The sequence below is a fragment of the Eleutherodactylus coqui genome, chromosome 12 (genome assembly GCF_035609145.1).
Source record: "Eleutherodactylus coqui strain aEleCoq1 chromosome 12, aEleCoq1.hap1, whole genome shotgun sequence".
In the NCBI taxonomy this organism is placed as follows: Eukaryota; Metazoa; Chordata; class Amphibia; order Anura; family Eleutherodactylidae; genus Eleutherodactylus; species Eleutherodactylus coqui.
This window is the reverse complement of record NC_089848.1, coordinates 68,931,387-69,075,565: the sequence shown is the minus strand read 5'-3', so window position 1 is coordinate 69,075,565 and position 144,179 is coordinate 68,931,387. Positions and strand designations below refer to the sequence as shown.

The 144,179-nt window shown below is 44.0% G+C and overlaps 3 protein-coding genes across 4 annotated transcripts; 1 reads left to right on the top strand and 2 right to left on the bottom strand.

Annotated features, from left to right (window-relative positions):
- Positions 1-34,428: 34,428 nt before the first annotated feature.
- On the top strand, positions 34,429-40,597 carry SP8 (Sp8 transcription factor). 2 transcript variants are annotated; one of them, XM_066584947.1, is made up of 2 exons: positions 34,429-34,455; positions 37,480-40,597. In XM_066584947.1, the coding sequence occupies exons 1-2, from the start codon at positions 34,435-34,437 to the stop codon at positions 39,025-39,027; spliced, it is 1,569 nt and encodes a 522-aa protein (XP_066441044.1). In that variant the 5' UTR covers positions 34,429-34,434; the 3' UTR covers positions 39,028-40,597. The 2 variants fall into 2 exon arrangements, with proteins under 2 accessions (XP_066441044.1, XP_066441045.1); XM_066584948.1 differs by lacking the exon at positions 34,429-34,455 and adding an exon at positions 34,481-34,755.
- A 47,267-nt stretch (positions 40,598-87,864) lies between these two features.
- LOC136586955 (ATP-binding cassette sub-family B member 5-like) lies at positions 87,865-135,656 on the bottom strand. Its single transcript, XM_066585314.1, has 16 exons — positions 135,456-135,656; positions 126,182-126,352; positions 125,894-126,055; positions 123,089-123,247; positions 116,433-116,576; positions 111,338-111,442; positions 109,211-109,288; positions 109,033-109,116; positions 107,624-107,827; positions 105,550-105,650; positions 105,294-105,434; positions 93,898-94,054; positions 93,401-93,598; positions 89,432-89,638; positions 88,562-88,708; positions 87,865-88,406 (listed from the first exon to the last, which is right to left on the bottom strand). Exons 1-16 carry the CDS (start codon positions 135,654-135,656, stop codon positions 88,209-88,211), a joined length of 2,457 nt encoding a protein of 818 aa, XP_066441411.1. The 3' UTR covers positions 87,865-88,208.
- A 28-nt stretch (positions 135,657-135,684) lies between these two features.
- On the bottom strand, positions 135,685-143,664 carry LOC136586558 (ATP-dependent translocase ABCB1-like). The gene is made up of 9 exons (XM_066584693.1): positions 143,568-143,664; positions 141,117-141,231; positions 140,858-141,029; positions 138,424-138,548; positions 138,164-138,338; positions 137,910-138,023; positions 136,013-136,123; positions 135,754-135,879; positions 135,685-135,690 (listed from the first exon to the last, which is right to left on the bottom strand). The coding sequence occupies exons 1-9, from the start codon at positions 143,662-143,664 to the stop codon at positions 135,685-135,687; spliced, it is 1,041 nt and encodes a 346-aa protein (XP_066440790.1).
- Between the last annotated feature and the right edge of the window lie 515 nt (positions 143,665-144,179).

Genomic DNA, 144,179 nt, shown 5'->3' with positions numbered 1-144,179 from the left:
TTCCGGCAACTGTCTCAAGAGCTTTCAGTGGGTGAGGAGGACGATGACTATGAGCCACAGTTGTCTATCACTCAGGTAGTAGTAATTGGAGTAAGTCCTAGGGAGGAGCGCACAAAGGATTCGGAGGAAGAGCAGCAGGACGATGAGGTGACTGACCCCACCTGGTTTGCTAAGCCTACTGAGGACAGGTCTTCAGAGGGAGAGGCAAGTGCAGCAGCAGGGCAGGTTGGAAGAGCCAGTGCCGTGGCCAGGGGTAGAGGAAGGGCCAGACCGAATAATCCACCAACTGTTTCCCAAAGCGCCCCCTCGCGCCATGCCACCCTGCAGAGGCCGAGGTGCTCAAAGGTCTGGCAGTTTATCACTGAGAGTGCAGACGACCGACGAACAGTGGTGTGCAACCTTTGTCGTGCCAAGAATAGCCGGGGAGCCACCACGACCAGCATGCGCAGACATATGATGGCCAAGCACCCCACAAGGTGGGACGATGCCCGTTCACCGCCTCCGGTTTGCACCACTGCCTCTCCCTCTGTGCCCCAACCTGCCACTGAGATCCAACCCCCCTCTCAGGACACAGGCGCTACCGTCTCCTGGCCTGCACCCACACCCTCACCTCCTCTGTCCTCGGCCCCATCCACCAATGTCTCTCAGCGCAGCGTCCAGCCGTCGCTAGCGCAAGTGTTGGAGCGCACGCGCAAGTACGCCGCCACGCACCCGCACGCTCAAGCGTTAAACGTGCACATAGCCAAATTGATCAGCCTGGAGATGCTGCCGTATAGGCTTGTGGAAACGGAGGCTTTCAAAAGCATGATGGTGGCGGCCCTGCGCTACTCGGTTCCCAGTCGCCACTACTTTTCCCAATGTGCCGTCCCAGCCCTGCACGACCACGCCTCCCGCAACACTGTACGCGCCCTCAGCAACGCGGTTACTGCCAAGGTCCACTTAACAACGGACACGTGGACAAGCACAGGCAGGCAGGGCCACTATATCTCCCTGACGGCACATTGGGTGAATTTAGTGGAGGCTGGGACAGAGTCAGAGCCTGGGACCGCTCACGTCCTACCCACCCCCAGAATTGCGGGCCACAGCTCGGTGGTGGTATCTGCGGCGGTGTATGCTTCCTCCACTAAACCACCCTCCTCCTCCTCCTCCTCCTCCTACGCAACCTCTGTCTCGCAATCAAGATGTAAAAGAGAAAAATAGGCAGCAGAGTCCAGATCTTCAGGTGCAATAAAGACTTATATTTCCATCAGAACATCACATCATCATGAAATACAGCGACGTTTCGACCGTTACATAGATGGTCTTTGTCAAGCAACCGACTGCTGGCTTGCGCCGCTGAGCCTCCAACCGGGCATGGTCGTGTGTGACAACGGCCGTAACCTGGTGGCGGCTCTGCAGCTCGGCAGCCTCACGCACGTGCCATGCCTGGCCCACGTCTTTAATTTGGTGGTTCAGCGCTTTCTGAAAAGCTACCCACGCTTGTCAGACCTGCTTGGAAAGGTGCGCCGGCTCTGCGCACATTTCTGCAAGTCCCACACATACACTGCCACCCTGCGCACCGTGCAACATCGGTTTAATCTGCCAGTGCACCGACTGCTGTGCGACGTGCCCACACTGTGGAACTCTACGCTCCACATGTTGGCCAGGCTCTATGAGCAGCGTAGAGCTATAGTGGAATACCAACTCCAACATGGGCGGCGCAGTGGGAGTCAGCCTCCTCAATTCTTTACAGAAGAGTGGGCCTGGATGGCAGACATCTGCCAGGTCCTTGGAAACTTTGAGGAGTCTACCCAGATGGTGAGCGGCGATGCTGCAATCATTAGCGTCACCATTCCTCTGCTATGCCTCTTGAGAGGTTCCCTGCAAAGCATAAAGGCAGACGCTTTGCGCTCGGAAACGGAGGCGGGGGAAGACAGTATGTTGCTGGATAGTCAGAGCACCCTCCTGTCTATATCTCAGCGCATTGAGGAGGAGGAGGTGGAGGAGCATGAGGAGGAGGGGAAAGAGACAGCTTGGCCCACTGCTGAGGGTACCCATGCTGCTTGCCTGTCATCCTTTCAGCGTGTATGGCCTGAGGAGGAGGAGGAGGATCCTGAAAGTGATCTTCCTAGTGAGGACAGCCATGTGTTGCGTACAGGTACCCTGGCACTCATGGCTGACTTCATGTTAGGATGCCTTTCTCGTGACCCTCGCGTTACACGCATTTTCGCCACTACGGATTACTGGGTGTACACACTGCTCGACCCACGGTATAAGGGGAACCTTTCCACTCTCATACCCGAAGAGGAAGGGGGTTCGAGAGTGATGCTATACCACAGGACCCTGGCGGACAAGCTGATGGTAAAATTCCCATCCGACAGCGCTAGTGGCAGAAGGCGCAGTTCCGAGGGCCAGGTAGCAGGGGAGGCGCGGAGATCAGGCAGCATGTACAGCACAGGCAGGGGAACACTCTCTAAGGCCTTTGACAGCTTTCTGGCTCCCCAGCAAGACTGTGTCACCGCTCCCCAGTCAAGGCTGAGTCGGCGGGAGCATTGTAAAAGGATGGTGAGGGAGTATGTAGCCAATCGCACGACCGTCCTCCGTGACGCCTCTGCCCCCTACAACTACTGGGTGTCGAAGCTGGAAACGTGGCCTGAACTCGCGCTCTATGCCCTGGAGGTGCTTGCTTGTCCTGCGCCTAGCGTCTTGTCAGAGAGGGTGTTTAGTGCGGCTGGGGGAATCATCACGGATAAGCGTACCCGCCTGTCAACCGACAGTGCCGACAGGCTTACACTCATAAAGATGAACAAAGCCTGGATTTCCCCAGACTTTTCTTCTCCACCAGCAGACAGCAGCGATACCTAAACAATACGTAGGCTGCACCTGCGGATGGAAGCATCGCTCTCTATCACCATCAAAAACGGGGACCTTTTAGCTACATCAATCTGTGTATTATATTCATCCTCCTCCTCCTGCTCCTCCTCCTGAAACCTCACGTAATCACGCCGAACGGGCAATTTTTCTTGGGCCCACAAGGCTCAGTCATATAATTTTTGTAAACAATTTTTACACGTTTCAATGCTCATTAAAGCGTTGAAACTTGCGCCTGAACCAATTTTTATTTTAACTGGGCTGCCTCCAGGCCTAGTTACAAATTAAGCCACATTAACCAAAGCGATTAATGGGTTTCACCTGCCCTCTTGGTTGGGCATGGGCAATTTTTCTGACGTACATTAGTATTGTTGGTACACCAATTTTTTGGGTCCCTCGCCTACAGTGTAATCCAATTGTAATTGTAATTGGAGTTGTAACTGCATGTGTCCACTTCTAAAGAACCCCAGTCTGACTGGGGCATGCAGTGTGGGCCGAAGCCCACCTGCATTTAACATGACATTACCTCAGCTGTGATGGGCAATGCAATGGGATATATTTATGTACCGCCGGTGGCTTCCTGGCACCCACCCATGCTGTCGGTCCACACGGAGTTGTAACTGCATGTGTCCACTTCTAAAGAACCCCAGTCTGACTGGGGCATGCAGTGTGGGCCAAAGCCCACCTGCATTTAACATGACATTACCTCAGCTGTGATGGGCAATGCAATGGGATATATTTATGTACCACCGGTGGCTTTCTGGCACCCACCCATGCTGTCGGTCCACACGGAGTTGTAACTGCATGTGTCCACTTCTAAAGAACCCCAGTCTGACTGGGGCATGCAGTGTGGGCCGAAGCCCACCTGCATTTAACATGACATTACCTCAGCTGTGATGGGCAATGCAATGGGATATATTTATGTACCGCCGGTGGCTTTCTGGCACCCACCCATGCTGTCGGTCCACACGGAGTTGTAACTGCATGTGTCCACTTCTAAAGAACCCCAGTCTGACTGGGGCATGCAGTGTGGGCCGAAGCCCACCTGCATTTAATCTGACGTTAGCTCTGCTGTCCAGGGCACTGCAATGGGATACATTTATGTACAGCCGGTGGGTTCCAGGGAGCCACCCATGCTGTGGGTGCACACGGAATTCCCATTGCGGAGTTGTACCTGCCTGTGACTATTTATAAAAAACCGCGGTCTGACTGGGGCATGCAGACACCTTGACAGAATGAATAGTGTGTGGCACATAGGTTCCCCATTGCTATGCCCACGTGTGCAGCTCCAGATGGAGGTGGCACAGGATTGGATTTCTCATTGCTTCTGTACAGCATTGTGGGCTATCGCCCCGCCCCTTTTAAAGAGGGTCACTGCCTAGCCGTGCCAACCCTCTGCAGTGTGTGCCTGCGGTTCCTCCTCATGGCAGACGCACTTATAAATAGACATGAGGGTGGTGTGGCATGAGGGCAGCTGAAGGCTGCGCAGGGACAATTTGGTGTGTGCTGTGGATACTGGGTCGTGCAGGGGGGGGTTGGGCAGCATGTAACCCAGGAGAAGTGGCAGCGGAGTGTCATGCAGGCAGTGATTGTGCTTTGTTGGAGGTTGTGTGGTGCTTAGCTAAGGTATGCATTGCTAATGAGGGCTTTTCAGAAGTAAAAATTGTTGTGAGGGGGGGGGTGGCCCACTCTTGCCGCTATTGTGGCTTAATAGTGGGACCTGGGAACTTGAGATGCAGCCCAACATGTAGCCCCTCGCCTGCCCTATCCGTTTCTGTGTCGTTCCCATCACTTTCTTGAATTGCCCAGATTTTCACAAATGGAAACCTTAGCGAGCATCGGCGATATACAAAAATGCTCGGGTCGCCCATTGACTTCAATAGGGTTCGTTACTCGAAACGAACCCTCGAGCATCGCGAAAATTTCGTCCCGAGTAACGAGCACCCGAGCATTTTGGTGCTCGCTCATCTCTAATACTGACCCATGATAACGTGAAAGTTTCTTGCGCTGATGCAAATTAGATAGAGGTGCTAACATGCTCTGAACAGCTGACAGGAAGGGTTCATCGATTCATGCTCCTTGCACCAAATTCTGACTTTCATATAAGCTTGGTGCAAAAGAAATCTGGATTCAACTGACCGGCCAATGTTTTTCAGCCGCTCAGTGATCCAATTTTTGAACTCTTTTGCCCAATTAAGTCTGATCTTTCTGTTTCTCTTAGATAGTAACTGGTTGTTTGCTGTTGTAGACCTTCTATGTTAGCAAAATATAAGCTGTGCGTTTGGACTGGTTAGTTGGAGCAACAACACTGTACTTCACTGAAATATGCCTTACTGTGCACCACCTGTTAGTCAGAACAATTATTGACATCTTCCTCTTACTCCTTTCATTTAATGAGTTGTTTACATCCCCAGGATCTCCTTTTGCTTGATCTTTTTCCAATCACACCACTTTTAGTATATTCTCTATACCGTTGCACTCAAAAACTCCACGTTTGGCAGTTTTTTTCAAATACTGTTTCCGGTTAGTCCAGCACCAATGATCATGCCTCATTCAAAATTACTCAATTCATTTGATTTTCACATTCTAAGATGGATTCACACTGAAACTGACTAAGGAAAAATAACTTTATAATCTCACAGAAAAATGACTGTCTTTTAAGCTCTTAAGACATAGCATTTATTTAATATTTTAAAACCAGGAACACTATTAAACTCTAATAGACCCTATTTACTAACCTCAGATAGTTTACAGAGCATCCACCCCGAAAAGGGCGACCCAGTTGGGAACCTAAACCTTACTTTCTTCATTACACTCTATGTGAGGGATGACAAGGCTAAATACAGGACAGGTTAGCAACAAGTAAATATAGTACTCATGACACTACCATATATAGGTTATCCCAATTGATTTAATACGATGCGCTTTGCCTTTCAATTTCAACGACCCACCAGGGAACACAGTAACCATGTGTCATGGCAATAAAATAAAAGTAAATTTCAGATAGTAGTTTATATATGTTATTAGAGATTAGCGAGCATACTCGGTTCGGGTGTTTTTGGAGTCGAGCACCACTTTTTCCGAGTAACTGACTACTCGGACGAAAAGATTCGGGGGGCGTCGGGGGTGCGTGGGGGGTTGCAAAGGGGAGTGGGGGGGGGAGCTCTCCCCTGTTCCCTACTGCTACCCCCAGCTCCACCATGCCGCCCCCCGAATCTTTTCGTCCGAGTAGTCAGTTACTCGGAAAAAGCGGTGCTCGACTCCAAAAACACCCGAACCGAGTACGTTCGCTCATCTCTATATGTTATCTATCCCAAATCCAAAGGAAACACAAACAACGTACTCACTCCAAGGCCAAATAACTGATACATATAATAGATATAACACCCAAAGATAAGTCCACAATAGGAACACTAGTCTATTCACAACAAATCTTAATTGTCATAATACATTTTTTAAAAACTCACATCCCTCATTACGGAAGTGCTGATCCTATGTATAACCATATCCTTGCTTATGATAGAGACACAGGTCGTGAACAGAGCAGCCAGACCTCAGACATGCTACTCTGCTCCTGATCTATGTCTCTTTGTGTATTATACTTAATTATTGGTATCAAACAGAAGAAATACAAACTGGAGGGCAGGACTCATGAAAATATATATCTTTATTAAATATAGAAAAGTCGTACAAAAGAAAAAACACAGAAACATATACAAGTATAAAAACACATTAAATCAAAAAACCTCTGAAGAAGGTTAGTCAGAAATGCGCGTCAGAGGTCTAGACCCCACATTATGGTGGACCTCTGGGGAGCCTTATACTATTAACCCATTTAGGACCAAGCACTGTAAATATACGGTGCTTGGTCCCGGGCTTTAAGCCCAGCCGTATGTAAAATTACAGCGGTAAATAAAGCCTCCTGCTTCTGTAATAAATCAGAAGCAGGACCAGTTGTCAGCTGTTAGTCACAGCTGAAAACCCAGATACGGAGGGAGAAGTGTGTGTTAACCATTTCTGCCTCCTCCTTTCTTCAGTACATATCGCTTAAAGGGGTTGTCCCGCGAAACAAAGTGGGGGTATACACTTCTGTATGGCCATATTAATGCACTTTGTAATGTACATCGTGCATTAATTATGAGCCATACAGAAGTTATTCACTTACCTGTTCCGTTGCTAGCGTCCTCGTCACCATGGTGCAGTCTAATTTTCAGCGTCTAATCGCCCGATTAGACGCGCTTGCGCAGTCCGGTCTTCTTCCTTTCTGAATGGGGCCGCTCGTGCCGGAGAGTGGCTCCTCATAGCTCCGCCCCGTCACGTGTGCCGATTCCAGCCAATCAGGAGGCTGGAATCGGCAATGGACCGCACGGTGCACCACATGGTGCACCGTGGGTGAAGATCCCGGCGGCCATCTTACTTAGGTAAGTAAGAAGTCGCCGGAGCGCGGGGATTCGGGTAAGTACTGTCCGTTTTTTTTTTTTATTCCTGCATCGGGTTTGTCTCGCGCCGAACGGGGGGGCTATTGAAAAAAAAACAAACCCATTTCGGCGCGGGACAACCCCTTTAATGAGCGATATGTACTATAAGTGAAAGTTTAGGTGTTTTTACCACTACGCGAGCCTGGGGGTCATGTGACCGCTATAGCAGAGCTGCAGGGTCATAGGAGACCCTGGTTAGCTCTGCTAGTGACAAATGTCACTACAGGGGATGAATTTACCTGTAACTGGGGCTCCTATGGATGCCCCAGCTACAGTGGGAAAGTATCAAATAAAAAATAAAAAACTTCTGAATGTTCTCCAGAGGTCTTATATGACGTCTTGGGGTCATAGATAGTAAAAAACATAATTACATAAATAAATTTTAAAAACTTACAGAATAAAGCAACAAATATATATATATATATATATATAAGAAAGAAAATAACCCAAAGCCAACGCTAACCAAAACCGTCACTATATGCACCCTGTAATCCAAAACCATACATATGGTTATGTGTATATATATATATATATATATATATATATATATATATATATATATATCAAAACGTCCGTAACGAGAAACCCATTCCCATATTTTATTTTAACAAAAATATACTAATTTAATAAAAATAACTATAAATGTTAAAAAATCATTGTTTTAGCTTTTTACCCCCAATAAAACTAAAAAATGGGGAAAAAAGTCAGTGAAAAAGATATTGAAACAGCTCTATATGTCACGGGTAAAAAAAAAAACTCAGCAAAAATAATTTTGGTAGCTAAAGGAAATAAAGTAGGGAAGTAAAACTACCACATGGCTAAAATCCCTAAAAAGTGTCTGGTGCTTAAGGGGTTAATAGCTATCTAAAACTCTTAGCATTATCTGTGACATGCACTTTACTCTTTTCTCCTGTATGGGGGTTATACTGGAGATGCATTGTTGGCTATTGCCCTGAACATATATAGTGGTATACATCTATTTGGATTTGGATTCTGCTCTCAGTGATTCATATGATTATGTGAGGATTTTTTTTTATTTAATGTGTTTTTATACTTATGTGTATTTTTGTGGGTTTTTTGTATGACTTTTCTATATTTAATAAAAATATATTTTTATAAGCCTTCCACTCCAGTTAGTTTTCCTTCTGTTTAATATATATATTATAGGAGGGGCTTTTTGCTATATGTATGGCTTTTATAAAATAGATATTGTCTACCCCTAATGTATGATTTATGATGCCCTGCGGCTTTTGTTAAGCTACTTAATTATTGCTAACAAATCCAGTATTTAGTCTTGCCCTCTCCCCCCTCCCCAATGTAGGGTGTAATAGGCGAAGTTAGGGTAGGTTCCGGACAGAGTCACCCTTTTCAGGGCAGGTGCCCTATAAACTATCTGAGTTTAGGGTCTGTTAGGCTTTAATAGTGGTATTAAAATTTTAAATAAAGGTTATGTTTTTGTTTCAAAATAATTTTATTGAATTATTCACTTTTTAACAAACTGAAAAGCTTTAACAAGTTCCCCTCACAGGGGGTATCTTAGAAACAGTGAATTATGGTAAACACTCAAAACTTTCAAGAACCACACATATAATCAACTGATGCTGTGTAGAACAAACCTCTTTTTCCCTTTTCTTCTTCCAACTCTCCAATCCTCCTGTCCGTATACAATCTAGTTGGATTTGTATTATCCCGTCCGTATACAATCTTGTTGGATTTGTATTATGCTCTCAGAGATTCATATCATTATGTGGGGATACAACCCCATAACATCTAATAGACGCAAGGCAATTCTTATCTCTCTCTCTTCCCCTCCCGTCCTGTCCGCACTCATTAGACATGCCCTTATTGATTCCCCTCTTATATTGTGCCTATTTTTTTTTTCTAAATCTTGTTACTGATTTCTCCCCCCCCCCCCCCCACCCCAATTTAATATTATAAAATCGATTCTACTCCGGATATGACTCCTCATGTGCTAAGAAGTCTGTATATACCAGGTATCTCTAAAAAAAGAAGCCCATGGCTGCAACTTTTAAGGAATAGTTCCATTTCATCTTCCCTCATGGCCGAGAGCTTTTCGTACAACATCATTCTTGAGACTCCTGTTATAACTGGATTAAGTATAAGGGTGGGTGAGAGCCATTGGGAATTATATAGATTCTGGCGGCCATGCAGATGTGTTGTCAAAGCTTATGCTGATGATTATCATAGCCAAGCGGTTTGACCGCCAGGAGGCAAATCCACGGAGAAAGGGAGAAGGATCTACCCAGGACTTTAGTTATCAGGTTGGCTACCTGCCTCCAGACAGACCATACCATCAAGCACGACCACCACGTGTGGGATGTTGATCCCAAAGTGTTAAATAAAGGTTATGTTTTAATGGCCTAATAGTCATTTACCTGTGAGATTGTTTTTTTTTTCCTAAGACTGTGGAGTGATATAGGGGTGGACCTGGGGCTCTACCGCATGGGTCATACATCTAATTTCTATACAGGGAAGCCCCAATCATGAAAGGGACGATGTTTCTAATAAAGTACCCATACGTAAATTTTGAGAATATTTCTTTAAGCTTAATGTCCATAATAATAAAAAATGACGTGGTACAAAAAGCAGTCTCTACTTTCGACGACTTTATAAGATGTATAGCCTGCATCATAACAATGTTTAGGTTGTACTGGTAAACGGTAAACATGCAACACAATAAGTGCAATCATGCAAAAAATATCTCTTTAAATTAGCCAAGTGGCACTGTACAATTGCTTCATTTTCCACTGACCATGTGGTGTTTCTATTACTAAAGTGTACCATATGTGTCAATCTCTGATCTATTCATATTCACAATAGCATCTGTAATAGGCTGTGACTATGTGAAGCTAAAATACCAGTTGATTTGTTTTCCCCTGATGGACAGAATATCCACCTAATAATCAACATAAATAGTTGTTTTGACAAGTGACAGAGGTGACAGACTTTGGTGTATCAATTGCAGTTGTTGAATCAATCAAAGTATTGTAGGTTAGCCTAGAAATCGTCTTACATTAGAGCCTCATCCATGAATTGATAGTGGAAAAGGTTCTCTAAGGGACAAGGGATTCTGCTGGAGTCAACACCCTGATTAGTAATAACAGTATTACTGCACTTTTCCTTGAAGAGAGTCTGCCTGAATGACATCCCAAGTCACAGCATACTGCACATTATGTCGTACTCTACTGAGCCTCAAGTGTATTTGCATTTCAGAATTGAAAATAAAGCTAGTATTAGTACATACAGTATTTTATAGTGGGCCATGGACAGAGATCAAAATAATACACTTAAAGGGGTTTTTGGCCTGTTTTTTTTTTTCATGAGCTATTCTCAAAATACGTTGATTGGCTGAGTCCAGCTCAAGCCCATCAACTGTTTGAGCACCTCTTGTCCCCGTCGAAACACAAAGTACAGGACAGAAACAGATAGAACCAACTGCCATGTATTGGCTGGGGTTGGTAATTGCAGCACAGCTGTCGTTGTAATTTTTCAGCCTCCTTCACACTGGATTTTGTCGCGTTGCTACAATGCTACAGAAAAAAAAAGTATACATCACCTAAAAGTGCTGTCCTGGGTTCTGCCGCAGCATCTTCTCGGTCCCCGGCAGTCTTCTTCTTCATCTCTTCTGGCTGGGGATTGAAAAATCCCTGTCTTCTGGAAGCGCGGGCTGTGATTGGCTGATGCTTAGCCAATCATAGCCAGCGCTTGATGAACCAATCACAGCCATTCATCGAAGGACTCTCTGTTTTCAAGTGTTTCGGAAAGGTATGCAAGGGAAGAAAGCATGTCAAGAAACGTGGTACTTAATTTGTTCAAGAGCATTTGTTTCTCATTGAAAAGCAAAAGTACTTTGTTAAGTACAACCTGGACACGCTAGATCTATCACTCACAGATCTATCAAAAATGCAAATAAATGACAACACAAGTATGGAACAAAAATAGGGGAAATACTGTCCCTACGCAAACAAACACTGGGAAGGGTCCTGCCTAAAAGCAGGGCGATCGCCCCAATAAGGACGGCCCTGACCACGTACCTCGGCCCCTAGTTGACCCTACATGTGGAAAGAAAACAAAAACAGAAAACCAAAATAACAATGCAAACAAATGCAGTACCTAGCTTTAGCTGTGGCAAGTAACTGAATGATCCAGCTGGAACCTTTTGACTGCTAGCCCAGTCAGGGAAAGACTGAGAATCAACCGCAGTTCAGCTCAGTCTCCAGCCAGGCTAAATAGCCCAAATAATCATCTGCAGGTGCGACCAAGCACGTCACACCAAATAGGACACCCACTGAGCTAGAAGATGTAGAAACATCTCCAAAACCAGCACCAGACTATCATCAAGGCGGCAATCCCAGAAACGCCGCGCACACTTATTTTGTATTGAAAAATCAAGAGTGGAAAATGTGAGTAAAAGGAAACGATGGGCCTCTGGTTTTAAAAGACATTGTGTTTGTAGACTCATTTATTCACTGCAAGTGAGTTGTCACTCATCTAGGGGCCCTGGCATCACAAAGACAATCTAGAACTAATCCTCGGTAGTCAGGACTGTTAAATCTTATCACCCTGTAAGCAGCTAAACTGGGGTATACTACGGCTCTCAGGAGAGGACATGGCAGTGCCACCGTGAACCACCGCCATCTTGTACCCCGCTGTCTCTCTGGCTGAAGGCCTGGCTCTCGGTCGCTGCAGTTACAAACACCATCTCTTGCTCTGGAGCACCCAACATACTCATGCATTAAATGGCCCACCCATTGATTTCAATGGGAACCATGTACGTATTTATTTATAGTGCAGGGAGGCGAAAAGGAAATTGAACACTTGCTGTCAGAGACATACTCTGAGGGATTGACCATCCTTTCTATCAAAGAAGCTTGATGCTCGTTCGAGTATTAGGGTGCTCGAGATGCTCGTTACTTGAGACGAGCACCACGCGGTACTCATCTCGATTAAACGAGCACTGACCATTGAATTCAATAGAGCTGGCAATACAGGACCAGGTGAGTATATATATATTTTTATTTTTACACATTTCTGGAAGAATTGCAGGGAAGGGCTTATATATTTAAGCCCTTCCCGACAATTCATCCCACGATTGCCGGCAGCCCATTGCTTTCAATGGAGCCGGCTGTATTGCCGGCTCCATTGCATTCAATGGGCTAACATCGTTCTGCCGGGACCAGGTGAGTATATTTTTTTTTTTATTTTTACACATTTCTGGATGAATTGCAGGGAAGGGCTTATATATTTAAGCCCTTCCCGACAATTCATCCTGCGATCGCCGGCAGCCCATTGCTTTCAATGGAGCCGGCTGTATTGCCGGCTCCATTGAATTCAATGGGCTAACATCGTTCTTCTCTGTGGCAGAGGAGAATGATCTTTATGCTGACAGTGCGGGGGGGGGTCTCACTCTTGCCACTATTGTGGCTTAATAGTGGGACCTCGGAACTTGAGATGCAGCCCAACATGTAGCCCCTCGCCTGCCCTATCCGTTTCTTTGTTGTTCCCATCACTTTCTTGAATTTCCCAGGTTTTCACAAATGAAAACCTTAGCGAGCATCTGCGATATACAAAAATGCTCGAGTCGCCCATTGACTTCAATGGGGTTCGTTACTCGAAACGAACTCTCGAGCATCACTGAAAGTTCGACTCGAGTAATGAGCACTCGAGCATTTTGGTGCTCGCTCATCTCTAGTAATTATCAAAATATTAGGGAAATATGCTATAATGGCTCTATATACATCTAAAATTGTACATAGTAGCTAAAATCTGTTCCTGTATTTCATCAACAAAATGTTGCATAAAGCCAAGGTAAATAACAATAGGTTGATGGTCGACTGTCATAACATAACCCAAATATTTGGAACTGTAGGTTATGTCAATGGACTATTGCGGGTGATGGAATAGTAATGCAGGATTCAGAAGACAATGCAGCAGATGGAGTAACCCAGGTGTGCAGAATTTATTTTAAACACAAAAATACAATGGAGCAATAATGCAATGATGATGAGTATGTAATTTCACTTTTGAAAGTTTAATCACTATCTACTGCTAGCTAAACATAGGAACAATCATCTGTGTGAAGAATTTGTAGTAATAGTAGTAACTTGCGTACATATCAATAGCACTTGGATAATAGTTAATGGTGCCATGTCAGAAATACAGATCATGAAATATAGTGCACAGTCTCTCGTAAAGGTGTTCCTGCTTGTGGCATTAGCTATCTTCCCCCGCAAAATGACTAGTAAAAACCTAGCACCAGTCTGAAATTCCAATGTGGCTCTGTCCCTGTCGGCTATCTCTTTCTATCCCTACTGGCGTGCACACCTAGAGTTTGTGTAGAGGCCGGCCTCACTTACACTTGTGTTGTATGGGAATTGCCACTACTACCAACTCAGGCTCGTCCTAAACAAGGAGGGCAACTCTACCACAAAGTTCTCCTTAATTCCAGGTCGCAATCAGTTGTACTCCCTTTTTGTAGCAAGCAGCCTCTGGGTCCCTTGGTCAGCACTCTCACATCCAGGGCTCAAGGCTCCTGCTGTCCTTTCCTGTCTCTCTTTTTTTTCAGCAGCAGCTCCTCTGCAGACTGCACCTCTCCAGCAGCAACTCCTAGCAGCGCCTCCACTCACTCTAGCAATCCCTGTGCCCTTTTCTCCTGTGGCACAGTTCAGAGGCTTTTATATTGTGCCTGCAGGGCACCGAGATGATTCATGGACCCTTGGGAGGGAGCAGAGCTTCCACACAACACAGTCAAGCAGTGCTAATCTCTGGCGCTTCAGGCGCAAAATTCATCTGCCTGAATTTGGTGCATGTCTCTCTCCCTTCTCTTCTTCTTCCTGCCTTGACTAATAGGGGGTGGAACTTAGCGTGGCCAAAGCGGCCACTGTCACTAATGAGAGGGGAGCAGGTGGTGCTCTTCCCATTTACAGAACCACCAATTGACCACCATTCTCCTCTTCATAATACTGATTTTACCACTTACTTGCTGCTCTAATCTGACACTTCCCAGTCACCTGCTGGTATCTGTTCTTCCTGCTCCAGTGATGTAATAGCTGCAGCCAATCACATGTCCCAGCGGTGACCATAGTGGGGTTGACACATCTCAGGCTGTAGCAGTCCCTTCTTGTGTTGGCATGTCTTTACTGAAGCAAGAGAAACAAATACCGGCAGGGAATGGGGATGTGTCTGTAACAGAGCAAGGGGGTTGGTAAAGTTTTACTTCTTTTGTTATTTTACACCATTGTAAACTGTTTTTGAAACATGTAATAGGGTGAGACAACTCCATTAACCAAACTCGAGAATGCAAACTTTCTAAAACACGAAAAAGGAACTCACGGTCGAGTCACTTGTGCAAAAAATGGTTTTCTTTTTCAGCAGGAAAATAATATGTTCTGTAATGAAGTAGCAAAATACTTCACATTTCTGTTTTTGCAGACTTGTTATCATATTCATCCCATTGGTGCAATGGCTTATGTGATGTAAAAAGTAAGGTTAACCCCTTAGTGGTGTATTGTATTTTGTGCCTTAACCCTTTGCAATCCAATTTTGGATTTAGGGTTTCCTAGGGGGCTTTCTCTTTCTGCCATGATACAATGGCGACATCTGCTGGCTAGATCCAGTACTGCGGTATGGGACATGCTGGAGAGGCCCCCGACAACAGAGCAGCCAGTAATATACAGTAAGAATACCCTGCCAGACGTCTTTCGACATCGGAGCTCTGCAGCCTTCAATCAGAATGTCTTTAGACGTCAGACAGTGGATTGGAAAGGGTTAAGGTCCAAGTGACTTCCATCATTGCATTGCAAGAGGCATAACTTGTTGACATAGCCATAAGAGAGCTTGGTTTTTATGGGATGAGTTGTGTATTTCAATGGCACCACTCTGAGGTACATATATTGTGTTGTATAACTGGTATTATATTTTTGGAGGAGATGGAAAACACTCCAGGAATTCCAGCATTGTTATTTTGGTTTTGTTTTCACATCATTCACTATTCTGTAAAAATAATATGATCATTTTCTTATCTTGATCAGCAAGATTACTGCGATGCCAAGCTTATATAGATGCTTTTATTTTTTACTACTGAAGCAATATAAACGCATGTCTTTAAAGAAAAACAATTGATGCTACATCATTGCATTCTAAGGCTGATAGCTTTTTTATTTTCCAGCAACAGAGCTATGTGCGGTCTAGTATTTTGCGGTTGTCGTTTTTCTTTGTACGTTTTTTGGGTACGTATCCGAGATAAATTGCAAAATTTAACCCGCGCTACATAGTCCTGTAGACTTCCGTCATATGAAATGCCAGAAAGAGGTTTCTTCGGTTCCAGCAGTTATAGCAGGAGCCTGGCTGTCATTAGTCAGCCAAGCCACCACCTTGAAAGAGGTATAAAGCCCTTTAGTGAGGTCAGTAAAAAGGCATATTGGTGGTCACTAAGTGGTTAAGCTGTCAGTTTAAAGAATAAAGCAAACCCATTGAGATAATAACTGGAGTTCAGCAAAGTTTAAGGAAACATTGGAACTCTTGATCTTTAAGCCTCCAACAGCTAAAGAGTTAGTGGAGCCAGTCAGAAGCATGTAATTTACCAGAAGAACAAGAGGATTGTGTGTTCAAGATCACATGCATTATAAGTATCACATATCAAAATGACTCCACGGGGATAGGCGGAATTATGTCCGAAGACGAGAGGGATCCTAATCAATATACTGCAAGGTACATTGCTTACCAACAGAGGAAAAAAATGTTTCATGTGAAGAACTTATAAACACAACATATTTTTCTGCCCGCCTTAGTCAGTAAGTATATGGCCATTTTCTGTGATTGTTTTTAACATATTTTTCCATAGCAAACTTGCAGGTTATATATTAATACATTAAAAGTTTTCTTAATTTTCAGAACCGAAGTGTGCACAGAAGAAATAGAGCCCCGGCAGAAAATTTGGTATGGGAACCATCCCACCTCTACCATATTCTTCACCCCAGAATAGATCTCCAATGACTTGCCAATGTTTTGTAGAGATGGTCGAGTGACCTTTGTATTGTTAGTGCCCTTGATTCCTAGAACTGCTTTGCCAATAGGAAGAACCGTGCAGGTTCACACTACTCGTAAGCTTATTGGGCTAGCTAGTCGTAGCACACCACCTTTCCTTGACCATGTAATGGACTAAATGCCAATCAAACATGGATGCAAATACAGATATACATGCAAATCAGAATATTAGTTTGCCTATTTCTCAGCTGGTTCTATTGACTTTTGTTGGGGGAAGACAATACCAATGCAGATAACGATAAAACATAGTCCGTGTATTCGAAATACAGACCCAAAAAGAGTTATTAAATAAATAGCCACATTGACTATTGTATCTTACAAAATTTGAACCAATACAAGCATCAAAATACATTTGTGTGAATAAGGGCACATCAGGCCGTAGTATACTCATAAAGTACTGTGCAAAAGTTTTAGGCAGCTGTGGAAAAAATGCTGCAAAGTAAGAATACGTAAAAAACAGAAGTGTCAATTGTTTATTTTTGTCAATTACCAAAATGCAAAGTGAATGAAAAAAAGAGAAATCTAAATGAAACCAGTATTTGGTGTGACCACCTCTTCCTTTCAAAACATCATCGATTCTTCTGGGTAAATTTGCACAAAGTCAGAGAATTTGTAGAAATAGTCAGGTGTAACCAAACAGGTTATAATGATCATCATTTTCATATGTAATTTTGAACATAGTCATTAAGTAAAATAGAAACAGTTGTATAGGAAGCTTAAGGTGTTGTCCAGTTGTAAATTAATGATGGCTTATTCTTAGGCTAGGCCATCAACAGTAGATCAGCAGGGGTACACTGCCCGGGAGCCCCACCAATCCCCTGTTTTCTTTCTTGTGCACTGAGCTGATTTCTGCAAAACGTAAACAACTCCATTGTCACTGGCCAGGCTTGGCATTGCAGGCACAGTTACCATTGAAATTAATTAGAACTTTACCTGCAATACCAAGTCTGCCCACTGCAGTAAGAACAGAGCTATCTGCTTCCAACAGAAATCAGCTGAGTGCACAAGCACATCATTCTAGTGAACAGCTGATTAGTGAGGGTCCCAGAGAATGGACCCCAATTTAGAGTGCCTTCACACTGGAGATGAAATCTCACGAATTCCCAGAGATGCAAGGCTGCGAGAAATCGCTAAATTATGAAGCCAGTGGCTTCCAATGGCTCACTTCACATGTGCGATGTTTTAATGCTTACAAAGCAGCATGAAAACAAAATCGCAGCATGTCCTATCTTTTTGCGACCTCGCCCATTGTTTCCAATGGGGCCGGCAGCAGCAGCACCAGCCCCATTGAAAGTAAATGGTGGATGATTGCAATCCTCTGCCACTGCTGTCACAGCAGTGGCAGGGGAGTCCTTCAGCCCTGTGGGTATGGGAGAAGATCGCTATCTTCTGCTGTGGCTGTGACAACCATAGCATGAGATTCCTTCAGCCCTGCTGTGATGCGAGGCTGTTTCTCTGCAAAAACACCTCGCATCCAGAGCTTTTCACAAGGATTGCGAGAGCCATAATGGGCCGTGAATCATGGCCCGATATTGCTATCGCCTTTGTGTAGGAGGCCTTACTATTGAATAAGAATAAGCGATCAGTAGTTTGCAAGTAGAAGCGCCCTTTAAAATTTGGTGAAGAACAGCTAAACTCTGCTACAAAGGTGAGGTTGTGGAAGACAGTAACAAGACACAAGGCAGTTATACTGCATCAGCAAAGTCTTTCCCGGCCAAAAATTTCAAAATACACTGGGGTTTTGAGATGTGCTCTTCAAGCTCTTTTGAAGAAGCACAAAGTAACGGCAATGGTAAGGACCGTATTAGTAGTGGTCAGCCACATTATGCTTATTTCCCTTCAAAATCAGAAGATGTCTAGCAATGCCATTAGCTCAGAACTGGCAGAAACCAGTCGGACCCAGGTACACCCATCTACTATTCGGATAAGTCTGGCCAGAAGTGGTCTTCAGGGAAGAATTGTGCCTGAAAAGCCTTACCTTCAACATGGAAACAAGACCAAGAAACTCAACTATGCAAAAAAAAAAACAGGAACTAGGGCGCAAAAAAATGGCAGCAGGTGCTCTGGACTGATGAGTTAAAATTTGAAATACAGAGAAGCATAGTGGAGATTCCTTACAATTTTGAGGCTGCATTTCAGCAAATGGAGCTGGGGGTATAGTCAGGATTACTGGTGTCCTCAATGGTGAGATATAGAGACAAATACTTATCCATCCTACAATACCATCAATGAGGTGTCTGATTGGCTTCAAATTTATTCTGCAGCAGGACAACGACCCCAAACATACAGCCAAGTTAGGTAAACGGAATCACCAGAAAGTTACAGGACGGCCAACGCTGTGGATTTGAAGTTCCACCCTCCCCGTGAGAACAAGTTTGAGTTTTCCAGGTTCCCTGCAAGCACCCTATATAAGGAGGAATGTTTTGCATTGCCACTATGAGAGAGCACAGGAACTGTAGAAGCGTATAGAAGTGCTACTGAGGATCTTCCAGGAAAGGTGCAGTGGTCTTCAGGAGAGCAGCAGAGAAGAAGCAGAAGGCTATGGACTGAGGAGACGGCGACTGCCTACTGCCTGAAGCTACCAACAAGAGAGGGAGAGACCATGCTACGCCCCAACCCAGAAGGGGTATTAGGACTGTGAAGAGGATTCCTGGAAGCCGTGGTAGAGGAGCGCTCTTGACTCTGGAATAGACTGAGTCAATTAATGTAAGTACTCCCAGACAGCACATGAGGCTGGCTTCAGTACGGCTGCTAGGTGTGCATACCACTAGGGTCTAAATAGTTAGTTAGCAGGCCTGCTGCACTCAGCTTCAGGGAACTTTTGTGAGTGATGGGGCTGTCATGGAATATAAAGTGTTAAGTTTCAGAATGCAATAAGTGTATGTTTCTTACCTTGTATTGGACTATCAACCCTTAAATAGAAGACTAAAACCTATACTTTGTAGTGCCGGTAACTAGGATTTTAAGATAAGAAGTCAACAGACAAATTAAATAAGGCTAAGCTATGTTAACAGAGAAGACACACAGCTATAGCAGAAATATTGTCTAATGCAACAGCAATATCCTGACTTAGGTAATTTCTATGTCTGAGATGGGCCTAAAGAGCTTTGAGACTATTTGGTAGATGTCAATAGGCCTTATGATCAATCAGCTTTGTCACCTATGTAACACTAATCTTTGTACCAAGTAACTCTAGAATCCACCTTCTTCTTTCTGTATAAGAGTTGGTAATGTTGATAATAAAGTAGAATTCATTGAGTTATCATGGAGAAGTGTCTTGACATAACATGGAGTGATTTTCATGCTATTGATAGATAATTGCTAGCAAATCTTCTCATCACGGGCTTCCATATCTACCAATTTGGCACCTGGCAACGAGGTCATCAGATCGGTACCGGTGTGGTCCGATAACAGGGCGCTTCTTATTCAAAAAGCTACTACCAATGCTGGGCTCAAGTACTTGGGAGTGAATGGAGGAAGTGACATCAAAAAGAGCCGAGCATAAAAATAATTGAGACTTTGACATTAGAGTTTGTCAAATTTTTGTTCCAGTTTTACCAAACCCCGAAAAGGTGGAGTGATAAATACGAACTGTGTATTATGTTGCATCGGTTGTCTTTTTGTTCAACAGAATTGCTCCTTGAACTACAATATTGATATTGTTGTGCCTGTATTACATCATATCATGTATAGAATATTACTGATCCTAGGATTTAGCTAGCCATTGCTAACAATAAGGTAATTGGACAGTATAAAATTCACTGCCAGCAGCCACTGTGTTTGTCAGAACCATTTCCAGGCACTTGGCTGAAGGACATTTGGTCTCACGGCACCCATTACATGTATTGGCTTTGATACCCACCCACAGTCACCTCCATTTGCAGTGTTGTTGTAAATGGTGTTACTTGACTACTGTGGCATGGAACCAGGTTGTCTTCAGAGATGCATCCAGGTTTAGTTTGGGCACGGACAATGGCCATGTTCGTGTCTGGAGACCTCGGAGTGAGCGCCTCAATCCTGCCTTTACTGTGGAGCGGCACACTGCTCCCTGCTGGTGAGATGGTCTGGGTGGCCATCACATAGGACAGTCGGTCACCCCTAGTAGTGGTACGAGGGACAATGACAGCTCAGCGATATGTTCAGCCACATGTGTTCCTCTCATGGCAGCTTCCAACAGGCATTTTCCAGCAGGATAACGCTCAGCCACACACACAAGGGGGTCACAGGAATGTCTCCACAAGGTTGCCACACTTCCGTGGCTGCCTGGTCATCAGATATATCGCCAACAAAACATGTAGGGAGCTTCTCGGGACACCAACTTCAACAGCCTACAAGTTTCCACAATCTAGAGCCTCAGTTACAGCAAATGTTGAGCGATATGCCACCAGATACCATACAGAACCAGAATACCTCCATGCCCGGCTGTATCACATCTTGTGTCCAAACTAGAGGCAGTACAACAGGGTACTAGAGCCTCCATGTCCACCTGTATCACATTGTGTATCAAAGCTAGAGGTGGTACAACAGGGTACTAGAGCCTCCATGCCCAGCCGCACCACATCTTGTATCCAAGCTAGCGGCGATACAACAGGGCACTAGAGCCTCCATGCCCACTGGTATCACATCTTGTATCCAAGCTAGAGACGATTCAACAGAGTACTAGAGCCTCAATGCCCACTGGTATCACATCTTGTATCCAAGCTAGAGGCGATACAACAGGGTACTACAGCCTCAATGCCCACCGGTATCACATCTTCTATCCAAGCTAGAGGCGATACGACAGGGTACTAGAGCCTTAATGCCCACCGGTATCACATCTTGTATCTAAGCTTGATGCGGTACAACAGGGTACTATGGCCTCTATGCCCGACTACATCATATATTGTGTCATGTCTGAACATACTAATGCTATACTCATTTGACATATGACTACAATGTACACATTTGAAAAAAAAGGCATTGGCCTGGCGTATGGCATATACATGGCATGAACATGACTCAAAATAATTTTTGGGCCTTCTGAGACAAGAGAAAAATGGACTAAAAGTGTGGTTAGGGCTTCTTCAGATGAGTGTATGCACAAATATGCTTGCCTCAGCGCAACATATTCACGCAGTAAACTAGACTGATTTGCGCACGTGTCTGCACATAGTATTATACCTTTTTGTGCATGCAGGCCTTGTTCATATGCGCAAAACCTCCCAGTCTCCCCCGATCTCATATAAAAGACCATTTAGCCTAATGATGTCCGGATGTGTTCTTTTCCCAACAGTTTTGTGCAGTGTATTGCGCATCCCCTTGCATATTGTGCATGGGGCCCATTGCTGTGCAAATACACAGAATGCTAGAGCAGGTCCTATTTTTGTGCGCATGCATAAAATGTGCACAAAAGAAAACATTGATGAAAACCCACTGACATCAATGCATTCTACTTACTGCGCAGTGGTTCCGCATGCGCACTTTCATCTGAAGAAGTTCTTATTCGGTAGCCATTGTAACGAGAAGACAAAACTATTAACAGATTAGTCTAAATGGATATAATCAGGATTGGTGTTCAATCTCAATACGTTGGAGCTGGATTTAAAGCTGCTAAACTATACAATAAGATTCTAATACGTGTTTCATATTGTTTAAATTGTCTTTATATTAAAAGTGACATTAAATGTGGAAAAAGTAAATCTGCTGTTCCAGAGCACTGTGAGTGCAAAAATGGCTGACTGCTAAATTGTTTAATACAGTGGCTTCTATTAGATATGAATAGGCCTGCCGTTTTTCTCTTGCAATCTGCTTAATGGCAAAGCAGAAGCAAATTTGGGAATTATACCTGGGGTAGTCTATTCAGAAAATTCCTCTGCAAAAGGATATTACAGTTTTAAACCATACATTGAAAAATATAAACCAGCCTTAGGAGATTACCAAACAACCATGTATGTCTTTTCAACTTCACACTTGCCTCGGTACGTTGGTATTATATTCCATGGGAGCATTATAGTCCATGTAACCTATGAATTCAACTTAATAGAAATGCCAGTGGGAGGCTCAGACTTTCTGAACTAACTATATGGAGTTGCAAACTCATGGACATATCTTTAGAATCAGCGTATAATCTTAATATTTCCCGAATATAAGCACGCATTATTCTCTGTTTTATATACCTATAGATATTAACCTTTGTTCAGACTAATGTTATTGACTTTAATGGGTTTCCTTCTATTAAAATATTGGAAAACTCAATGGGAACCTAGACAGGTCACCAAGTCGAAGTTATCTGCTAGGATTAGCCAGTATCCATATGAAAGCGGTTGTGGCATACCTGTCATTGCTCTGTTTTACATAGAAGTCATGGCATTATAGTTTGGCTTTGAACTTTTCATAGCATTCCAAGGCTTTAGGAATCACCTTTTCTCTGATTCGAATCTACTTCCTTGCCCAAATTTCACTTCTTTACTAGTATCCATCAGCTGTATCCTCCTCTTTTCCTCCCTCGTTCTAAAACTCATCATGGAGAAAACCAAATTCGTTACATCTCTTCCATCTTTCTCAACCCTCTTCACTAGACCTGACCTATCAATCGTTATCAGTGGTTCCATACTTTCCCTAGTCCCACCAGTCCACTGCCTTGGTGTAGCCTTTGATTCGACCCTGACCATTAAAGAACACATCCAAGCCCTCACAACCTCCAACTCAAAGACAACTCTTGAATCCGTTCTTTCCTCAACATCAAGTCAGCAGAAATGCGTGTTCCATCATCAACTTCTTTCCTCCCTCAGTCTGCATCCATCAGTGACGAGAACAATGACAAAAAATGAATTATGTGTCAGAGGAAAGTTGGGTCATCCAGCACACTAAGAAGCCAGCGTCGGCACTTGTAACCAACCATAAGCAGTTAGTTAGCAGTCCGCACTTTGTAGTTAGCAATAGTAAATCCTGATTCATTAAGTGAACCTGATTCAACTGTGCATCACTGTATCTCTTCCCCTACTGTAATTAGGACTAAACATATCTCTCCCCCTTCACTTGCTATGAGCATTATGTCTCACAACCCCCCCGCCCCCCCCCCCCCCCCCCGCGCTTGTCATTAGTGTTAAGGCCCATTTAGACACAACGATTAAAGCTCAAAATTCACTCAAAAGCCGTCTTTTGAGCGATAATCGTTGTGTGTATCTGCACTTACATCATGCAGTTTTCGTCATGCCATCGTCATAATTGTCTTTCAGTGTGCTGAAAGAGAACAATGAGCCTTATCAGGGATTCACAGCGAGATACAGCTGATACTATTGTTTCAGCTGTATCCTGCTCCCTGATGACAGGTGGGGTATGAAGAACAGAGCGGTCCAGCTGTGTTCTCCATACCCCGCACGGAGTGCTCAGCTGTATAACAGCTGGGCGCTCCATGCAGAAAACAGCTGGATGCAGAAGACAAGCGAAGACACCCAACTTGTCTTCTGCATTCTCGGCTCCGAGCGCTGGGCTGTATAACATCTTGCACTGTAAATGACACAGCGATTATCGCTCGAAAGTCGCTAAAAAGACATCTTTCGAGCGATAATCTTGTGTCTAAATGGGCCTTAAGTCTTTAATAAATCTACCTGACTGACGAATTCTGTAAAAATCTCTCTCTTTCAATAGTGCAAAATATTAGAGCATATTGATGCATAAAAAGCAAATAGTTTAAAAAAATGTAATAACAACCAATTTCAAGACTGATTTTTATGTGAAAATACAATGATTTCCACAAAAAATGTCAGCAATGGTGTCCATAGGCTTTATCTAAAAACAGATAATCACTGGTCACAATCATTGTTCAAGCATGGGTATCTGGTCCATAAAGTGATAGCAATGTCCTATAAAGCTTCCATTCACCCCCAAAGGATTATTGATGGGCACATTGATGAATGTAGCTGAAAGATGAATGTTGTTAGTCGGTTTATTCATTTTTCAACGGCACTAATAGGTTTTTCTGACATGGGACATAATCCACATGTGTGGCCTGTGTTAACTATTGATTCTGTGTCTTTGTGTTTGGCTTGACTGAGAACATTGCAGCCAATGCTGGGAAGTTGGCTTTGAATATGTTGAGCACAGGAATTAGACAATGTGATCTCGTAATTTGTGTGTGGATCGATTTAAAAAATTTGATTTGTGCATCATTTAAATGAGCAAAGGGATCAAAGAAGAAAAATATTTTATATCAGACAAAGTGAATGTCTATGAGGAATATGGAAATATTATCCCATATAAACTGATATAAAGCATACGTCCAATGCTGAAATACTTTTGGATAAAAAAAATATGAACAATTCCCTGATCTGGTAATTCCTAGTATCCGATGGAGAATACAGATTATCCATGTTGAGAAAAAGGATAGGTCTGCAGTGCAGGGATGCAGGTTATTTGGTGAAGTTGGGTGGGTATCTGGTATCTGGTGTCCAATGAAGAGGGTAAGACCATATCAGCTGTGCTCATATGGTCTTATTGTATCCGGCACCAGCATAAAATCAGTGGATTTTATGCTGGTGCCGGATACAAGTGATGACATTCTCAGAGGCTACTTGTATGTAGTGGTCCCCTTTTTCCACTTGTGTTAAGCTTGTTGACCACTAGACGCCTCTACAATGCTATCAAAAAGATTTTACTCCAGTTCACAAAGTTTGACAGGGGATGCATTATTGGAATGTGAGAAGGTGGATGGTCGTATCGATGAATTGCTCGCCACCTGGGTTGTTCTGACCAGACTGTTAGGAGGTGTTGAGACTAGTGGATTTGCAAGGGCATGCGCATAAGGCAACTGGGCTCAGGATATCCTCCAAAGACCACCAGTAGAGAAGATCGTCTGATCATCTGACAAGCATGAGCAGCTCTGTCTTCTTGTCTGCCATCCAGAGACAGGTGGCACCAGGTCCCTGTGGCTTCCGGAAACATTTCCAGGCACTTGACTGATGGACATTTAGTCTCACGGCACATATTACATGTACTGCCTTCGAAAACCACCTTCTCCTCTGTTTGCAATGGTGTCATAAACAACAAAACTGAGCTGCTATGGAGTAGAACCGGGTTGCCTTCAGCAATTAATCCAGGATTAGTTTGGTAACTGACGGCCGTGTTCGTGTCTGGAGACCTTTGCTGCGGAGCAGCACACAGCCCACACCGCTGGTGTGATGGTCTGGGGGCATCACATACGACAGTCGGTCCCCCCTAGTAGTGGTACGAGGGACAATGACAGCTCAGCGATATATTCAGGACATCCTGCAGCCACACGCGTTCCTCTCATGGCGGCTTTCAAGAGGCATCTACCAGCAGCATAATGCTCAGCCGCACACACAATGGGGTCGCAGGAATGTCTCCACCACATTGGCACACTTCTGTGGCCTGCCTAGTCGTCAGATTTATTGCCAATAGAACATGTATGAGACCATCTGGAACAACTACTTTGACAGCTTATTAGTTTACATGTGTCAAAATCTGGCCCGCCACATGATTTTATGTGGCCCTCGACAAGCTCCAGATGCAGAATGACCAGCTCTCCACTTTCCCTGGAGGACACAGCCAGTTCTTGACAGAGAGGGTGGGATTTTGGACTGTGAGCTCTGGCAAGCACCTCCACACCGCTCTGCTCAAAAACTCACAAGTGGTGACATACTTCTGACAGCCCTACCCAGGCATCCTAGCCACCCTCCAAGGTAGGAAGCCCGGTGCTAAAGAGGTGGAAGAGGAGACACCACACCATAGTACATAGGGCTCCACAACCATATTGAAGAGTAGTTATATTTAGGACTCATTCAAATGGGTGTATGCATTTTCTGTAATTCAAATACGCAGTGTTCTCACATGGACATATTTGCAGCACGCATTGCACGTGGGGAATTAACGCATACCATATACAAAGAATAGAACCCATTGATGTCAATGGGTTTGTTTACACCAGCAACCTTTTTGCGTGAATTTCATGCGCTCGCAAAAAAAATTAGTACCTGCGCTATTTTCCTGCATATTTGTGCCCCAAGGGGCCCCATAGAAGTCTGTGGGAGGTGCACAAATGCATGTGCAATATGCAAGGGGATGCGTGAAACAGGGAAAAGAACAAGGGTAATTTGCACAGATCTGCACACTGTACTGTATGTTTTTGCACACACAGAACATGTTTATATGTGTGAGCGACACCCACTCGCCCTAATTTAAAAGGCTATTTAGCTTATCACGTCCAGATGTGTTCTTTCCCCAGTGGGTTTATGCGGAATATTGCGCATTCTGTTTATAGACTTTGGGCCCTTTGGTGAACAAATAAGCAGGAAAAGAGAGCATGTACTATTTTCTTGCGTGCATTTCATGGGTTCTATTCTCTTCGCGTATTATGCGTGCTAATTCTGTGCATGCAATGCATTGGTCAAATACATCTGTGTGAAGCCGCCCTAATGCTGGTGTGTCCTCCGGTGAAAGTGAGTTTGACACCAATGTCCTAAGGCTAAATTCACATGCATTGTGGGGCCATGAATCCTGCCCCCATATCGCTCTCCCCACCATGTAAGTTCTCCAAGGATGTGAGGCGTTTTCATGTTAAAACTGACTCACATCACTTCAGGGAAGAAGCAATCCTCCTGCCGCTGCTGTCATCTGCGGCGGAAGGCTGCAGAGCATCTCCCATTGCTTTCAATGGGAGAACGTGTGATGCTGCTGCGGGTCACATTAAAAACAATGGGCGCTGCGATGTGAGAGCACGCAGAATAATAGAACATGCTGAAATTTGTTTACTGCATTGCGGTGCCATGCAGGAAAACATTGCTCATATGTATGAACCCATTCAAAAGAATGGGGTACATATTTGTAGGAGATTTGTGCCTCTCGCAACGCTACAAATCTCGCATGATTTTCATGCCACTGTGAAGGCAGCCGAAGTGCTTAATTTTTTTTTTAATGAGTGTAGAGATAGATAGATAGATAGATAGATAGATAGATAGATAGATAGATAGATAGATAGATAGATAGATAGATAGATAGATATATGAGATAGATAGATAGATAGATAGATAGATAGATAGATAGATAGATAGATAGATAGATAGATAGATAGATAGATAGATAGATAGATAGATAGATAGATAGATAGATAGATAGATAGATAGGTAGGTAGGTAGGTAGGTAGATAGATAGATAGATAGATAGATAGATAGATAGATAGATAGATAGATAGATAGATAGATAGATAGATAGATAGATAGATAGATAGATAGATAGATAGATAGATAGATAGATATTCTGTCTGTGATATGATTTTGTGGGGTAATGGGGCCAGATTCTGAATTTTGCTATGGGGCCCCATGAATTCTATGCACGCCCCTGATCCAGATCACATGTGGGAGTTACAATATGTGACTCATTCTAATAAGGTAGAGCAGAGAACTGTGCTGTGGTCCTGCAATGTGAAGAATAATAGTGATACATTAAAGGGTTGTTGGACAGATGAATGCAAGCAGCATAGATAAAACACCTGCACGGCTCCAGCAGCCTCACATTCCCCTATAACAGCCTCACATAGGAATATTATACAGAGGCAGAATATGCTCAACAGATGATAGGAATACTGCAGCCAGAACATTACTCCAGCAACTCATCCTGCCAAATGTGACATAAAGCTGCATTGTAAAATCCTGTGGAAACCAGCTCCAGCCATTCAAGTGTCTGTGTGTTAATTACTGTGATCTGGAGGAGCTGGGTGTCTGACTCTCACTGCACATATGTAAATGGTGCTGGAGCTGACTGGCAGCCAGGGCTTCTTAGCCTGGTATTCTCCCCCTGCCCAGACATCATTGTGTAATATCAGCCTGGAGCCGGCTGCACGTTCTGCCGAGTCCTTCCCAAATTATTCGCATTATTTATGCTACATTGAGCGATCTAATTTCTTCCTGATAGTCAGCTAATTGCTCTGGCAGGTAATTACTACTGGTTTATAAAGCACGGGAGTTTTTTTTCTATGACACCCCCTCCCCGTTATTATTATATGTGCTCTGACAGATAATATTCTATAAGTGAAATATCATGTAAGGAAGTTGCATCCACATTGCAAATTCACAATAAACGGGCGAAACAAATTACAAGAGACATTATAGATATGAATGAATGACTGCATAACTATGTATAGATAAAGAGAAGCTAGATAATATGATATATTCTTTCTTTTCAGCTTTCTAAAATGTTCTCTGGAGTGCATGTACACTGATGTGTATCCATGGTAAACTATCCATTTATCTCATATCTACCTAAAGTATCTATCTCATATCTATCTATAATCAATACATGCAAGTGGATATGATTATGCTAATGACAATACGATAGATAGATATAGAAAGAATTCATTAAGATTATTAATTAACATAAATTAGGAAAGAAGAAAGGAAGGATGGAAGTTAAGGAATGATGAATAATGTAAGATAAATCTATCTTTAACAAAAAAGAAAAAGAAGAGATAGATAGATAGATAGATAGATAGATAGATAGATAGATGATAGATAGATAGATAGATAGATAGATAGATAGATAGATAGATAGATAGATAGATAGATAGATAGATAGACAGATTAGCGTGAAGTACATATTTAGCTACTACCCAGTAAAAATAGATATATCATATAGAAAAGAGATCCATAAATAGATGATAATAGAAAATACAGATAGATGATGGATAAATATATACAATAAGCTGTATATAAAGCTGTCCCATTCGTATACTAGTAGTTTTGCCTTATAAATGATTCCGTGTTTTCATCTTTTTTGATTGAGATATATCCTTCTTAATCTGCTTGTGATCGTCTCTCAGGTTCACATTTACCCCACTGATCATTCATGAGAGCTGCGGCTTTAGTATTACAGCCCTATAATTGCAATAGGCAGAGCATACAAGATACTATAAAATGATTCTGGAGATAGCAGAATCTCCATCACTCTGCTATACCACCCATGTGTACGTCTATCATCACTCTGCTATACCACCCATGTGTACGTCTAGCAGCAGTGTCCCTGTATGCAGCTATTCACCACTATCCTATAGATAAGAGAACATGGGAGCAGCTCCTGGATTTTATTTCTGATGAACCATATTCCCCAGCTGCATTTATCTTCCCCACAGTGGTCCCTGGTCTAGGATAGACCCCCTCATCTACAGTATATAGATACAGGCGAGTTGCAGAGTTGTCCAGTAAATACACAGACGCCCCTATACATGGAGCGCAGTCCGCACAATTCATCTCTCTATTGACTGCAGTGATGTTGGTGATTTGTGGTCTTATAAGTGAATAGCGGGGGCTTTAATCTCACTAAATGTACATAGTTCATTTACTGAGTGCACACACATAGATTATGTATATGTGTAATAATAAGTACAGAGGCTCCACATCACTCATCTACAGTCACTGGCTATAGCTCTGACACCAAGAGGCTACAGCACTACATTATTTCTACCGACCTCAGAAACTCATAACTGGGGGTCTCTCTCTTCTCTCTTCTCTCCTCTCTCTTCTTCAACTTTTAATTTAACCAAATAACTATATTTGAAAAACACATTAAAGTAGATGACGACGCTGATGATAGATAGATAGATAGATAGATAGATAGATAGATAGATAGATAGATAGATAGATAGAATTTTTAGTGCATTGCTACTTTGTGTTCCCTGGGTATTTTGAGGTGACTGTACATGGAGGGGGTTAGATAGGACAATGCTCCCACACCCTCCCCTCTATAATCAGGACATGTGACAAGTGTCTTCCTCAGAAGGTTGTTTGCAGGATGTAAATCACCCCCCAAAAGCTGTTTGTCCAAATCGAAGAAACAGAGAAATTAATCAGCCGCACGATCCATCATCAGGGCAGTAATAAAGGACGAGACACCTGATATGATGAAGGAGCTGCGGTCGTTTTAATTAACTTTGTGCTGTGGTGTAATGATGACAGTGGTCAATAAGGCCGCTCCTATCACACACATATACAGCGGCCCTGATTAAAAACCTCCTGCCTTATTACATCTGAAATTCAAATGGCACGGCGGCGGAGATCATCAGCAGGCAGGACGGACGGGCTGGGGTACGGGGAGGGGGGAGCGCTGTCACACAGGTTCTGCCGGAGCTTCTCCTAACATCCCCTGCTCTATCCTCCAGCCGTATGTATTATACAAGTATGCAGCCCGCATACCTTCCCATTACCTGCGGTTCTTCTAATCTTTATTCCTTACTTCTCTGTTTCTTTCATCCATACAATTACACAAAGGGTTAATAATGGTCTTTAAAATATCAGGTGTTATGTGGAAGTCAGGGTATGTTCACTCAAACTAGTTTTCTATCCAATTAAAAGGGTTTCTTCATAGGGTGTTTTTTCAGTTATGAAAAATTGGGCTAAATTTTCATGCGATTTCTATGTGTTTCTGCGATTTTCCGCGTGAGTTTCATCGTTTTTGCATCTGATTTGTATGCACTTAAAAAACGCATGATCGTTACTGCACACTTTTTCTAAGGTTACCATGGTTACAGGCCGTAAAAAGGAATCATAATTGCATTTAAACGAGTGCAATCCGTGTTTTTAAACGCACCATAAACTTGATTTTCATCCGAAAATAGGAACGAGAAAAGACATGCTGCGATCTTTTTTGCTCGGGCTGTTTGTCCGATTAAAAAATTGCATGTGTGAATATAACCCTTTAAATATTATGTTCCATCTGATTTTGGCCCAATTATAAAAATTTGCAGTCAGAAAATCAGACGAAAAAAAACAAACATTTGTATGCATATACCCTTACAGATCAAAAAATATTTTTATAGTCAAATTAAAAAAAATCACTGCATGCCCAATTTTGGTGCGATTTTTAGACAAAAATCACCCATGCATGTTTATGGCTGCATTTAAAAACTCGAATTGCACTGTTATGATGTGTGTGTGATCTGATTTTAATGCAGGTAACCATGGAAACATAAATTAAAAAAAAGACCCAAGATACCATTTTATTTTATATATGTGCGTGAAAAATGCACGCACCAAAGAAAAAGACTCCTGGAAAAAGAACAAATATGCTCAAAAACCGCAGGGAAAATGCTTGCAAAATTGGACCCTAGCATTCCCACAAAATCATAAAAGATAGTGTTACAATACTAGGAAACACATAAGGAGAAAAATGGAAAACACCAAAGTAGAAGAAAAAAAGAAAGAAGGGAAAGAAACAGAAAACAAAAAATAAAAAGTAAAATCTGCTTGAGAAAAAGTTGGGAAAGAATGCAACATAACACAGCACACACATGTAGTAGCTGATAGATATGTGATAGATACATAATCCTATATACTCTTCTAGATTTCCTCATCCATACTTTATGTGTTAACCTGTTGCCTGCCATGGTGTCTTAGCGCATACATGCTGCCCCCGGGCAGTGTAAGGGTTAAGCCCCCCATTAAACAAGTGTGTATTAGCTCCTGGAAATGAATATCATTACAGGACCGGGGAAAGCAATGAAGTTAATTCTTTTTTATTTGTTAAACGCAGTCCCCTCCCTGCACCGCCCGATCCTCCTCTGGGCGGCCGGTGCCGCCTTCTCTACAGGCTGAAATCACTCACAGGAGCCGCAGATAAACAGCACGGTTGTACCGGCACCTTCCCGGGGAGAGAGGAAAGCAGCATCACTCCTGCGTTTGATCAATGCATGTCATGTGTCCTGTCACATATATACACTCCTACCAGGAGACAGGAGAGTAATAATAACTACTACTGCTAATAATACCATCACTATATACTAGTACTAATCATGTGTCCTGCCACAAATACACCCCTACCAGAAGAGATGATGGTGATAATAACTATAAAATTACTAATAATACCATCACTATATACTAGTACCAATAATGCGTCATGCCACATATACAACCCCACCTGGAGAGAGGAGAGTGATAATAACTCTAAAATACTAATAATACAATCACTATATACTAGTACTAATCATTTGTCCTGCCACATATACACCCATACCAGAAGAGAGTAGTGTGATAATAACTATACTACTAACAATACCATCACTATATACTAGTAATAATTAATCATGTATCCTGCCACATATGCACCCCTACCAGGAGAGAGAAGGGTGATAGCTATACTATTACTAATAATACCCTCACCATATACTAGTACTAATCCTGTCCTGACAAATAAACACCCCTACCAGAAGAGAAGAGAGTAATAATACCTATACTATTACTAATAATACCATCACTATATAACAGTAATAATAATGTATCCTGCCACATATACACCCCTACCAGGACATAGGTGAGTAATAATAACTATACTATTACTAATAATACCATCGCTATATACTAGTACTAATCATGTGTCCTGCCACATATACACCCCTACCAGAAGAGAGGAGAGTGATAATACATATACTATTACTGATAATGCCATCACTACATACTACTACTAATCATACTAACTATACTACTACTAACAACACTATGACTATGTACTTGTACTAATTATGTGTCCTGCCACATATACCAGGGGAGAGGAGGGTGATAATAACTATAATATTACTAATAACACCATCACTGTATACTAGTATTAATCATGTACCCTGTAACATATACACCCCTACCAGGAGAAAGGAGTGTGATAATAACTATACTATTACTAGTAATACCATCACTATATACTATGTGTCCTGTCACATATACACCCCTACTAGGAGAGTAATAATAACTATACTAGTAATCATGTGGATAGCAAGAAGTATGGGACTCCTCATAGCCCTGGAAGAGAGTTAGGGTTTGTTCTTACGACTGTGTGCGCAAATTTGCTCGCCTCAGCTTAGCGTATTTGCACAGTGAATGAGACTGAGTTGTGCGCGTATTAGCGCATCATACTGTACTTTTTGCATAAACAGGGCATGTTCACATGTGCACGCAAAACACCCGACCCTAATTTAAAAGACTATTTAGCCTAATGACGTCCAGATGAGTTCCGTTTTTCATGGAATTGCGCAGCGTATTGCGCATTCGATAGAGACCTTTGTTGGATAATATGCAGAAAGATAGAGAAGGTGATATTTTTTGCACACAAAACAGGTTAATGAGCACAAACCCATTGACATCAATGGGTTCCATTTTCTGCGCATGGCGCACGTATATTTTATGCCCGCAAAAGCAAACACAAATACGCTCGTCTGAGGAAGCCCTTATATTATAGAAATGTCTATATCTAATTAGATTCTTTTATGATAAATGGATGGATGGATGCGTAGATAGATAGATAGATAGATAGATAGATAGATAGATAGATAGATAGATAGATAGATAGATAGATAATTGATTAGGCACCTATAGACCCTAATAGACAAGCTGCAGCTTTCCAGTAGGACAAGTGAGAGAGAATGTGTGTGTTGGGACTTGTAGTTCCACTATAGCTACATTATTGTAGATTGAAACTTGTTTTTCGCCTTTTAGTGTTGTTACAGGATTAGATAGATAGATAGATAGATAGATAGATAGATAGATAGATAGATAGATAGATAGGAATAGTATGAATACAATAAAGTGTGAAGTACATAAAGTGAGAACTCGAGGCAGAGCAGCAAGTCAGAGGGGATGTGAAGCCAAGGTGAGCTCCAGCCAGTGCCAGGCGTTTATTTCTCACCAGCAGAAAAAAAACCAGGAGAAGACAAGAAGATGCAGAAGAAAAGTGCAGAGGAGAAGCCTCACCGTGATCTCGTACCATAGTAACAATTCACACACAGAGGCTAGAGCCTGCAGGACGCTGGGGATCTGTCATTGTACGAGCCGGAGCACCCCCTGGCGGCAGAGGGAGGGGTAGCAGGGGCTGTGCTCGGTGTCTGAGTGACCCGAACCGGGCTGCGGCGCCTGTGATTGGCTGTCCGGGGCTCAGCGGTACTTCAAAGCCGGAGAGGAGCTACAATAGTGCGGGGATGGGCGGACCTGATCACTGGATCGCACACCTCTAAAAAAAAGCCAGCTCTGATATCTACGTATAAAACGGATCCTCTGAGGAGGGCGCTGCTGGGATGGCCACGTCTCTGCTGGGGGTGAGTGCTGCCAATACTGCTTGTCTTTATTACCGCCTGAGTGCAGGGTTATAATAGCGCACGTCCGGGCAGGGGCCAGCATCACTCTTCTATTGACTCCTATAGTGTGAGGGAGTGGTGAGTGAGAGAAGAGGACGGGACACAGAGGGGGCAGAGTCAGTGCCAGGCAGGAGAAAGCTCCTCACAGAGCAGCAGCAGCAGCGGCGGTGGCAGCAGCAGCACCTACTGATAGTGCGGGCTCGGTACGGGACTGCTGGCAGCGGCTGCCCCGAGTAGCACCCGTCCGCTTCTCCTCCACAGGTACGTGATCCTCAAGGACTTTGCACGAGTTATTCTCGGTTCTCATGACTTGTGTCCTGGCTGCATTTATTTCTCACCTGTCTGACATGTTGGGATATTTGGAAAAAGTCCTTAAAGAAACCAACAACTGTTGCATGGAGTAACAGCCGAGAATCGTGGGGGTCCCGCGTGGGTCTGGGCACAGCTCCCACCATACTTTATTACATACTGCTCTCCGACGAGATAAATGTTCATTTAGCGATCGATATTCACAGTTTTCTAGAAACATAAGATCCGGGTAGAAAAGTTTAGCTCAAGTTAAGAATCCCGATAATGTGACAGACTGGAAAAGTTTATAGACGGCAATATTAATATTGCAATAGTGTTCAATCATGTACATAGATGGATAGATAGATAGATAGATAGATAGATAGATAGATAGATAGATAGATAGATAGATAGATAGATATGAGATAGATAGATAGATAGATATTAGATAGATAGATAGATATGAGATAGATAGATAGATAGATAGATAGATAGATATGAGATAGATAGATGATAGATAGATAGATAGATAGATAGATAGATAGATAGATAGATAGATAGATAGAGAGATAGATGAATAACTGGTGCTGTATAGAGAAATAGATATGAGATAGATACTGATATTCCAGGATACTCTTGTTTTAATGTAGTGATAGGAACTCGTACACAAACTATAAAAGCATGCCGTGCTATATTAGAATAGTTATAATTGTAGTAAATATTTGTAATTGTGAAATAAATTATGATTCAAATAAAATAAGAATACAAGTAAAATTTAATTGGTGAGACTATAGAGGGTGGTATGAAGTCGCACTTTACTAGAACAATTGATGGAAAATGTTATACAGTATTATGCTTTTATCACTAGATAGTGTACATACACAGGTTCAGGGGTAGTGCTGAAAACATTAGTAAATACTATTAGGGGTGGACATATACGCACACTTATCTACATCTATCTATCTATCTATCTATCTATCTATATTTTCTAATAGTTTTCTGTCAGTGTATACATACACAGATGCTACAAAGCTGACTCTGTATTTGGGTTTTTATAGGACTACAAATAAACAGCATGAGCTATGCAAATATAGTTACATTGTAAATCTATCTATCATAAATGAATCTAATCGGATATAGATTATGTGTGTACAGTAAAGATATTACTAAAATATAACTCTCTTCTAGGATTATGAGGTGTCCCCTACTTTGTTGTCCACATGAATTCTATATAGTCATAGTATTATCAGCATAAGCTATGCAAATATATTTAAATAGCAAATATCTATCTATCTACCATTTAATGTGCAATTAATCCTAGGGAAATAATATATACAGCGCAATATACTGTATATGCTATATACATGTAGTGATTTAATAATACTTTGTATGTGTTCTTTGTGAAGCAACAGCAATTTATATGATATAACGCATGTAGTGATGATACAACGTTTTGTGTGTTGTGTATAAGGCAGCATAGCTACACTATAATGTGTTCAATATCTGTTCTGCATGCGGCTGCAGCATTATTCATTCATTATAGTGTGCTACATTCAATGTACATGTACTGAATGATGATACAAAATTTGCACGTGTTGACCATGAGGCAACTAGGTTATTAGATAGGGTTATATTCAATATATAATATAACCCTGTTCATGAGGCAGCAGTGTTATTATGCAGTGCTACATATGATGGATAAATAATGATGATACAACTTTGTATGTTGTATATGAGCAGAAACAGTGCCATATACTATGTACATATAATGATGATACAACTTTGTAAGCGATGTATGAGCAAATTCAGTTCTATATACTATGTACAAATAATGCTGATACAAATTTGTATGTTGTATATGAGCCGATACAGTGATGTATACAATGTACAAATAATGCTGATACAACTTTCAGTGAGTTGTGTAAATGGACGTAGTGAAATTAATGCCAGGTTATATACACCTGTAGTACGGATAAATACGTTGGATATGTGAAGCAGCGGATGTCTTATTATACAGCGGTATATACAATACACCTGTGGTGATTATACAACTTGGGATGTATTGTATATAAAGAACTAGATATTATGCAGGCTCACATACAATACATCTGTGGCACTCAACTTTGGATGTATGATGAATGAGATGGCAGTGTTAGTATACAGGGTTTTTTTTCTATACATATACGGTAGTAAGGCTAAGATATTTTTGTATAGCGTGTGAACTAGCGGTGTTGTTTATTACACGATGTAATGTACATTACAAATGTTGTAATGATAAAACTTTGGATATGTTACTGAGTTTTATACAACTGTCGTAATAATCCAACTTGTATGTATGGTGTATGAGCTGCGAGTGTTGTAGAAGGTTATATACATTACACAATATGCCTGTTTATAGTTTTTATCGTTTTTGTAGGTTTTATACAATATACCTGTAGTAGTGATACAACTTTGAATATGTTTTGCATGAGAACCTAGTGATATTATGCAATATAATGTACCTGTTGCAACTTTTGGATATTTAGTAGAAGTTTTATTGTAGGGCGCAATATTTACTGCACCTGTAGTAATAATGATACAACATTGTGCAGCAGCGTTATTATATGTGTGATACACGATGGCCATGTAAAAGTTGGCGTCCTTGTTTGAGGTCCCATCCACTGACTTTATCTCCTGGTCTCCTTCTTATTCCCGCAGGAAGAGCCGCGCTTGGGATCTACACCCCTGGCCATGCTCGCAGCCACCTGTAACAAGATCGGCAGCCCCAGCCCGTCCCCGTCGTCCCTGTCGGACAGCTCAGGCTCGTTCGGGAAGGGGTTTCACCCTTGGAAGCGTTCGTCGTCCTCTTCTTCCTCCGGCAGTTGCACCCTCGGCTCTGGTTCCCTCTCTGGCTTCGGTGTCGGCAGCTCCTCCAGAGGCTGCTCTTCATCCTCCAGTGCAGCAGCGGCTGCGGCGGCTGCTGCGGCGGCGGCCGCTGCAGCAGCCTTGGTGTCTGACTCTTTCAGTTGTGGGGGCTCCCCGGGCTCCAGCGCCTTCTCCTTGACATCCTCCGGAGGTGGAGGTGGTGGTGGAGGCGGCGGAGGGGGAGGAAGTAACGGTCCGGTATCAGCCGCCTCTCCTTTTGCTAACGAGTACTCTGTATTCCCGGTCAGCGGAGGATCCCAGGAGGCGGCTGCCGCAGCCGCAGCGGCGGCGGCCGCCGCGGCAGCAGCGTCCCACCACCACCAGCCGGTCTTCCTGTCCAAGGTGCACGCTTCAGTGGACGGACTGCAGAGCATCTACCCCAGGGTCGGCATGGCGCACCCCTACGAATCCTGGTTCAAGCCCTCTCACACAGGGGAAGTGAGTGCCGCAGCTGCCGGGAGCGCCTCCAGCTGGTGGGAAGTAGGAGCCGGCTGGATAGACGTTCAGAGCCCTGGGGCCGGAGCAGCGCTACACCCGGGCTCCCTGCAGGGCTCCCTGCACTCCCCACTAGGAGGATACGGCTCTGACTACACTGCCGCAGGCTTCGGACACTTTACCACTGGAGGAGGAACTGGGGGAAATGGGGGAGCCGGGGGTGGAGGTGGGGGAGCTGGAGGGACCCCCGGAGGTCACCTTCTCAGCCCCGCCGGACAGCATTTGATGGACGGATTTAAGCCAGTACTTGGCCCTGGGACTTACCCTGACCCCTCATCCTCCCCGCTCTCTGCCGGCTCCATGCTAGCTCCCACCGGGCCACTGGGAGGCTCCCCACGATCCTCTGCCCGGCGCTACTCAGGAAGAGCCACCTGTGACTGCCCCAACTGCCAAGAAGCGGAGCGGCTGGGCCCCGCGGGGGCGAGTCTGCGGAGGAAGGGCCTGCACAGCTGCCACATTCCAGGATGTGGCAAAGTCTACGGCAAAACGTCGCATCTGAAAGCGCATCTCCGCTGGCACACCGGTGAGCGGCCCTTTGTCTGCAACTGGCTCTTCTGCGGCAAAAGGTTCACCCGCTCCGATGAGCTGCAGCGCCACCTGCGCACCCACACCGGGGAGAAGCGCTTCGCCTGCCCCGTGTGCAACAAGCGCTTCATGCGCAGCGACCACCTAAGCAAACATGTGAAGACGCACAGCGCGGGGGCAGGCGGAGGAGCAGGCACTGGCGGAACAGGCAGTGGTGGAAAGAAGGGCAGCGATACCGACAGCGAGCACAGTCCCTCTGCCAGTCCGCCATGCCACTCACCAGAGCTGCTGCACAACACGGAAAGGAACGGCTTGGAGTGAGCTATGGACAACATGCTGCAAAGTTATTACCCCCTTTACACCTCTATATATCCACTCTGTGCTGTGACATACAAGTAACTACTTCTGGAGCTCTTGCTAGTCCTGATGACTCCAATGCAACTGGTTCATCTAAGGAATTAAAATTCTGCCACCCAACCCCCACCTATAGGACTCAGTGCAAGGGGGCATCACTGCGGTCTCCAAAACCCCATATGCCCTCCAGTAATTTAATACCAGTATGGTATGTACAGTAAGTACAGTACGGTTCAGTCCTATCTTCATACTACAGCCTGGAAGTTCAATCAGGATCAATGGACAGCACTGGCCTCACTATGTACTGTCCTGTATAATGCACCCAGAGACTGCTACAAGCTGCTGTCTATAGTAGTGGGTAATCAGCCAACAGGTAACCACAATGATAATATATCCACAGGACTCTATGCTAGTTAATGGCTTTATACTTCTAGACAGATACTTGTTTGCAGTGGACATTTTTTTCACGACTCTAATTAAAAGGCCACACTCATGTAATATAATGATTAATGTTAAGGGTCAACATGTCTAATGATAGGGCAAAGCCATGAGCAGAAGATGATATGGATAATTAGAAATGTTCTCATTTCCTTTAATATCATTTATGTCTATATAAATCATACCACCAAATCCCCTATAGGCACTATCCTGCCCACCTTACTATCTTCTTGGCCAAAGGCCCGAAGCCTAAATATATTATATATAACAGTCTTTAGCACTGGATCCACTGACACGGGTTACGCTGGCTTTAGATGCAACAATTTTATTGTTAATTATTATGGCACTCATAAGATTAATCAAAACCCCATAATAATAATAATCTTGTATATGGGGTTTATTAACAGGTTCTACATAATTTATCAAGTTAAAATCCATCATTCCTGCACAGGGGTCACTTGAGCAATGCAGAATAATTTGGATGAGATGAGATTGTTCCATCTAAGGCTGGCCCCACTTACATATAGGTGGCCATCAGGCAGTTTGTATAGTATTTTTCTTGTATATTCATTACAGTAAATATATATAGAAGTACAGATGAGTTTCTTTGTTGCAGGTGACTGCAGTCTTTTTATTAATATAATTCTAATTATTTTGTTCCTTGAAGTTGCACTTTGAGGAGCTAGTTTTGCTTGACTATGACTTTAGATAGGTGTAACTTGCATCTCACCCATGGTGAATGAGCTGTCAGTGAGGACTGTCCTGGGTTTTATTCACCACTGGGTGAGGCACACACTCATGTATTAAATAAATGTGTCAGAGTGAACCTGAGCTGTCTTTGGCCTGTGTATTTCCTGCTTCAATCACTATCACCCCAGACCTTTGTCCATACAAGTGCTGACTGACACTACAGCTAGAGTTTGCAGCCACTGCAGACTGTACTCCTTGTTGTAATGTTCAAATAATTTGAATATTTCACATTGAAATGGAAAAAAAAACCTTTCACTGAGACGTTTTAGATTGCATTATAAATGCATGAGATGTAATTGGTTTTATTTGTAATATTTTAAATAATGGTATTAATAAACTCTGGAAAATTATCACAAATGTGTTTGTTATTCTGTTGTGTTTATTGTATTGTGTAACTATGAACATTACTGATATTATAAGACAAAAAAGGGAGTGGAAGTAGAAAAAGAAGTAATTTATTATTTCAATTATTATTAATAAGCTTCTCTAAACTATTTCAAATGATTTAATAGTTATATAGTATATGAGGCTGATAAAAGACATGTTCCATCTAATTCAGCCTATTATCCTGTAATGTTGATCCAGAGGAAGCAAACCCACCATGAGGTAGAAGCCAATTTTCCTCATTTTAGAGAAAAAAAATTCCTTTCCAACCCTGGCAGTCAGACTAAATCCCTGGATCACAGAACCATCTGAATTAATTAATTAATCAGTGACTATAACATGTAATATTTATAAACTAATACCATGCATGTTAACTGCTACTATGCTTTTCATAGCTCAGTTTATATATTTACAATTCAGAATTAATTAATTTCAAATTTTATTATGGTTAATTATTATTATCACAATTGCTTATTATGAACAATTCTAATTATTATTTGCATAATTTTTATTTCATATTAGTATCAGCATAATAAAAAATGCCCCATGCTTCAGGCAATAGTAGTAGTGATGATTAGTATCATTACTATCCCAAATGACCTAGTAACATGCATGTTAACTGCTACAATGCTTTTCATCGTTCAGTTTATATATTTTATCCAATTTAGCATTCGTGATTAATTACAAATTCTACCATGTTCAATTATTATCAGCATTATTGCTTATTATTATTTGTTACTATTTGCATTATTATTTTTTAATTATTTTAAATTATGCTATCAGTATAATTAAAAAAATGCCCCTTGCTTCAGGTAGTAGTAGTGATAATAATAATCATTACACATGCATTTTAAAAGACATACCTGGTATGTATAAAAACGTGACTCCTAGAGCTTATATATCGTTTTTGAGTCTTCTATCTTCTTCTTTGTATTATTACTGCTACCGATATTAGGCTTCTCTAAATTTTGTCAAATGACCTAATAGCACACATGTTAAATGCTGCTATCCTTTCCATTGCTCAGTTTATATATTATCTCTTAATTTATGGATCATAATGAATTAATTTAAAATTCTGTCATGTTTAATAAGTATTATCATCATCATTGCTTGTTATTATAGTTTTTGAGTTTTATATATATGTTATTTTTTAATTATTTTTTGAGTCCTCTTGTTTTTATTATCAATTGCATTATTGTTTGTATGCATTTCGGTACGTTCACAAGTGTAGTTTTTGACCAAATTTCTTAAGGCAGTTTTTGAAGCTAAAACCAGGAGTTGATCCAAAAAAAAAAGAGAAGTTGCGTTGCATCCGTTCTTTATTCTTTCGCTACTTTTTTGATCGTCGCCTGGTTTTGGCTTCAAAAATTGCATAAAATAAGCCCGAATAAATTCTGCATGGGTGAATGCACCCCTACTTGTCTGATTCACTTTAAATGCAGGAAGCAGCAGTTTATGTAAGGTTGATGATAAATATCTTTCAGTTTAATATGTAGCAGGTGACTAATGGTCATTGCATCCCGATAATATAAAACACTAATAGTCAGCAGTATACTGTATATAGAGATCATGGCTGATGTGGGATGTAATTTTTTTACATCATGAGGGAACTCTTCACTGAAAGCTAAACGAATAGGATGAAAATCATGTAGTGTAACGTCCAGAAGTCATTATTATTATTTCCAGTGGCCATACTGTCATTTAAGGGCAATTACACTCAGCCAAGAGCAATTTATGTGAAGGGCCAGGAAGTTAAGATGAAACAATCGTTTTACATTCTTGAAGGGTAATAAATTGAGTTTGTACTGTATTAACCTTTTTCTTTGTGGCTGGATCTTCATACAGTAGTTTTAGGGAAGTTTTCCCGACAATACTACTACTACGACTACCACTAGTCTACTTTTACTACTGCAGCTATTATACCATTACTACTGCTGTACTACTATTATGATGCCATTACTAATAATAATAACGTACGAAATATATAGACTATGCGATCGACTTCTGTTACTTTAGACAATTCAAGTTTGTTTAGTTAACATTGAGTTCATTCTTCTATATTTCATTATCTATCTATCTTCTATCTATCCATCTATCTATCTATCTATCTATCTATCTATCTATCTATCTATCTATCTATCTATCTATCTATCTATCTATCTATCTATCTATCTATCTATCTATCTATCTATCTATCTATCTATCTATAGTTATTCAGCAGTGTGATCACTTATATAGCATATAACAACCAAGTCTGACTTTAGTTTAGACAACTGACGCTAAACAAGTGTAGTCAATTGTGGCGCAGCGCTAACACCACCGGCTCAAATCTTTCTTCTTGCTTCAATTCAAGTAAAGAGATTTTTTTTCTTAGTCTAAAAATGTGGTAGCATTGTGTGCAGGGCTCCCCCTCCCTCGCCCGGAGCTGTACACCCGCTGAAAAGTTTTATTGCCCCTTTTAAATAGGGGATGAATGACAAGTCGCCTGGAGCGGGGGCTGTGCGCTGTACTCCGGCACCCCTGATCACACACATACATGTATTTATTATTACTGACTCCATTCTTTATTCTTGTTTTTGTGTGATAGAAATCAACTTCCCGGGTGTCTGAGTCACTGACTCGTCTCATATCACAGATCAGGACCTGTAACCTGCTGTCACCCGCGGGTCACCTAGCTGTCCATCACAGCGCCGACTCACTGTATAAAGACTGCACCTCCCTGCTGCATTGTCTTACTGGGTACAAGCTGTGGGATTATGTAAAACATGGCGCAAAAAGGGCGCAAATTGAAAAAAAAACCATACAAAACATTACACCGGTAAATAAATGGAAGTGCAGTGATATCAGATGGTAAATTCTACATCGGGCACTGTAATCTGATTAAGGTGGGATTGGATTTATACATTGTTAGCAACAATGTCACATCGGAAAAATAAGGGTATATTTACACAAATTATTTTTCTGTCTGATTTTCAGACCGAAATCGGATGAAAATAAAATGTATTATTTTAAATGGTTTTATTCAGATGTGCAACTTTTTTTAATCGAACAGTCCAAGTGAAAAAAGAAATCGTGGCATGTCCAATTTTTTTGTGGTTTTCAGACAAGAATCGCCCATTTAAATCTACAGGTGTGATTAAAAAATTGCTTGCACTCATTTGATGCAATTGTGATCTGTTGTTATTGCATATTAGGGTACATGCATACGGCTTTTTGTTCCTTTTGATTTTTGGACTAAAAAAGGAGTCAGAAAATTGGACAGAAACAGCACCCATTGATTTACATGCGTGTACGACACAGGTTTTTTTTTTTTACTTGGATATCTAGTCCGAGGAAAAAAAATTGCAGCATGTCTTATTCTTGTCTGACTTTCGGGTGAGAATAGCACATGTCAATATTTGGTCTCCTGCACATCAGACTGCAGATAAACAGGATGTCCAAGTGTTGCCCTGTCCCAGTTGTGCCTGAGAATCTTGGGCGCAACTTTCTTTCAGTTCATGTGCATGTATCCTAACTATAGTAACCATAAAAAGTGTGCTGACTCTTTATTCACATCATTTGGCCTATTATGCTTTTTTTTTAATGTGTGCAAAAATTGGACGCAAAACGAACAAAATTTGTGGGGGAAAATAACAAAAACCCAAAGAAAGCATGTGAAAATCGCATAAAAAATCAGACCAATTTTTCAGGGCTGAAAAAAACACCCATGTGAAAAGTGTATACAAATTAGCAATTTTCCCCAATTTCTCATGTGATTTCCGTGCCTCTTTGCAATTTTTAATGCACAATTTCCATCTGTTTTGCATCAGTTTTTCAGGCATATTTAAAAAAAAAAATGGATGTATAGGCTCTGCACTTTCTGGTTCTCTTTTTGTTTTTTTTATGGTCCCTATGGTTATATGCATTAGAAAGGGATTGCATTCGGATCATGCAAGTCCAATCCATTTTTTTAATACACCCATTGACTTGAATGGGAAATTTTCGTCAGAAAATCACACAAAAATAAGACATGCTGCATTTTTTTAATACTCGGACTGTTTGCCCTATTAAAAGAACACATGTAGATATCGCCATGCCGACCAATCTGTACTATTTCTGTACAATTTCAGACTGATTTTCTTGGTCCGAGTTTTGCACAGAAAAAGCATCCATGTGAATATACCCTAAACGAAGAAAAATCCTACAAAAGTAAATTATAATGTAAAAAGCATTGGATAGGATTTCCTCCAGGATGCACTTGTCATCTCTCAGCGGGTGTGATCACTGCTCCCCAGGGAACAAAGGATGACAGTCCCCTCTGTTGCTGTCCCTGGGCTTGTGGAGGAAATCCTTATTCTTCCACTGTGAGGATTAAAGGGCCCTGAATGCAACCTCCTCTATTCACTAGTGGTCACACTGCACCCCCAACTTCCTCCAGGGGCACTCAAGCAAGTACATACTATACAATACACTATATATGTGCCTGGATACATATCATGCATCTGTCTCTATAATATACAGGTAGAAATGTGGAAAAGTGATGCAAAGTAAGAATGCTTCCAAAAGTTGAAGTGTTAATAGTTTATTTTAGTCAATTAACAAAATGCAAAGTGAATGAACAGAAGAGAAATCTAAATCACATCAATATTCAGAGTGACCCCCCTTTGCCTTCAAATCAGCATGAATTGTTCTAGGTAGACTTGCACACAGTTTTTCAAGGAACTTGGCAAGGAGGTTATTCTAAACATCTTGGAGTACTAAGCACAGATCTTCTATGGATGTAGTCTCACTCAGATCCTCTGTCCCTTCCCGTATTCTGAGACAGACTCGTTCTGCCTAATGCTGGTCTCACATGTGTTCAGAAAACGACGCACGAAACCGCAGCATTTTACTGTGATTTCTTGTGGAGTTTTCGAACGCATGTTACTATGTTTGACAGCATTTTTTTTTTAACACACCCTATCACTGTGATGGGTGATGTGGTACATTAAAAAGCACTAAAAAGCACAAAAATAGAGCAGACAGTACTTGAAAATCAGCATTAGAAATGCCACGTTCGAGCGCTGGTCTATGTGGCCCCATTGAGATCAATGGCGGCATTGCACTGCGGTCAGCACGGCGTTTGGAACGCTACGCTAATTGTGGTAAAAAGCATTGCGTGTGAGAGTGACCTCAGTCCGCACGGACATTACTGCATCACAGTGCTATCCCTCCGCACTTGTTAGAAGTCGCGCGTCTTTCCTTCAAAACCACAAGAATTAAATTCTGCAGTGGAAAGGCTTCCTGCTGCGGCATTAAGGACGTCTTGCGGAATTGTTGTTGCAGAATTCTAATATACAGGAGATGCAATTCTGCAACTGTGGAATAAGAAATTCCACAAGACGTTCCGTATTCCGCAGTTCAAAATGCAACAAAATCCGCACTAATTGTCAAAATCCACATTTGTGCCTCGTCCTGCGGACCATTCCGTGCCATGTGGAGGGTCGTGTATGTGTATCTCCATTACATATGGAGACAGAAGGTGCTATACAGTAGATGTGCCTGTAACATCTAGGGAGAAGGGCAGCACATAATTACTGATGACATATGTAACTACAGCTTACAGGTAGACAGCACATAATTGCTTTATAGTATGTCTGCACCTATAAAATACAGGAAAGCAGACAATACAAAATGATTATATGTTCGCAGGATAAACTTTAGGGCACAGTCACCTGAACAGTTTTTTCTAGCTGATTTTCTGTACTTATAAAGTGTATCGAAATCGGACGGAAATATAGCGTTAAATGGTTACAGTCACAGATGCGATTTTTTAATCGGACAGTCTGAGAAAAAAAATTACAGCTATTTTGTTGCGATTTGGGGACAAAAACACCCATTCAAGCCTATATGTGCGTTTATAGAAACAGATTACAGTCGTTTGATGTGATTGTGATCTGTCTTTATAGCAAGGTAACCTTAAAATAGTGTACAGAATCAGACGGTACGCAGTAACCATCATATGTGGCCATGTGAATATACCCCTTAATGTAATATATATATATATATATCTCCTACCTGTTGACAGACCTATACGGTACATGCCTGGCAATGCACACCTACAAGACAAATTATATTATGACCCCCCATTTTATGGACCATGTGTGCATAAAACTTACTTTATAGTATGTCTACCATGTAATAGTAGACAAGACTGCAAATGTACTGAACTGCTGTCAAGAATATCTGTGCCTTTAGTAGACAGGCTTTAGTATGACAGGCAGTGCATACTTCCTGCACCGTAAGCTTCTAGGTATAATATGCAGCTAGACAGATCATATATGCAGGTAAACAGACTGCAGACACTCACGGCACAGTACAGGTGTGTTATGTTATACAGCAGGCAGACAGTAAATTCTTACTTTGCGGTTCAAGTATTACTATAAGGGCAAAAACAGCCGTCCGTATGAGCATCTACACTCGCCTCTACGGAACATAGTTGCGCATGAACATGTTTTTTTCTCTTATCAAACTTTTCAAACTCTGCGCAAGTTTGAAAAAGCAGCAGAAAGATCTGTCTTGCCCTATCTTTTTCTACATGCAGTTAATACTACCTGCAGGAAAGATAGGGCAAGTTATATCTATTCTTGCCCATACTATTAACGGCTGAGAATCCCGCTAATCAAAATAAAACAATTGAAATCAATGGTTTCGTTTGTCCCGTTCTGCGGCCGTGATGATGACAGATGCCTAATGGGACAAATACACGCCCGTGTGAAGAAGCCCTCAGGCTGTATTTATACGGGCGATTTTCACGTGCAATTTCTATGTATTTCAAGATGCACAGAAATTACACGTGAAAAGAACCCATTCTTCGAAATGGGTTAATTTACATGGGGCAATTGTTCTCCCAGACCAAGAGTACAAGATAGAACAAGCTGCGATTTTTCTATTTCTTTGGGCGATATCACCCATTATTTTCCATGGAAGCGCAAAAAAAAAACGCATTGCACTCGTACGCAGATGTGATTTTCATGCAAGTGCGATGCAATTTAGTTTTCCTATTGAAACAACAAGTGATTTTTACATACGTGAAAAAAGCGTGTAAATATCGCCTGCACTGAATTCTGATCCCTTTTTTTTAACCAAATGTATCAGCACTCGCATGCAGAATGACAAGTGTGCAAGTGTGATATCAGTCCAGGTTTCTTGGATTACACTCGCCCATCTAAAAACAACCTAAGGCCCCCTGTCCATGGGCGTTGCGGTATCCCGCGGCGCAGGAGCTGCCGTCCGGGAGCAGAAGCCGGCAGATGGATCTCCACTGTCAGCCTATCTGACAGATAGGCTGATCATGGAGGATTGCGGCAATTAGCAGATGCTGCGAATTGCCGTCCGCGAGTGGAGAATCACAATGATTCTCCGCTTGTGGATAGGGGGCCGGCGCTTTCCATAGCAACTCTATGGAAAGCTTCAGACGGCGTGATTTGCCGGCGATTTACTGGACAGGAGGCCTTAGGCCTGCAGCTTACTAGCGCATTTGTGTCCATGTGGTGAACTTCTTGGACAGCACATGAACCCATTATAGCCTATAGAGCTATGCGCACTGCCGTTTTTTCATACAAATGATCGGGAAAAATTTGCATGCTACATTCTTGTCCGTATCATGGATGAGAATTAGGATATGCAAAGGCATGTCAATGCGTAGGCCATCTGTATATGGGACAGCACATGGACAGGTGTTCATTCGGTATCTGATTTGAATTGCACCCGATTATCTGGAGCGCAACTACCACGTACGGCAAATGTGCGCCAGTTGTAACATGAAGCTGGACAGGTAGTACACACCTGCACAGTATACATGTATCTACACAGTACAGGTAGACAGCCTGTACTCACTTACTGCACAGTAAATGTGTGTCTATAGCATGCAGGTAGGAGAGCGGTACACACTTACTGTAAACCATGTGCTCCTATAACACACAGGTAGTTAGATTACACATTTTACTATAGAGTCCATCTTTCAATAGTAACTTTTATATAGACTGTAGAGTACTATTAATATACACATAAAAGCTCTACAACTATTGTAATCCATTATATAAGCTTGTAGGATATAAACATCAAAGTGGAAGAGTAGCCTAAAATACCTGCACCTCTCTGCACAGCGCACACCTGGCTAAACTTTATGTCCTCTGCACTGACAGAAATGAAAGTAATCAATGTCAGTAATGTGGCTGGGGACTCTCAACTTTTTGCACTGTTTCCCATTTTTTCCCTTGTAATTAAGGAGGAAAGCTATACTATCTAATAGCATCTCCTGCATACTCTAGCTATAGCAGTAGTGTCCTGCCAATGTAAGCAAAGCAGTACATATAAAGTGATCTAGACAAGGGGAAAGGCTAAATTCTTGATACCCGTCATATTCTCTACATAGCATTAGGAGGACCAGACTGCTGTACTATTCCTTGAAGAAAAGTATGAATTTGACCAGGGCTACTTGGCGACTTTTGACTGTGACAAGGGTTGCGGAGCCAAAAATTGGTAGCCCTGTACTCATGACCAAATTAATGGAGTCGCAGTGTGAGCCGCTGCTTGCCATGATGGTAGTGTTGAGAAAAGTGTTTGGTAGTGGTAGCGTTGAGAGAACCAAACCAGTAGAACATTGTTGCGGGCTGAACTGTGCTAAAAGTTCAGTAGTGCACCAACTAGTACCGAAACTGGGTTCTACTGGTTCGGTTCGCCCAACGCTAGTCTCGAACACTGGTGTATAACACTCTGTAAGAGCCATAAGAGCCCTGTATGGCACTCTTGGAGTGTTATACAGGGCTTCTATGCTCTTAGGCAGTGTTATACACCAGTTTTAGGCTCCCTGTCCACGGGCGAGACGGAATATCGCTAGCAATATTCTGCCGCAGGGAGAGAACTGACAGTTCTCCGCGGTGAGCCTATCTGACAGACAGGCTCACCGCCGAGAATCTCGGCAAATCGCAGCATGCCGCGATTTGAGTCCCACGAACAGAGAATCGCTCTGATTCTCCACTCATGGACAGGGGGGCTGCGCTTTCCACAGCAACACTAAGGAAAGCGCGCACTGCGTTACTCGCAGCCGGATTATCGCAATGCAAGATCACCCCTGGACAGGAGCCCTTAGGTGTTTTGGTGAACTTCCTGTTCAGTTCAAACTAAGGGCGGATTCAGATGAGCGTGGGCAGAATTATGCTCAGCAGCATGGGGCGTAGTTGTTCCTGAATGAGGGGAATCCCTTCTCCTTCACAGGCTTTTCAAACTCCACGCCAGGAAAACAGGTGCTGCCGATCTTTCCCTTACCTAGTACTCACTACACGCGGGAAAGATAGGGCATGCGGGAAAGATAGGGCAGGTCCTGTCTTTTCTCACCCATACAATTAAAGGGCTAGAATCACGATAGTGAATACGAAACCACTGAAATCCTATTGAAATCAGTGGTTTTGTTTTCCCCCCGTTATGCAGCCATGATTATCACAGCCATACAAGGGGAAAAACACACACTTGTTTGAATAAGCCCTAATTCTGACTGAACTGAACTTTTTGGAAAAGTTTGTGGAATCAGGCCGAATTGAACTTTTCAAAGTTTCGCTCATTACTACACACCTGCTAAAAAAATCTATCGAAATTAGATTATTTGCGACCTGAAACCTTCGGTCAAAGCAAGCTGCAACTCGCACTGTGGCTCCATTCACTTCAATATGAGTGAGAGGTCAGAGGGATGCATAGTGGTTTTTAGCTACGCAACCCCTGTCACAGTCAAAAGTCACTACGTAGCTTTAGCCTATGTAAATCTGCAGTCCAGTCCCTGTACAGGATTTTCTCTGATGAAGCCCCCTACAGTGGATAGACAAAAACATAGAAATTGTGATAAGCTCCAAGCACTGATTAGGCAAGAAAGGGTTCTCATCAGTCAGGATTTGGCCCAGAAGCTGATATCCAACTTGCCAGTGCAAATAGCAGAAGTCTTGAAAAAAACAGGTCAACATTGTAAATATTGAGTCTTTGCCTAAACTTGATGTATTTGTCAATAACATTTTAAAAACTCATTTAATGTTTATAATCATACTTCAGTAACCATAGAAACATCTGTCTGAAATATCTAAAAACACTGAAGCTGCAAACTTTGCGAAAATCCAACATTTGTGTCAATCTCAAAACTTTTAGCCCAACAAGGACTGGAGAGCCACAGATTTCCTTTATCAAGTCCATAAGTTCAGACTCCTGTAGGAACAACAGCGACCTCTGGTGACCATTCTTTGTAGTGCACCCACACTGAAAAGAGGTCCGACTGCTGGAACCGAGTGCTGATGTTTTTTCTGCATGGACTGTATTTTCACATGTGATTTTCACGCGCGATTTCTGTCTTTTGCGAGATGTATAGAAATCGTGCATGAAAAGAACCCATTATTTTAAATGGGTTAATTTACATACGTGATTTTTCTCTCTCAATACAAGACAGAAAAACCACAGCATGTGCTATTTTTGGGCACCTCTATTCAAAAATCACCCATTATTTCCTATGGAAACAGAAAATCAGCCGCCGAACCCACAACCATTAAAACCTATTGATTTTAATGGGTTCGTTCTCAGAAGCGCGTTTTGCGTGAGCAGAACAAAGTACGGCCTGAGCTATTTTCTTTTGTCTTGCGCCTCAAAAGTCCCAAAGAAATCTATGGGAGTTGTGTAAAAATCCTAAAGGGGAATGATGTGACACTGCGCAAAATGCGGGGAAAAGAACAGATCTGGAGCTCATTAGGGTTAAACAGCCATTAAATCCACAGAAAAGGTGTGTCACGCTTGTGCGTAAACTGGCCCTGCGTGCAAAAAGTGCAGAACAATGCGCAGATATGTGCACAAATTGACCTAAAAAGACTTGTGCGGGGGTGAGCACGTTTGTGAAAACGCTGCTGTGAAGAAGTCTTTAGGGTGGACACATGCAGTAGCACAACCTTTCGCGCGGTGGACATACATCTGCGCATTTTGCTGCACTTTTTGTGCTGACGGAGACCATCAACACCAAATTAGAGCATGCTGCGATTTTCTTTTTGCGCGGGGGGTTCTACTCTCTGCATGCAAATGTTGCCTGTGCAAATACGTTGGTGTGAGTCCGCCCTTATAGTGACCTTACATTGCGCTTCGTTCCTTTCCTTCCCGTCTATGTTTCGGGATTTAACTCCTCTAGTCAAAGTTTTCGCGGCTCAGAATACTTGTGTGCCATTGATCGGCCTCGCTGATCGATGGCGTCTACGCTAAAAGCAGCAGGAATTGACTTTTCTATCTGCGTATAATTCACACACTTCTAACCGCTTTGTCAATAGGTGAATATTTCTATTCGGAAGCCTGGCTGGCGGCGAAAGAAGAAAGACGCTCCAATCAGCAGAACCACGCAGGTGCAAGTGGATGTGATGGGGAATGAAGCCGGCGTTCTACATGACATCCCCGCTCCTTCTCCCAGCTGATTCCACCTTAGATGCTTAAGCTCTTCGAGCTGATCGCTAATTAAATTTTCTTTCTTTGCGGATCACTTCTAATGGGCCCTGGGTAAAAGAATAATTATGCAGTAACATTTCATGGCTTGTTGGCCGAGGAATTCCCAGCGAGCCGCAGTCAGCGCTTTCTACCCCAGACAGAATTCCCTTGTGCTGCTCTGTGAAATGAGGCGCCGCCGGAGAGAGAGAACAGATTAGCAGCGATGATCTCCTCTCACGGCCGGCCGCGCTCATGCCAGGGGGATTATCTGCAATTGTCATTTATCTGTTTAATATCAGTTTTGTCTATAGCACCAACATATTCCATAGTGCTGTACACAATGGGCGGCGTGCGTCACACATCATCAGGCCCAACTGCGGAGTCAATACATCCGAAAATATGAAGGATGGCTGGGACATTATACTTACTAAGCTTTAGGGGGGCGTCACATGAGCCTTTACGCAAAAATGCTTGGGTGTGAATGAAATTCGGGCGCAAAACGTGCTTATGAAAACGAACCCATTGAAATCAGGGGATTCTAGTCTCTGTGTTTTGTGGAAGCAGATTCTGCAAGCGCTAATACCTACACAGACACAGGCGAATGACCTCGCTCTTAGGGCTAAGGCCTCTTTTATACAAGCGTGAAAATCATGCTAAAGTTACCTACGCAAAAAATTGCGGCTAACTGCGTGAAAAATAGCGTGAATGGACATTTTCCTGTAATCAAGCTACAAAGCTTAATTTGCGGTGAAATTGCCCATTCGCACGATTACAAGCAGGGAAAAATGCGCTGCTGTTCGCAATTCCCTCGATCGCTAGAAATCTTCTTAATGACTTCTAATGTGTAAACTACAGGCACTTGTCGTCTTTTCTAAACTCCCCCCTCCCAACTTTTTTGTCCAGCCCCCATAGAAGTCTATGGAAACATCTGCGCAGTGCGCAGCAGAGATAGGTCAATAGGTCAGGTCTTATCCTTTGTCGCAGCAGGGAATTTAAGTTGCGGGATTTCAGTCGCGCATGTCCTATTATTTTAGGTGCGATTTTTTTTTACGCGCTTAAAATTCTTTCGTCTGAATGTTTCCATAGGAATCTATTGGTTCTAATAGTCCGGATTTTTTTGTGCTTGTAACTTTGCTGCGTGAACGCGCTTGTGTGAAAGAGGCCTTAAATGCACATTTTTTTTTCATTTTTGGCACATAATAGTGCGAAGTTTGAAATGTAAAAAAAAAAAGCACTCTTCACTGGTTCAGTATCGGCAGGCGTATTTGTGCATATGTCAGTGTGAAGAAGCCCTTCGCGTAAATTCACATGGATATTTGCGTATTTTGGCCCTGAATGCACAGCATGTTCACGGACTGAAATATGCTGCTACCTTGTGCATATATGTGCATGTAAAAATACGTATAAAATGCCATTGATCTGTGCATAAATACGCGGCAAATACACAGGTTTCCTACGTATTAGGACGTATTCACACGAGCGTGTATATGGGGCTATTGTAGCCGCGTCCAAAAATTGCGACCATCTAGTTTCCAATATATTCATACAGATGAGCAATTTTTAGGCGCCTAAAAAAAAAATTGCACCTGGAAAAATAGCACATCAGCGACCAAAAATGGCGACCAATTTTATATGGCGTGTGAAAAGATAGATCTTGTCCTATCTTTTACTGAGATATACTGGAAGCTCCTATAGACTTTTATGGGAGCTGAAAAAAAGGAGGGGGAGGGGGTTTAGCTGCGTCCAACACTGGGGAACGAAGACAGCTGGCTCCATTTAAGACTACTTTAGTAGTCATTCTGAGCGATTTCTGTCGATCGAGGGATTTCCGTTCTGCAGCATATTTTTTTGCCAATACACCGCAGACGCCCGTGTGAATGAACGAGAAAACGCTGATTAAGATCGGGACTTGATCACGGCTATTCTTCATTCATGCAATTTATAGCCACGATCAGCTGAGCGTAAAAACGTCTGATAAAGGCTTCAGGCCGGTTTCCCATGGCTGAGAAAATCACGTGAATATGAACCCTATTCATACATATAAGTGATTTTTTTCCCACATTGCTGGCGCAACTACCTTCCCTGCTGCTGAGCGTAGTTGTGTCTTTGGTCATCTGAATAAGCCCTAAGAGGCAGTGAACGAGGTTGATTTGCGCGTCTCTCAGCGCATAAGGCCTTATTCACTGAGCGGTTTATTGCAGCGATAAAATGCAGGTTGAAAATTGCGACAATCTAAAGCATTGGATTCCAATGCATATTTTCAGGGGGGGGGGGGGGGATTTTGCGGCGTGTAAAGTCGTTCGTCAGGAAAAAATAGCGCACACGGTGCTGATTTCAGTGGCCGCTTTTATGCGCGGCTGGAAAATATAAGATTTGTCCTATCTTTCGGTCGCGATAAGCCAATGGGAGCCGCCGGCAGGCAGAGGGGGACGGGTTTCGCACAACTATCTCTGCTAAAGTCCCGCCCCCTTCTCTTGCTGGCTGCCTGCAAGGGGCGTAGGAGGGGAGGGAGTTTAGCGCACTAGCTCAGCTAAGCTCCTGCCCCCTCAATTTACCAGCAGCTGACAAGGGGCATGGAGGGGATAGGAAGGGGGAGGAAGTTTAGCAGAGCTGTACTCTCTACTCCAGCGCAACAGTATTCTGGGCTGCGGCGTATATACACCGCAGCCCGACCATCTGAATGGGCAAAAAACAGGAGATGCAGCCGCGACTTGGTTCATGCGATTTTTGGCCACGATGCAAGCGCCCGTGTGAATAAAACCTCATACTGTATGTTTTTGTACACACAGGGCCCGTTCATACATGTGCAGCACACCCCACCCTGATTTAAAAGGCTATTTTGCCTAATGAGCATTCTTAAAGCCAACGATGAGCGACGGCTTAACGAAAACTGCACGATGTCAGTGCAGTTACACACAATGATTATTGCTCAAAAGATGGCTTTTGAGTGACTTTTGAGCGATAACCGTTGTGTCTAAATGGGCCTTTACTGTTTATATTAAGTCTGCCTGTCCACGGGCGAGTTTTCATTGCGTTACCCAGCCGCGGGGAACGCAGTGAAAGCTCTCCATAGCGTTGCTATGGAGAGCTCTTCCCCCCTGTCCACGAGTCGAGAATCATTGCTCGCGGCCGGCAAATTGCAGCATGCTGCGATTTCCTGTGGTCCTCATGGTCAGCCTATCCGTCAGATAGGCTGACCGGCGTAGATTAGAGATGAGCGAGCATACTCGTCCGAGCTTGATGCTCGTTCGAGTATTAGGGTACTCGAGATGCTCGTTACTCGAGACGAGCACCACGCGGTACTCGTCTCGATTAAACGAGCACTGACCATTGAATTCAATGGAGACGGCAATGCAGCCGGCTCCATTGAAAGCAATGGGCTGCCGGCTAGCGAGGGATGAATTTTCGGGAAGGGCTTAAATATATAAGCCCTTCCCTGCAATTCATCCAGAAATGTGTAAAAATAAAAAAATATATATATACTCACCTGGTCCCGGCAGACGGAGTTCAGCTGCAGCCAGCTGGCAGTTCTCCTGAACTGCTCTGAACAGCTGTGAGTAGTATTCAGCAGCCGGGATTTAAAATCTCCGCCTGCTGAATGAGCTGCCTCTGATTGGTCCCAGCCTGACCAATCAGAGGCAGATCTCACTCACACCCATTCATGAATTCATGAATGGGTGAGTGAATGCTGCCTCTGATTGGCTCAGCGCAGCTCTCAGCTGAATGACAGCAGTTCAGCACCACAGTGCAGGGGACAGCAGGAGAAGATGCGGCTGTGCCCCGGCAGCTGAAGGGAGGTGAGTATCTATTTTTTTTGTTTTTTAAATCACTTTTAATTCATTTCCAGGGAATGGCTTATATGTAAAGCCCTTCCCTGGAAAATAATTCAGGTTTGCCAGCTGTATTGCCGGCTCCATTGAATTCAATGGGCTAACATCGTTCTGCTCTGCCGCAGCTGTTACAGCTGTGCCAGAGGAGAACAATCGTTATGCTGACAGTGTGTGTGTGTGTGTGGGGGGGGGGTGTCTCACTCTTGCCACTATTGTGGCTTAATAGTGAGACCTCGGAGCCCGAAATGCAGCCCTGCATGTTGCTCCTCGCCTGCCCTATCCATTTCTGTGTTTTTTACATGACTTTGGTGATTTGCTAAGATTTTCACAAATGAAAACCTTAGCGAGCACCAGTCATATACAAAAATGCTCAAGTCGCCCATTGACTTCAATGGGGTTCGTTACTCGAATTGAACTCTCGAGCATCACTGAAAGTTCGACTCGAGTAATGAGCACTCGAGCATTTTGGTGCTCGCTCATCTCTAGCGTAGATTCATCTACTGGCTCCTGCTCCAGGGCGGCAGCTCCCGCGGTGGAGATCCACCACAGTATACTGCAACGCCCGTGGACAGGCAGCCTATCGAGTAGACTCTTATCCAAAGTCTCTTAACTCTGGGACAGGACCACCAAATGTGAAGTGTGTCACCTAGGAAAGAACAACTGCAAAAGCCTGGCAGTGCATGAGCTATACGGGTGGGAACCAAGTAATAATAATAATCTTTATTTATATAGCGCCAACATATTCCGCTGCGCTTACAAAATAGGGGAGAACAGATACATAAAACAAAAATACAAAAACCACAGTTACATAGTAATCAGTTGATGGAAACAGTAGGGGTGAGGGTCCTGCTCCAATGAGCTTACATACTACAGATAATGGGGTGATACAGAAGGTAAAGGGGCCGGAGATGTGCGCGGTATGGCGAGGTGGAGAGTGAGGGATGCTATACACACAAACAATGGTCAGGCCATATAGTGGCTGAATCTGTATGACTGCAGGTGCCGGTTGATTACAGCTGGCAGGAACTGCAGTTGGTAGGGCAGGGAGCATGTTATCAGGCAGAGTACAGAGGGGTTTGGTTTAGGGGATATGGTATACCTCCCTGAAGAGGTGCGTTTTTAGAGCACGCCTGAAGTTGTGTGAGTCATGGATTGCCCGGATAGTTTGGGGTAGCGCGTTCCAGAGGACAGGTGCTGCTCTAGGGAAGTCTTGAAGGTGGGAATCAGAGGTTCGAATTAAAGGGGCACTTAATCTTATGTTGTTAGCGAAGCGGAGGGCGCGGACTGGGGGGGGGGATTGAGATGAGGAAGGCAATGTACGGTGGCGCAGTGATGTGGAGAGCTTTGTGGATGAGGGTGGTAAGTTTGAATTGAATTCTGTATTTGAGGAGCAGCCAGTGCAGTGACTGGCACAGGGCAGAGGCGTCCGAACAGTGGCTGGACCGGTAAATGAGCCTGGCTGCTGCATTCAGGATGGATTGGAGAGGGGAGAGTTTGGTGCAGGGGAAAAGCCGATCAGCAGCGAGTTGCAGTAATCATACTCCAAGTACCAACGTAGTAAAACTTTAAATGATGTTTTCAGCATTAGTGCATTACGGGCGTTTCTATTGGTGGATTTCCAGATCCAGGGCCAGTCTTCATCTGAGGGGGCGCTTCCTGTATCTTTTTCCCAGCATGATACATCTTTTAATTGTGTACGATATGATGAATGGACAAGTCTAGAGTATATCTGTGAGAGAAGACCCTTGGCGTGTGGTTACTTGAGGCAATAGGATTCAAAAGGGGTTAAAACCAAAGGGGATTTTGTATTTTTTAAGGAAAAGGGATATAAAGTGTTTTAATTGTAAAGGTATTGGAATATTTCAGAGGACGGCAGATTATCCTTTCTCTGGAAGGTAAAAAACGAGGCAACGCCCTCCAGCGAAAGCAAGTGGTATATTTTAGTGAGACCATTGTCGGTCTAGGCTTTAGAGGATTGAGGCGAATCATTGCCTGGCGAGAATAATGGGTTTTGTAGAAATGGCAGGAGGGGAAAATGGGGAGAGACTAGGTTTCCAGAGTATTTAATGGAGCCCAGATTTTAAAGGAGTGTTTAGTAATAGAGTTGATGATAATGGGTCTATGGGGTCTATTTATTGGTGGGGTCCAGAATGGAATCTATAGTAAGTGGGTAGACTTCGGTTGCCTCTAAGGACAGCCAGAGTGGGGCATCATTAGTAGAGTGGCAAGAGTGAACTGGGCTGCCTGATAACACTTTAATAGGTTTGGTACACCCAATCTTCCTTGCCATCTGTGCCTATATAAGGTAGAACACACAACTCTAGCAATGGAGTCCTTCCTTGTGTGTGTATTGGTGCATTATACTGTACTTTTTTGCGCATGCAGTACATGTTCATATGCGTGAGCGCCACCCCCCCACCTTGATTTAAAAGGCTACTTAGCCTAATGAGGTTTCAATGTGTTCTCTTTTTCACAGAATAGCGCAATGTATTGTACATCTACGCACCTCCCATAGGCATCTATGGGGATCTTTGCTACACAAAAGATACGTGACATCAAGGAGTTCTATTCTCTGCGTATTGTGCACGTATATTTCACGTGCCCATGCGAATACGTCTGTCTGAAGAAGCCTTTAGAAGGACATTATAGAATACGTGACCCACGCAGAAGCTGGCACTCATAGACCGCTGCAGCCTGCAGTGACCTGTTCGGGAAAGAACCTCTCGCTTTGCCATCAGACAATGAGTATCACCTGACTGCACTCATGAACGGTAGCACTAACTATACGTGCGGAGTCAATGATATGCCAATGAAGCCATCAATATGACAGGATTGTATTTCACTTGGTAAACAAAAAGCACAAGTGGAACAAAGACAAATCATTTACTCTCCGGTACTCGCGCTCCAGTCTGTTATTTCACTTCTGGCAGAGATGAAGGAGAACTGGTTTCCTTCTGTTTCGTCATTTACGTTCTAATGCACATAGGTTTTGTATGTTAAATTTGGGCGTCTTTGTCTGCCGCACGAAAATGAACATGCCTTGCATGTGCAAAAAGTACAGTAAAATGCACCGATACGCACACCTGTATGAAGGAGCCCTTACACCGACGTCTGATGTCTGGAGGAGGTAAGAACTCCTTGAGGCAGCAACTAGCAGTCTGTGAAAAGTCCCTTATACAATGTACAGATACAGGACAGAATTAGGACACGCAGACATTTCTGCGTTACGTTATTCCTATGGGGCTTGAATTCCACCCATTGAAATGATGAATGATACAGATGCCGCCATGTTGGATTTGCACGCTGTAGTGAAGGCTGATCACAGATGATGTAAGTATATTGGATTCATTTTTAGGACGGGTTTATATGGCTAATTCTAACTTGAGTCACTATACATAGGAGACACTTCTATGTATGCCTGTGCTTTGGCAAACCCCTTCTATATGAAACATGACTGCTGTTATTGCAGTGTCCGTGGAGTAGGCCCTCAGCTGAGGAGACAGTGGGGTACAAATGTTAACCTTGTCATGGGTGGCTCTACCATCTCCTCCCGAAGGATAGCTCGGGACCCAACCTTGTTACTTCTGGGGGAGATCACAGGGATAGTAACAGGGGGTTAACTTAAGTCCTATTGTCACTCGTGACGCCACCGTTCCTTCTCCTGGAATGGATCTTGTAGACGAATAAAATAGTCCCACACCAGAAGAGTATATTTTGGAACAAAACCTGAAACAGTCGATCTTGTTCATTTACCTAAACTTTTTAACAAAGTCAATCACAGCTTACCAGAATTATATCTGGGGTATTGGAACAATACACAGGCCAAGTTATCTGCAGGTCCTTTCACTCCCAGCAATCACTTTCTTCACCGGCAGCACTTGTTCTCTTCTCACTAATAAGCGGTTCTTTTCTCTCAGTACTCAGCAGTAATGCAGAGGATTCCTGGGTTGAGCGGGCCCAGGCTGAGCATCAGTCAATCACTCAGCCTTCTCCATACTCCAAACACAGGCCGACCTGACAGCCTCCCTGTAGTGTCTGTATCTGACTGACTGTTGCATTGTCTTCTTGCAAACACATATATCAAGCATCATCCGGTGTTCACAAACAAAACGATACATTTTCCAGACAGAACAGAACATACCAGACATTAACCCTTTCAGTCCTGCAGACATCCAATACACATAACCTGATGAATTCCACAAACAAGACAAACATAGAACATTCTGGAGGGGACCCCATTAACTCTGGGCCATTACATTATGTTCTTGGAGGAATAAAGACTAGAGCTGAGCCAGTATACTCGCTAAGGGCAATTGCTCGAGCGAGCATTGCCCTTAGCGATTACCTGCCTGCTTGAGACAAAAGGTTCGGGTGCCGGCGCGGGGGAGCGGTGAGTAGTGGCAGTCAGAAGGGGTGAGCCGGGGGGGGGGGGGAGAGAGAGATCTCCCCTCCGTTCCACCCCGCAGCTCCCTGCCCACCGCCGGCACCCGAACCTTTTGTCTCGAGCGGGCAGGTACTCGCTAAGGGCAATGCTCGCTCGAGCAATTGCCCTTAGGGTGCGTTCACAAGAGCGTATATCGGCTCGGTTTTCACGCCGAGCCGATATACGTCCTCCTCATCTGCAGGGGGGGGGGAGCCTGGAAGGGCCAGAAGCAGGAACTGAGGCTCCCGCCCCCTCTCTGCCTCTTCTCCGCCCCTCTGCATTATTTTCAATGAGAGGAGGTGGGACAGGGGCGGGGCTAAGGGCCGCGAATTAGCCCCGCCCCGTCCCGCCTCTCTTCATTGCAAATAGTGCAGAGGGGCGGAGAGGAGGCAGAGAGGGGGCGGGAGCTCAGTTCCTGCTCCTGGGCTCTTCCAGCCTCCCCCCCCCCCTGCACATGAGGACAACGTACATCGGCTCGGTGTGAAAACCGAGCCGATATACGTTCGTGTGAATGCACCCTCAGCGTGTATACTCGCTCATTACTAATAAAGACTTTTAAATGTTGCATCTTGAATGTTGTCATGTCTTCCTTCTACACAGTGACACTCAGTGACTCACAGGTAACGTCCCTACTTTTATTACCCATCTGCTTCATCTTTTCTAGCTATTTCTTGCCTCTGCAATGTTTGCAGGTTAGACCTCTTTGGCCCTTCTGAAAATAATAGCATCAGACACTGTGTCACCTGAAAACAGCACCACTCATTGTACCCTGATGTAAATTATGCTTCATTCTGTGGCCTTAGTTAAAAATGCTAATCTGCCATGTGTCCCGGTAATAAATTATACTACACTCCATGCCCTTCGTAATAAAGTATACTACACGCTGTGCCTCCAGAATTGATCTTCTTTTCTTTGCTATCCAGACCCGAATTGTGATGAAGACGTCTTTCTACCACAACTCATCTCTACACTCTGTACCCACCCTGTTGCTCCCTCCAATGTCCCCCACAAAGTAATAATGCCCTCTTTGTGGCTTCACATTAATTAGGTCCCCCTATCTCTCATGGTAATCAGTCAGCGCCCTGTGGCCCCCCCCCGTGGTCAGCAATGTAGTCTGTCAGTAAGAAGCAGGCTAGAATGGAAGAGCAAAAGGACATCAGATCTCCTTATAGCCATTCCACAAGTATCCCATTGCCTTCCATATGCTACTCAGTTCACCCCCTACCACTACAAACTCACCCTACGCCTCCTGTGCACCATTAAAAACATCATCCAGCAACAGGTGTTTTTGAAATCATCCCCACTCTAGAAGCACGCTGGGTACTCTACAAGCATCCCACTGCCCCCATGTGCATTTAAAGCAGTTGTTCCAGAAACACAAGTGATCCCCACCGATCCTGAGAAAGGGGTCCTGTACCTGCCCCCACCCCCCTCTCTCCCCATCCTCATCCTCATCCTCGCTGCAGGCTTACTGCATGCCCCGCAGTGAGGAGGAGACTGAATGGAGCACTGGTCATGCAAGCGCACTAACGTTCCATTCACTTTCAATTGGACTGTAGAGATAACTAAGTGGGTACTTGGGTATATCCATTAGCCCCATTGAAATGAATGGAGTGTTAAAAACGCATGCTAAGCCATTCATTCTGATGTTACTGCGGGGGAAGCAGCAACCTCCGCAGTGAGTGAGGAGGCTTATAAGGCCATGCATGCTCCTCTGGGAAATATATGCAAATAAGGAAGATGGAACAATACCTTTTCAGCACCACCTATTGGATGGCAGCATTTGTGCAAATCAATGCATATTGAAGAGCATACATGACCTTATGTCTCCTCACTCACCTTCTTGGTGCTCTCCCTACACCCATCCCGACCCAAATCTATAAGCCACTCACTAACCAAGCCAGGAACCTACTGCACATTGATGAGGGGGCAAAAACACTGCTGTCTGTGTATGGTGTTCTAGCTTGATTTTTCAATTCCCAATCATTGTTATAAAGACCTGTATGAAGGGGCAGAGATTGTATTTGCAGGAATGCTGCCATCCAATAGGTGGCGCTGCAGAGGTATTGTTCCATCTATCTTATTTGCATATATTAACCAGAGGAGCATGCATGGCCTTATAAGTCTCCTCACTCACCTTCTAGGTGCTCTCCTTAAGGAGAGATGATACCCTATACAAAGCCTTACAGCCATTAATAGGCATTTTTCTGCATTGCATATTTTTTAAAGGTGGGCAATGGGCATGAATCATAAAATAATGGTCTGCACAAAATGAAGAATGTACATAATCCGTCACACTCTATGACTCGTCTACCTACTAAACAATTTAAGAATCTTGTGAACTTGACACTTTGGGAGGAAGTGGTATAATAGGATTAAAGCAGGCATTCTTGAAAATTCTGTACATAACTGACAGGTTCCTGCATTGCTAGAAGGCTTTCAAAGATGGAACTGAAGATTGGCGCATTGCTTTCACTTCCAGGGAAGACGATTAGCGCGGCAGATATGTTCCACAGCTATTGTGTTTCCTCCAAAAAAACTGTATAATGGGAAGTGAAAAAACTTCATGTATTTTTAGTTGTAGTCCAAGTTATCACACAACAGCTTCTATCTTCCCGCTCTTCTTTTTCTTCTTCCTATTTTACTAATATTATAATTTACTATCCGTATTTAATTCCTGGTGTATTTTTTCCTGTCTGGGATGATCTGTCTTCTGTTTGAGTCTTCTGGCTTCACAATGGTGTGTTCATGGTTTAAGTGGTAGTATCCATTCCTTCTTGCGTCTTGTCATTGTCTTAGGCTGCCTTCACACGGGCGAGAAAATCGCGGGAGATTTGTGCGCTGTGAGATGCACAAATATGAGCCCCATTCTTTTGAATAGGGTCATACACATGAGTGATGTTTTTCCGGCATGTCACCGCGATGCAGGAAGCAAATCGCTGCATGTTCTATCTTGCTGCATGCTCTCGAATTGCAGCACCCATTGTTTTCATTGGGGTTGGTGGCAGCATCGCACCATGTGCTAGTCGCGCAATGTGATGTAAGGGTCCCCCATTGAAAACAATGGGGGAAATTCTGCGAACCTCCGCCACTGTGGACATAAAAACGCCTCGCAGGGAATTCACAATGGTGGCGAGCGTGATATGGGGCCGCGATTCACAGCTTCATATCGCACTCGCCCGTGTGAAGTTAACCGTAAAGTAGTTTTTAGATGTACATATTTGCGTGGGTTTTTGGTGACGCAAAAAGTGCATACGCGAAACAGAGAGGATAGAGCGAGTTGATTTCAATGGTTTTTTTTTATCTTCTCTTTTTGCGTGCACGCAAAAATAGGACCAGCACTTTTTTTCTCCATATTTGCACAGCAATGGTCCCCATAGAAGTCTATGGGAGGTGCGCAAAAACATGCACAACACCCAACGAGATGTGGAATGTACTGCGCAAACTCAGGATGAAAAACACACACCGAGACCTCATTAGGAATTATAGCCATTTAAATCAGGGCGAGGGTGTCCCATCTCTCCGCACACGTGAACATGCCGTGCCTGCACAAGTATGTACAGTAAAGTACACAGGTAGACGCACTAACAAGCCTTGTTCACTGCACAGTTATGTTGTGCTGAGGCGAGCATATTTCAGCATACCCTCATCTGAAGCCGCCCTTATTTCCACTTTCCTTTCTGACTATACATCATTATTTCTTCTTTGGAAGAGTTTGAATAAAGAGGTTTTAGAAAAACATTTCTGGCAGATAGGACTGGTGTAAAGTCAAAAAAAGAGACAATACTCACTTCTCTTCAGCCCCCCGGGGGACACAGCTGAGTAGCCCCAGCAAGATATTTATCTACAACCTGATAGAGGGGCTGCACAGTAAAATATCAATATTTGCAGACGATACGAAACTATACAAGATAATTAATACAATGGAGGACAATGTGCGGCTACAAACGGACCTGGATAAGCTGGGGGCTTGGGCAGAAAAATGGCAAATGAAGTTCACTGTGGATAAATGTAAGGTTATGCACATGGGCAGGAGAAACGGATGTCACCAATATTCACTAAATGGGGTACTTCTATGGAAAAGTGAGATGGAAAAAGACCTGGGGGCAGGGGCGTAACTATAGAGGATGCAGGGGATGCAGTTGCACCCGGGCCCAGGAGCCTTGGGGGGCCCATAAGGCCTCTCTTCACAAAATAAGGAGCCCAGTACTACGAATAAAGCATTATAGTTGGGGGCCCTGTTACAGATTATGCATCAGGGCCCAGAAGCTTCACGTTACGCCTCTGCCTGGGGGTACTAGTGGACTGTAGATTTAACTGGAGCAATCAATGCCAGTCAGCTGCTGCAAAAGCAAATAAAGTCTTGAGGTGCATTAAAAGAGGTATAGGGGCGAGGGACGAGAACATTGCTCTTCCACTATATAAGGCACTAATCAGGCCCCACATGGAATACTGTGTACAGTTCTGGACATCGGTGCTCAGGAAAGATCTTGCAGTGCTTGAGGGGGCTCAAAGAAGGGCAACTAAATTAATAAACGGAACGGGAGGACTGGAATACCCAGAGAGGTTATCAAAGTTGGGATTATTTACCTTGGAAAAAAGACGGCTAAGGGGCGACCAACTAACTATGTATAAAAACATGAGGGAATGATACAAGGATCTCTGCCATCATCTGTTTACACCCAGGACTGCGACGGTAACAAGAGGGCATCTGTTACGTTTAGAGGAAAGCAGGTTTCATTACCAACATAGAAAGGGGTTCTTTACTGTTAGAGCAGTGAGACTGTGGAACTCTCTGCCTGAGGACATGGTGATGGCAAAATCCATAGAGGAGTTTAAGAGGAGACTAGACATTTTTCTAGAGCGCTACGAATTACAGGATATAGACATTAGGTGACCAGCGGGGTTGTTGTTCCGGGTCTTACAGTCAGGTAGGAACTTTCAAAATGTTGATCCTGGGATAATTCTGACTTTTTTCCCTCAAATGGGTTAAATTGGCTTCTGCCTCATTGGTTTTGTTTGCCTTCCTCTGGATCAACAAGAGGGGTGGAAACAGGCTGAACTGGATGGATATTGTCTCCATTCAGCCTAACATACTACGTTACTATGTAGGTCTCGGTATGTATGTGTGGCGGAAGTCAGGTGACAGCTGCAGGTAATCAGAAGCTGCAGAGTCACCGTCCCGAACTCCTGGTATCGTAGCACCCAGGATGTGAGTGCTGATGTCAGGACTTCAGATGGTGACGCTGTGGCCTCTGATTGGCCGTACTAAGAGCTGGTGTCAGGGCCACAGGAGCCGCTCAGCTGTTTCCCAGGGGCTGAAGAGAGGTGAATATAATCTCTATTTTATTTTATGCCAGGCTCAGCTATTAGAATTTTTTTATAGTGGGAAAACGCCATTAAGGTTTGTTACACACATAGCTTTTTTCTTTTATAAAAGCCATAGTGTTGGATACAATGATCTGAGCCAAAGTCAGAAATCCGGCAGGGAGAAGAAGTAGAAGTCTTTCCTTTATATTTTACATAAATTTTGACTAGAAAAAAACATGAAATTGCCAGAAAACCGCAGCTTTTTTTTCAAACTGCCCCCCCCCTCGCCACTTAGGGCAGGGGTGTCAAACTCATTTTCACCGAGGGCCACATCAGGCTTATGGTGACCTTCAAAGGGCCAATTGTAAGACAGTATAGTAAGGGCCTGTTCACACAACGTATTAGCGTACATAATATGCAGTGAATAGCAGCCATTGATTTCAATGAGTTCATTCACATGATATATATTTTGATACAGCATGACCTATTTTGTTGCGTACTACGCACCCCAATAGGCCATTGAAGTGAATGGGCCGCGCGAATGCATGGTGAATGCACAAGAAACCTGTGTATTCACTGCATATTTGCGCACCATTTCAGTGGGCCCATCTGTGTTCTTTTTTGCGTGCCCAAATATACAGGCATGAGCGATTTTCGATTGCGCAAATATGCAGCATATTTGTGCGACCAAAATGCGATTACGCCCGTGTGAACGAACCCTAATAGTGACCCCTATAGTGGTCGCAGTAGGCCAAATTAGTAATAGCGGCCCCCACAGTGGCCCCAGTAGTAAAAATGACCCCCACAGTGGCCAAATTAGTAATAGCGACCCCTACAGCGGCCAAATTAGTAATAGCGACCCCCACAGTGGCCAAATTAGTAATAGCGACCCCCACAGTGGCCAAATTAGAAATAGCAACCCCACAGTGGCCAAATTAGTAATAGCGACCCCTACAGTGGCCAAATTAGTAATAGCGACCCCCACAGGTGCCAAATTAGTAATAACGATCCCCACAGTGGCCCCAGTAGTAATAGCGACCCCTACAGCAGCCAAATTAGTAATAGCGACCCCCACAGTGGCCAAATTAGTAATAGCAACCCCCACAGTGGCCAAATTAGCAATAGCGACCCCCACAGTGGCCAAATTAGAAATAGCAACCCCCACAGTGGTCAAATTAGAAATAGCAACCCCCACAGTGGCCAAATTAGTAATAGCGACCCCTACAGTGACCAAATTAGTAATAGCAACCCCCACAGTGGCCAAATTAGTAATAGCGACCCCCACAGTGGCCAAATTAGTAATAGCAACCCCCACAGTGGCCCCAGTGGTAATAGCGACCCCCACAATGGCCCCAATAGTAATAACGACCCACACAGTGGCCCCAGTAGAAATAGTGACCCCCACAGTGGCCCCAGTAGCAATAATGACCCCCACAGTGGCCCCAGTAGTAATAGCGACCCCCGCCACAGCAACCCCAGTAGTAATAATGACCCCCACAGTGGCCCAAGTAGTAATAGCGACCCCCACAGTGGCGCCAGTAGTAATAGCGACCCCCACAGTAACAATATTAACCCCCTCAGTAGTAATAACCCCACAGTAATATTATCCCTCTCAGCAATATTAACCCCCATAGTAATATTAACCCCCCTCAGTAATAATATTATCCCCATCTGTAATATTAACCCCCCCACAGACATATTACCCCCCCACAGTCATAAATAACCCCCCCTCAGTCATAATAACCCCCACCATAGTAAAAATAGTTCACCCCCTAACCCATATACTCACCTCCTCCTTGCTGTCAGCGCCACTCCCCCTCTGATCGTGCTGATACCCGGGCGCACACTGACATTACGCATATTAACTTTTTCCACAACACTTCTGCCCTATTCTGCAATTCCAGCAACCTGATTGGCAGTTTGGTGAATCAACCAACCCAAACAACCAATCAGTTTGCTGGATTTGCTGACTGGGGCAGAAGTGTTGTGGAAAAAGTTAATATGCGCCCAACATACTTCCTCCCTGAGTCCTCTCCTGTGGAACTGAGGAGCAGGGGACTCAGGGGAGGAGGATCCCGGCTGCACACTTTTGTCAGAGTGTGCGCCGGGATCAACACTAACAGTGATTACCAGCGGGGAGCTGCAGCACCCCAGCCGGTAATCGCTTCAGTAGTGAGCGGCCGTTGGCACGCCGTGGGCCACATAAAATGAGGCAGCGGGCCGGATTCGGCCTGCAGGCCTTGTGTTTGACGCATGTGACTTAGGGTATGTTCACATGGGTAGAAATGCTGCAGTGCAAAATTCTGCAGCATTTCCACATCCAAAACAGAGTCAAAATCCACAAATGCAGATTTTGACCCTAAATCAGCTGCATATCTGCAGATACAACGCTCCCATACCTCCCAATGCTATGAGTGCACCCTTCTCCCAATACCCAGCAGCCTCTGGTGAGTGCTGCGGCACTGCTCAAGTGTGCTTGTAATTACAATCACCGTTCACTACACAGGGGTTGGAGCGTCTGCTTCTGCTCCGACCCCAGTGTATACCGGCGCTGTCTGCAGGTGCACAATCAGCTGATCTGTCGGGATCCTGAGTGGCAAACCCTGGCTGATCAACTATTGATGACCTATCCTGAGGATAGATCATGAATAGTACTTTCCCCGGAAAACACCTTTAAGTATATAAACCAGCTCCTTTGTACAAAGGATGCTGGTTGTACTACTTTTTTTTCTGGCCATTGTGCTTTCCTAGGTGATAGGTACATACTAGCAATACGCCCTAAGTGGAAAACCCTTAGTAGTAAATGAACGAAGGAGGAATTTACATGATCAAATGATCACATATAACATCATTACATGTAAAGGCATCCAATTCTTAAATTTATATTTATAGACCTATGGACATTATATACAGTACTATAATAAGGGTCAGAGGGGAAAGAGTGGCACAACATTTACCTACTGTCCATTATATACAATGGCATACAGAAGAGGGCTCTTCGGGATATTACTTCATTTGGTATCACTAACATAGTGGCTCATTCTCTGATTCCAATGATATTAGTCTAATGGTCCTGTGACATGGGTTGATCATCAGGCCTGAGCATTCCTTAGAACGCTCGTTTATCCTACAATCAGGCTGTTTAAAGGGACAAACAATCGACCAACAAACAAGCAAACACTTATTCGTCAGATGATCAACTTGTTTATGTGAGCATAAAAATACTTGTGTATCGGCTTGTGTATCTCCCCTTGAGAACAGGGAAATGTACAGCGGGCCTATGGGGACGAACAATCATATTGTTTTTCAATTACTATCTTTTGCCTCACTAGCAAGAACAGAGCATCCCACTAAAAAACGCATTACCACTAAAAATGACCATAAACATTCACAGAAGAAGTAATCAAACCCCATTTTTAATGTTTTAATATAAGCACAGAGGCATATTTGCCACTAGGCATTGAAGGTCCAGTGCCTAAGGCGTCCACCTACAGTTCCTCTAAACTGTCATAGGATTGTCTTCTTTATAAATCTTTTTTTTCGTTCACCCTAACTGATGTGTGCTTTGGAATATTCCATCTTTTCTCCATAGGGAGAGCACCTAGACGGTGAGTGAGGAGACTCAAATGGCCATGCACGCTCCTCTGGGTAATATACAAATAAGGGAGATGGAATAAAACCTCCACAGTGCCACCTATTGGAAGGCAGCATTCCTTCAAGCCAAAGTCAGACTCTTTATACAAGCCTTGTAATAATTCCCAGTCATTGTTACAAGGCTTGTATAAAGAGTCTGTGACTTTGGCTTGAAGGAATGCTGCCTTCCAATAGGTGGCACTGTGGAGGTTTTATTCCATCTCCATTAATTGGAATATTCCGGTATGTGTGAAAGGACCATAAGGCAGCTTTCTCATGGCTGAGAAAATTGTGCGGCACACACAAGTCTCGTATGAATATGAACCCCATTCTTTTGAATGGAATCGTATAAATGAGTGAAAAAAATAGTTGCATGCCCTATATTTTCGCATTTCGCTGAACGCATTGCTTATTGTTTTCATGGGACAGGAAAGCACTTTACACGGTGCACAATGTGCACGTTTGGGTGATGCAAGGTTCCCCATTAAAAGCTACGCCGGAGGATCGTTACTCCACAGAAGGGATGGGAGGCGTATTTGCCAAAAAATGCCTCACATCTGTGGGTAAATCGCATGTTGGCAAGTGCGATATCGGGCCAAGCATCAAAGGTGTAGCTCTGGGTCAGATACACTATCTTTTCTCCTTAGGGAGAGCCCCTAGAAGGTGAGTGAGGGGACTTATAAGGCCATTCATGCTCCTCTGGGTAATATGCTCATGTGGATGGGCCATTCATTCTTAAGATGGGACACCTCTTTAATCTACATGCACAACCAGAAAACGTATTTGTATTTCTTTTACAAGACATTCAGAAAACTTCACACACAAGTGTAGCAATATTATGATGTGGCTTTGTCCAAGAACCCGTTGGTCATTTTCATGCTGATGTAGCAGTGAGTGAGATTCCCTCTGCTACTGTTGATACATAAGAACCTGCAATACCAGGTTTGGACACAAGAGAGAGCTTCAACATGAGGAAAAAACTTTCTTCAGTTGATGTAAATGAGCAATTTTAAACCCTTAAGGACCAGAGTGTTTGGGTCCTAAAGGAACAGACACTTTTTAGCAGTTTTACTCATGTGGTAGTTTTATGGCCCTATTTTTTTCCTGGCCTGACAAAATTATTTTTCCTGTGTATTTTTTTTCTCACACATATGGGGCTATTTTTAATACCTTCTTTCTCTGAATTGTTTTCATTTTTTATTTTTAATTTAATTTAATTTTATATGGGGTAATATGTACAAAACATTTAAACAAAAGTTTTAAATGTATAGTTCTTATTTTTAAAATTATTATATTTGCGTTAGAATAAAATACACAAGAAAAATCAGGAAAATAAGATCTCCTTATTATCCTTCCTCTCATTCTTCCCTTTCTCTTTCTCCTTCTACTTCCTCTCCTTCTAATACTTCTCCTTTTTCTCCTTCTTATACTTCTTTTTCTTCTCCTCATTCTCCTTCTCCTTTACTTTCCTCTGGGAGAGGAGGAGGAAAAAGAAAGAGGAAGTAGGAGAAGAAGGATGAACCAGAAGATGGAAGAACAAGCACAGTGGCTCAGTCATTTGCATTATTGCCTTGCTGTGCTGGGGTCCTAGGTTTAAAGGGGTTGTCCCGCGCCGAAACGGGTTTTGTTTTTTTTCAATAGCCCCTCCGTTCGGCGCGAGACAAACCCGATGCAGGGGTTTAAAAAAAAAACCCGGATAGTACTTACCCGAATCTCCGGTGACTTCTTACTTACCTTGCGAAGATGGCCGCCGGGATCTTCACCCATGGTGGACCGCAGGTCTTCTCCCATGGTGCACCGTGGGCTCTGTGCGTTCCATTGCCGACTCCAGCCTCCTGATTGGCTGGAATCGGCACACGTGACGGGGCGGAGCTACGAGGAGCAGCTCTCCAGCACGAGCGGCCCCATTCAGAAGGGAGAAGACCGGACTGCGCAAGCGCGTCTAATCGGGAGATTAGACGCTGAAATTAGACGGCACCATGGAGACGGGGACGCCAGCAATGGAGCAGGTAAGTGAATAACTTCTGTATGGCTCATAATTAATGCACGATGTATATTACAAAGTGCATTAATATGGCCATACAGAAGTGTATACCCCCACTTGCTTTCGCGGGACAACCCCTTTAAATCTGTCCAAGATCAACATCTGCATGAACTTTTTATGTTCTCTTTGTGTTTCTCCATCTCATTCTCCTCCATGTAAGGAAAACCAACCATGGTATTGTAGTTGTTAGGGCCTATTAACAAGGAAAGATATTCACTCACACAGCAGTTTGAGTAAAAGGTTTGAGCGATCACTTTGCATAAACTCTTAAGTAGCTAATTAGCTACTTAAGAGCTTATCAGTGTGTAAATGAAGGCTCCTGCTGTATGCAGAAGACAGCGGGAACGCTGTTATCTGCATACAGCTGCTTTGTTCTTGGAGCTCTTAGCAGGTATCCCCCTGAGAGCTCCGAGCGTGGGTATGCAGAAGACAGCTGGAGCACTGTCTTTTGCATACAGCTGCTGTGTTTTTGGAGCTCTCAGCTGGTATCCCGCTGAGAGCTCTGAGCAGGGTATGCAGAAGACAGTGGGAGCGCTGCCATCTTCATACAGCTGCTGTGTTCTCGGAGCTCTCAGATGGTATCCCGCTGAGAGCTCCGAGCAGGGTATGCAGAAAACAGCTGGAGGGCTGTCATCTGCATACAGCTCCTGTGTTCTTGGAGCTCTAAGCTGGTATCCAGCTGAGAGCTTTGAGTGGGATACTAGCTGAAACAATAGTGTCAGTGATATCCCGCTGAGAACTCAGCGGGCGGCGCTGATAAGACTCATTGCTGATGTTTAGCTTGCTAAAAGTTAACAATGAGCAAATAGTGCATGATGGCCGCTCAAAAGATGGTGACAATCGTTGTGTTTAAATAAACCTGCAGCACTGAAGTTCTATATTCAAAACTGACCAAGGTCAACATCTGGATGGAGTTTATATGTTCTCTTTTTGTTTAATCTTGTTGTTCTCCTTCTTTGGAGCAGAACAGACAACTGTGGTGGCTCAGTTGTTAGCACTGCTGCTTTGAACTGCTGGAGTTGTGGGTTCAGATCTGACCAAGGGCAACATCTAGATAGGGTTTTCATATTCTCTCTGTGTTAATCCTTATGTTGTTCTTCTCTTCCTCTAGAGCAAAACAGACAAGTGCAGTGGCTCAGTTGTTTGCACAGCAGCTTTGCAGTACTGGCATTGTAGGTTCAAATCTGATGAATAGCAATATCTGGATGAGGTTTGTATGTTCTTTGTGTTTATTTTTGTTGCAGTTCTTTTCCTCTGTAATATGGTATCTTGACGCCACCGTAAGCTACAGGTTTGACAGGGGTTTCATGGAGGAACGCCCCTGTCACACCCCTAGCTCTCGATTGCCTCAATAGCTGAAGGTCCTAGAAAGTGCTACACTGGATTTCTGCCTGAAGCGCAGTGCCATGTGAGTAAAACGGCGCTCTGCTCCACCGCAGCTACCCGTCTGTCCCCCGGCCATGGCGCTGTGGCCTCCCTGCTGTCTGCAGCCACTGCCTATCACTCACAGTCTCCCTGTGCTGTTGCCTCCCTGCTGTCCTCATACACTCTGCGGGGGACGCATGTAACAGAGTGTCCCGCATTGCTGCTGGCTCCCTGATGTTGTCCTGCAGTGTGCGGCTGCCGTCTGTGAGTGACTGTCCCACCGGCGCTGTGTCCTCCCGGCTGCCAACTGCGCTGTGAAACACACATGTGGGGAGAAGAGGAGGGGGGGCACCTTGTAGGATGCTGCCAGCAAAGACGCTTCACGGCAGTGTGGCTCCCTCATGCTGACCCTGCTCTGCGCTTAAACTCAGAGGAGGATGCTGCCTTCTGGGCCACCGGCGGGGAAAGCCCTTTCAGCTAGGGCAATGCGAGCCTGCAGTGGGGGCCGTTGATGGAAACGAATGGAGCTATAGGATTACCTTAGTGGGCTGCCAGGATCTGCAGCCGAGCCAGCTGTGCAGCCAATCATGTATAGGGGGCATCACCCCCCTGTCAATCTTGTCTCCACCAGTACTTCTTGGTGGTGTCAAGATACAATAATACCCTTTTACTCCCCTGCTGCCTTGCAGGGCTGAAACTGCTGATGCAAATCTGTCCAAGGGCAACATCTGGATGAAGTTTTTCAAAGTCCATGCAGATGTTATCCTTGGTTGGATTTGAACCTAGGACCCCACGTAGTCCAGGTTATATGCAAGCCATACAGTAAACCATGATCTAATAGCTGTACATGTCAGTCTTATATTAAGATAACCAAGGTCCTCGGGTGACAACATAACAGCATTAATCTATTCTTAGAATTCAGACAATCTAATACTTACAGAATGGTTCCTGGAGAGAAGTGCCTTCTATACATCATGTATGAAAGGAAGGAAGTCAGCAATTTAATAAATTTGTAAAGTTCAGACATCTAGGTCCACAAAGCTTTCATGTTTGAAAATTGTACGTGTCATGATGCAGACACAAAAGCTTTGAGAGGTGCCACAATTTCCCTTTGACCTTGAGAGTGCTTTGTACTTCTGCAGTACATCTGTCATGCCAGGAGCCGAGCCAGCTGTGCAGCCAATCATCTACAGGGGGCATCACCCCCCTGTCAATCTTGTCTCCACCAGTACTTCTTGGTGGTGTCAAGATACAATAATACCCTTTTACTCCCCTGAAGCAGTAATAGCAGGTGTGGTGGTGGCTTAGTTGCTAGCACTGCTGCCTTGCAGGGCTGAAACTGTTGATGCAAATCCGTCCAAGGGCAACATCTGGATGAAGTTTTTCAAAGTCCATGCAGATGTTATCCTTGGTTGGATTTGAACCTAGGACCCCACGTAGTCCAGGTTATATGCAAGCCATACGGTAAACCATGATCTAATAGCTGTACATGTCAGTCTTATATTAAGATAACCAAGGTCCTCGGGTGACAACATAACAGCATTAATCTATTCTTAGAATTTAGACAATCTAATACTTACAGAATGGTTCCTGGAGAGAAGTGCCTTCTATGCATCATGTATGAAAGGAAGGAAGTCGGCAATTTAATGAATTTGTGAAGTTCAGACATCTAGGTCCACAAAGCTTTCATGTTTGAAAATTGTACGTGTCATGATGCAGACACAAAAGCTTTGAGAGGTGCCACAATTTCCCTTTGACCTTGAGAGTGCTTTGTACTTCTGCAGTACATCTGTCATGCCAGGAGGTGAGCGTCTTTACACATTTTACAACAATTAGCCTGAAATGCTTTGGTCAGATACCTGATCCTTATCCCTTGTAATTTGTGCACAGTTCACCAGGTTGTCCTATTTGGTAAATTACCTGTGTCAAGCCTGGAGTCAGGGGCAGTGGAATATATACATATTTACTAAGCGTGTTTAGAGAAGGGTGATCTCTTGCTATTTGTGTTCACTTTACAACAATAATATGTATCTGATTGAAAAAATGACAAATGAAGCATTAGGGTTACATGGAGACTTTCTTCTTGATATTCTTCTATGGGGCAGACAGCTGGCAACGGCCGTCCCACTACAAAGAATCTTTGTGTAAACTAAGGCTGGGGTCACGCGGGACGTATTCCCGGCGGAAATCTCATCTCACAGATTGGCCGCAGCGAAAAAACGTGAGATTTTAGCCGGGAAAGCACCGCTTCAAAACCCGCGGCACTTAGCCACAAGCTTTAAAGTGACTTGGCCGCATGCTTTTCCATTGTGGCCGGCGCTTCCATAGAGGGGAGCGCGGCCGCAACGGAAAAAAAATTTGACATGCTGCGATCGGGGAATCCTTGCCACAGCGCCAGCTTCTGCCGCGACAGATTGACCCTCCCGTGCGGGATTAGCAGCCGCAGGGAAATTCTGGATGGATTTTCCGCAGCAAATCTGCCCTGTGTGAACCCGGCCTTAGCCTTATGGCTCCTTCACGCAAGCGCATACGCATTTGTGCGGGCCTCCGTTCTGCATTTTTGTGGAACGAAGTATACTTTTTTGCATGTGTATTTTACTGTATTTTTTCTACCCACATGGCATGTCCATTTGCGAGCGGATAACAAGACGCACTACTTGAAATGGCTAATTAGCTCCAGATGTGTTCTTTTTCCAGCGGAAAACCGCGGCGTGTCACACATCTCTTCGAGAATTGCGCTGAAGGTTGTACACTCCCTATTGACTTCTATGGAGGCCTTTGGTGCACAGAAAAGTAGAGCAGGCTGCGCTTTCTTTTTGTGTGACCGAAATGTGTGTGAAAAATATGCAAATGTGAACAAACGCATTGAAATCAATGAGTTCTATTCTCTGTGTATTGTACCCCTACATTTTACACATGCAAACACTACAAAACTGTAGCAAAATTCCCCATAGAAGTCAATGGGATGCACAAATGTGCGCAACATAGGAAGTGTTTGAAAGACTGCATAATTGCACAGGAAAAAGAACACATCTGCAGCTCATTAAACTAATTGGCCATTTCAATTGGTGCATTTTTAATTTCAATTGGTGCACGTGCAAAAAGTACGGTAAAATACGCTGATGGTGCCTTAGGTGTGCAAATGTGCACCAAAATAGAGCATGTCACCTTTTTTTTGCATGAGTGCAAAAACACAGCTTTCTAGATGGATGTTAATTGGGTTGTCCAAGATTACAATGGAGGCTCTGCACCTCTCTTGTCTATTGGTCAGAGGTGTAACTTCCAGGGTGTAACTATAATGGGTGCAAAAGATGAAGTTGCACCCGGTGCTGCAGCCTAAGGAGGCCATAAGGTCTCTCTTCCCCACATAAGGACACCAGTATTATGAATGAAGCATTATAGTTTGGGGGCCCGCTTAGGCCTCTTTCAAACGAGCGTCATTTTAACGCAGAGTAGGTGTGTCAAAAAATCGCATCTAAAAGAGCCTATGTTTTCCTATGGGTTCCTTCAGACAAACGATTTTTTGATGTGCCTAAAAAGTTGTGTGTCAAAACATTGTTTGATGCGGAGATTTCTTGTCCTATCTCTTGACAGCTGGTGGCTCCATAGACTCCTATGGGAGACTATGCAAGCTAGCCAGCAAAAGGAAGGGGAGGGAGTTTAAGACTGTGGGGATTCCCTTCAATCCTGTAGTATTAAACTGCCTCCCCCTCCCTTTGCTGGCCTTCATCTCCATTGGGACTCCCTTCATCTTCGCGGGGATTCTCTTCATTGTTCTGGCAGCTGAGGAATTTCAGGGCTACGGCGTCCGTGCACTCTAAGATGCCGCAGCCAGCCGGATAAATTTGCAAAAAATCACAGCTACTCTTCATTCACACGATTTAATGCTCCAATAGTTGCATTTTTTAGCGCGGCTATCGGAGCGCTAAAATACGGTTCGTGTGAAGGAGGCCTTACATGTTTTACACCCCATTCATGATGTGATCTAGACAAATCTTGATTTTTTTTCTGCCAATTCTGAAAAAAGTAGGGCTTTACTTGAAATGAGCATGGCTTCATAAGGAAAGTGGGTGTGGCCTAAATGCAACCTTTCCTGCTAAAATTTAGATGCAAAATTTTTGGGAAAACTAAGATAACTAATGGGCTGTATAACGTTAGGCCAAAAAGCTTAACGATATGCCAAATTTATCTTCCAGCAAAGTCACTGAAAAATCAGGCACATTTTAAGACTGTCTAACCATAGACATTGCTGTGAAAAATCCCTCTGAAGTGCTGACCACCTGGGGCTCCTTCCTTCTAATTTGTTGTCCACTGCCTGTTGTCAGGTGAAGTCTCTCTTTAATAATAGAGAAAACAAGATGGAGATCAGAAGGTGAAGGGCGGAAAGGACTCATGCTGCCCATAGAGATCTATAGAAAGGAGAACAGAAGGAAGAGGGAGAAAGGCTCACACAAAATTTAGTAAAACTTCGACTAAAATGTCATCTGTATTGCTCAGAAATGATATATAGTGTCGTGTATGATGCTGGTTATTATTAGGGTGTACTACAGAGAGATAGAGAACAAGATATTCTTCTCACCTATGTATGCTGTGTATTGGGGACATCATAGCAGCTAGTCTACACCCACCAGCTCAAAATAACTGAGAAGTAGAGCTACGGCCTGTAGGCTGATAAATGCAGGATAGGAGTCATATAAAGTCCAGGACTAGTGTTATTTCTCATATACATGCATGGCAGCTTATTTTGAAAATTCAGGTACACTTTAAGGGGATTGTCCAGGCTTTTAACTATTAACCCTTTCCAATCCACTGTCTGACATCTGAAGACATTTTGATTGAAGGCTGTACAGCTCCGATGTCGGAAGACGTCCAGCAGGGTATTCTTACTGTATATTACTGGCTGCTCTGTTGTTGGGGGGACTTTCCACCATGTCCCATACTGCAATACTGGCTCTAGCCAGCAGATAGCGTCATTGTATAATGGCAGAAAGAGAAAAACCCCTTGGAAACCCTGATCCAAAATTGGATTGCAAAGGGTTAATAGGTCATCAGTAGAGATGAGCGAACGTACTCGTCCGAGCTTGATATTCGTGCGAATATTAGGGTGTTCGGGATGCTCGTTACTCGTAACGAGTACCACGCGGTATTCCGGTTACTTTCAGTTTCCTCTCTGAGACGTTAGCGCGCTTTTCTGGCCAATTGAAAGACAGGTAAGGCATTACAACTTCCCCCTGTGACGTTCAAGCCCTATACCACCCCCCTGCTGTGAGTGGCTGGGGCGATCAGATGTCACCCGAGTATAAAAATCGGCCCCTTCCGCGGCTCGGCTCAGATGCCTTGTGAGTTAGCTGAGGGACAGTGGTATCGTGCTGGAGCTGCTGTAGGGAGAGCGTTAGGAGTTAGTGTAGGCTTCAAGAACCCCAACGGTCCTTCTTAGGGCCACATCTAATAGTGTGCAGTACTGTGTTAGCACTGTATTTTTTTTTCAAAATTGGATCTGCAGAGCATTGCACCCTGCAATAGGGACAGAAGTGGTGGTTAGGCAGGGAGAGTGTTAGCAGTGAGTGTTAGGCTTCAAGAACCAGAACGGTCCTTTCTAGGGCCACATCTATCCGTGTGCAGTACTGTCCAGGCTGCTGTTAGCAGTGTTGCATATTTTTTTTTTTTCCTCAAAACTGGCTGTGCAGACCATTGCACCCGGCATTAATACTACAGGGATAGAATTGTGTAGGCAGGGCCAGAAGACATACATTATTCATTGAATAGACGCAGTGTGGGTTTTCCTTTGAAAAACAAGGGAAAAAATTCTTTTTCGCCTGCCTCTGACAGTCCTCAGGGCTCTGGGTACGTGTGTGCTGCGTGCAGAACGTTAAAAATAATCAGACACAGCCAGCTACGTTTTACTGCAGGCTTGCGCCAATTTTTTTCCTGCATGGGAAATCCCTGATCTGCTGTAGCGAATAACTTTGCATCACTGCAGTTCTCTGACACATTTGCAGGGCCACAACACAGTTATTAAACTTAGTAGTATTCATTGAATACACGCAGTGTGGCTTGTCCTTTGAAAAACAAGGGAAAAAATTCTATTTTGGCTGCAGGCTTGCGCCACTTTCTTTCCTGCCTGGGAAATCAAATCACTGGTAATACACCATGCTGAGGGGTAGGGGTAGGCCTATAGGACGTGGACGCGGGCGAGGACGCGGAGGCCCAAGTCAGGGTGTGGGCACAGGCCGAGCCAGTGCGGTGGCCAGGGGTAGAGGCAGGGCCAGACCGAATAATCCACCAACTGTTTCCCAAAGCGCCCCCTCGTGCCATGCCACCCTGCACAGGTCAAGGTGCTCTACGGTGTGGCAGTTTTTCACAGAGACGCCTGACGACCGACGAACAGTGGTGTGCAACCTTTGTCGCGCCAAGATCAGCTGGGGAGGCACCACCAACAGCATGCGCAGGCATATGATGGCCAAGCACCCCACAAGGTGGGACGATGCCCGTTCACCGCCTCTGGTTTGCACCACTGTCTCTCCCCCTGTGCCCCAACCTGCCACTGAGATCCAACCCCCCTCTGAGGACACAGGCACTACCGTCTCCTGGCCTGCACCCACACCCTCACCTCCGCTGTCCTCGGCCCCATCCAGCAATGTCTCTCAGCGTAGCGTCCAGACGTCGCTAGCGCCACAGTTTGAGCGCAAGCGCAAGTACGACGCCACGCACCCGCACGCTCAAGCGTTAAACGTGCACATTGCAAAATTGATCAGGCTAGAGATGCTGCCGTATAGGCTTGTGGAAACGGAGGCTTTCAAAAGCATGATGGCGGCGGCGGCCCCGCGCTACTCAGTTCCCAGTCGCCACTACTTTTCCCGATGTGCCGTCCCAGGCCTGCACGACCACGTCTCCCGCAACATTGTACGCGCCCTCACCAACGCGGTTACTGCCAAGGTCCACTTAACAACAGACACGTGGACAAGCACAGGCGGGCAGGGCCACTATATCTCCCTGACGGCACATTGGGTGAATTTAGTGGAGGCTGGGACAGAGTCAGAGCCTGGGACCGCTCACGTCCTACCCACCCCCAGAATTGCGGGCCACAGCTCGGTGGTGGTATCTGCGGCGGTGTATGCTTCCTCCACTAAAGCACCTTCCTCCTCCTCCTCCTCCTCCTCCTCCTCCAACGCAACCTCTGTCTCGCAATCAAGATGTGTCAGCAGCACGTCGCCAGCAGTCGGTGTCACGCGGCGTGGCAGCACAGCGGTGGGCAAGCGTCAGCAGGCCGTGCTGAAACTACTCAGCTTAGGAGAGAAGAGGCACACGGCCCACGAACTGCTGCAGGGTCTGACAGAGCAGACCGACCGCTGGCTTGTGCCGCTGAGCCTCCAACCGGGCATGGTCGTGTGTGACAACGGCCGTAAGCTGGTGGCGGCTCTGCAGCTCGGCAGCCTCATGCACGTGCCATGCCTGGCCCATGTTTTTAATTTGGTGGTTCAGCGCTTTCTGAAAAGCTACCCCCACTTGTCAGACCTGCTCGGAAAGGTGCGCCAGCTCTACGCACATTTCCGCAAATCCCACACGCACGCTGCCACCCTGCGGACACTGCAACATCGGTTTAATCTGCCAGTGCACCGACTGCTGTGCGACGTGCCCACACAGTGGAACTCTACGCTCCACATGTTGGCCAGACTCTATGAGCAGCGTAGAGCTATAGTGGAATACCAACTCCAACTTGCGCGGCGCAGTGTGAGTCAGCCTCCTCAATTATTTACAGAAGAGTTGCCCTGGTTGGCAGCCATCTGCCAGGTCCTTGGAAAATTTGAGGAGTCTACCCAGGTGGTGAGCGGCGATGCTGCAATCATTAGCGTCACCATTCCTCTGCTATGCATCTTGAGAAGTTCCCTGCAAAGCATAAAGGCAGACGCTTTGCGCTCGGAAACAGAGCCGGGGGAAGACAGTATGTCACTGGATAGTCAGAGCACCCTCCTGTCTATATCTCAGCGCGTTCAGGAGGAGGAGGAGGAGCATGAGGAGGATGAGGAGGAGGGGGAAGAGACAGCTTGGCCCACTGCTGACGGTACCCATGCTGCTTGCCTGTCATCCTTTCAGCGTGTATGGCCTGAGGAGGAGGAAGAGGAGGAGGAGGAGGAGGAGGATCCTGAAAGTGATCTTCCTAGTGAAGACAGCCATGTGTTGCGTACAGGTACCCTGGCACACATGGCTGACTTCATGTTAGGATGCCTTTCTCGTGACCCTCGCGTTACATGCATTCTGGCCACTACGGATTACTGGGTGTACACACTGCTCGACCCACGGTATAAGGAGAGCCTTTGCACTCTCATTCCCGAAGAGGAAAGGGGTTCGAGAATGATGCAATACCACAGGGCACTGGTGGACAAACTGATGGTAAACTTCCCATCCGACAGCGCTAGTGGCAGAAGGCGCAGTTCCGAGGGCCAGGTAGCAGGGGAGGCGCAGAGATCATGCAGCATGTACAGCGCAGGCAGGGGAACATTCTCCAAGGCCTTTGCCAGCTTTATGGCTCCCCAGCAAGACTGTGTCACCGCTCCCCAGTCACGGCTGAGTCGGCGGGAGCACTGTAAAAGGATGGTGAGGGAGTACGTAGCCGATCGCACGACCGTCCTCTGTGACGCCTCTGCCCCCTACAACTACTGGGTGTCGAAGCTGGACACGTGGCCTGAACTCGCGCTGTATGCCCTGGAGGTGCTTGCTTGTCCTGCGGCTAGCGTCTTGTCAGAGAGTGTGTTTAGTGCGGCTGGGGGAATCATCACAGATAAGCGTACCCACCTGTCAACCGACAGTGCCGACAGGCTTACACTCATCAAGATGAACAAAGCCTGGATTTCCCCAGACTTCTCTTCTGCACCAGCGGACAGCAGCGATACCTAAGCAATACGTATTTTGCACCCGCGGATGGAAGCATCGTTCTCTCTCACCATCCAAAACAGGGACATTTCTGCTTCATCAATCTGTGTATAATATTCCTCCTCCTCCTCCTCCTGCTCCTCCTCCTGAAACCTCACGTAATCACGCCGAACGGGCAATTTTTCTTAGGGCCACAAGGCTCACTCATATAATTTTTCTAAACAATTTTTAGATGTTTCAATGCTCTTAAAAGCATTGGAACTTTAACTTGAACCAATTTTTCGTTAAACTGGGCTGCCTCCAGGCCTAGTTACCACTTAAGCCACATTAACCAAAGCGATTAATAGGTTTCACCTGCCCTCTTGGTTGGCCATGGCCAATTTTTTGGATGTACATTAGTACTGTTGATACAGCAATTTTTGTGGCCCCTCACCTACAGTGTAATCATAGCAATTTCTATGTTCTTCGTCTGCACTCATGGTACAGAAAGGTGTGTGGGGTTGGCCTACACTTTAGCTACATAAATGTAACTTGTGCCTTGTCTATACTGCAGCTACTGAAATGGAACGAAGACTGCGCTCCCACTATACTGCTGCTTCGGAATTGTCACTGGGGCCTGTCTTGAGTGCTACTATTACTGAAATGGAACGCATACTGTGCTCCCCCTATAATGCTGCTAGTGATATGTTAGTGGGGCCTGTCCTAATGCTACGGCTGAAATGTTACTAATTATGGGCTCTGCCTATACCGCTGCTAATGGTATGTCTCTGGGGTGTGGAAACAGAGGCTTCCCAAAGACATGATGGCGGCGAGGCCATTTCCCACCAACGCTGTTACTGTTAAGGTGCATATAACCACGGACACGTGGAGAGGACACGTAGTGCCTCAAAAACATCCCCCGCCACAGCCCACTTAATCCTGGCCACATTCCGAAAACCAACAAAATAAAACCGCGCTACTAGGTCCGCAGTCACCAACACATTACCACCAACGCGGTTACTGTTAAGGTACATATTACCAGTCTGACTGGGGCATGCAGTGTGGGCCGAAGCCCACCTGCATTAAGCACGACATTACTACCTCAGCTGTGTTGGGCAATGCAATGGGATATTTTTGTGTATCGCCGGTGGGTTCCAGGGAGCCACCCATGCTGTCGGTCGACAGGGACTTCACAATAGGGAGTTGTACCTGCCTGTGTCTATGAATTAAAAAGCCCGGTCTGACTGGGGCATGCAGAGACACCTTGACAGAATGAATAGTGTGTGGCACATAGGTTCCCCATTGCTATGCCCACGTGTGCAGCTCCTGATGGCGGTGGCACAGGATTCTATTTCTCATTGCTTCTGTACAGCATTGTGGGCTATCGCCCCGCCCCTTTTAAAGAGGGTCGCTGCCTAGCCGTGCCAACCCTCTGCAGTGTGTGCCTGCGGTTCCTCGTCATGGCAGACGCACTTCTAAATAGACATGAGGGTGGTGTGGCATGAGGGCAGCTGAAGGCTGCGCAGGGACACTTTGGTGTGCGCTGTGGGGGGAGGGGGGGCGGTTGGGCAGCATGTAACCCAGGAGAAGTGGCAGTGGAGTGTCATGCAGGCAGTGATTGTGCTTTGTTGGAGGTAGTGTGGTGCCTAGCAAAGTTATGCCATGCTAATGAGGGCTTTTCAGAAGTAAAAAGTTTTTTGGGGGGGGGGGCACTCTTGCCGGTATTGTGGCTTAATAGTGGGACCTGTGAACTTGAGATGCAGCCCAACATGTAGCCCCTCGCCTGCCCTATCCGTTGCTGTGTCGTTCCCATCACTTTCTTGAATTGCCCAGATTTTCACAAATGGAAACCTTAGCGAGCATCGGCGAAATACAAAAATGCTCGGGTCGCCCATTGACTTCAATGGGGTTCGTTACTCGAAACGAACCCTCGAGCATCGCGAAAAGTTCATCCTGAGTAACGAGCACCCGAGCATTTTGGTACTCGCTCATCTCTAGTCATCAGTAGTACATCTGTGGCGGGACTATTTAGTCTGGTATGTAAAAAAAAAAAATTTAATTGAATGTGAAACTTTTTTTTATGTTTATTGTACACATTAACAGCTCAATAATTCTAAAACCAAAAGTCTAAAGCCCTAATACCTTGGGTGATATTCATGAAAATAACAGAAAAAACTGATTTGTAGCCCATAGAAACCAACGATATCGCAGCATTAATTTCTTATGGTGCTCCTGAAAAATTAAAACTGTGCTGTGATTAGTGGCTAAGGGCAACAAATATAATTTCTCCATCAATCTCATCTGTGATTTTAAGGATGGGGGTAGGGAGGGTGGAATTATTAGGTTTTTAATATGTAAAAAATAGTATAAAGCAATAGTAATTGTTAACATTCTAGTATGTGGGGAAAATGGTGAAAAGAACAAAAAGCTATGTTTCATGACAAAAAAATAATCATTTTAAAAGTACCATAATAACATTTGTTTTAAAAAAATTGGAAATATTTAACAAGCATAAACAGAGAATGTCCTTCGCATTAAGTAGACAAATATATACTGCATAAAAGGGTTAAATGACATGTTCTGCTGTAGTTCATCGTCTTCCCACTAGATGGTAGTGTAGGCACACAAATAATAAATATTCCCTGCATCCAGATTTCAGCTTGTTTTTGTAACTTTTGAAGTAAACAGCAAGTGTCTAGTTAAAGGGGGTTTCCAGGGAAATACTATTGATGACCTATCATCAAGATAGCGCCACAATAACACAGAGGTGCGGAAACTTCCATTTAGTGGGCGGTGCTTGTAAGTGCAGGCACGGCTCTCATTGAAATCATATATATTTTCAAAATAAATATTTTTTTAGTGTGAAAAGTGGAAAAATGTTAAAAAATATATATACATAATTTTGGTATCGTTGTAATCAAACTGTCCTACTAAAAAAGTTAGCATATCGTTTACACCACATAGTGAACACAGTAAAAAAAAGTATCAAAGTTGATGCTTTTTTTTCACCCTGCCCTCCAAAAATTTAGTAAAAGTTGTATATATACCCTAAAATGGTACAAAGAAAAAGTACAGTTCACCACGCAGAGAACGAGCCCTTATACAGCCATGTCAATGGAAAAATAAAAATGTTATGGCTTTTGAAAGTGGAGATGAAAATCCCCATAATTGTTGCATACTTTAGTCCAAAATAGGCCGTGTCCTTAAAGGGGTAAAGGAAATTTTCTATATGTGTGTATGTAAAAATGATAGACATCCATAATTTTTTTGTACTTTTTTATTAGTTTTTAGTCAGTTTTGACTCAAATGTTAAATAAATTTAAAGGAGAACTTCCTCTTATGCAGCAAATTTCCAACATTCCACAGTCTGTGTTCATATAACATCTTGAATATTTTTGTAATTACTTTGCTTTATTTCCACTTTCCTACTTTTCAATAATATATTTTATTCTCCATTTCAGGCAGAATGCTAAAAAAATATTACTGATTACCATTACCAGAAAAAGCAGTGCATTATGGGAGATTTTGAACCGTTAAAGCATGCCTATCAAAGGTGTTTTCCTGGCCTTTTTGTATTACTGATGACCTATACTCAGGATAGGCCATCAATAATCCATCAGCAGGGATCTGGTACCTAGCACCCCAATAATCAGCTTCTTTTCCAACTTGCTGGTGGGTTGTCCAAGATTACAATGCAGGCTCTGCATTGGCTTCCAGAAACAACACCTCTCTTGTCCATTGGTCAGAGGTGTAGCTATAATGGGTGCAAAAGATGAAGTTGCTCCCGCTGCTGCAGCCTAAGTCCGGCTGCACACAAACGGGTCGGATTCCACATGCGGGAGCCCGCAGCGGCATCCACGCGTACCTGCTTTCTTCTTGGCCGGCTGTACTGCGGATGGTCCGCACTGCGAGCTGTCGGACATGCGCAGTACAGTTTTTTTTCTTTCTTTAAATCTGAATGATGACGCAAAATCCACTACACGGGTTGGACATCTTCCATTGACTTTAATGGTAGTCATCTGTGCGCACCAAAACTCCTCTGCGAGTGGAAGATCATAATTGATTTCCGCTTGGGTAGATGGAAAAGCGTTTTGCCATTGCATGCTATGGGCGGTATTTGCTGCGGAATCTGGAGGCGGACTCCTGCTCCGGAATCCACAATGCAAATCCAACCATGTGCAGCCGGCCTAACAAGGCCTCTCTTCCCCATAAAAGGAGACAAGTATTATGAATGGAAGCATTATAGTTTGGGGGCCCAGCAGCTTCAAGGTACAGCTCTGCCATGCAGTTCAGCCACATTCATTTTTAATTAATCAAGGCTGTAATACCAGATACAGCCCATGAACAAAAGAGGCGCTGTTTCTGGAAAAATAAGAACAGACTATTCATTCTAATTGAGGACAATTAATGTTCACTGTGAAATGCGTGGAGATTTTTTTTCAATAATAATATATTTAGAGGATTGTACTAAATGTTCAAAAATATCAGCGACAGAATTGGAAACAAAGCTTGAAATAATTTTTTCTACAGACTAATATATACCCGATTGTTTACCCATAAATATTGCAAAAAAAATCATTGTACCTTGAAAACAAATATTATATACAACTCTGAGATACAGTAAAATCTGAAGCAATAAAACAGCTTTAGTGCCGAGGTATAGTCATAGACAAGCATTTATATATTGAACTTAAGGCCCATTTAGACACAACGATTATTGCCCAAAATTCACTCAAAACAAAAGCCATCTTTTGAGCGATAATCGTTGTGTCTGAATGCTCTGTCATTGTGCACTGTTCGTGCACTATTCGTTCATTGTTAATTTCTAGCAAGCTAGAAATTAGTGATGAGCCTTATCAGTGCCGCAGGCTGATTTTCTCAGCGGGCGGAGCTGATAGTATTCTTTCAGCTGGTGTCCCGCTGGGACTTCCCAGCAAGATACCAGCTGAAAGCTTAGAGAGCAAAAGGAGTTGTCAGCGCTCTTGCTGTTTCTCGACGCTAGCAGCTCAGCAGGACACCGCCGATAATTGCGAGAACAAAGCAGCTGTTTGCATCTACAAAACAGCTGCTTTGTTCAGCAGTGTCCAGCTCCACCTGCATAACTCTAATTAGCTACTTAAGAGTTATGAAAAGATGATCGCTCAAAACTGTCACTCAGACTGTAGTTTGAGCGATTTTTGAGCGATCATCTTTCAGTCTAAATGCACCCTAACTCCAAAGTATGCAGCAAGCTCTGAAGTTTCCCTGGAAGCAGCTAAAGGAAAGCAGAACGTAATCACTTAAGTTTTTTTTCCCAAAAAGTACACACCATGCTATAAAAATAAAAGTAGACCTATTTACCCATCGGCTCCCCCACCACTCCCGTTACACCGCTGCTGGGTTCCCTAAAGGTCTTCACTTCTGACTGCAGCAAGTCAGCGATTACATTACTTAAACCAGGGACAGGTGAATGCCACAGTCAATCAGTGACTCACTTTGAGGGTAACTTCACACGGGTGAGCACGATAACGGGCTGCGAATCCCACCCCCATATCGCGCTCCCCACCATGGGAAATCCCCATGTGTGGAATCCACATTGGGGATGAAGAGAACCTCCACTGCAGCTGTAACAGAGATTCGTTGAGTTTCTCCCATTGCTTTCACTAGGGCTGGTGCTGCTACCGCCGACCCAATTGAAAACAATGGGGCTGCGATGTGAGATCATGCAGCCAAATAGAACATGATGCGATCTGTTTCCTGCATCACGGTGTCATGTGAAAAAACATCACTCATGTGTATGACCCTATTCAAAAGAATGACGTTCATATTTGTGCGGGACTTGTGCGTCTCAAAAACGCACAAACCACACATGATTTAGCCGCCCGTGTGAAGCCGGCCTGACTGCTGTGGTTCCATTGTCAGGACATCATCACCCTGCAGGCATTTGACCATCCTTCTGGCCTTCAGTGTATAGAATGTTGTATTAAAGGAAACCTGTCATCAAGTATATGCACCACAAACTAAGTTATGATCCTTATAGTTTGGGTGACATGGAGTCCTGGGAGCTTCTTTTCCTACTGACCTGGCCCCCGTCTCTGCTGTGCCAGTGCACACAGCAAGCTTGACTCTTTTCAGAAGGTTGTACACATACACTCCATAGAGATGAATGGGAATGCATGTGCACACCCTTCTAAAAAGGCACACTGACTTTGCCGGGGGACACAACAAGAACAGAGGCTCCCCGGACTCCATGTCACCTAAACTATAAGCAGTATAACTTATATTATGATGCTTATACTTGATGACCGATTCCCTATAAGAACAAAGCACAGTCAAGTGTTAAAGCTATAGATACCTTATTATAGTTATTTAAAAGGCAGAAAGGTGGTCTGCCTTATTCATTGTGATCCTCGTTGATCTATATAACCACAGTTTTTTTCATTTCCATTGAATAGAGACAACAGTTGAGTCTCAGTTGGGCCACAACACCCATAAGAGAGTCCTTTAACCCAAACTGGGATTGGTAAGACTCAACAATTTGTCCTCTTTGTACTGATGTTTGCTCTTCTTTATGCTGTTGGATTTAGAAGCAGTCTCCCATCCATGACTGCTAGGGTTGACTTCCTACACCACAATGGTATGCAGCGGGTTTTATATTCGGATTTCACCATATGGTTATTTGACATTACGTTATAGTTTGTGCATTCACAAGATCGTAATACTCCCCTCGGTGTGACAGAAGCTGTTGATGAGTTCCCTTTTCTATTACTTCCCCATTCTTCATAACGATAATGAGATCTGCATTCTGGACTGTGGACAGTCTATGAGCGATTAGGATACAAGTCCTTCCTTTCCGTGCTTGATCAAGTGCTTGTTGTACTACCTGACCATGACAGAAAAAGATAACATTCAAGTTTGACCAAAATAATTAGACCCACAATGAATACCCCCCCCCTCCCACCCAATCCTATGCCTGTTAGTGTTGGGTAATGAGGTATATAAACGAGTAGTAATAAAAAAATAATTTTTTATCCTAACCTTTTCACTTTCATTGTCCAGGGCTGAGGTGGCTTCATCAAGAAGCAGAACTTTTGGAGAGCGGATGAGAGCTCGGGCGATAGCGATTCTCTGCTTTTGGCCCCCAGACAACTGAGTACCTTTTCCTCCAACTCGAGTGTTATATTTCTGAGAGGTTAATTGTACATATTAGAAACAGCATATTAACAGCACAACAAGACCTCATGTACATGTGTGTATTACTGATCTGTGTTGTGCAAAGCTTCAGTATAGCAATGTTGAGAACACCCATGGGTGACACAATGCTGTTGAAAAAGTGTTTACTAATCTGGTTACACTGAAGAGGGAACTGAGTGTCTACAGAGAGCAAGTCGGTGGCCAAAAGCTTACCATGATATAAAAAGGTTGTCAAGTTGGAAACTACTGATTGCCTATCTTCAAAATAGGTCCTCAAAAGATCGGCTGTCCATCACATGGGACCCCCGACCATCAGCTGTTTACTGGTGCACTCGTGTTCTCAGCTGATTTGTGCAGGAAGTAGACAGCTCCGTTACCACTACAGTGACTTGGGTTGGTATGGCAGGCCAAGTCTCCATTTATTTTGTCAGGAACTTGGCCTGAAATAACAAGTTGAACCACTGCAGGGGGAACAAAATTGTCTGCTTCCTGTAGAAATCAGCTGAGCGCTCTGTTTAGGTGGACAATTGATCAACTGGGATCCCTGGTGATGGACCCACACAGATCAACTGTTGATGACCTATCCTGATGGTCTATCTAGATTGCTGGAGATTTTGTTCCTTTCCTCGGTCCTACATACTGTACACAGACCATAGAGACCATGGGTGCAAAGTGGATATATTTTTTGTAATGTAATCCTAGCCAAATATTTACCTCTGGCAGCTCTTCTATGAAGGAGTGAATATTTGCAGCTTTTGCAGCACGTTGTATCTCCTCCATAGGAACTTCACGGGAGTTGTCCCCATAGGCGATGTTTTCAGCAATACTGCGGTCAAACAGTACTGGTTCCTGGGATACAATTCCTATCTGATTTCTTAGCCACTGTACATTCAGGTTCTTGACTCCATTTTTGTCAAACAGCTGAAAACAAAGAGTTGATGGTTAAAGATTTTATAGAAAAAGTTATAACTAATAGTTATAAATTGTAATGTTGGTTGATTTCTAGAAAAATGTTCCTTTATGTGCCCAAGAAATCCAGATTTCACATTTTGAAAATGACTCCATAATCTCTTGGTGGAATTAAAGGGAACCTGTCACCCTGGAGCAACACCATAAACTAAGTTATGGTGCAGTTCCCGAGAGGTCATGGAGACCCAGGGGACATGTTTTTTTATACTTATTCACTCCCTTGTTCCCATGCAGTCACCTGGCGAAGATCGAATGCGGTTTGAAAATCTGATTCTCTTCAGAAGTCTATGGGAGAGCAAATGCTCAGTGGTCTAAAGAGAGTCCTTTTCAGAGTGTGCACAATTTTCACTGGGCTGCCGATGAGTATAGGAAACAAATCCCCCGATTCCTCTTCACCTCCTGGAACTACACCACAACTTAGTTTAAAGTGCTGTTTGAAGATGACAGGTTCCCTTTAAGTAGTGCTACAACCCCAAGCATACTAGGAAAATGTTGGGCAATGTGGTGATGTACAAGCCTAAACATAGGTATATAACACTTCCAGTCATATGTAAAGAACGTTTAATCATCATAATAAGAAGATATGCATTGTTCTGATACATTTGTGTGTATTTGCTATCAGCAAATGCTGAACTACCGATACAGACCAAATATTTCTCATAGGTGTATGTAATGCCATCAATTTTAATTGTATCCAGTCTAGTCTATCATCTGGGAGCTTAAAGGGAATCTGTCAGGTACTTTGAGTCCTATAAGCTAAGTTCATGGGCTCAAAGTAGCTGACCCACTGATTCCATGGATGTAAGTTATATACTTACCTTCCCCACCATTCCCCCAACTGTCATTGCTCAAACCCGCTGCTGCAATGCCTTAGCTTTAGACTGGAGAGCGGCCTGGAGGCTAAGGTGAACTGAGAGCAGTGCAAACCGCTTGTACTGGCGGATTCCTGTGCTGCGGTTAGCGGTCAGCATATGGAGACCCAGGACCCAAAGGACCCAATGAGCAAGAACCAAATTGCTATGATGAAAGGGTCCTGATAACTAAGAACTGAAGGGCAGGATGGGAGGCAATGGCCTACGAAGGAAAGAAAAACTTTAAAGAAGTATTACGAAGGTGGCAGATTGTTCCACCAGAGGATGATGGACATTGCTGTATCATCGAGACATGAGTGAGACTTGGCCTCAGTTGGGTGTGAATGCCATGTGACTTTAAGTTGTGCCCAGACCTGCGATGGGAAGGAATGGGATGTTTATGTGTTTCTTGGTGTCTAACACGTGTCTTGCTGAGAAAATGTAATGTAGCCGGGGATAGACCTGTGGTGCATGGTTAAAGTTGACATTACACTGTTGTGCATTTCATTGAAGGGACACAGCCCCGATGGGATGAAAGAAGATCTAGGCTACATGTACAGAAGTTCATTATGGCCTACGGCCATCTGAGGAAGTGGGGGAAGAGGGGGTTGGAGTGAATTGCTGTGGCCCGGATCAAGTCATTGTTCTTCCACTTGGTTCATAGGTAGCTTATGGCAGTTTTTCACTTGCATATGAGTATCACTTGATGATTTTTCACCCTTTGGTTATATATAATCTTCTGCCCCTGATTCTGATCATATATTTCAAACAGTTTCCTATTCTGAGGAGGGAGTTTGAGTCTTCCACTCATGTCCCTTGGAAATAGGGCAAATCTGTACTCTTATAGGTGTTTTACCTAATGGGTGCTTATTTGTCCCAGACAGCCTGCAATCTGGATTTTTAATCTTTAGCAAGTGAAAATAAATTTATATCTAATAAAAGTTATATTTTAGGGAAATTGGTATAGGGGTTAATGCCTCTGGCATATGTCTTCACTTTAAATTATTTATGACCCTTGCCGAGCTTCTAAGCCATTTTTTCTGATCAGTTGTTGTAAATTAGATAATAATCAAACCACATTATATTAGTAAGTGTAGTGGCCCAGAAGGCCCTGCAGAACACTCACGATACACTTGTCCTTTTTCACCTGTCTGGATACCATCCTTGGATCCAGAAGGTGCCGTCTGTAGGAGAGACCCTGTGTCTGCCCTTCTGCTCTAGTCATAGAGCTCAATTCTGATGTCAGCTGGCCTCCCACTGGCTGACAGTCAGGTTTAATCTTACTGGTTCAAGCCCAAGGGTGGGAAGCAAACATAGAGGTTCCTATGTAAGAGTGCGGCAGAGGGAGAGGTTATAAAAGGAAATGACGCCTTGCAGTTAGGCAGACTCAGCCAGGAGTGAGTGAGGAGAGGTTGTAGTTCCATAGTCATCGAGGAAGAGTATTCCAGCAGTTATCGTTTCCTAAGGTCGAGTGTGGTGATTAACCCACTCCCTTGGCATCTTACAGCAGAGAACACAGAAGATCCTCTCAGAGGTCCATCTTCATCTAAACCATGAGTTATAGCTACCTAGTAAAGCTCAAGCCCGGATTAGTATACAGCCACTTGTCTCTCTGTCTCAGCCAATCCTACAGTTAAATCCAACTCAATTAATCATCTGAATTCTATAGTTGGGAAAATTGTCTGTTAAAGGGGTTGTCCCGCGAAAGCAAGTGGGGTTATACACTTCTGTATGGCCATATTAATGCACTTTGTAATATACATCGTGCATTAAATATGAGCCATACAGAAGTTATTCACTTACCCACTCCGTAGCTGGCGTCCTCGTCTCCATGGCTCAGTCTAATTTCTGTGTCTTCTGGCTGCTTTAGACACGCTTGCGCTGTGCGGTCTTCTGCCTGGTGAATGGGGCTGCTCCGGCGCGCTCGTGCCGGAGAGCTGGTCTGCGCGTCATCATCATAGCTCCGCCTCCGTCACGTGGTGCCGATCAGCCAATTAGGTGGCTGTATCGGCAGTGGAACGCAAGGAAGGAGAAGACAATCCATGGTGCACCATGGGAGAAAACCGCCGTGCACCATTGGGAAAGGACCGGCGGCCATCTTTAAAAGAAGAAAAGAAGATGCTGCGCGAACGGGGATGCAGGTAAGTGATTTTTTTTTTTTAAATAACAAACGGGATTGATTTTAAAAGGGCAGAATGCGGGGGTAAGTAGAAAAAAAATTTGGATTTCGCCGCGGGACAACCCCTTTAAATCTAATCTTCAGTAATATGAGAGCGTTGAAGATAGAGTATTATCAAATCAATATTGCTCCATTCTTGAATATCTGTTATAAATACAGTTCCTAAGGATTGTAAAGTTAACCTCTTGCTGCAAAGTTCCAAAGTTAGTAAATCTGCTCACTCTCAGATTGCTAATCTAAACTGGACTGGTCTCCGTTATTTCTATGTCATCATTATTCGAACTAGAGTGTGGCGTCGCCGTGACAAGGTTTAGGCCTCCAGCCATACCTATAGTAAGTTCAATTGGGACGTTACATAATCAATGCAGAAATCCAGGGAATTTTTAAGAGTTCACTTATACTTTTTTTGCAACCAGAGGCATAACTTTAAGCTCCTGAACCCCAATGCAAAAGCTGTAACAGGGCCCCCAACTATAATGCTTTATTCATAGTACTGGGCTCCCTGTATGGAGAAGAGTGGCCTTATGGGCCCCCTAAGGCTCCTGGGCCGGGTTGCAACCGCATCCCCTATAGTTGCATCCCTGCTTGCAGCTGTATCATATCAGCAGATGATTTTACTGGATTTCCTCATTCAATAATTCACAAAGGTTATTCAATGATTCTGATGAAAGTCTGAGATCTTACCACCGCTCCTTGGTGTGGATCATAGAACCTCTGGAGAAGCTGAATAGAGGTGCTTTTCCCACATCCACTGCCGCCTACAAATGCCACCGTTTGTCCTCGGAGTATGGCAGCAGATAGCGATTTCAGCACAGGCACATCCGGGCGAGAGGGATAATTGAAGCAAACTTTTGATAAGCCCAAATTTCCGTCATAGTTTTCCTATTTGTAGAAAATATAAATTAATGTTAGAATCAACAAGCACATTATAAGGGTTAATAAATAGAGATGAGCGAGCACACGGAGGGGAGTGGGGGATAGCGAGGGGGAGAGTGAGAGAGATATCTCTCTCTCTACCCCCCGCTCACCCCCGCTGCCCCCCTGAATCTGCTCGGACCAGTATGCAGTTACTCGAGAAGAGCGATGCTCGCTCGAGTAACTGCCTTAAGCGAGCGTGCTCGCTTATCTCTATTAATAAACTGTCCCGACCCTTCCATACATACTGGCTGTCACTGACTTACCGGTTTCTCTCCCGCCGTGTTGTAGCTGTCAATAGACGGCTCGCTGTTGAATAAGCTAAACAGATGGGAAGCTGCAGATTTGGCTTTTGCATAATCTGGAGTGAAGGATAATATTTGGCCTATAATAATGGATCCGTACGCCAGGCAGCAAAACACACTGCAAAATATAGCAATTATTTTCATGAGAAGATAATCATTTTATTTAATCTCTAACCCCAAAAATAATTGCATTCATACATTTAAAAAAAATACATTATTTTAGCTAGTTGTATGTACTCTTATTATATTAGAATATAGATTTAGCTGTTAACATTATCTGATAATAGAAACATATTCACACCAACCTCAATGGTGATCATATATCTTTATGTATAGACAAAGACTATGATATTGATGTCCTATACTTAGGATAGATCATCAGTATAACATTGCGGGTCTGACACCCATGCCAATCAGCATTTCGAAGGGGCTGAGGGATGCGACCTCTTTAGTATATACCAAGCACCGCCTGGTATTGTAGCCAATCCCATTCACTTGAATGGGACTGAGCTGCAAAAAGGCCATGTGACTGATGAACCTGATGTTACAGGTCAAAGAAGAAGCCGTGATACAGCCTCTGTGAATTGCTGATTGGAGGAGGTGCTGTGAGTCAAACCCCCACCTATCTGAGATAACATATCCTATAGTAATTCATCAATATTTAAAGAGAGTCTGTCACCATAATTTTTGCACAGTAACACAATTTACTTTTACATGTGCGATGTCATGATGGACGCAGCAGTACCTTTATCTCCCTAAGGGCTCAGTCACACGGGTGCATCGGTGCCCAGGTGCGCCCGTGTGACTGAGCCCTCATAGCTTTTCCACTAAATAATGTCCCCTTCCTCGCTCAGTTACGTCTCCGGCTCCGTCTGCTGGAGATATCATGCATTCTCTCTTCCAAGTGTATAATGTATTACTAGGTTTATAAGATGGTGACAGACTCCCTTTAAGTCCCGGATAACATCTTTAATGTGCCTATTACAGTAAAGTATAAGAATATTAGATGCCACAAATAGGTATACTTATTATCTGTTGTACAAGTTTTCCAGTCTACAAAGTTGCAATTTTGGTGCATGCATCAAAATTTAAACTTTTTCCACTTTTACACCAGACCCCACCAATTTTGTAAAGTGGACACCACCTAGCATTTAGTGATGCAGCCATGTGCGGCCCTTCACATTTACTATAGTGTATGCCAGTGTAAGGGGTTAATTTAGTTGCTAAGCTATCAAAATACGAATAAATAGTTGAAATACACAATGTGCTTTGGTTAAGATAGTTTTCCCGGCCACCTGGTCCCTATCTAACTCCTCTGAAAATGTTCAAGGTTTTTCTGCTTATCTGTGGTACCTTCCCAGGACGTCCTGACTCCAAGTTTTCTCTTTGCAGTAGTTCATTAAGAAAGAATGTATTGTTGTAATAATATGCTGACGAGGAGATGCGCATGTCCGGCTGGACAGAGGTCCATGGTCTATATAATCTGATGTATTTGTTTGAATAAAGCAGAAGCCATATTGATCACACACTGTTTGTGTTGTCAGCGTGTCGTCTCTGACGAGTACTCGTTAATTGCTTATACCAATTTGGACCCAGGCAACATTAGCATTTGGTCTCCTTTGAAAAGTCCCCCTACAGTTACTTGGCGCCCAACGTGGGGCGGAATTTATTCTTTACCTGCAGCCGATATCTGACGACGCCAACTGCCAACACCACGGGACCAGGATCACGGGACCCCAGACTCCAAAAATCACCGGTGAAAGGTAGGCCCTTGTCTTGCCACTTTGATTCTGGGCTTCCCTGATTTTGGGCTCATCGTTGACAGAAGGTCAGTCGCTGCATGTATTTATAAGAATACTCCGCCATATTTTAACGTATGTGTTCATAAAACTGTAATAGACGGAAGAACTCATACCCTGTTGTTTTATGCCATGTTGCCTGAGGAAATTCTTGAAGTTTCCGTACTGATTGTTTGTATCACGTTGGCAATTATCTGTTTTTGTTGGCTTTGTTATAATATCACCAAAAGTTCCCTGAGAGGCGAAGTGGGGGCTCCCCTTAACCCCTTGAGTGGCGGGTTTCCTACCACCCTGTCGTGCCCACCAGGGCAGGTTTTTTAAAATGGTCTAATCATTGAATTTCAACTAATTTTGCAGTTGCGTCTCAAGAGCCATACATTTTTCATTTTTCCATTGACACAGCCATATAAGGGCTTGTTTTTTGCGGGACAAGTTGTGATTTTTTAAACAGGGGGGAGGAAAAAAAGAAATGGGGAAAAAAGAAAAATGGGGCCATGTCATTAAAGGGTTAAATAATGTATTAACTTCCTTCTCTGGGTCATTACGACGCATGGATACCACATGTGTGATTATATTTTTGATTTTTTACAAAGTAAAGGGAGAAAAGTGTTTTTATTATTTTTTTTATAATTTTTCTTCTTTTTTTTTTTTTCTTTTGTCCCTTTAGGGGACTTCCACAGCGACCCATCAGGACCCCCTGATCACATTCCAGGGGTCCGATGGTGACAGCCCTTTACATGCTGCAGTGACAGCCCTTTACATGCTGCAGTCACATAGACTGCAGCATGTAAAGGGTTAACACAGCAGAGATCGGAGGTTTTCTCCGATCTCTGCTGTAAGAGCTAGAACCTAGCTGTCCTCTGACAGCTAACAACCAGCTCTCCCTGCCACAGAGACCATCGGCTTGCTTCTGACAAGCCGATGGTCTCTATGGCAACCTGTAAACAAACCAGGAGGTTGCCGGCATGTCGGCAAAGTCTTCTGCTGGTTTTTCAAAGCCCTTGCACTGCTCTGTGTGTGTCTGTGCAGGCAGAGCACAGTGCCACAGCTTGTGGCATTGTGCTCTGCAGCTCCCATAGTGATACATAGCCCGGAAATCTTCCGGGCTATGTTGCTATGAGCAGTGGAGCTCGTCCCGGAAAATTTCTGGGCGTGCCACTCAAGCGGTTAACCCTCCGAAGCAATCGGTGTGATTGCTGGAAGACGCTGTAAAACTATTCCAGGACAAGGAAGACGGTGTGTCCTCCTATAAAGTACTGTGTGATATAGTGTCCTGTATACTTAGTGAAGAATAGTGAGCATATTAAGATAGGGGCAGGATGGTCTAAAACCTATTTTACCCCTATAGGAGTGAGGGGAAGGGGAGGATATCGGTAGGTAAGCCTATAAGATATCAGAGACGCCGGTTTAGAAAATAGAACAGACAATATGAGAAACGTTCAAGGCAAGGAGTATGCCTATATGGGAACATCTAGAGAAATAGCAAAGGTCAGACAAAGCAAGTTAGCCGTGGGGAGAGAATGTAGCGAATTGTTGAGAAAAGCAGGTGTTTTAGAATTTTGGGAGTCTTCAACTAGCAAGTTTGGGAAAGATTCAGAGATAGTTAAAGGTTGGATAAAAGTATGTTAGACAGATGGATTGAGGCAAGTGTAGATACGGCAGTTATCAGAGAAAGGGAATCCTTTATAGTTTGTGTTCCTTTGGGACATAAAGCAAGTTCATGCAGAATCTGTGGATAATTATGTGACAAATAACCAATATTGTTTGTCTTGTATGTCTTGGTGTTATGTAATCTAACCTTTGTTATATGTCTTAGTCTTCTATAAGAAAGAGCAAGAAAGTTATGCCCCACTCACATCGGGGGCTTTTAAGAATAACAAGAGTTAAAAATGCTGCGCTGTCAGAAGCGCTTAGCATGTTGTCTCTTTTATGTGTTTAACTATTCCGTCTGTGTTTGATAGTCTGTGCAGAGAAATATACCTCTTATAATTACTAATGGTTAATGTTGTTAAAGTCTGAATGTTCTGGCTGCTTTCCAAAAATCTGTTTCATAGAGAGATAAAATTCAAAGTCATAGAAGAAAGACAGACGTTGATAAAATAAGAGACTTGTAATGAATTACGTGAATTATACGGTTTTAAAAATAGAAAACATATAGGGATTTTAAGGTATATTTTTGCTTTTTGGGTAAATGTCAGTTCTGTGATTGGTTGAATGTCTGTATCACTGCTAAATACTGTTGGTACTGTACTGTCTTTGAGAGAATGTTCTGTAGGAGAAACACGCAAACGGCCATACCTGTACTTACACCTGCTGCCAAACTCCGCACCTTTCTGGGCCTTGTTTCATACTGCCGCCCATGGATCCACTCTGTTTCTTCTCTTATGCAACTACTCTATGACTGTCTTTCAATCATTCTTTTCTCTCTCTCACCCCTGAAGCTCATTTCTCACCCTTTTACACTTTATCATTTATTCTTTTCTGTACTGAATTTTCTGGCCATGTGACGACAGTATTGGCACCAAAGCACGGAGGACAACCACGGCCACTTGGATACTACTCCATGAGGCTGGATCCAGTGGCTCGAGGAGCTTCCTCATGTGTGTGTGCGGTGGCAGCGGTAAAGGCAATGGTTGACAAATCTTCGGAGTTGGTATTGAACTACCCCTAGTGGTCCTCACCCCCCCCATGACACCCGGAGCATATACACGCAAGTGCAACCCAAGCACTTATTTCTGGACCGTCAAATCCAGCTACAATGTGCTCTTGTCATTCTTTTCACTGTTGTTACTACCTTGAACCCGGCTAGTCTTCTTCCGATTAAGTACCCTAGTTCAAAGGGGGAGGGGAGGAGAAGACAGGTGATCTAAGTGTTGCAGGTCAGCTATTTTAAAATTTCTTTTTTTTTTACAAAGTTCTGATCTATTTGAAATAGAATACCAGCCTGATTGTCTAGCGGTAATCGGTGCAAGGGGTTTCAGGAGTGCCAATTCAGCTGGCAGAAACTGAACCGCTTGAGGTACTGTTTAAAGGGCCACGATGCCTCACGCGCTTCCTTGTGCTGGAAGGTCCTGAAAGCATATTGGGAACTGACGTGATGGGACCCTTGGGATGTTGTATCAAACTTCACCCGTCCGGTGAGGCTCGTATACACCCCGGGTCTGAAAGTCACCCGACCTTCTGTCGGATGGCAGCAGACCAAGCGACACCTCTCCCTGTCCTCACTCTTACGCACGCAGAGGAACAAGCTCTTAGCCCCCTTGGTCCGTCAGTACCCCCTGGCACATGTCCAGGAAGATGCAATTGCAGACACTGTCTCTTCTTTATGTTAACTTAAAGCCCTTAAGGAATGTGTCTTCCCAGCCAATACCCCTTTTGCTCCCCATTAACAGAAAGAGTTTAAAGGGCCAGCCAGACTGTCAGTATTTGTTTGCATTTATTTTCAGAGGAAAGCAGTACTGTTGGACAGTGCTGCCATAAGGGGCACAGAATAGCCCAAAACCAGTTCACCAGATGCATGAAGCTGGTATTAGACGCCTGGCCAATTCCCGAGGGCACCGCCCTCTTGTAATATGTTGATGACTTACTTTTGTGTGCTCCTGACCCAAATAGTTGCCTCAATGCATCACTAAGCCTTTTGTGTTTCCTCCATCAGAGTAGAATGGCTGCAAAGCTAGCAAAGACAAATTTCAGTTCTGCAAATCTCACGTAGTGTTCCTGGGCCACTGCCTAGGTCCAGGTACTAGACACCTGACGCCGGAACGCACGAAGGTAGTAAGTGACATGCAACTTCCCACCTCCCATGCTCAGTTGCGTACCTTTTTGGGACTGGACTCATATTGGCGGTCGTGGACACGCTCTGCCTCCATGACCATGCAGCCTCTGTACAACTGTTTGGGTTCACGGCCATTTGCCCTGACCCCGCAGGGAAAGTACAGAGAACCAGTGCACCCGCACTGGAGCTGCCAGACTATGACAAACCTTTCCAGATGTACGTCACTGAGATGGCGGGACGCGCCACCGCTGTACTGACACAAATGCATAGTGACAAAAAGCGACCTGTAGCATACTACAGTGCCCATCTTGACGCGGTGGCTAGAGGGTCTCTATCATGCGTCCGAGCGGTTCTAGCAGTCCAGGCACTACTGGACAAAAGTTCTGACGTTGTCCTAGATCACACCATGGTGATCTACAGCCCCCATGACATACATGGTATCCTGACTCAGGTAAGCCGTAGACATCTGTCTCTTGCCAGACAGATACAATGGAACTCTCAGTACATTCCTCCTCGAACATCTCAAGCCAAAGGTGCACCACCTTGAATCCAGCCACCTTACTTCCATTAGGTGATGTAGATTCAAATGGGGGAGGGGGGGAGTAAGTACAGGGGATCAGTTGTTTTACAACTCCCTGACTGACGAACAGGAGGCATTTGACATCGGAAACCAGCATGACTGTGCGGCCCTCATGGCCCAGGAAACGGCTGGGTTTGCGCATGTCACAGACAAGCCCCTGCAGAACCCCCAGTTTGAGCTGTTTGTGGATGGATCTAGATACCTAAATGACGAGGGAAGGTTTGTAACAGGTTTAACAGTGGTCACACAACAAGATGTCCTAAAAGCAGAATGCCCCCGCATGTCTCAGCACAAGAGGCGGAACTGAAGGCCCTCACTGAGGCGTGTAGAGTGGCAAAAGGCAAGACGGCAAACATTTACACTGACTCCCGGTATGCATTTGGCATAGCTCATGATTACGGCCCAACATGGAAGGCCAGACAGTTTTTTTTTACCTCAGTAGGACAGCCAATTAAGAATGGTGCAGCGGTGCAGAGTCTCACGAAGGCCCTACTTCTACCTGACAAAGTGGAAAGCTCACACCAATTCCTACACCAGAGAAACAAGAGGCAACGCCATCACAGGCCACACAGCAAAGGCAGTGGCCCTCAAGCCATGGAAGAAAAGAAGAAAAGAAGAATTTAACAATAACTTTGGACTTTGACTAAACTTTGGACTTTGATAAAAACTTTGGACTTTGATATAAACTTGGACTTTGATATGCTAAAGACTTTACAGTTACAAGCCAGCAAGGAAGAAAAAGACAAATGGACTAGATATGGGAGCAGCAGAAATGAGACGGCGTATGGCGAACAGTCAACAGCACTTGCCTACCACGGTCCTTGTGCCCCATGATGGCCCAGCTGATGCACGGAAAGACACACCTATCAAAGCAGCAATGATGTCGACGCTTGAACGAGGACGGGTGGCTCCTGGGTTTTCTGTAGCTGCTGCATCATCTGTCCAATTTTGCATGATCTTTGCCGTAAGCAACAGGGCAGAAGTAAATTTGCCACATAACACTTGCCTAGACCACTCTACCCATTTCAGGGATTGCAAATTGACTACACTCAGCTCCCACTTGCTGGGAAGTATGAATATGTGCTTGTTGTTGTTGATTTCTTTTCAGGTCGGAGACCTACCCTGTTACCAAAGTAAATAAGCAGGTAATCGCACAGGAGCTCATGAATGAGGTAATCTGCAGATATGGGGCACTGGAGGTGATTGACTCAAACAAAGGTACACATTTTACAGGTAAAGTGATGCGAGAGGTGATGTCAGCCCTTGGGGTGGAACAAGCGCTTCACACTCCATACCACCCGCAGAGTTTAGACAAAGTTAAAAGACTAAATGGTACGCTTAAGTTAAAAGAAGTGTTGTTTGGCTCTATGCCAAGATTGGGGCTGTATCATCCACAGGCCCTACAGCAGGGCTATGACATAGTAGCCGGATATGTAAAGCACCTGTGTGACCAACTAACAGTAACCCAGAATCTAGTCTTTTTCTCCCATTCCAGACCCAGACAACTTAAAGGAATCTCACTCCCTACAACCTGGAGACTGGGTGGTCGTAAAGAGGCGTGTCCGGAAATCCCTAGGGCCCAGATTCAAGGGGCCCTATCAGGTCCTGCTGACCACACCTACTTCGGTGAAAGTTGAAGGAACTGTTGCTTGTCTTGGGACTAATGGGACTTTTTCACGCCCTACTTTGCCCCCCCCCCATGAGAAGGAAAACTAAGGACATTTTGTTTATTGATGGACTTTTGGACTCCTGACTAAGGACATTTTGTTTATTGATGGACTTTTGGACTCCTCACTCCATACTTCGTCCTTATGAGAGGGTGCAAAATGACAATGCCCAGAACCACTTTGTTAGACACCACCAAATACTGGTAGATGGACTGAACACCTCACAGGTGAAAGACTGTTGGACTTGTACACACACCTGATGCCGCTAGTTTTCCTTTCTTGGCTGTTCCTGTTCTGTCGAAAGAACTGTTTGCATGGACAAATGAAAACTCAGAAACCAGAGATAGCTGGTGGGGTAACACATTTAGTTCTTTGAACCCTGCCAATTGGTTTTCTGGTTTAGGAGGTTGGTTCATGGGGATTCTACAAAGTATATTACAAATTGTGATGATTTTATTATGCATATATCTATATATATAAAATTGAATGTATGTCTGTATGCGTGCGTGCGTGCGTGTCTGTTTGTCCTTTATGCGCTACTACACCATTCATCCGATCGCCATGAAACTTTGGGAAGTTGTTGAGTACACTCCTGGGAAGATTATAGGCATAGTACAACTATCCTACGATAAATGGCGCGCGCGCGAGCGTCGTCGAAAGTTACCACCCCCCCACGTAGATCGAATAAGTAAGCCACCTGCTATTGTGATGTCATCACTGATGTCATCAACATCGGACGCCCTTGAACATGCCCCAGCATGTTCTATAAAGCTGCATTGTGATGTCATTAAGGCTCTATTATGACACGTACAGCTTGGAACCACTAGAGCACGCCAGCCAATTACCATTGGAGTTGGAAGTGGGTAAACAAGTACTAGGATATCTTCCTAAGAAGCCACAGCAGCCGGATAAATTGTATGTTCCACCCAACGGCTATTTTATTCAGCCTGCAAGGGGGAAGAGCAGCGGCCTACAAAATCTCATTCAGGTAGGTAGGTTCAGTTCTTGGAGGTTGGGGAATGCTTATGGGCAAGGCCCTATGTCTCATCCCAACTCGATTATTCAATTCTAAGCGCAAAAGAATTAGCGTCCAAATTTTATGTACGGAATTTAATTCTCTCACTTCCCAATGTCATAGAAACTTGAAATTTGGCACGAGCATTGATTATGTCATAAATAGGAAAAGTTAATGGGTCCCAACTCGATTATTCAATTCAAAGCGCCAAAGAATTAGCGTTCAAATTTTACGTACGGAATCTAATTCTCTCATTTCCTGATGTCATAGATAGATAGATAGATAGATAGATAGATAGATAGATAGATAGACTGTATGCAATAACCCTGATAGATAGATAGATTGATAGACTGTATGCAATGACACGTACAGCTTGAAACCATAAATACTAGAGCACGCCAGCCACAGCAGCCGGATAAATTGGATGTTCCACACAACGGCTATTTTATTCAGCCTGCAAGGGGGAAGCAGCGGCCTACAAAATCTCAGTGGTCGCTGCTGCCGTCATCTAGATATATAAAAACGAATGTATGTATGTATGTCTGTCTTCGCAGCAACGCGCGACGGGTACGCTAGTATAGCTATAAAAATAGTAATCTCATGTGTTAACAAATGTAGTGAAAAGGCTTTTGCTAAACTATTAACCCAGATGGACTTTGGGACCACCACATGACTCTAGGGAATCTGGAAGGAGCTGGCACCACTCGGGTGAAGTACCTAGCATGATGGTGGACCCTATGTCCAAATGGGGGAATATGTAAGGGGTTAATTTAGTTGCTAAGCTATCAAAATACGAATAATTAGTTGAAATACAAAATGTGCTTTGGTTAAGATAGTTTTCCCGGCCACCTGGTCCCTATCTAACTCCTATGAAAATGTTCAAGGTTTTTCTGCTTATCTGTGGTACCTTCCCAGGACGTCCTGACTCCAAGTTTTCTCTTTGCAGTAGTTCATTAAGAAAGAATGTATTGTTGTAATAATATGCTGACGAGGAGATGCGCATGTCCGGCTGGACAGAGGTCCATGGTCTATATAATCTGATGTATTTGTTTGAATAAAGCAGAAGCCATATTGATCACACACTGTTTGTGTTGTCAGCGTGTCTTCTCTGACGAGTACTCGTTAATTGCTTATACCAATTTGGACCCAGGCAACATTAGCATTTGGTCTCCTTTGAAAAGACCCCCTACAGTTACTTGGCGCCCAACGTGGGGCGGAATTTATTCTTTACCTGCAGCCGATCTGATCTGCTCACACTGAACGTTTTAGGGCCCATTTAGACGCAGCGATTCTCGCTCAAAAGTCGCTCAAAAGACATCTTTTGAGCAATAATCATTGTGTGCATTTACACTGCAAGATGATCGCTCAAAAGTCGCTCAAAAGTCGTAGTATACAGCGGAGTTCTCTAAACGGGGTATGCAGAAGACAAATGGGTCCGCTTGTCCTCTGTATACAGGTGCTGTGTTCATAGAGAGCTCAGCTGTATACCAGCTGATCGCTTTGAGCGGGGTATACAGAAGATAGCATGAGCGCTCTGGAGATACTCTGGCTGTGTTCTCCGAGGGGGATACCAGCTGAAAAAATAGTATCAGCGGTATCCCGCTGAGAACTCAGTGCGGAGCACTGACAAGGCTCATCGTTCTCTTTCAGCTTGCTGAAAGAATACGATGAATCACTCGTTAACGAAAACTGCATGATGTCCGTGCAGTTAGACCCAACGATTCTCACTCAAAAGACGGGTTTGAGCGATTTTTTTTTTTTTTGTGAGAATCGTTGGGTCTAAATGGGCCCTTAGGTATATTTGTCATTATACTCTTGGATTACTCCCAGAGTAATCTGTGAGATCATAGAGTGAATCATGTGACCTGCTGGAGTGTAGAGTGCTCCAGCAGATGCAATGATGAACAAGTTGAGTACCAGCAGCCATATAACACATCATGTGACCAGAAGTCTGAAGCAGATGAAACCTAGTTATTTTGAATTATTTATCCATCAGTAGCAACAAGCTGAACTTTAATGTTCACTTGTTCAGATAAAAACTCTGCAGTGAACCTACAAAATGCTATAACCTATACATGTTTCTATCATCAGTCTATACATGCTTCTAAATAATCATCAGACAGAGAATTAACTTCTGATTGGTACATTTGTGCTGCTTCTACACCCATCTCAATGTTGCACAACTGTCTGTCCAGGACAAATTGGATCACAGCTATTGCACTGGGTGCTGACATTTCGATGCTCTGCTTTCAACCCTACTTTTGGATGGAGCACAGCTAGCACACTCTGAGCATGCTCTGTGCAGTGTACTCCAGTAATGATGAGCATCCAGAGCATGTGTTCCAGAGATGCTCATGGCAATTACGAACTGGCAGAGCATGTTTTCTACACCCCAAGGATACTCGTAGCACAATGATGAATATGCCTTTTGTAAATTCTATACGATACAGCAGCAAAAGATAGGATTGGCCAGTTATCCTAATGATTTCTACTATAAACACATACAAATAATAATTCTTACAGAATTGTGTCCGCTGGTTTCATCCTTTCAACTTCTATCAAAAAAGCCCCGAAACGGTAGCAGGCAGCATAGGTGAAATGGATGAAGGATTGGCTGAATGCAAAACTGATGCCATACGTCTGAGCCTTGCGCTTAGCGTTCCTAAAATATATCAATTTAAAGACAATGTTAATAGAATAAGAGTCCAATAAATCCTGAACTTTAAGCTGACAAAATTAAATGTAACAATCTAATAATAATGTAAATATCTTCTGACTTGTAGGGTTTCTGTAAGCTGTCACTATACATTTCTTCAAACGTCTTCTCTCTAGTCAATGATGCCACTGTCCGAATGTTGTCCACTGCTTCAGTTGCGATCTATTAAATTTAGCAAGAACAGAAAAAGATTTATGCATGACAATATATTTCCGGTTAATGAAATAAGAAATTGTCTTCTATTTGCCATATTCATCAGTACGCTCTCAAAAACATTCGTGCACATCCATAAGTTAGTGCTCTGGGTTTTATATATCACAATATAAACTAAACGTATGTGGAAACATTAAAGGAGAATTCTTGGCAAAAAAAAAATTGATGACCTATCCTAAGGATAGGTCATCAATAGTTAAATGCCAGGGACCCACCACATAGGATCCCCGTCGATCACGTGATCACCCGGTTGGCTGTCAGTGCGGTGGGCTGGATGTGCATCATAGTAAACGGCACCAAAAGAGGCCTAGCTGACTTCATCAATAAGAGCTGAAATGGCTATTACACTTTCGTATCTGACCCCGGTGTTGGAGGCGGAAATGCAGAAAGTAATAACCAGCTTCTGTGGCTATTAATTTGAATGTTACTGAAGTCAGCTAGGGCACTTTTGCTGCTGCCTACTATGACACACATCCGGTCCATTGCACTGACCGTCGGGCAGGAGATCAGATGATCACTGGGGATCCCATGCGGCGGGCCTCCCGCAATTAACCATTGATGACCTATCTTAAGGATTTAACTAAGAACAATATGGTAGTAAAATGGATTTCCCATCACAGAATGCGATGGCAAATTGATAAGATATACTGTCACTTTCTGATACTGGGAGACCCAAGATACCGAGAATGAAGGAACCACAATGTTAAATTAGCCCTGCAGCTTCTTCAGAGATCTATTCCAGTCCACCAACTTGCTGTGCAAGGAATCGCAGCATTGTTAATTACTTGTGCACAGTGGATGTGTAGGAGCAACACTGTGCAGGAATTAACTATGAAAGGGCCACAGGGATGAAAGAGTTATACCCTATTCTTTTTTTGAATTAGTGAAGGTCCTTTCAGTTGCCCCCACCCTGTAATCAGGGTGATGGCATATCCTAGCGATCCCTTCCTGTGATGGAAAAACCCTTTTAAAGTATTTATCTTGAATCACTCTTTAAAGGGGTATTCCAGGACTTTGTTAACTTTGTTGTATAGATGACCATTGGGTCATCAAAAGGTGATAAGCAGAGACTAACAACTCAGTTCCCCGACGTTTAGCTGATTCTTGGCACCGCTGTCACCATGGTCAGGGGAGGAAGCAGAAAGAACTGACCGTAGCGCAGTTACCTGGGTTGGTATTGCAGCACACTCTGGCTGAATTCAATGGGTTCTGTGCCTACAATACCAACCCTTGCAGCAGCATTATGCCAGTGCTTTTTGCTTCCTCCACTGACCAAAGCAACAGCGGTACCAGAATCAGCTGTTTAGTGGGGATCTAAGCTGTGGTACATATTTGAAAAAAAACCCAAATATTTAAATAAACATGGAATAGTTGGTATTGAAATGTGCCTATGAGCATAGAAATATAAGAGTACTTAGAACTGTGAATAATAGGCATAGGGGACAGCAGGTAGTGAAATAATTAGGTAAATTGACGGAAGTATGATTTGAGTGCACCACATATCCTGAAATAACCAAGAGGGGTTAGAATGGCCTAATAGTGTTGGACGAGGCTAGAGAATCAGGAAGTAATAATAATAATCTTTATTTGTATAGCGCCAACTTATTCTGCAGGAAGTCATAGATATCCATGAGAGCTACTCTGTAAAGATACAAAATTTGCGCAAGGCACCCCAGATCAGATAAAAATGCGTGAAAGAATGGTCTGCAAGGGCAGCTGCCTCTTCAATGAGATGTAACTGGTCTACCTTCATCAACTAGTTATTCACAGAAGGACATTATAAAGTCTTCCAAAGAGGAGGAAATAGAAGTTTGGCATCGGCCAACAGAAACGATAATATAACATACAGTATATAAGTAAGTATTAGTCCTATATTGCAGTTTACATGCAGCATTCATTTTAATGTAGCCTGGAATAATTACCTTCCCAGCCTGTTGGAGCTGCTTTTTATCTCGATTAGCGAAGCCAGTTAGTGCTCTGGTCTCAAGAAGTCCAGTGACCACAAGAACAGGAGTCAGGGCTAGAACCAGCAATGTCATTTCCCATCCAAAAATTAAAGAGATAACGATTCCTACTCCCATTGTGGAAAAGCCTTGAGTGATCAGCCCAAGTCTGGAGCCAGTTGCCTGAATAAAATGGAATTCACAAACAAAAATTCTAAATGAAATTTAAATCCTATCTAGTAGGTTTATAACAATATTACTATTCTGTATTGGATAACCTCGTCTGGAACCATTATCCAAAGTATTTCATCCAATGAAAAGCATTTACTGATTTGTATAGACTTCAAAAAAAATCTGCTATGGGAATATCTACAATATTCCTATAAAAATACGTACTTGTATGTGTTATTGACTACATATGTCATCTTTACCGTGAGATGATCTCTGGGGGCTTCACATATATTTGAAAGGGGGGCATTACTATGCCCCACTAGAATGTTACAAGCTCTTTTTGGTTTAGACAAAACTACGTAGTTTCTTACACAAAGGCACAGCACTCTTACCAGTTACTGTAATTTTACATAGTATATAAGCATAATGGTTACAGTCTCTAGAGGAGGTACTATAAATGTGATGGTTTCTCTCACACTTGGTGGGAAAATACTCTTGAACAGGAGAAAAACTTCACATTCGATACAGTATAATGCCCATGACAAGTTATAGAAGTCGGTATGTACCCTACCACCTCTACTTTCTACCTTGCTGGCATAACCTCCTACCTGCCTGGCTGTAGCAGTGTTGTTATACAAGCATCAGAGTTCGTTAATTGGAACTGTTACTCGTTTGCAATAAAGTTGTGCTTTCTGGAGCATCTAATATGAGTCAGCATGGAATTTGTCCTACAGATGGATACAGCTGCACCAAGACTATTGTTAAAGTTCTCCCTGACTTTATCTGACAATTGGTAGGCCCTCATTTCACTGCTCCTGTCCTGCACTCCTAATAATATTGTTCCCACAGACAAGCTCCATCATATCACCACAAATCCTTCAAGGGTCAGGTTGCGCCCAAGAAGGCTGATGGCCCTTGATGGACCTAAAGAACCCCCTGCCACATAAGAAGCACTAGTAGTATAAGTGGCACAAGGTAGGTGGAAGGGCTTTTTATAGACTTTGCATTTGGACCCAGGAGCTTTAAAAGGTGCACCCTAAAAGTGTAATGGGTGTAACACTCATGGTCTTATCTAAATCTGGGTTTTGGTTTCCTTTGCTGCCAATTGCAAACTTTGATATGTATTTTGAATGCTTTATGGTAAAAAATAGTTTTTAGAACAGTCAATCATTTATAAAACTAAATTTCAAATTCATTGAATGGCCATGTCTACTTACAGTATGTATCTGAGAAGCATCTGTGGCAAGTCTGGTTGTTAAAGCTCCTGTGCTGTTTTTCTTGTCATCAAACCATGACATTTCCTTTAGAGTACAAAAAGACAACATATTGCATATCTAATAACCACATATAAACACAAGACTCACAACATTAGGTAGTATTCCTTCTCAAACTAACCTGACGCAGCATAGATTTAAATGCCATTTGTCTAAGCCGCATGGTAAGAACTTCCCCTGATCTTCCAAACATGAAACCCTAATAAAAAAAGTACATAATCTGTTATAACTACTGTATACAGGACAATAAATAGCATAAAACAGTATAAACAATGCCTTCAGTTGGCAACTATTATTTTATAGTCACATATCATATTAATTTGATATTATAGTGGGGTTCTATGCTCAGAACTCCCCACCATGAGATAGAATGAAGATCTGCTCTGTACTGGCAGCTCCTTCTCTGGTGGACCTGGTCTGTCCATGCATTCCATGGTCGGCCAATCATTACATATCAACGGCACCAGGGAAAATGTTTAGCTACTGTAGAGGTGGCTTTCCCTGGCGATAACAGCAGATCACAGGAAGTTGGAGAGACAATCTCTTTGAATCTGTGAATATAAAACTTTATAGATACAAAAATGTGTCTGAAAAGGACATTTTTTGTATACATAAATTAAGAGGTTTTCCAGGGAAAAACTATTCATGACCTCTCCTCGGGATAGGTCATCAATAGTTAATCAGCTAGGGTCCGCCGCTAGGGACCTCGGCTGAACAGCTGATTGGGTGCCCACTGTCAGTGCCGCTACCTCAGCTTGTAGTGATGCTTACAGTGGACACACGATCATCTGATAGGCTGGGGACCCAAGCTGATGACCTATTTTGGGGACAGGTCATGAGTAGTATTAGGCTGGAAAACCCTTTAATTTTGATGGACAGTGGGTGCCTATTTTCTTACGTTTAATTAAAACATCAAGGGCTCATACACAGGCCACTGTTGCTTGCATTGATCCTATATGGTGGAAGACAGAATCCCTTCATTATTCTTGATATTGATCCTGGAACAGGCCACAATTTTTCAACAATACCTTTATGTGACTCATAATGAAATCAGAGGCCGATGGAGCTACAGAACATACCAGTGATGCCGAACCCTATAGAGACCGAGTGCCCAAACTGCTACCCAAAACCCACTAATTTACTGCAAAGTGCCAGCATGTCAGGGGGCGGTGCTGATCACAACGTATGATTTTACCCCCGTCGTTCTAAAAAGGACAGGGCCGCTTTAAAATAGACAGCGTGCAGATTTTGACTGCTTTTTGGACGCAGCAGCCCGCAGTGTCACAATGACTCCTCCCCCCACAGTGGCCCCCAGTATCACAGTGACCCCCCCACACAGCGGCCTCCAGTATGTCAGTGACCCCGCCCCACAGTGGCCCCCAGTATCACAGTGACCCCCCACAGCAGCCATCAGTAATAATTGTGACCCCCCACAGCGGCTAGCAGTAATAATAGTGACACCCCACAGCGGCCCCCAGTAATAATAGTGACACCCCAAAGCGACCCGCAGTAATAATAGTGACATCCCACAGTGGCCCCCAGTAATAATAGTGATATCCTACAGCGGCCCAAAGTAATAATAGTCCCACCACACAGCGGCCCCCAGTAATAGTGCCACCCCACAACGGCCCCTAGTAGTAATTGTGACACCCCACAGTGGCCCCCAGTAATAATAGTGACACTCCACAGCGGCCCCCAGTAGTAAAAGTGACACCCCACAGTGGCCCCAGTTTAATAGTGACACCCCACAGTGGCCCCCCATTCACCCATGAGACCCACATACGTATCCCCTCCTCCTCATGGAAGCGCCGCTCCTCCTCTGCCTGGCGCGTGCTCCAACAGTGCTGATCGCAGGTGCACACTGACGTCAGTCTGCTGCCGGACGGCTCCTACTCCTACTCTCGCAGAACCAAGTAGGAGACATTGGGGGAGGGGGAAGGAGGATCCCGGCTGCACACTGACGTCACAGTGTGTGCCGGGATCAGTGCCGGTAGTAGCGCTGTTGAGTGAATGCCGGCAGGGAAGCAGTGGCCCCTGCCAGTATTCACTATTGTGGTGAGTGGCCGACGGCGACGTGTACCAGTATGGAGGGCTCTGCGTGCCGCATCTGGCATGCGTGCCATAGGTTCGCCAACACTGGAATATATCCATGCCAGGCTACTACGCTCATCTGTTATATAGCCTAATGCATGGGCCTGAAGCTTAAAATATACATATAATCTATACATAGATTTTAGAGTTGACTAACCTGTAGAAAAAGTGAAAAGAAAGAAACCAAGGCGATAACAGCAAATACAATAGAATAAATATCCATTTCACGTCGTATAGTCTCATCTTCATTAATTGTAAAAACCTATGAAAAAAGAAACAGTTATATTAAAATGATATATAGTCATGATAGATACTGAAATTCTAGTTACAACTAATTTAGGGCTCATTCACATCAGTGTCAGTGCTGCCTTATTTTATCCTGTAAAATGTTGGAAACCAAATGGACTTAATTAAAGTCAGAAAACAGAAAGCACCAATGTGAATGCAGCCTAAGGGCTCATTCAGACAAGTGATGTTCTGCACCTACATACGTCCGTGCAAAACAGCTCATCTATCAGAACCATTGGTTTCCTATGGTATTATCATATGTCTGTTTTTTACAGGCGTGCAAACGCGCGCATCTGCAAAACATAGGACATGCGTGCACCATAGGTCCATGCTGCGTTTAAATATTCCCGCGGGAAGTCCCCTCATCACTGAACACGTAACAGCACTGTCACAGTGTTCAGTGACAAGGGGACTCCTGGCGCGGAGTAAAGAACACCTTGCCACAGTTGTCACAGTTGTAACAGCTATGGCAGAGTCACGCAAAGCTCTGCTATTGATTTCAATGGAGATGCCTCTGCCGGAACCCCCTCGGTGATTTTGCAGGGTAAGGGCTTTAAATATAAGCTCTTCCCTGAAAATCATCCCTAGCTGTAGTAAAAAATAAAAATATATATATACTCACCTGTCTGCCGCTGCCGAGGCTCATGCGCGTCTAGCCGCTTGGTCGCAGACACTGTAATTAAGTTCTTTCAGCAGGCAGAGATTTAAAATCCCTGCCTACTGAAAGGGCTGCATCTGATTGGATGAGCACTCAGCCAATCACAGGCAGCACTCAGCCATTCGTTGAATGACCGATAAGCGCTGCCTGTGATGGGTCACAGCCCTCAGCCAATCACAGGCAGCGCTCTGCCATTTATTGAATTCACTGTGACCCATCACAGGGAGCGCTCAGCTGTCGTTCAATGAATGGCTGAGCGCTGCCTGTGATTGGCTGAAAGTACTTCATTACAGTGCCGGGATGACAAGTGTCTAGATGTGCCTGAGCCCTGACAGCGGTGGAGAGGTGAGTATACATATATTTTTTTACACATGCTAGGGATGATTTTCAGGGAAGAGCTTATATTTAAAGCCCTTCCTTGAAAGTCACTGCAGGGGTTGCCGGCAGGCCAATGCTGCATAGAGCTTCGTTGACAACTGTTTTGACATGTGAGTGTGAACGAGGCCTAATTTATGAATTCTGCAATTTTTGCTCAGTAATTTGTTCATTAACTAAATAATTGTTAGAAATAATAATTCAGAAATATAGCATAAAGCCAAGGGCATACATACCATGAGGACAGACCATGTAGCTGCTATGGGGCACACGGAGAGAGGGGGCACAGTGATATTTGGTTGCATCCCCTTTTCTACTGGATGGCTAGAACTAATATAGGACTTTCCTCTCTTAGGGTGGCTTCACACGAGCATGTTTTTGTGCGTACATAGGTGCGTACATAAATGCGCACCCCTGTACGTGCAAAACCACTCGTGAATGCAGGTCCGTGCATTGTTTTCGATGGAGCCGTGGCTGCTGCCGGCGGCTCCATTGAAAACGATGGTCTGCCGGCACCCATGCATTGTTTTTCACGGAAGGGCTTTACATATAAACCCTTCACTGAAAAACAAAAATTTTAGTGTAAAAAAACCCCAAAAAACGTACCCTCTGCCGCTGCCGTCTCCCCCGCGGGGATGAAGAACACAGCTGCCGAATGAATGACGGACGAAAGCTGCCTGTGATTGGCTGAGCACCTCATTTAAATCCCCAGCTGCTGATAGATCGGCACTACAGAGCAGGGGGCAGCAGGAGAAGACGTGGCTGAGCCCCGGCAGCTGAAGCAAGGTGAGTATGTATTTTTTTTGTTTTTTACAGCACTTTTACTGGATTTTCAGGGAAGGGCTTATATTTAAAGCCCTTCCCTGAAATCCATTGACGGGGTGCCAGCTGCGGTAGAGAATTGAAGAATTCCTCTGCTGCTTCTCTCACAGATGTGACAGATGCAGCAGCAGGGAATTCTTTTTACTAGCGGGGATGAAGGAAACATTTGCCGCATGCGGCAGATGTGTTCTTCATCCCTGCGGAGGACACGGCAGCGGGGGAGGGTAGGTTTATTTTTTTTTACACTAAAATTTTTGTTTTTCAGGGAAGAGCTTATATGTAAAGCCTTTCCCTGAAAAACAATGCAGGGGTGCCGGCAGACCATTATTTTCAATGGAGCCGCTGGCAGCAGATGCGGCTCTATTGAAAACAATGCATGCATTCACTATGGTGCACACATGTCCTATCTTTGCAGGTACACGCCTGTAAAGCATGGACATGTGCACACACCATAGGGAATGCATTGGGGCCAATAGACGGGTGTTTTTGTGCGTGCGTATGCACACAAAAAAAAAACACGCTCGCCTGAAGCCACCCTTAGGGTGGCTTCACACAAGTGTGTTTTTGTGCTTACATAGGTGCGTACATAGGTGCGCACCTATGTTCGTGCAAAAATACGCATGTATGAAGGTCCGTGCATTGCCATCAATGGAGCCGCGGCTGCTGCCGGCAGCTCCATGGAAGGCAATGGTCTGCCGGCACCCCTGAATTGGACTTCCCTGAAAAACAAGAATTTTAGTGTAAAAAAAAAAAAAATACTTACCTGTCCACCGCTGCCAGGTGAGGGCTGCCTCTGATTGGCTGAGCGCAGGGACCAATCAGAGGCAGCTCTCAGCTGTCATTCAATAGGTGAGAGCTGCCTCTGATTGGTCACAGTGCTCAGCCAATCAGAGGCAGCCCATTCAGCAGGTGAGGATTTTAAATCCCCGCCTGCAAAATACTCCTCAGAGCAGTGCAGGAGAAGAGCTGGCTGGACGCGGCTGAGCCCTGGCAGCTGAAGAATGGTGAGTATTTTGTCTTTCTATTTTTATTACCCTTTTTTTTGGTTTTTCAGGGAAGAGCTAATATTTAAAGCCCTTCCCTCAAAAACAATTACAGGATGCCGGCAGGTGGATCCCCTAGCGCAGCTGTCATCTGTGACAGCTGTGTTAGGGAATTCTTTATTCCATGCAGGGATAAAGAATTCCTTTGCTGCATCTGTCACAGATGTGGCAGGTGCAGCAGGGAATTATTTTTCCTCGCGGGGATAAAGGAAACGTATGCCACATGCGGCAGATGTGTTCTGCATCCCTGCGGGGACACGGCAGAGGCAGACGGGTAAGTATTTTTTTTAACACTAAAATTCTTGTTTTTCAGGGAGGATCTTATATGTAAAGCCCTTCCCTGAAAAACAATTCAGGGGTGCCAGCCGACCATTGCCTTCAATTGAGCAGTAGCCTCATCTCCATTGAAGACAATGCAGGTATTTCCTATGGGGCACGCATGTCCTATCTTTACAGGCACGCACCTGTAAAACACAGACATGTGAACACACCATAGGGAATGCATTGGTTCTAATAGAAGCGTGTTTTTGTGCACGCGTATGCACGCACAAAAACACGCTTGTGTGAAGCCACCCTAAAAGAACCACATTGCTCAAAAATAAAGGGGTTGGGAATTATCCTAAGGGTCATGGAAAGAGAGTGGAGAGGAAAGCAAACATCAGACCCTTCTTTCACCTTCAGGCCTTAGTCAGACGGGCGTTTTTAGCCGCGATTTGCGCATGCGCATGCGTCCGGCGATTTTATAAAACCATTGCTTTGCAATGGTATCGGACACATGAGCGCTTTTTATGCGCTCGTGCGATAAATTATAGAACAAAATCGCAGATCGCACCTATCTGCGATCTGCGATTCCTGTTCTCTTCTGTATATGTGCTCAATGGGGCCGGTGGCAGCAGCGCCGACCCCATTGAGAACATATAGAAGACAAATCATTCTTCTCTGCCACAGCTGTAACAGCTGTGGCAGAGAAGAACGATGTTTGCCCATTGAATTCAATGGAGCGGCAATACAGCCGCTCCATTGAAAGCAATGGGCTGCCGGCGTGCGCGGGGGGGGAATTGTCGGGAAGGGGTTAAATATATAAGCCCTTCCCTGCAATTCATCCTAAAATGTGTTAAAATAAAAAAAAATTGTATACTCACCTTTCCGCTGCAGCCGGAGTCCAGCCGCGGCCGCTGTCAGTTCTCCTGAACTGCTTCTCGGCACTATTCAGCCGGCGGGGCTTTAAAATCCCCGCCTGCTGAATGATCTGCCACTGATTGGTCACAGCCCTGACCAATCAGAGGCCGGTTTCACTCACACACCCATTCATGAATTCATGAATGGGTGAGTGACTGCTGCCTCTCAGCGCTGAGCCAATCAGGGGCAGGTCTGACTCACATCCATTCATGAATTCATGAATGGGTGTGAGTGAGGCATGCCTCTGATTGGCTCAGCGCTGAGCCAATCAGGGGGCAGGTCTGACTCACACCCCCTTCACACCCACTGCAGGACGGCCGCGCGGAGCTCCGGCTGCTGGGAGAAGGTGAGTATACAATTTTTTTTTTATTTTAACACATTTTAGGATGAATTGCAGGGAAGGGCTTATATATTTAAGCCCTTACCAACAATTCATCCCGGGCTCGCCCGCAGCGCATTGCTTTAAATGGAGGCGGCTCTATTGCCGTCTCCATTGAATGCAATGCGCTGGACAGCTCCGGCCTGTTTCTAATGAAACGCGGCTAGGAGCAGATTTTCGGGCGATTTGCGGGCGACTTGCGCGCACCGGTCACGCGATTTGCGGATGCGCATCCGTCATGCGATCCGCAAATTGCGCGAAAAAACTCCCGTCTGACTAAGGCCTCATAAGGGACCCATTTTTATCTTTACTATCAGGTCCCCACATTCCTGTGTATGCCACTGTATAAGGCTTTGGCTTTTGCAGTGATTTATCGAAAAAATGTGTCAAAAATATCACATTTGAATAAAATCTTAACATTAGTTTGCATAAGCAGATTTCTGCTAGGAGGTATCATTTTCCTGATAGATTTAAATGAAGTTGTAATCTATGCCTATAATATACTTACAGCTATAACTTTAGCAAATATGATACAGAAAGCTGGGTGAACTGCTCCATTGAGCGCTGCAGCAAGAGTTCCAATCAACATGTACGGCCACTCTGATTTATTCAGACTTAATATCTTGAAGAATGAAATGTTTGGAAGTTTTTCCTAGAGCGAAGAAGAAAAAACAGTTACTGTTTATGTTAAAAGCTAATTATTCACCAAATCGGCCAGATTGTTAATGACTGTTACCTCTTCTGCATCTACTGTCCTAAACTGCACTAGTATTATCTCACAGCTATGATATAGTATCTAAATAAATGAACAAATAATTTCACACATCAATTACCAATAAAGAGTGTATTGTGTGCGATACATTCTGATATCCTCCATTAGGTAAAAAGAAAAACGTTTGATCTCCATACGGTACAAAACTTTTTTTTTTAGGATAGATTTGTCCTCAATGCACTAGTTCAACTGTAATTTTATTACTCCAATGCATCGAAAATAAAAACATGAAGCATCTTTTCAGGTAATCTTGATCAAAACTATCTTCTACTATTTTATGTATATAGCTGCTATGCGGATCTATGTATCTCCATAGTTGCAAATGACAATCAAACCCTGTGCATCCTGATCCTGCAGTCATGTTTAATTGCGTTCTGTCAGTTCCCTATATCTACTGCCTGTCGGTCAGCAATGAGGGGGTAGAAGCAGTGGAGGGGGTAGAAGCAGTGGAGTAACACATGATAGCAGGATCAGACTACACGCAACTTGTTTGTAGTCTGTAACCATGGAGAGGCATAGGTCTGCATAGAAAATATCCAATCAGTTTTTAAAGTTGATTCATATTTTAACCTGATTGGAATTCCTTTTTACAATGCCAAAATTGTAACAGGTTCATCATCTACCATGATGTATAATTTATATTATTGGTATTTTCTAATGTGTTAAAGGTACATTTGAGCCCAGGTGGGACTGTTAGATCTAGGATTTTCAGCACGGAGTTTGGGGAAAGTTTTGGTTATAGTTATGTAGCAGAACAAATAAAAACCTGCTGTGCTATCAGTACATTCATCAGCTACAGCCCATTCTATCTCTTTACTAGAGATGAGCGAGCGTACTCGTCCGAGGTTGATGCTCGTTCGAGTATTAGGGTGTTCGAGATGCTCGTTACTCGAGACGAGCACCACGCGATGTTCGAGTTACTTTCACTTTCATCTCTGAGACATTTGCACGCTTTTCTGGCCAATAGAAAGACATGGAAGGCATTACAAGTTCCTCCTGTGATGTTCCAGCCCTATACCACCCCCCTGCTGTGAGTGGCTGGGGAGATCAGGTGTCACCTGAGTATTTAAATCTGCTCCGTCCGCGGCTCGCCACAGATGCATTCTGACATAGATCAGGGAAAGTGCTGCTGATGCTGCTGCTATAGGGAGAGTGTTAGGTGTTATTTTAGGCTTCAAGAACCCCAACGGTCCGTCTTAGGGCCACATCTGACCGTACAGTACTGTTGAGGCTGCTTTTAGCAGTGTTGCACAATTTTTTTTTTTTGGTATATCGGGCGTGCAGAGCATTGCGTCCTCAGTCTGCAGTAATTTTACATAGTATAGGGCCAGTACTGGTGAGGCAGGGACAGTGGGAAAGGTGAAAGAGATATACAGGCTATATAGGCAGTGGGCTTTTTCAAACAAATTGGGGAAAAATACTATATTTGGGCTGCCAGTGACCGTCTTCAGTGTACTGCGTGTCTGCTGGGGGTAGTAGTCCTAATTAATACGCAGCTAAGCGTTACAGCAGGCTTGCGCAAAATTGTTCCCTGGCTCTGCTGTCTCCGTTACATTACCGCCGTCATAGCGCCAGAGGGAAACAGTATACATAATATACGCTGCCTACAGTATCTGTCTGCTGTATCAGCTCAGCATTTAAAAAAATAGAAGCAAAATACTTAAGGCCTACTAGTGGCCTTTGGCCACTTGACTGCTTCTGCGCTGTGAATTCCACTAGCTGAGTCATACGCACCTACGTCTCACTACAGGCATGCGCAAAATTGTTTCCTGGCTCTGCGTTGCCCGTTACATCACCGCCGTCATCCCGCCAGAGGGAAACAGTATACATAATATACGCTGCCTACAGTATCTGTCTGCTGTATCAGCTCAGCATTTAAAAAAATAGAAGCGAAATACTTAAGGCCTACTAGTGGCCTTTGGACACTTGACTGCTTCTGTGCTGTGAATTCCACTAGCTCAGTCATACGCACCTACGTCTCACTACAGGCTTGCGCAAAATTCTTTCCTGGCTCTGCTGTGCGTTCCGTAAGCGAAGTCAGCCTCCAACCACAGGCCAATAAGCGGCACATTTAATTACAGCGTTCTGTTTCTGCTCTACTCATAATACACCATGCTGAGGGGTAGGGGTAGGCCTAGAGGACGTGGACGCAGGCGAGGACGCGGAGGCCCAAGTCAGGGTGTGGGCACAGGCCGAGCTCCTGGTCCAGGTGTATCGCAGCCGACTGCTGCGGGATTAGGAGAGAGGCAAGTTTCTGGGGTCCCCAGATTCATCTCACAATTAATGGGTCCACGCGGTAGACCTTTATTAGAAAATGAGCAGTGTGAGCAGGTCCTGTCGTGGATGGCAGAAAGTGCATCCAGCAATCTATCGACCACCCAGACTTCTACGCCGTCCACTGCTGCAACTCTGAATCCTCTGGCTGCTGCTCCTCCTTCCTCCCAGCCTCCTCACTCCATTACAATGACACATTCTGAGGAGCAGGCAGACTCCCAGGAACTGTTCTCGGGCCCCTGCCCAGAATGGGCAGCAATGGTTCCGAATCCTCTCCCACTGGAGGAGTTTGTCGTGACCGATGCCCAACCTTTGGAAAGTTCCCGGGGTCCGGGGGATGAGGCTGGGGACTTCCGCAACTGTCTCAAGAGCTTTCAGTGGGTGAGGAGGACGATGACGATGAGACACAGTTGTCTATCACTCAGGTAGTAGTAATTTCAGTAAGTCCGAGGGAGGAGCGCACAGAGGATTCGGAGGAAGAGCAGCTGGACGATGAGGTGACTGACCCCACCTGGTTTGCTAAGCCTACTGAGGACAGGTCTTCAGAGGGGGAGGCAAGTGCAGCAGCAGGGCAGGTTGGAATAGGCAGTGTTGTGGCCAGGGGTAGAGGCAGGGCCAGACCAAATAATCCACCAAATGTTTCCCAAAGCGCCCCCTCGCGCCATGCCACCCTGCAGAGGCCGAGGTGCTCAAAGGTGTGGCAGTTTTTCACTGAGAGTGCAGACGACCGACGAACTGTGGTGTGCAAGGTTTGTCACGCCAAGATCAGCCGTGGAGCCACCACCAACAGCCTCACCACCACCAGCATGCGCAGACATATGATGGCCAAGCACCCCACAAGGTGGGACGAAGGCCGTTCACCGCCTCCGGTTTGCACCGCTGCCTCTCCCCCTGTGCCCCAACCTGCCACTGAGATCCAACCCCGCTCTGAGGACACAGGCACTACCGTCTCCTGGCCTGCACCCACACCCTCACCTCCGCTGTCCTCGGCCCCATCCAGCAATGTCTCTCAGCGCAGCGCCCAGCTGTCGCTAGCGCAACTGTTTGAGCGCAAGCGCAAGTACGCCGCCACGTACCCGCATGCTCAAGCGTTAAATGTGCACATAGCCAAATTTATCAGCCTGGAGATGCTGCCGTATAGGCTTGTGGAAACGGAGGCTTTCAAAAACATGATGGCGGCCCCTCGCTACTAGGTTCCCAGTCGCCACTACTTTTCCCGATGTGCCGTCCCAGCCCTGCACGACCACGTCTCCCGCAACATTGTACGCGCCCTCACCAACGCGGTTACTGCCAAGGTCCACTTAACAACAGACACGTGGACAAGCACAGGCGGGCAGGGCCACTATATCTCCCTGACGGCACATTGGGTGAATTTAGTGGAGGCTGGGACCGAGTCAGAGCCTGGGACCGCTCACGTCCTACCCACCCCCAGAATTGCGGGCCCCAGCTCGTTGCTGGTATCTGCGGTGGTGTATGCTTCCTCCACTACACCACCATCCTCCTCCTCCTCCTACGCAACCTCTGTCTCGCAATCAAGATGTGTCAGCAGCAGCACGTCGCCAGCAGTCGGTGTCGCGCGGCGTGGCAGCACAGTGGTGGGCAAGCGACAGCAGGCCGTGCTGAAACTACTCAGCTTAGGAGAGAAGAGGCACACGGCCCACGAACTGCTGCAGGGTCTGACAGAGCAGACCGACCGCTGGCTTTCGCCGCTGAGCCTCCCACCGGGCATGGTCGTGTGTGACAACGGCCGTAACCTGGTGGCGGCTCTGCAGCTCAGCAGCCTCACGCACGTGCCATGCCTAGCCCATGTCTTTAATCTGGTGGTTCAGAGCTTTCTGAAAAGCTACCCACGCTTGTCAGACCTGCTCGGAAAGGTGCGCCGGCTCTGCGCACATTTCCGCAAGTCCAAGACGGACGCTGCCACCCTGCGCACCCTGCAACATCGGTTTAATCTGCCGGTGCACCGAGTGCTGTGCGACGTGCCCACACGGTGGAACTCTACACTCCACATGTTGGCCAGGCTCCATGAGCAGCGTAGAGCTATAGTGGAATACCAACTCCAACATGGGCCGCGTAGTGGGAGTCAGCCTCCTAATTCTTTACAGAAGAGTGGGCCTGGTTGGCAGACATCTGCCAGGTCCTTGGAAACTTTGAGGAGTCTACCCAGATGGTGAGCGGCGATGCTGCAATCATTAGCGTCACCATTCCTCTGCTATGCCTCTTGAGAAGTTTCCTGCAAAGCATAAAGGCAGACGCTTTGCGCTCGGAAAAGGAGGCGGGGGAAGACAGTATGTCGCTGGATAGTCAGAGCACCCTCATGTCTATATCTCAGCGAGTTGAAGAGGAGGAGGAGGAGGGGGAGGAGCATGAGGAGGAGGGGGAAGAGACAGCTTGGCCCACTGCTGAGGGTACCCATGCTGCTTGCCTGTCATCCTTTCAGCGTGTATGGCCTGAGGAGGAGGAGGAGGAGGATCCTGAAAATGATCTTCCTAGTGAGGACAGCCATGTGTTCCGTACAGGTACCCTGGCACACATGGCTGACTTCATGTTAGGATGCCTTTCTCGTGACCCTCGTGTTACACGCATTCTGGCCACTACGGATTACTGGGTGTACACACTGCTCGACCCACGGTATAAGGAGAACCTTTCCACTCTCATACCCAAAGAGGAAAGGGGTTCGAGAGTGATGCTATACCACAGGACCCTGGTGGACAAACTGATGGTAAAATTCCCATCCGACAGCGCTAGTGGCAGAAGGCTCAGTTCCGAGGGCCAGGTAGCAGGGGAGGCGCGGAGATCAGGCAGCATGTACAGCACAGGCAGGGGAACACTCTCTAAGGCCTTTGACAGCTTTATGGCTCCCCAGCAAGACTTTGTCACAGCTCCCCAGTCAAGGCTGAGTCGGCGGGAGCACTGTAAAAGGATGGTGAGGGAGTACGTAGCCGATCGCACGACCGTCCTCCGTGACGCCTCTGCCCCCTACAACTACTGGGTGTCGAAGCTGGACACGTGGCCTGAACTCGCTCTGTATGCCCTGGAGGTGCTTGCTTGTCCTGCGGCTAGCGTCTTGTCAGAGAGGGTGTTTAGTGCGGCTGGGGGAATCATCACTGATAAGCGTACCCACCTGTCAACTGACAGTGCCGACAGGCTTACAATCATAAAGATGAATAAAGCCTGGATTTCCCCAGACTTCTTTTCTCCCCCAGCGGACAGCAGCGATACCTAAACAATACGTAGGCTGCACCCACGGATGGAAGCATCGTTCTCTATCACCATAAAAAACGGGGACCTTTTAGCTTCATCAATCTGTGTATTATATTCATCCTCCTCTATGACTGGGGCATGCAGACACCTTGACAGAATGAATAGTGTGTGGCACATGGGTTCCCCATTGCTATGCCCACGTGTGCAGCTCCTGATAGAGGTGGCACAGGAATGGATTTCTCATTGCTTCTGTACAGCATTGTGGGCTATCGCCCCGCCCCTTTTAAAGAGGGTCGCTGCCTGGCCGTGCCAACCCGCTGCAGTGTGTGCCTGCGGTTCCTCTTATAAATTGACATGAGGATGGTGTGGCTATGAGGCCAGCATGTGGCATGAGGGCAGCTGAAGGCTGCGCAGTGACACTTTGGTGTGCGCTGTGGACACTGGGTCGTGCGGGGGGGGGGGGGAGGGGGTTGGGCAGCATGTAACCCAGGAGAAGTGGCAGCGGAATGTCATGCAGGCAGTGATTGTGCTTTGTTGGAGGTAGTGTGGTGCTTTGCGAAGGTATGCCTTGCTAATGAGGGTTTTTCAGAAGTAAAAATTGTTGGGAGGGGGTGGGGCCCACTCTTGCCGCTATTGTGGCTTAATAGTGGGACCTTGGAACTTGAGATGCAGCCCAACATGTAGCCCCTCCCCTGCCCTATCCGTTTCTGTGTTGTTCCCATCACTTTCTTGAATTTCCCAGATTTTCACAAATGAAAACCTTAGCGAGCATCGGCGATATACAAAAATGCTCGGGTCGCCCATTGACTTCAATGGGGTTCGTTACTCGAAACGAACCCTCGAGCATCGCGAAAAGTTCGTCTCGAGTAACGAGCACCCGAGCATTTTGGTGCTCGCTCATCTCTACTCTTTACCTCTTTGGTTTCCTCCTCTTTGTCTTCTTCATCGTCTTTTTCCGACATAGAAAATTTTCCATTAGACAAGTTAGAATATAATCTCTGTACTAGAGGTGGTTTACCCGGCGTCGCTTGGTCATTTTCTTCAGTTTCTGTGTCTTCTGCTAGTTTTATAGTCTAAAAGAAAAAACAAGATTAAGGGCACAAGATTATTTTGTAAGGTTCATTCTACAGCATGACCCGACCCATGAGAAATGGGAAAAGTTATACTAATTCCATATAGTTTTATTGCTGCATTTACAATATGAAATATGAAGTTTTTCATGACAGATGGATTATATTTTTATATTCTTTTATTTACTTCTTTAGTATTTTATAAATCACTTAGGTTTTTATGTCTTTACAAGTAAGGCACCACTCGTACTTCATTTTTCCTTTCGTGCTCGGCTTCCATTCCTGTGTTTTGTCTGAATGTCTAAAAACAGGATTTAGAGGAAACCCTAGGGCAGAACCATAGTCTAAATTTAAGCAGCCTTTCATTTGTTTATTGCAGTTGACCATATTATTCTCTCTGGCACAAATTCTGGTAATGCATAGAAAGACGCTCAAAAGGAGACCTTATTTGAGTCTAGGGTTCCGTCTGGATACTCTTTCTGGGGATTTAGATGTAGCCCCAAGACAAAATTTGGGGATAGAGGAAAATATGAAGTGTTAATAGCCCCTAAGGACTCTTTTAAATGGGATGACCTGTCAGGCACAGATGCCCAACAGGTCATCCCAGAGATAATTGCTCCTTTGCTTTTACACAGGAATGAGCATTGCTAGTGAATGGAATTGGGAATCATTCCAGCCCGCCCGCCTCCATTTACTGTAAACAGGCAGTCATTTGTAAGTAAACAACTGCCTGTTTCCACGGACCGATCCGTCGTTCTGCTTTTTGAATGCAGAAACTGAACGATGAACAAGAAGTGTATTAAATCTTGTTTGTCGTTCAGTCGGGGAATACATTTACACTCAACAAATTATCAGTCCATGTAGAAGGGCTCTAAGAATGAATTGCGAAGGAGAACATGCCTAAATGGAGTATACCACTGGTTAATTATGGGTTGTTTCATAGATCCTATGAGAGAACTTAGATTAGTGTAGATTAATGATAATAAAACACTATGGAGCTTTGTGTGGCACAGAGTGTTAAAGTAGAGAATGCAGTCCTAAGCTCTCGCTCACGGCCTGAAGGTTGCGAGCTCAATCTCTGCATGGTTCAGGTAGCCAGCTCAAGGTCGACTCAGCCTTCCATTCTTCCGAAGTCGGTAAAATGAATACCCCAAAAATAATAAAAAATTACCTCAAAGCTGCGGAAAAAGTTGGCGCTATTCAAATAACAAGTCTCTTTCCCCCCTCCACTGTGAAATCATTGTCACCATTCATTAGTTTACAACTGATAGAGTAGATAAAAGCATGCACACTTGACCAAAAACCACAGGGTGTCAACTGATTATAAGATGCAAAATGAACTTTAGAAATATATCTTTAACTATCCTTGTAATTTCAGTGTATTAGATCAGTGATGTCCAGCTGATAACTCCTGTGTATGTGATATGTGGATCCCAGGGGAAATTCATATGACTTAGGCCGCCTGCAGACGAGCGGGTCGGATCCGGCAGCGAGAATTCTCGCCGCGCGATCCGACCCGAGCGCCTGCAAGGACGAGCGCGTACTCACCCGCGCCTGGCGGCCCCGGCTCTTTCATGTGCCGGCTGCCGCGCAGCCGGCGCATGCGCAGACCGGAGCCGGCGGCCAGGTGAGTGCGTGCCCCGCAGAAAATTAGGACATGCCGCGGTTTGTTTGCCGCGAGAGATTTCGCGCGGCCAAACCGCGGCCGTCTGCATAGGAGTGCGTATTTTAATGCACTCCTATGCAAACTTTGAGCGGCGGAAATCCCGCGGCGGGATTTCCGCTCGTGTGCAGGCGGCCATAGCCGTCTTTCTTAGGAAAGGGATCAGGCATGAGTGTTCTGCTCAACCATAAAGAACAGAAGAACTTCTCTGTTATGGGGTATCTTTGCTATCCTAAAAAATGTGTTATGTGAGCGGTATGTTTTTGAATTGACTTTTTATATGAGATAATCAAGAACAGATCCCAGAAGATATTTTGGAAAGTTGTTTTTTTCTCCTGTCAAATCCAGACCTGTATTTTGCAATGTAAAATATGAAGAGAAACAATCTGGTACAAATGCAGCCATTTAAAAATGACCTACATATGGGTATGTGTATCCCTTGACCCAAGAAGTGAGTAAATGATATGTTAAATGGAATCAAAGGGCTATTGAGGCCTTTACAAAGTGTTTGGTTTATGAACAATAGATGCCAAGATAAGATTGTAAGGGAAACATGTTTAGACAGAAAATTGTACTCAACATGTCAGATTTACTATTGCGAATTTGAAGGTTTCTGGTGCAAATTGCACAAAAGTGTCTAACATACTTTGCATCACATTTCTGATGTGTTTCAGATACTTTTGGACACTTTTTTCGACATGTCTGACAAAGGTGCATGGCTTTGTGGAAAATGGTGTGTGGCCTAAATGAGCCAAAAATTGCACCAAATTTTTCTTGCACTTTTTGTTGTAAATTACACCAAGTTACAGACTATATCAGGTTAGACCAGACAGTATAAAAATGTAACAGATTTATTGTTCAGTAAAGTCCCTGTGGTACAACTTGTGCATTTAAAGATGGTCTTGTCTAAGCTTGCACTGTCTAAGTATTAGGCTGCATTTGTCAATCTGCCTCAATGATTTTTTATTGTAATACAGTAAACATACCTGCGCTGTTGCAAGTGAATAATATATTCCCTTTTTCTCCATTAATTCAGAATGTGTTCCTTGCTCAGCTACAGCACCTTTCTCCACCACAACAATCAAATCTGCGGTCCACACAGTGCTCAGGCGGTGAGCGATAACAATTGTAGTGCGTCCTTCAGTGGCCTGAAAACAGGGTGTTATATTCTTATCAGATGATATACTGTAAACTGATGCAATAACTGTAGAAGACATTTAGGAGAACCTTATGACCTTTGGATATATTATCAGATAACAGAAGAACGTATATACCTTGTCTAGAGCAGCTTGTACGATAGACTCACTGCCAGTGTCCAGAGCAGAGGTGGCCTCGTCTAGAAGAAGTATTTTAGGATTTCGTACCAGAGCTCTGGCTATGGCTATTCTTTGTTTCTGGCCACCACTCAACTGAGCTCCTCTTTCTCCAACAAGGGTTTCAAATTTCTAAAAAAACAAGATGAAATCATTAAAAGTACGAGATGACCTTATCACGCATGCTTAGCATTTTAGTAAAGAATTATACGTCAAGCTTACTAGGAGCTTATATTGTAATATCTTTCAGTACTGGTTTGTGTTTGAAATATTTAGAGTTAGCAAGAATAAAATTCAGAAAGTCTTTGAGCAAATGACAGAGATAAGGGCCCATTTACATCTATGAGAATCAGCAGACTAGCATTCCAATCTACAGGATTCCTTCTGTGAGGATATATATATATTGCCATATGTTTTTTATGCTTTATACCTATATGCAAGTTCTATTCAATTCCAAATGAGAAAAAACTTATATGTCGCCTTACATCAGATATGCCAAGAGGCCTTGCCAGGCGAAGACAAAATGTGTCTTGAACAAAATGTATCTTAAAATGTACAGCAATGAAGAATCGGACGAAGGCCGCGTGTACTTGGCCGTTTTCCCAGAAGCAAGATATCAAGATGTTCCACTATGTACATAATTTTCACTGTCTTAGGCCGGAAATCCGGACTTCCCATATATGGTTATGAGCCCATCACCCCTTGCTGGTGATGGGACAAAGGGTATAAGATCTCATGTAATCTGTAATAAAGCACGGCGGCAGCAGAGCCATGTCCCCGTGTGAGGAACGATACCAGACCTCCGTGTGGTGTTTTCTTCTTATCGCCGGCAGCGGGGCAAGTGGGGTGGGCCCGATTGGTGCTGTACTTAGAAATATTACCCTGACAAATGGCGCAACCAACTGGGGCGACAAAGCCAGAGCCTACAACGCATTCCACCCGGATCCACGCCACGGAAAAGCCATCCTGCTGCAAACCGAGCCTGATCAACTCAGAACTCCAGGTAAGACCAGCATATATTTATGTTGTGTTTTACGCTGAGAGTCTTGCAGCAGGACTGACTATCTGTGGTTGGTGACCGGACAGGTTGGGTTAAGAGTTCTACACGGTAACTCGTGTGGGCTCCGGGTTTGCCGTCATGGACCACTGACCGTGATATGCACACCAATAGGTCACCCAGAAACTAGTCTGTAGTTTATTTGTACTTTGAAGTCCATGGTGTTTTAACGATAGTGAAGGTTGTTTGTTATATTTAGTCTCACAAGAGAAGGGACCCTCGGTTGTTTTTCCAGTATATAAGGGACTAACAATTTGAAAATTAAGAAGGATGCATGCTGAGAGGGATGCATTTTGTGAGACAAGTTTCATAAGAGAAGGGACCCTCGGTTGTTTTGCCATATATATATATCCCAGGCTGACGATTTGAATTAAGAGGGATGCATTTTGTGAGACAGGCTTCATAGAAAAAGGGACTCTCGGTTGTTTTGCCTTATATATGGGGCTAACGATTTGATTTCAGAGAGATGCATTTTATGGGGCTGGTTCCATAAGGAGAAGGGACCCTCGGTTGTTTTGCCGGTATATAAGGGGCTGACAATTTGAAAATTAAGAGGGATGCATTCTATGGAGCGTGTTATTTTTATTGTTGTTGTTGTTCTAATATTCGTAAGACCTTATTAAAGAAGACAGAGCCCCTCAAGGGCTGCCGCCGTGTGGATGAATTTGTAGAATGTAAGAAAACTTATGAAAATGTGTGACATCGACCTGCACGGTAGATTACAAAAAATGGTGTCTGGGAGGGAGGTCTTTAGGACCAAGAGGCGCCTTGAAAGACCAAGGTTTGCTAGAAGCAGAGAGACAGTCAGAGTAAGTTAAGTATGTACACATTATTTGTTTAAGAAAGTATCCGTAAGTGAAATGTTGAAAAGTACAGTAAGTGATCAAGAGGGCGTCAGGAGAGTGTCTATTAAAGGTTATATTGACAGCTAGGTAGGGAGAAAGTGCTGAAGGAACAAGCAAGTCGAGAAGAAAGTTACAATGCATGTGATTTGTTGGCAAAAAGAAAAGGTGTATAATACAAGATAGATAATAGATATGAATATATATGTGTGTATATATGTATATACTGTATGTGCAAATAGTTAACTGAGCTTGCTTTTAGGGGAGAAGGGTTTGTTGACATGTAGCTGCGAGCTTGTGTTTAGTTTTCAAGGTCGGAAGATAACAGCGAGAGAGAATGAAGTGCTGACCCTGGAGAATGTCTCTGCTTGCTTAAAATGAATTGAAATGAATTTAATTAATTATAGTCTTAGTAGACAGGAAATATAGCAATTTCTAAGGTATATTCTTACTTATACAGGGGTTGAAAATAAATGTTGCAAGGTCCCAGCATATGTGTTAGTTATGAGTTCAAATGCAGGCAATAGTTTAAGCTAAAACAATTCAGTCTGTGTTTCATATTCGTAGAGAGATAACAGTTTGTTTTACAAAGGTGGGGGCTTTCAGACTTCACTTTTTGTTCAGGGTCAAATACAGAGAAAGAGAGACAAGGGGGGCTGAAAAATACCCACAGATTCTAAAATACTTCAGCGTTTAATACAGCATATAATAGCTTCAGTAAATAAGAAAGATAGAATGTCTCAGTCACTCAGCAAACTTTTTCACATAATTTGTCAAAGATAGCGCTCATTCACAATCTCATCTCAATAGAATCATGTACTTTATAACATTATAGCACTCACCTCGGTGTTTTTCAGCTGATGTATGTATGTTTGTCAAACTTTTTTTGTCTGTGCATCTGTATGTACTGGGACACCTTCAATGGGGGGTGACGGAGCAGACTTGAGAGCATGGATGGATGAGAGTTAGTGACCCGTGTTCGGGCTGTGTGGAATGTGTGATGCAGGTAATGACTGGGGATAAAAGTCCTCCCCATGCATGGGACTTTGCTTGGTTGAGATGTGGACGTGTAGACTGTTACGCTGAAATTAAGTTGGGAAGAAAGACGCACGGAGCCAATATCGAAGGGGTGGAGCTAGATGATGTAATAGTACGTAATGTTTCATCCTTCTTGTCCAAGGGAGGGGTGAGGAGTTTGAGCAGCTAGTAAAAGTTTTTGTTTTGTTTTTTCTCCTGTCTCAAATTTTGATAAGACATTGCAGGCAGGAACAGACTAATAATGAATTCACTTAAAGGAATATCACATTTCCAATATTAGTAGAAGTTTGTAGATTATTCTGCCCTGATGTAACTCATGTTTCTGTTATAGGTGCTAACATCTTACAGGCCTTATCTGCATCCATCAAATCTTTTTACAATGTTGTACTACCTTAAACCGGGTACTATTGTTCCAATTGAGTACCCTGGTTTAAAGGGGGGGAGGAGAAGGCATAGGTGATCTAGGTATTGCAAGTCAGCCATTTTTAAATTCAGCCATTTTTAAAATTTTTGCAAGCCATTTTTAAATTTTTTTGCAACAAGGTTCTGATCTTTTTCAAATAGAATATCAGCCTGATTGTCTAGCAGTGATGCAACAAGAAAATTTAGGTTTTAAAAAAGTTACTGAAAGCCCTTGTTAATAATGCATATTTTGAGTTGTTTTTTATAGATGGTACCAGGGTGATTGACGACTCCACACTGGATATGCAATGGTTACACAACAAGATGTCCTAAAAGCAGAATGCCTCCGCATGTCGCAGTACAAGAAGCGGAACTGAAAGCCCTCACTGAGGCGTGTAGAGTGGTGGAAGGTGAGACGGCAAACATTTACACTGACTCCCGGTATGCATCTGGCATAGCTCATGATTACGGCCCAACATGGAAGGCCAGACAGTTTTTTACCACAGCAGGACAGCCAATTAAGAATGATGCAGCAGTCTCATGGAGACCCTATTTCTACCTGACAAGGTGGAAAGCTCACACCAATTCCTACACCAGAGAAGCGAGAGGCAACGCCATCACAGACCACACAGCAAAAGCAGCGGCCCTTAAGCCATGGAAGAAAGAAGAAAAGAAGAATTTGACAATAACTTTGGACTTTGACTAAACCTTGGACTTTGATATGAATTTGGACTTTGATAAAAACTTGGACTTTGATAATGACTTTACAGTTACAAGCCAGCAAGGAAGAAAAAGACAAATGGACTAAAAAGGGACGGCGTATGGTGAACAGTCAACAGCACTTGCCCACCACGGTCCCTGTGCCTCATGATGGCCCAGCTGACGCACCAAAAGACGCACCTCTCAAAGCAGCAATGATGACGACGCTTGAACAAGGACGGGTGGCTCCTGGGTTTTCTGTAGCTGCTGCATCATTTGTCCAATTTTGCATGATCTTTGCCGTAAAGCAACAGGGCAGAAGTAAAATTTGCCACATCACACTTGCCTAGACCACTCTACCCATTTCAGGGATTGCAAATTGGCTACACTCAGCTCCCCCTTGTTGGGAAGCATGAATATGTGCTTGTTGTTGTTGATGTTTTTCAGGTTGGAGACCTACTCTGTTACCAAAGTAAATAAGCAGGTAACCGCACAGAAGCTCATGAATGAGGTAATCTGCAGATATGGGGTACCGGAAGTGATTGAGCCAAACAAAGGTACACACTTCACAGGTGAAATAATGCAACACATCATGTCTGTTTTGGGTATATTCCAGGTTTTTCACACACCCTACCATCCGCGGAGTAGGGGGAAAGTAGATACAAAAGGCAATGAAGAAAATGGGCAAATCTTGAATTGAGTGTCTTCTATTAGTTTTTTTCTCCAGGAGGGTACATGCCACAGTGGCCGAGTTTTGGGAATGATTTTCTTGTTAATTTTGTCATAGGCCTCTCCAAGGAATTGTTAGTAATCCATTCTGCAGTCTCTGCTTTTCTCCCAGGTCCTACAGATGAGTGTCACAATCTGAAACCAGGTGACAGGGTCTATGTGAAAAAGTTTGAGAGAAACCCTGTTTGAATGTCCTTACCAGATGTTGTTCACCACCCCAACTGCAGTCAAGCTCGAAGGAAAGCCCACTTGGATCCACACTTCGCACTGAAAGAACTAATGATCCTGCATATCCTTTACATGCTATAATTTGGTACAATTTCTCTAACACACACCTTTGACTACTGTACACTAGCCCCCTGTTACAGAACAAATTAATACAATCAATAAGACTACACTGAGGGTGAGAATCCAACACTGCATCGTGCTAAGAGAGAAGTTGACGCTCCAGGTGGTAACTTTTATCCACATGTATACATAGATGTAATAGGAGTGTCAAGGGGGGTGCCAGATGAATTTAATTCTAGAGATCATGTCTAAGCAGGTTTTGAGTCCTTATTTGCTATTGTCACTGTTAATAATAAAGTAAATTGGATGAATTATATCTATTACAATCAGCAGAGGTTTGTAAACTACACCAGAGATGCTTTACAAGGGTTAACTGACCAGTTAGGGCCCACTGCATCCATGGCGTTCCAAAATAGAGTGGCCATGGATATGATTTTAGCAGAAAGAGGTGGGGTATGTAATTTCCTGTATGTGTATTATCCCTTTGATAAAAGAGTATGAGTAAGGGACTGGATAATGTGACACCAACATTTCCCTTGTTTGAAAAAGATGAAGAGCCAGTTCCGATAATGCCAACCAGCTACGTTACCAGAAGAATGGAGAAATGTACTAGTATTGCGCCGCCCCGGTCTCATAAGATGGACTGTCAGTGGACTTCCCATTTGCCTAGGGAAAGTGCAGAAGACCTTAGGTTCCGGCGAGGGCACACCCTGTGGGGTGTTAACTCGTACAGATAGAGGGTATGGATGCCCGGAAATAAGCCCAGGGAATCCATGGCCTCCTTCTGAGGTGAGGTAGGGATCCCTCCCTTTTAGGAGTAGGGACTTACGGGCAGTGGAGAAACCCTGACGCAAGGGAGAGACGACCGAGGAAGAGTGCAAGGTCTGATGCTTGATCTCCATATTAAGTTTTTTAGGGGGGTTTGTGAGGATATATATATATATATTGCCATATGTTTTTTATGCTTTATACCTATATGCAAGTTCTATTCAATTCCAAATGAGAAAAAACTTATATGTCGCCTTACATCAGATATGCCAAGAGGCCTTGCCAGGCGAAGACAAAATGTGTCTTGAACAAAATGTATCTTAAAATGTACAGCAATGAAGAATCGGACGAAGGCCGCGTGTACTTGGCCGTTTTCCCAGAAGCAAGATATCAAGATGTTCCACTATGTACATAATTTTCACTGTCTTAGGCCGGAAATCCGGACTTCCCATATATGGTTATGAGCCCATCACCCCTTGCTGGTGATGGGACAAAGGGTATAAGATCTCATGTAATCTGTAATAAAGCACGGCGGCAGCAGAGCCATGTCCCCGTGTGAGGAACGATACCAGACCTCCGTGTGGTGTTTTCTTCTTATCGCCGGCAGCGGGGCAAGTGGGGTGGGCCCGATTGGTGCTGTACTTAGAAATATTACCCTGACACTTCAAGTAGGGATTAATAGATAATATGTAGGTGGGTAGAACTGTAAAAGGTGGGACTTACCTGGTGTGGAGCACCTGTTCAATGACAGGCGTCCACACCGTCAGTCCAGAGAGGCTTAATAAAGTATCCAGAAGATCAGGATCCCTTGTCCTTAGAGAAAGCGTCTGGAGGAGAGCCCACAAGTAGAAGGACCTCGGTCAAGAACACAGCAGGCAAAGTAGAAAAGAACACTGTGCTCCTATGCACTTAGAACAATGTGAACAATACAGGTCTAGTGATGGGTATAACTTACTTAGTTGAGGAGCCCTATGTTTATACAAGACTCCTCTCAATCCAGGAACATCCTTAGTAAGCCAAAGGGAGTCCTGGGAGATTTCAATTTTAACTGGTTTACTGGTAGGAAAACAAACATATGCAGACAGAGGCCATAATAGAGGAAAAAAACCAATGGAGCGCAACGCATTTCGGAGCAAAACATGCTCCTTTTTGAAGCACAAATCAGTCTGGTGGTCTAGATTGCTGGTAATGCTCGCATTTTCCTACCAATAAACCAGTTAAAATTGAAGTCTCCCAGGACTCCATTGGGCTTACTAAGGATGTTCCTAGATTGAGAGGAATCCTGTATAAGTATAGAGCTCCTCAACGAAGTATGTTGTACCCATGACTAGACTTATATCGTTCACATTATCCTAAGTGCATAGTAGCGTAGGGTTCTTTTCTACTTTGTCTACTTCATTTACATCTATGTCGTAGGCTCAATTCAGAGCACAAAATTCCAGACAAAACAGTGCAGCATGCTGAGCTACTTTTTCCTCTAATATGCCAGCTGGAAAACCGGAATTTAGATCAGTGATCGCGAAACTTTTAGAGACCATTTATTTACTGCAAAGTGCCAACACGTGAGGGTGCGGGGCTTATCACAACATATGATTATACCCCTGTTGTTGTAAAAAGGGCAGGGCTGCTTCAAAATAGACAGCGTGCAGATTTTGACTGCTTTTTGGACATGAAAATACTGCAGAATGACCTCAGCGGAAATTACTGGGGAAAGTTCTGCAGCATTTCCGCATCCAAAAAGCAGTCAAAATCAGCACCCTGTCTAATTTTTACAACAGCCCTGCCTATTTCTGCCACATGTAAACATACCCCCAGCAATAATAGTGACCCCCCTCAGTGGCCCCAGCGATAATAGTGACCCCCCCCCAATAATAGCCCTGCCTATTTTTGCCACATGTAAACATACCCTGGCAATAATAGTGACATCCCACAGCGGCCCCTAGAATAATAGTGACCCCCCTAGCGATAATAGTGCCCCCCCACAGTGGCCTCCAGTGTCACAGTGACTCCTCACCCCCTCAGCGGCCCCCACTATCACAGTGACACCCCACAGCGGCCCCCAGTAATAATAGTTTTCAGCATGGACTCTTTGCCTGGTCAGATGGCTTGATAAAGGCCGATGTGTGACCGAAACGTTGCCTGAATTGGCTACATGGATCAATAAAGTTCTTTCTTTTTTTTGAATAACTGATTGCACTCATATATGCTGCCACACATACATATTCCCAGTAATAATAGTGACACACCATAGTGGCCCCCAGTAATAATAGTGACACGCCATAGTGGCCCCCAGTAATAATAGTGACATCCCACAGCAGCCCCCAGTAATAGTGCCACCCCACAGCGACCCCCAGTAGTAATAGTGACACCCCACAGCAGCCCCCAGTAGTAATGGTGACACCCCACAGCGACCCCCAGTAATAATGGTGACACCCCACAGCGGCCCCCAGTAATAATAGTGATACCCCACAGCAGCCCCCAGTAATAATAGTGACACCCCACAGCGGCCCCCCCACATTCCCCCACGAGACCCACACACTTACTCCCTCATCCTCATGGAAGCCCGGCTCCTCCTCTTCCCGGCGCGCTCCAGCAGTGCTGATCACAGGTGCACACTGACATCAGTGTGCTGTTGGACACCTCCTCCCCCTGCTCTCGCGGAACCAAGTAGGATACATTGGGGGAGGAGGATCCTGGTTGCACACTGATATCAGAGTGTGCACCGCGATCAGTGCCGGTAGTAGCGATGCTGAGTGAATGCCGGCAGGGGAGCTGTGGCCCCTGCTGGTATTCACTATCGTGGTGAGTGGCCGACGGCGACGCGTGCCAGTAGGGAGGGCTCTGCGTGCCACCTCTGGCACGGGTGCCGTAGGCTTGCCACCACTGATCTAGTTGGCCTGAATTATAGTCAATGGGGTCCATTCAGCATTATTTGAGTCTGGCATGTGCTGGATCCGGCAGGTTTTGTATTTTCATTGTTCAGCTCTGAGAACAGAGCCAAACAACAGAAATAGATGAGAACTGTAAGGCACAGATGTGATTGGGGCCATACTTCTGTTATTTATTGCACTAGGATTTGGATAGTAAGGTCCTATGCTAAATTAAATCCTTAGAATGAGTGCAAGAAAACTGTTTATACTTGATGCTTCTGTAGCACTACAACAGTGGACACAAAGCATTACATGGTTTCTCGGTTAAATCTATCTAAAAAAACTTTTTTTTTTAAACTAATTTGGACCAAACTAAATGTTTTGCCCTAATTTGTCGAACCAGCTAAACTAACTCTTTGAAAGGTTAACTTATTGCTAATTTTCAGTAAATGCAGACTTTGATCATTCTTTCCTTGAGACCTTCATATCATCTTTTGTAACAGAAATGAGTAAGTAGAGCCACACAAACTGTGTATACTTACATCAGGCAGTGCCGTAATGAAGTCATAGGCATTGGCGTCCTTCGCCGCTTGCTCTATTTCTTCATCTGTCACATCTAATCTCCCATATTTGATATTGTTCTTAATGGTTGTTGCAAACAGGACGGGCTCTTGGCTGACCACACCAATCATTTCTCTGTAGTGTCTAATATTCAAAGATCTTATATCATGCTCATCAACCATTATATAAAACAAAAGACCAAAAGATGACTCAAACCTCAATGGAAGGCAAATCAAATTTGGGAAGTTTCCATTTAGAAAAAAAATGAAATCTACTTACCGATCCCTCTTGTGGATCATACATTCTCTGTAGGAGCTGCACTGTGGTGCTTTTACCGCATCCACTTTGCCCAACCAATGCCACCGTCTGTCCAGGTTTAACCTTTAGATTAAGTCCTTTTAAAACCTTTCAGTTAAACACAAAAGAGTCCATTGTGTATGTCCGTCCACAAATACAAAATTACACATAATTTTAAAATAAAAGCACAAAATGTAATGTAATAAAGCATACTATAGCAAAGAAATAACATAAAATTTACCTGAACCTTTGGCCTTGAAGGATAACAAAAATGCACATTTTTAAATTCAATATGTCCTTTTATGTTATCAGGCTTGTACCCTTCTGTCGAATAACTGTTAATCGCAGATGACTGTGGGGTCGGGAAAGAAAACATAAAGACAAAAATTAATATTTGTAAATAATAAAAAGTAAAATGTAATTGTCCACACAAAAGCATTTGGTGAAGAATGAACAGTCATAAATCATCTCCTCCGCTACTGGTAAAGGTTTTCTGGTGTTATCTAAATAAAGCTTAATCACTATGAAAATGAAAAAGTAAATAACTTTCTAAGCAGGGGCGTAGCTAAAGGCTCATGGCCCGGGTGCAAAAGTTTATCTTGGGGCTCCCCAACTTAACCCCTTAATGCAGAGGCGTAACTTGAAGCTTCTGGGCCCCAATGCAAAACCTGTAACAGGGTCCCCAACTATAACGCTTTACTCATAGTACTAGGCTCCCTATATGGAGAAGAGAGGCCTTATTGGCCCCCTAAGGCTCCTGGGCCCGGGTGCAACTGCATCCCCTATAAATACGCCAGTGTTTCTAAGGGCTCATTCACATCAGCCTCTTTCATTTCCGTTCTGTTGTTTCAACAGAAGAGCAACAGAATGGGGGAAAAAGTTTGACTTCCCATTGATTTCAGTGGGATTTCCTGAGCTTCAGTTGTCTTCATTCAGTTCCGTTTCATCTGTTTTCTGTGTTTTTATTTATTTTTTAATGGAAAAAATAATGCAAACTGTAGTGATTTTCTCATAAAAAATTACGGAAAGTTAATTAAAAGGACCCTTTTTTTTTACATTAATGTCAATGGATAACGGGGCTGAACAGAAAGGTTTCTGTTTGGCTTCGTTTTTATTGCCTGTTTAAAGCCGGCTTCACACGGGCGATAAGATCACGTGAGATTTGTGCATTTTGAGATGCATAAATATGAACCATATTCTTTTGAATGGGTTCATACACATGAGAGGTGTTTTCATGCATGGCACCGTGATGCAATGCTATGAGGGAAGAAAATAGCAGCATGCTCTATCTGGTTCTGTGATCTCGCATCGCAGCCCCTTTATTTTTAATTAGGCAGGTGGCAGCAGCGCGGGCCACATTGAAAGCAATGGGAGAAACTCCACGATCCTTTGCCGTGGCTGAGACAGCCACGGCAGAGGATCCCTTCATCCCCCAAGTGATAAAAGGCTGTTTTCACATGAAAACGCCTAGCATCCCTGGGAATTTCACATAGTGGGGAGCGCGATATGGGGGCGGGATTCATGGCCCCACATCTCGGTCACCCATGTAAGGTTAGCCTTACTGATTATTTTTAAATGAGCATGCACAAAAGAGAAGAAAGACAAAAGAAAACAAAATGGGTCCATTAAAAACAAGTAAACAAAATGAAACAAACTGATAGAATTATTTTTGTGATAAATCTGTCTACTGGATTAGTTTAAAAAACAGAAACTGTTTCTGTTGGGTCTCATTTTAAATTAGTTTTGCTATTAGTTTCCTTAAAAAAACTGAACAGTTAAAAATGGAAAGCAAAATGCTGATGTGAAAAATATTATTTAATATATTTATAGTAAATCTAAATCTATATTTTTTTTAAATTATTCATAACTTCAAGAAATTAGTTTGCTGTGAATGAATGTGAGTATCATTGTTTACATTCACACATAGCAAAACTTGGGCAAAGCTCACATGGTGAGACAGTAAAACACTTACTAGCAGCTACAGCAGCATCTCTGTGTCTCTCTGCCTGTCTCTCTGGCAATTAGTGTGAATTTTTTAAAATTTAGAAAACATGTAGTCTTTTGCAGTGCAGCCCTGATAAGACAGGTCTTGATATAGCAAAAGTTTTTTTTCCAAAAAAGTATATTCAATGCTTTACCTGGTTAATAGTATAAAATATTTGATAAGCAGCGCCTCTTGCCACTGAGAAAGCTTCAAGATGAGAAGCAGCTTGACCAATGCAATAACTGCTAACGACAATGCAGAATAAGACCTGAAAGGAGAGACATTAATGTAAGATAGACTTTATAAATCATTTAATCACAGACCTTTTATAGAATGATCACAAATAAAGGTATCATGGTTATACAAAGCTACAGAAAACCTCTTTTAATATTCATTTTGTAAACTCACCGCAAGAACATCTCCAATGGTATATCCATTTCCTCCCAATATTAAGACTGATCCATACCAAAATCCAAGTGCATAAGAGCCATAAATAAAACCGTACATAACACCAGCAGCCAACTGGGAGGTAATGGCCTTTTTTATTCCAATTTTTTTGGCCTCTACCAAATTATTTGTATATCTAAAAATATGAGAACACATTATTTAAGTACTGCATTACTTTAATCTGAAAAGCCATTATATGAGTCCATATATGACATATGTACCTTTGTATTTCTTTTTCTTGTCCGCCAAATGCGACCACGGTTCGAATTGATGAAAGAACTTCTTCAGCTCCAGCTCCAGCTGTTGCATAAGCTGACAGCTCCTTACTAGTCAGTGATACTATCATCTAAAAAAGGTGATTAATATTAGTGAGTCCAACATGATCTAAGTCATATTCCATTCTTACCAGCAGTTACCAATCACAAAAAAATATGAAGATTCTTTAACTTTTCTTAATACTTTACATTTCAACAGTACAGTTTTTGAAGAGGACGACAACACCAGCTTCACAGGATTCCGGTTGCAATAGTTTCAGTATAACTTCAAAAAGATAAGGGGTGGGTCATAGTAGATGCCTTTATATTGACCTCTTTAAAGAGTTTGTCCAGGATTAGAAAACAGAGTCTGGTATTGTAGCTCATCTCCAGTCATGGCCAGCATTGGTGGAGGTCAAAATGGGAAATGGCTGAGGGTTCCCGATCTCAGAGGGGCCTCCTATCACTGTTTTCCCCCTTGCAGCTTTAAAAATCTGACCCCACTGCCCAGGTTAAGCCTGCTTCCAAGAGATTCCCTGAACTCTCCTTATAATGATTGGCAAAAGCTGATGAAGCTTTCTGCCCAATCATGGAGAGAACTATGCAGTTGTATACTCTCTGCGCTCATCTTTTTGATCAGCAAAGGGAGGAAATAGGAAGCTGAACTATCAGGTTGCATGAGAGAAGAGGGACATGGGGAGCAATCACTAAGGATGGCATAGGGAGCAACCTGTAAAAAAACTAGAGGCATAAGAAGAAGTGTGTACAAGAACACATATGGAGCAACACTGAGGCCTCAGTCACACGGGTGCATTGGCGCCTGTGTTACTGCAGGAAGGAGACGGCCGTACCTGAAGACGGCCGTCTCTCTGCAGCGCCGGAGGAAAGAACATGTGACCGGCTCCATTGCCGGTCATGTGTTCTTTCAGCAGCGCTGGAGAGAGACGGCCGTCTTCAGGTACGGCCGTCTTCTAACTGTCAGTCACACGGGCGCATCGGCGCCGGTGTATGGATGCTGATGCGCCCGTGTGACTGAGGCCTTGGTGCATATTTAGGGATAGAAACAGAATACGTAATTTGTGTAGCTGGGCAAAAGGCAAAGAGGCTGCTGGAAAAGCAAGGAGCTAAAGATGTCTGGACAGCAAATTGTGCAGACACAAGTCATAGTTGAAAGAAGTCTTCATGGTGGTCTGGGCCTGATAGAAAAGATGGGAAAAGTGAATGACTACAATCAAAGAAAATGTCACCTATTTGGTCTGTAGAGCATTTGTGTAGAACTTGTACAGTATCTATGACTATACTCAACTTTCAACTACAAAGCAGGACACCCTCTAGATTTTTTCCCTTTAACAAACCTTTATTTGGGGCAGTTTCAGTTTCTTATGTCTCCGACAAGGTTGGGCTCAAAGACCATGAATTTTCAGATTTTTTACTAATGACGAAGAAGAAAAACAACAGTTTCTTCAAATCATGGAAGCAAATTGCAAGGCTGTTCCAACACAAATTACCAAGAAGTCTGCTGTCCAGTCCTTAAGCTCTGACTGACAAGTATTTGTGTCGTAATTTTGACTATTTTCATATATTTGGAGGTATTTTTTTGGAACAGCACAAATGTGTAGATTGTCAGGACAAATGCCATTGTCAATACTTCATGTTTTAAAGTTTAGTGTTTTCTTTTGTATTTATGCTGTAACTTGTGTAATTGGAAACCTTTCATGTAAGCGGCATTTCTCATGATCTATATCAGTTTTGAGCCACATCTTGCAGTTGGAATTTAAAGCTAAAACTTTACCCTAACATTGCTATTAGCAGATGTAACAAATTGGGAAGGTGTCTTGCTGTATAGCTTACACTTTATTTTTTGCCATATTCCTATTATATAGTCACTGTGTGGTGGTAATATTGGCCTTTATTCCTAGTTAACTGAGTGGGGCTGATCTACTATTTAATTCCCAGTCCATGGACATCATTTGCACTCTTTCTAGCAAAAGCACACACTTTTCTAATTCTGGACAAGTAAAGCTTCTATTTAAATTCTTTCACAATCTTGATTTAATATTATGACAGCTCTAGAAATAGTTTCACATTGATGCAACATGTTGTAAAGCCAGCATAGTACTTTATAGCCCATTTTTAAAAATGAAACTTCATACAGTTTGATTGATATTTTCTTTAGTGGAACCTTTAACTAATTCCTAGAAAAGTATAATGGCCTGTTATAAAACTCTTGTAGATACATTTGAAAAAGCAAAATATGTTTTAATGTAACATATACAAATTGTAAAATTATAAGTGGACTTCTCACCAGTGCTTCATATATTTAACACATTATTATGTTATACATTGTGTTTGCTTTGGTGTATTAAACTCGTATTAACCCAAACAATATTGAAGACTTTACCTTGGAACAAATCGCGTTTGAAATTGCCACCACGGGGCTTGTGGCCAGTATGACCAGTGCCAGTTGCCACCCCTTGGCTACTCCAATTACTAGCCCTCCTACGGCACATACAACATTTTGCACAAGATGGCCAACTTTATCTCCAATTCCATCATTGATCTTATTGACATCTCTACAAAAACAATCAGTGATGTAAATAATATATACACTAATACAAAAGATCCAGTACAAGACTAGGACAGAATGATGGTTCTCTTACTCGGTAAGACGAGTGTTCATTTCTCCAGATTTGTTGACATCAAACCAACTAATGTCTTTTGACAAAACTGCATGAAAAAACATTTTCCTCATCCTCCTTGTCTGTCTTGCTGCAGCTAAAACCCAAAAAGACACTTGGAGATAGCCACAGAGTAGAACAGCCGCTCCTATTCCCACATAGTACAAGGCAAAGCTGGTGGTACAAATAATAGCATAATAGATACAATTATTCTCTCATAACAAAGTGTGGCTAAAAATCATATAAATCAATATTCTTACACGGTCATCTGTTCAGGTAGGGGTTTGAACTTTTCACATTCAGCTGTGAAAAGAAAAGAAAATGTATTATATTGTAATTCATCATTGGTTAAAGGGATTTTTAAACTTTTTATATATGTGTATGAGGCACAATGTAAAGATCTACATTCGGTGGACACTATATTCAAAATGAAAGGTACCATATATACTTGTGTATTAGCCGACCCGAGTGTAAGCCGAGTTAATAAGTTTTACCACAAAAAACTGAGAAAACTTATTGACTCGAGTATAAGCCTAGCTATACTCGAGTATATACTGGGTGAAAAAAAAACCTCCATACTCATCTCCCAGCTGGCGTCTGTGTCTGTGTGGCAACCTGGGTGAATTCTCCCCGCTGTCATCCCCGCCGTCCCCTCTGCTTGGCTCTGTCATCTCTGTCAGTGTTGTGGAAGTAAGCACTGTAATTGGATTGAGCACCAGCCAATCACATCCGGCACTTGAGCCAATCACAGCGCTTACTTACACAGTGCTGACTGCGGGGGATTTGAAAGCCGAGCAGGGAGATGACAGCCAGGAAAATTCCAAAGATGCTCGTGATTGGCTGTGAATGATCGAGCACTGGCTGTGATTGGCTGGTGCTCGATCCAATCACAGCGTTGACGGCGGGGGATGACAGAGCCAAGCAGAGAGGACGGCGGGGGATAACAGCGGGGAGATTTCCAGCAGCTTGCCGCATCGCCGCCGGGAGCACAGGAATTCAAGCAGCTTGCCACACCACCGCCAGGGACACAGACACCGGCTGGGAGGTGAGTATGGAGGGGTTTTTAAAAAAAATTTTTAACCCTACCCTGACTCAAGTAGAAGCCGAGGGGGGCTTTTTCAGCACAAAAAAATGTGCTGAAAAACTAGGCTTATACTCGAGTATATATGGTAACCTTAGCTCTAGCCTGCCAAAAAGAATTATGATTGATCACTGGATCATTGTGTGTATCATTTTCTGTTGAAATGACATGTTTTTTGTCATGTTAAAAAATCCGACAAAGATGAAGCATTTCAGATGTATTTCCACCGTCAGTGTGACCCATTATCTGTACAATTCCATGAGAACAAACTGAAATCATAAATGGGGGAAAAATAAAAATAACAAAACTAAAATGTGGCTTCATAAGTGTGAACACCCTCTTATATTTGGGGATAGGGTTGTGCTCAGAATTAGCCATTGACATTTAAACTCACGATAAATAGTAGCAAGTACACAGCTGCCATTATTTACAGTGATTCTGATGTACCCAATATAAAGTTCAGCTCTTCTAGTAGGATTTTACTGACATTTTCTTAGTTGCGTTTTGCAGCAAAAGCCATGGTCCATAAAGAGCTTACAACACATCAAAGGGGATCTGATTGTTGTAAGGTACCAGTCAGGAGAGAGGTACAAAAACTTTTACGTTTGTGTGGGCAAGAGAGCATCGGGCCCACACGAACGTTACAAGAAAGAGGGACCAACAAATGACTCAAACACTCACCTTGTATACCTGCTTACATAGTAGAATAGTTATAAAAGTATGAGGTATTGGTTCGTGGATTGGCCTACAAGCTACTAAAGACTCCTTGTTGTCTTGCGGGTCCTTACACTAACAAGACATCTAACCCCAGGCTGCAGGGAGAATGGCAGAACCTTACTTGCAAGCAAGGCGATCGCCCTGATAAAAGCGTCCCTAAGCTGGAACCTCACGTCTGACTATCCCTGAAGGGGTAATACACAGAACCAAACGGAACTGGCATACAGACAAAACCAGATGAACCTGGCACACAGACAAAGCCAGATGGAACTGGCAGCAAACAAATGCAGGACAGAGTGAGGACAAACTGACATGAAACTGATAGAAAATAAACGTAAGGGCAGATGCAGATTCGCAGGAAGCCTCATACAGAACAGAAGGTTAGGAAACAGACTCAAGACATGGAGGCAGACGGGGCACAGATAAGACAGAAGTCAGACTGCAAGACAGTACCCAGAGAATGAGCAGAACTGACACAGAACAGATATAACAAGCATGCAGGAAAACCAAACCATAGAGTGAAGGGATACAAGCTTCCTCTTGCATAAGGACTGGCATATATATGTATGCAGCAGTTCAGTGGGGATTGGCTGGCAGGAAGAACTTTACACCCAGCCAGCACAATTATCCCTCACCTGTGAAGGTGTGCTTCTGGAGACTTCTTATTTCCCCTGTAGGTTCATAGCCAGAGTTCCATAGAAGAAAAACATGGCTATGTTTTTCATAAAACATGGTGTGTTTTTTAAGTGGAAAAGTGCAGGCAACCCTTAAGGCTAGGGCCATGAGGCAGTGCCTGATTAAATGAGGTTATCTGTGAACTAGGTATCCACATAATGTAACCCCCAAGATCACTACAGGATTTTAGATTCCAAATCCACAGACAGAGGCTGGGCAGTACTACAGATTTGCATTTCAGCTCCCTAAATAATAGCCGTTGATTGCTGGGGATCAGTGGCTTCCCGGAGAACCAAATTCTAAAATTGATATGTCTATAAAATGTTTAGTTTTTTTTATAATCATAAATTGTGTCAAAACATGTCAATATGTGGCTAATTATGGGAAAAAAGCATAACGTAAGTCTTACGTTTACTTTGGTTTCCTGAATCGTGACATACAAAACTGTCTGTCATTTCTCCAAGCACAAGCATCAATAGTGGTTGGGATATGCCAGTTCCTACAGCTCCAAGAAATCCAGTAATCATGAGGAAAATATCCAGTCGAGTCGCATATCGAAACTAAGAAACGAC

Excerpts from the sequence above, each read along its gene's own strand:
- SP8 (XM_066584947.1), top strand. The coding sequence starts at position 34,435 with ATGGCCACGTCTCTGCTGGGG. Across the intron at positions 34,456-37,479 it reads TGGCCACGTCTCTGCTGGGG|GAAGAGCCGCGCTTGGGATC; the intron begins GTGAGTGCTGCC and ends TTATTCCCGCAG.
- LOC136586955 (XM_066585314.1), bottom strand. The coding sequence starts at position 135,656 with ATGGTTGATGAGCATGATATAAGATCTTTGAATATTAGACACTACAGA. Across the intron at positions 116,577-123,088 it reads AAGAGGAGGAAACCAAAGAG|GAAAAACTTCCAAACATTTC; the intron begins GTAAAGAGTAGA and ends TCTTCGCTCTAG. Across the intron at positions 88,709-89,431 it reads TCATAGAAGAGCTGCCAGAG|AAATATAACACTCGAGTTGG; the intron begins GTAAATATTTGG and ends TTAACCTCTCAG.
- LOC136586558 (XM_066584693.1), bottom strand. The coding sequence starts at position 143,664 with ATGTTTTATGAAAAACATAGCCATGTTTTTCTTCTATGGAACTCTGGC. Across the intron at positions 138,339-138,423 it reads CAAGAAAAAGAAATACAAAG|ATATACAAATAATTTGGTAG; the intron begins GTACATATGTCA and ends TCATATTTTTAG. Across the intron at positions 138,024-138,163 it reads CCATTGGAGATGTTCTTGCG|GTCTTATTCTGCATTGTCGT; the intron begins GTGAGTTTACAA and ends CTCTCCTTTCAG.